At 41.3% G+C, this 144,179-nt stretch overlaps 4 protein-coding genes across 9 annotated transcripts in view; 2 read left to right on the forward strand and 2 right to left on the reverse strand.

Annotated features, from left to right (window-relative positions):
- Positions 1-1,073: 1,073 nt before the first annotated feature.
- mapk1 (mitogen-activated protein kinase 1) lies at positions 1,074-34,227 on the reverse strand. The gene is made up of 9 exons (XM_040155105.1): positions 34,068-34,227; positions 14,577-14,759; positions 11,722-11,911; positions 11,046-11,162; positions 10,543-10,657; positions 9,093-9,224; positions 8,195-8,304; positions 7,790-7,918; positions 1,074-4,676 (listed from the first exon to the last, which is right to left on the reverse strand). The coding sequence occupies exons 1-8, from the start codon at positions 34,211-34,213 to the stop codon at positions 7,802-7,804; spliced, it is 1,110 nt and encodes a 369-aa protein (XP_040011039.1). The 5' UTR covers positions 34,214-34,227; the 3' UTR covers positions 1,074-4,676; positions 7,790-7,801.
- A 13,213-nt stretch (positions 34,228-47,440) lies between these two features.
- grsf1 (G-rich RNA sequence binding factor 1) lies at positions 47,441-54,617 on the forward strand. Its single transcript, XM_040154727.1, has 10 exons — positions 47,441-47,863; positions 49,492-49,636; positions 49,798-49,953; positions 51,350-51,484; positions 52,224-52,362; positions 52,568-52,704; positions 52,914-52,999; positions 53,109-53,244; positions 54,093-54,144; positions 54,527-54,617. Exons 1-10 carry the CDS (start codon positions 47,639-47,641, stop codon positions 54,528-54,530), a joined length of 1,215 nt encoding a protein of 404 aa, XP_040010661.1. The 5' UTR covers positions 47,441-47,638; the 3' UTR covers positions 54,531-54,617.
- Positions 54,618-57,257: 2,640 nt separating this feature from the next.
- Positions 57,258-75,889, reverse strand: rufy3 (RUN and FYVE domain containing 3). 6 transcript variants are annotated; one of them, XM_040154724.1, is made up of 18 exons: positions 75,607-75,889; positions 69,566-69,739; positions 68,601-68,718; positions 68,233-68,334; positions 67,542-67,665; positions 66,727-66,791; positions 65,714-65,779; positions 65,550-65,619; positions 65,340-65,429; positions 64,349-64,432; positions 63,579-63,746; positions 62,476-62,573; positions 61,138-61,257; positions 59,382-59,505; positions 59,193-59,281; positions 59,075-59,102; positions 58,153-58,230; positions 57,258-57,789 (listed from the first exon to the last, which is right to left on the reverse strand). In XM_040154724.1, the coding sequence occupies exons 1-18, from the start codon at positions 75,749-75,751 to the stop codon at positions 57,646-57,648; spliced, it is 1,887 nt and encodes a 628-aa protein (XP_040010658.1). In that variant the 5' UTR covers positions 75,752-75,889; the 3' UTR covers positions 57,258-57,645. The 6 variants fall into 6 exon arrangements, with proteins under 6 accessions (XP_040010658.1, XP_040010656.1, XP_040010655.1 ...); XM_040154722.1 differs by having other exon boundaries at positions 59,193-59,278; positions 75,166-75,722; XM_040154721.1 differs by having other exon boundaries at positions 75,166-75,722.
- Positions 75,890-91,159: 15,270 nt separating this feature from the next.
- The window catches only part of slc4a4a (solute carrier family 4 member 4a), a 55,544-nt gene continuing 2,524 nt past the window's right edge, over positions 91,160-144,179 (forward strand). The window contains exons 1-23 of the mRNA XM_040155324.1: positions 91,160-91,497; positions 97,602-97,775; positions 110,115-110,250; positions 112,666-112,826; positions 114,997-115,176; positions 118,701-118,777; positions 124,713-124,870; positions 125,999-126,086; positions 127,091-127,245; positions 128,491-128,601; positions 129,106-129,280; positions 129,373-129,506; positions 129,948-130,222; positions 131,328-131,398; positions 131,941-132,126; positions 132,286-132,399; positions 132,973-133,134; positions 134,406-134,584; positions 135,673-135,745; positions 136,651-136,719; positions 137,024-137,197; positions 138,526-138,687; positions 141,614-141,693. Coding sequence (XP_040011258.1) covers positions 91,290-91,497; positions 97,602-97,775; positions 110,115-110,250; positions 112,666-112,826; positions 114,997-115,176; positions 118,701-118,777; positions 124,713-124,870; positions 125,999-126,086; positions 127,091-127,245; positions 128,491-128,601; positions 129,106-129,280; positions 129,373-129,506; positions 129,948-130,222; positions 131,328-131,398; positions 131,941-132,126; positions 132,286-132,399; positions 132,973-133,134; positions 134,406-134,584; positions 135,673-135,745; positions 136,651-136,719; positions 137,024-137,197; positions 138,526-138,687; positions 141,614-141,693 — 3,302 coding nt within the window. The 5' untranslated portion in view covers positions 91,160-91,289. The remainder of the gene's footprint in view (positions 91,498-97,601; positions 97,776-110,114; positions 110,251-112,665; positions 112,827-114,996; positions 115,177-118,700; positions 118,778-124,712; positions 124,871-125,998; positions 126,087-127,090; positions 127,246-128,490; positions 128,602-129,105; positions 129,281-129,372; positions 129,507-129,947; positions 130,223-131,327; positions 131,399-131,940; positions 132,127-132,285; positions 132,400-132,972; positions 133,135-134,405; positions 134,585-135,672; positions 135,746-136,650; positions 136,720-137,023; positions 137,198-138,525; positions 138,688-141,613; positions 141,694-144,179) is intronic.

The raw sequence follows: 144,179 nt of genomic DNA on the forward strand, positions 1-144,179 counted from the left end.
GAAAAAAAACCCCAGATTTTTCAAAGTGGCAGTCAGTCTTTAATAACAGCAAAGAAATGCTTCGTTCAAGTCAAATCCTTCACACGAAAGCAAAAAATAAAACCGACTGATCAATTCAAACAATTTCTATGGCAGGTCAAACAGAAACCTTTAAAACACAACCGAGCATCTTATTTTTTTCTCTTTCAGAAATGTTAACTACACAATTAAAGGTTTTTACTGATCAAAACATAGAGTGAACTAGTTTCACTGGAGACAACTCAAACAAGATTAGTGTCTGATAGAAACATAACATTCATTTTACAATAAAAATATCTGCACAAAAAACATCAAAAAAGAAAAAAAAAAAGGCTCAAAGAAAAAGGGTAATGCAAAAAATAGAAATGTTTGCTTTTCATCTTTTCAATACAGTCACAAATCACACAGCGGTGGCAACAAATCTCTTTAAAATTTACATAACTGAAAGATAAAGATACCCACCCACGATCCCTCCCACCCCAAGACTTGATTGTGTTCATTTTTAAGAGCGTATACTGCGATTACAACGGATTCCCGACTGAACAAAAGCTGCACATCAAATCTTGGATATCAAGACCATCAAAAAAGGCACAAACAGACAGGTTGCACAAAGAACTCAGCAGAAGCTTTTTTTTTTTTTTTTTCTTTTTTAATACAGCTAATACCAGTAAGGTTTTCCAGTGCCCTTAATGTTCTCTCCCAAAAAAAAAAAAAAAGACTATCTACAGGCAAGTCAAGTCCCGGCAGGCACCTTGGATTACAAGTCCCCTCCCAACTACTGTAGAAGCAAGTGCATTTAATAATAATTGTGGCAGACGTGTTTACACGGCGAGCGCGAGAAGTAGTGGGACAGATGAGTCTTTACTTCACGTCTGTGCAGGTGAAGTTTGTGAGAGCAAAATCTGTCACTTCGGTAATCGAGTTTGGGTCATTTTTTATTTATTTAATAAAAAAAATGTCATCAGATGAGTTAAAAATCTCTGTGGACGGAACCAACAGAACCAGTTTTTTTGGGGGGGGAAACTCAGCAAAGAGGGAACTGATCAAAAAAGTCATTTTTTTTTTAGACATAATTGTTTTTTTGTTTCGTGTGTCTGGTAACACTTGAGTTTTACAGGCGTTATTTTGTAATATTTTCTTGAAATTCTCCTGGAAGGAACGGTGCAGTCTCACACTAATTATATGGAAAAAAAGAAAGAAGGTTTGTTTGAAATGTGTTAAGTTTAAAAGCAGCCGTTGATTTTCAGAGGAATTCCTTTGAAACAACAGCACCATTTAAGCTCAGGCTTATACGGATTCATCATCCATTTATAATAGAAAACCTTCTTCTTCATGTATTTTGGACTGTATTCTCGCCTCCAGACAAATTGCACATTTTTGCACGTTCATCTGACGTGCTCTGTACGGCCTAAAGACTCTCTAGGTTACGCTAACTTAGAAATGAATTGGAATTCATTCACTGGAAATAGACGGACTTACAATTGAAGACTTGATCAACAATTCTGATAAATGATTCATTGTTTACGTCATTTACCAAGGCTTCTTGACTTCTGTCATTTATCAGAGAGATCTGGGAACTTGTGACGGGCATTTTCCCTTCACTGTTTGAAATTTTTATTACAGATCAAACCATGATCATTTAAACAACTGACAGACTGTACGACGATGGAAAGAATCGTTTGTTGTAGCTCTACTGAACACTGACTTTAGCTCACTTACATTTAGGACCGAATGACAAAGTTATTCCCAGAAATCATCCTAGGAATGTACAGACCTGTAAAAAACGAAGCATTCCCGATTTTCTTTTTTTTCCCCCCTCCATCAATCACAGACACACATCTGCCATCTTAGCTCTGCAGGCTATTGATCTTACTAAGATAATTACAGATCAATCTGACGTCTTAAGAAGCAACTTCAGACCATCTGTAAGTCTGGTTTTGCTGACCTCCAGCGGTCTAACCCCTCACCTGGGGCCAGTGGTGTCACCAGGTGAGCGCCGGGAGCAGACTAAGTGACGGGCCGATTATGGCTCGAGTGTATTTGGGCGGAGCTCCAGCGTCCTCCTCTCATAACAGCCCCTACTTTCCTACTCCGACTCAGTCTGATGTTATTTAGCCAATAATACAAAGTAAAACTGATCCTTTGGCTCCGTCCACTGCGATTTAATTTGACCAGAGTAGCTCTGATCTCAGAGAAACGTTTGTACAACTCACACCTGCTTTTGACATTTATGTGAATGTAGAGTAAGAATGAAAAGTTGAGTTTGACGTCTCCCGTCTTCTGATAGAAACATAAAAATCATGACTTTGCCGCTCGCCCCAATCACCTTTGTCACAGACCGAATGCATCGGAAAGAAGGAAAAATAGGCCAAAGCAGCTCAACAGGTCCGAAGTCTTTGATTGAAATCTCCGATTTCTAACTGTAAGTGCCAGCAGAGGCGGATTCTTGAGGAATCCACTTTGAGACGCTTTAGTTTCCCAAGTAACACTGCTTCGTTTCATTCGCTAGGTCACTCACATGTTGCCAAATGAGCTTTCCCTTCGAAGCTGCAGCACTGTGATCTGACCGACGCCTAGGTGTGCCACGGCACCGAACATATGTGAGGCCCACTTGTAAACACAATGAAATGACAGCCGGTAGACACTGCAGTGCTACTCAAATGAAATGACATTTGAGTTGCTCACTGCTTCTGCCCCCCCCCCCCCCCCAAAAAAAGGTTTCCAAATCCACATATATAATCTTTAAAGTCTTAATTCCTTTCACTTGAAATAAAATCTTCAAATTCAACAGTCTTTAATCAGCAGTTACTGACAAGAAGTGAAAATATGGTCTTGATTTCTGCTGCAGTTGTTTTGTTTTTTTTGTTGTTTGTTTTTAGCTATACTGCGGTTGTCTGCTGGTACTGACACTGCCAACTATTATCAGTATGAAAATGTGCAATTAAAGCAAAAAGAAAAAAAGTTACAAAAGGACTGAATGGAAAACACGATCTGTTACGTTTGAGTATTATTTCAACTGTATCATGCCCGGATCCCAATTCTCAGGTTCAGGAAACAACACGTTTTGTGTTTTTTTCTGATCGGTATAAATACAGATATATGGTTATTCTCCTATTTGCAACCGCAACGAGACGTCTTCGCATCCTCGTGGAGTTTGGCTAAAAACGAGGAGGAGATCGAAAGCTGTAGAAATAAACGACGACAGAGATGAAAAAAATAAAACAAAAGAGGATGAAGAGCACGCTGAAGCAGAAGAAAGAAACGGGACAGAAAGCACCATGTGACTGGGAGGTGTGATATACCACGAAAAGTAGAAGAGAAAGAGCCTGGGCGCTCTCCCCGCGGATCTGCCCGGCTTGTGTGGCACTTAACATCGTCGTCTTTGTATACAGAGCTTATAACAGTCATGCAAAGGGCACAGTTTTATTCAAACAAGGCGAGAGAGAGAGAGAGCGAGAGAGATCAACAGAGACCGAAGAAAGAAGAAAACACGAAACAGGATGAAAAAGGGAGGCACAACAACATTTCCTCCAGACAAATCAAGTTCTGTGTGATAACTAAAGTCTTGTCCTGACGCAGTAAATTTTCCCAAATATGAAAAAATATCGTACTGTACATACAGACTTGTGTGAAATAAACGGACTTTTCCTTCAGTTTCTCATGGCTAAGGCAGAAATTGATGGTGAAACTCTTCGATGCACCTGTAATTTGGTGCATTTAAGCAACAAACTGGCGTCTTGCTGAAGCCGTTGAGAAATGAAAATGGGCTTTTTTTTCCCCTACTGTTTTAATAAAAAGAAAAAAAGGTTATAAATTCATCGGAATCAACTTCTATCGTCACACTTGCCATTAAAATGACGTAAGACTCTTTAGGATATATATATATATATATATATAGATATATATATATATATATATATATATATATATATATGCGTGCATTGGGCCTTCTGTGTGAGCGTTTTAAGGTTTAAAATATAAGGTCGTTGCTAAAATATTGATCCTCATCAACACCAAGTGATGGCTTGTGGCCCGCAAAGTCTCTGGCTGATTATGTGATTTCATTGCATAAATCAGTTAATTTCATTTGGGTATTTCTTTTTTCAAACACATAAAGAGGGAAAAACGATGAGAGATATCCCTTGTAACAGTGCGACAAAGGTTAGAAAATCCGAAAGACCTTGTGTTTTCATGATGCAATGTAGGCAGAGTTATAGTCACGACAGTTGCACCAAAAAACACAACAGCTCGTCTATTACTGTGTTTTGACAGGACATAAAAGATGTTGAATAAGATTAGCCAGAGCAAAACGCCTTTGAGACACACACAAAAAAATAAATTGTTTATCTTGGCTTAAAACACAAAATCACCCCCAAACTGTAAGCTGTGATGTGACCCCCCCCCTGCCCCCTTACCTCCGAGGGAGAGAGAGACAAAAGAGAAGAGAGAGACAGAGAATGACTGATTGATTGATTGATTGATTGATTCCTGACGCCATTCCTGAGCAAAGTGGACTTGACGAGTGAGACCCAAGGAATCCGGGTGATGTGGACAACAGGAGAGGAGAATTTAAAAAAAAAAAAAAAAAAAAATATCACAGCAACAGTGTGGCGGCGGGGAGGAGCAGTGGCAACGCAGAAGCCAGTCCACAGAGTAACCTGGAGGGAGAAGAGACAGTGACGATGTGATGAGTTGTTCATTTTCATAGTTACCGACACAGTTGCAGTGGAGAACAGGACGGAGTACACCCCCCGGTCAATACCACTGGCTAATCACACATCCTGTCCATTTAATACCATTTGTTTTGTTTTTAGCCAAAGCCCAAGAAGAATGGAGCCAATTAATTTTGAAAAACAGAAATGTTTGACTAATTAAACAAAAACTGAAAAGGTCCATACATGTGTGTGTGAGACCCAACAGCAACAAAAGTGAGTACATCGGTACTTCATCAGAGAGATTCCTTTCTTTTGTCTTTCACACGTCTGTGGGGAGATTTGCTGTTTGGGTGATTTTGATGATTTTGATGATGGTTTTGTTGCTCTACCTTCCGTTTTTAAAACCATCCTAAGGTTTCCTATTGGATTCAAGTCGGGGGGCACACACTCGGCCACATCACAGCTTTAAAAACTCTCGCTTGATTTTTGCAGTCTGCTTTTTGATCGCCGCCATGTTGGAAAATTCCTCTCTCCTGCCCAGCTTCTTGAGACCGGCAGTCATCTTTTCGTTCAGTATTTGTGTAAACAAACGTTCATTCATAGTGCCGTCTATAAATTTCATCTCCCCTACACCTGCGACCACTGCAACACCGGTGTACTCACTTTTGGCGCACTGAGGTTGAACTTTGGGCCCGGAATTTCAACTCAGTATAATCCAACCCTTTTGTTTTTAATTATACTTAAAGATCAAATCCCGTGCACTTCAACTTAAACGACAATATTATGTCAATACATCTATAACTGGCCTAATAAACCTGCTATTCTGAAGAGATTTGTCTCAGAAATTCCATTTTCTTTTGCGCAAGACTAAAACTAAAAAACTAAAATAAATCTTAATAATGCAAAATATTACTGTGTAATGTAGATAAAACCGTCCTGAAACCCCTGACCTCTGCCTATGTTGTGTATTAATTGGTCATTGGTTTAAAGGGGGCATTTATGTCCGGTCCCAAGAGTTTTACATTTCTGGTCTGTGTGGAATAGAAATAAGACGAGCGTGCGTGACACCTTTTAATTACCAACAAATTAACAGGTGACCACCACCAGGTGACGGGCTCAGTGCAGAAACGTCAGAACACACGACTTAACAATTTTAATTTCAAAATTTTAAAAACAAGACAAGATTACACCAGTTAATACTTAAAATTTCAGTTACACTTTTCCATATTAAAAAAAAAAAAAATCCCCATTCTCAATAATTTGATATTAAATTTATCTAATAAACTTCACATTAACTTCAGCTGCTACTTCGATCCCATGGATGAGACATTTATCACAACAACACCTGGATTACATTCATTGCTGCCTTACTGCAGCTGCAAACTCCTAATGATTTAGGACGTTAAAGCTACATTTAACTGGAGTTACAGATACTGAAGTGTGAGGGATTTAGACGTGAAAAACACATTTTGAAGCTGCAAAAAACAAACTGCAGAGAGCAGCTATATGCTCTGTGCGTTTGTGCCGCTCTGATTTAGGAGATCTCACATTCTGTTCCTTTTCAGCGGTGTTATGCATGTAGCGGAGAGCAAACACAGTAATTACATACGCTGACACAAAGCGGATGATAGGCTATAAAATGTAGAGCTGATAGTTATTATCACCACCACACAAAGAATCCTGTCAGGGAGCAGCTGGTGGTTAACAGTGATCGGGGGGGAACAGACACCACATCTGAGGAGGGTCATTAGGTTGGGAAATGATCTTATCTTCGATTTCGATAGTAAATTTGCTTTCTAAGGGGTTTGAAAGCAAATATTGTTCATTAAAGACCTATATGAAGACTGTTTTTTTTTTTTTTTAAAGATACTAGAATAGTGACATTTTGTGTTTATATTCAACGTCTTTAAAAATAAATAAATACATAAATAAAAACAAAACCCTCAGTTCTCCCTCCACAATGACATTATTGTCATGACAGAAAAGCCTCTGAAACTGCACTAAGAATCTTCACTTAGATTCAGATGAATACATTTCCTTTGGGATTCATATTCGTCTGTAATCTAGCAGCACCCCAACACAGAACAGCCCACTGTACTCACAGCAGGGCAAGAAAACTGCGACACATACCTTAAATAAAGAATTCGCTGCAAATGAGAAATATGAACCCACTTTTCAACTTTTTTCATTTAATAAAAGCCAAAGTTCTTAAATAGTAAATGTTTTCTAAACACAACTAGTCCTTCAAGAACCAGGTGTAAATAAGTTCTAGTATAAAACAACCAAAACGTATATTCAATCAGGGACCCTTTGATTATAGAAAATGTAAATAAGATTACAAATATGACTAGACATTGGATGACAGCTTTCTGTACTTGACATATTTTGGATGGTACAAAAATCGGCATTGAGGTAGAATCTGCCTCCCTAAACATAACTGAACAAATGAATCCATTCTAAAATAAATGTGTGACCGTTCCGGGTAATTCTCCATATCAAGGGTGTTCATGTGTTAAAAATTTAAGTGTCATAAAACTGTATCTTTATGTGTTTTCACATCAAATTTCTATTGTTTGAATTTCCATGAAAATTTCAAAGTTTTTAAAAGGAGACAATTTTAAAAAAATAATCTAAATACAGGCACAAAAGTAGGCGTGCTTCAGATTCTGCTTTGGAAACAAACTGACAGCGACAGAGCAGAATCATGCTTAGTGGTGAGGTTTTCTTCCCTGCTTCGTACTCTACAAAAGCTAAACTTAAGTCTATATCAAAGTGTACTGTGTGAGGTCTTTACTTCAGCTCTTAAGTGGTAAGTTGCTCAATTTAACAGCAGATTTTAAAGCTGTAACACCGCTGACTTGGAACATTATTGCGAACAGTAGTTTTCATGATGGACTAAACTCCTCTGCGTTTTTAAAAGCAGCAGAGGCGGGAACATCTGACTGGGACGAGGATCTCCCTGACGACTTTTTGACCTCGAAAGGTTGGTTGTTTCAAGACTTCAGTGCAGCTAATGGTGATATTGTTCTGTACTTGTAGTTCTGAACACCGTCCCTTCTCTGGGTTTATGTCGGTTTTCGGGTTCTCGACTCTAGACTGCAGCGATGCGGACTTACCTGTGTGAGATGTTAGGACCGAAAGCCGGGCTGGAAACGCGCAGTTTCCTCAAAGATGAGCTCCTTCAGTGTCTCTTTGGGTAGGTCATCCAGCTCCATGTCAAACTTGAACGGAGCCTCAGCAACAGGCTACACAGGGCAGCAGAGAAGACACGTCGATGTAAATGTACCGTGGAGAATTCTTATTTTTCTCCCACTCAGCAATTTACGGCAGAGGCGCTAAATCTAGAGCTCCACTAAAACGAACTGTGTGAATTGTTCAGAGATTCTTTTGTTGCATTAGAAAGCGCAACATATCTGAAAACACCAAATGAAGTCGTCAGTAGCAAAGAATTTTGTACCCTTATTTAAAACAGGCCCATTTAGCAGAAGGTGACATCTAACAGACCAACATGACGGTCTCACCTCATCTGTGGGGTCGTAATATTGCTCCAGGTAAGGGTGCGCCAGGGCCTCCTCCACCTCGATCCTCTTGTGGGGGTTAAAGGTCAACATCTTGTCCAACAGGTCCAGAGCTGCGGCATAAATAACACAGCAGCAAGAGTGTGAACAGCGGGGCGAAGGAGGACTTAATTAAGGTGATTCGGAAACAACAACAATCTTGGGTGGCCACTATGGGGCGCCACAACACCGTAGATGCTGTTTAGAAATATTTGCAGGGGGAGAACTATTAGACTCACATTTTTGTTTTTACACATTGTGGAAGGAATTGCTGATTCACCTCCTTCCTGTCCAAGCTCCTCTCTCATTAGTAGTCGATGACTTAGTGATGTTTTAACAGAGGCACTAGTTATATTGTTCTTTAGGAAGGAGTCAGTTATAAACAAATGAAGTGAGGATAAAACAACACACATTTATTTTCTTCATTATTTGAAATGTCCCTCTCTCTTTTACTGTGTTCTTTGTAACTGCTGACTTCGCTTCATTGGCTTACGGAGGATGTAGGCAGACTGGCCTCTTCAGATACACATGGCTTTTCCAGCAATTTCTTTGTACCTGCCAGTAAGAATCTTAACCAGGGGGATGTTACGCAGGCCGAGAACAGCAGTGACAGTGTCGGCTACAGGTCTGATGGTGCCAACCGAAACGCCACAAAAGGACTGTGTGCACAATCCACTGCCGCAACAATTCCACTTTAAGTTTATAGGGTGTACAACGTCTCGTGACGGACCACAAAAACATTTTATATCAAACATTATGACTTTTCACAGCACGCAGATACTCAGAGTACCACCTCAGAAACGGTATTCTAGAAATTAGCAGGAATTATGTTTGTCAGTGAAGATGTTGTCCAGGCTCTGACCTTTTGGATCAGCGTTGGGGAAGAGGCGGTTCCACGGCACTTTGCAGCGCGACGGCAGCGACAAAAGATAGTTCCTGGCCTTAATGTTGATGATGCAGTTGAGATCCTCCTGAGAGGGAGAACCCAGGATCCCTGAGGGACGGAGAGAAGACTGTAAAGAAAAATCCCTTTCGGAGTGCACGCCTCTAAACGAAACACACTGTCTGCTAATTCACGTAGCCCCTGCTAAAAGTTTTCAGTTGTGTGAGGAAGTGTTCTTGAGCAAAAATTATGACGGAAAGAAAGGACAGACGGTCTCGCACCACGACAAAAAGTACGACTTAACAAATGCATATTAACAGCTACAGTATATATGGACTTGCAACAGGAAGCTGTTGCTACTGACAGAGTGAAATTTCCGTTCAAGTCTAAAGTTTTCAAATCTTTTATGCTCCATGTATCTTGATATGCTACAACCATTATGATATACTTATTTTAAATATATATAATCGAGGGAGAGAGATGGGCGTAATATATAGTATATACATTTTCTATGTCCAAATTAGCAGATTTTTACTATTAAGCTACATAAAGACTATTATTTCAAGTTAATTATCTGCTGGCACTACAGCAAACATGATTTACACTAAACTAAAAGTGGCGATTCAGAATAAAATTATTATGAAAAAAATAATGTTTTCTGTTTATACAATGAATACATTTAAAATGACTGGAACAAACTCTTCTGAAAACATCTTGTTCTTGTTGAGAAACCTTAACTTATCTGAAAACACACCTTTACACAAATAATGGCTGGTTTGATAATATTTGTTTCTATGCACTGAACACAAATGACACCAGACTGAACATGATCCTACTAAGAAATTAGTTGTCAATGCTCCATGTATTTTGCTTTCAGAGAGATATGAGTTAACAGGAAAGTAATGAGAAAGGTGTCTACAGCTGCAATGATTAGTTGACTGATAGACAATTTATCGCCAACTATTATTGAAGTCATTTTTTTCCTGCAAAAATTGCCATTTGATTGATGGTCCCACATTTTCAAATGTGAGGATTTGTTGTTTTTCAGAATCCTAAATTCTAGTGAACTGATTATCTTTGAATTATGGACAGTTGGTCAGAGCCAACAAGACATTTGCCGACATAACCTTCAGCTGTAGGAAACTGCAATGGCTGTTTTTCAGGGTTTTTTTTTGTGTTTTACAGCTCAAACAATTAATCGGTTAACTGAGGAGGTAATCAGCAGATGAATTTATTATAGACATTATCGTTAGTTTCAACCCTTAAGATGTCAAACTGACCAAAAAAAAAAATCATATCAATTCAAGAAAAATCAAACATTTTCTGTAATAAATGTCAAAGGCAGAATTGATTGAAGCTGATTATTTAAACGACAATACTAAAGTACCACACCAATTCTAAAAAAACTGGAGTCAAAGAGAATTATTACCCAGAATGTGGTTAAGCTGATCCAAGTAGTGCTTCCCAGGAAAGATTGGCCTGTTGGACAACATCTCAGCCAGGATGCAACCCACTGACCAGATGTCTATGGACTTGGTGTAGCCCTGAGAGTGAGGGGCACAAAGACAAAGTCATGACTACAGTATATCTAAAGCCAATTTAATATAAATTGGTGGACACATAGTTGGAATTAACGTGGCATGAATGCAACCAGTATTAAGTTAAGTCTGGTTGGGGCAGTAACAATAAAGCCCTAATCCTGGCCGTGTTAGTGCCTCCTTCTTCTAACTGTTAAACTATATTAGATTATCTGCAGGATTCAAAAAAAATAAATTTAAGACTTAAATTAGACTTAAAAAAAAAAAAAAAAAAAAAAATAGGAGCACTCTAATGTAACCTGAAATTAAATTCAAGACACAGGTTATGTAAGGTCAACAATTGTATCCCTGACTGTCAACATGTCAACATTTTACGGCAAGAGAGGACACTCACCTTGGAGTTGAGCATGATCTCAGGTGCCCGGTACCAACGAGTGGCCACATACTCTGTTAGGAAACCAGTGTGATCGTGGTCGGGATCGGCCACACGAGCCAAGCCAAAATCACAGATCTGCAGAAGGATGAGTGACAACACAGTGAACATGTGCAACATTAGAGGATACATGGTCGAATATACGCTTGATGCCATTGCATTGACAAGTTAAAAGCACCAACAGGTCGGGAAAAATGTTCAGACCCTTCAGAGCAATGGTTTGCATGGGTGATTTGTATTTGTCAGGGGAATAAACTATGATAATATTGGTCCTTAATGTATCAGTTTTCATGCTTTCTTCCTCAAAAATGATGGTCAGTAACATGCGTAATGAAATGTGAGCATTTAGTAAGTTACTAATCCTTTTTTATTAATAATAAGGCTTCATAAACACAAAATAGTTTATTACAGTGTTTAAAATAAAACCGAAACCAATTGGAGTTAGGCTTAAGAGACAATTTCGTACTGAGGAAGACTGAATGTGGAAGGATGAGCGTGAATACTGGTAATATTTGCAATGAAAATAATCAACCAATATTAAATAGGATATAAAATTTGAATTATCGGTGACTGAAAATAAGCCTTAAAAATCAGCCCAATCTGTTTAAACTGTTTTCATTTCTCTTTGAGACACGACCTTGAGATCACAGGTGGTGTTGAGCAGAAGGTTGGAGGGCTTCAGGTCGCGGTGCAGGACGTTGGCAGAGTGGATGTACTTGAGCCCTCGTAGGATCTGGTAGAGGAAATAGCAGATGTGGTCGTTGCTCAGGTGTTGAGTCTTCAGGAGCTTGTACAGGTCTGTCTCCATGAGATCCTGGACAATATATCTGCACAGATCCAGGTTAAAGAACTCTTGACTTTAATACTGCAGAAACCACACGCATTAGTCCTGTCCAGAGGAGTCTCATTTTTATTCCCATCTGGACCGAGGGAAGGGCAATTGATCCAAAAGTAGCCAAAACCCACATTATGACCCTCTAAGTGACCTAATTTTAATCATATCAATATGTTTGATAAATTCATTACTTCAAACAGGCTGATCAAAGTCATAATCGATGATTTTCTGTTTATTTTTAGTATGAAGACTTAACGTGAGCTCCACTGAGAGGATGAAGAATATTGTGAACAGGTGCATTTCATATGATATTGTTTATTAAATCATTGCAAGAGCTGAAAAAAAGAAAAAAAAAAAGAAACCAAAGACAACATGCGCTGAGAAATTGTGAGTGCATTTTTCACAATTTTTTAGCAGTTTATAGGCTTAACGATTAATCGACCATATTTTAAATAATTGGCAGATTAATCAATAATGAAAATACTCTCAACGTTCAGCTGTGATCATTACCAAGGTAAATTTGCCAATTAACGGTAATGCTGATTTTAGGTGTCATCGGTCAATTCAGTCCCTGAGGTGTCGTGGTGGTCAAATGAGCGGGTGCTCCTCTATCGACTACATGCCGAAGTTATTTAGGAGGGCCCATGTGGCCCCTCCCTGAATAACTTCTGGTGAAAAAAAAAGTTCATTTCTCTGTGGGGAGGATATTTTATCTGGAAAGGTTTCTGGTTTTTGGGTTTGGATGAATGCTCATGTTATCTGGCAAGCAGGAAGCAGTGAACTGAGTAGCTGTGGGCTTTGGTCACAGTCATTTCCAGGGTTTTCCCTCCCATTATAATTCTTGGGCAAGGCGCCTAAGCATATTTGCGAAGCCCCTAAACTGAATGAACAGAAAAACCTATATTAGACTCTACTGCTCTGGAGAGAAAGGATGCCGTATTGGTAGACTTTTTTTTTTTATCTTGACACACAGGTTTAAAAAAAGTGTTGGTCGTCCTATCTTTCAGAATTAGACGATTAAGCTTTCATTCATAACAAAAGATATTCTTTTTGAATGCAGGGACTACCAGTGTAACTGCGGTCTGTTACAGAGTGTTGCATTATGGGTTATTTGTAGCCTTAGTATATTAAGGAGTGCTCGGTGCAGCTAGCGAGTGTTTTCGAGTCCGTCTATAGCGAGTCTTTCAGAGTTAATCAGCCCTAAAAGTGTTTCATTAGTCCAGTTTGTCTCCGCAGGAGCTTCTGAAGGTCTGTGTAACATGTTCTGCTGCCAAGGAGGTAATAAATTCATGACGAGCGAAAACAAGTTCTTAACGTCCCCTGACGTCTTTACTGCAGAAATGAATCAGGCTGTCAAAACAGCCTAGAATTACGTCTGTCGCAGATGATGAGCTCAAAAAGACTGAAGTCTGAAAAACGTTAACGGTCGAGAACATAATTATGCGAGAGGAATGAGAGCGAGAGAGGAATCGACTCGCTACAGTAACTCCGTCAGCTGACTTGTGGCCACTGGGAAAGTGAGCTGTCTACAGATGTGCAACCGACCAAAAAAAATTCTAAGCGGCCAAAAAGCTGCTACATTGTCAGGATGGGGGGGGATAGAAAAAGAAAATTGCAATTCAAATCACTAAGTGTTGTTTTTATGTTCAGTGTTGTTTTGTGGTGGCGCGCAGTGAGCTCAAAAGAAAAAAATGAAGGATTACGTCTGTCGCAGATGATGAGCTCAAAAAGACTGAGTGAAAAAAAAAACGTTAACGGAGACAACATAATGCGAGGAGAGGATGAGAGAGAGAGGAATCGACTCGCTAGTAACTCCGTCAGCTGACTGACTTGACTGGGAAAGTGAGCTGTCTACAGACAGACTACCCACCGAAAAAAAAAAATTCTGCCAAACGCTGCAAATTGTCAGATGGCTACAGGATGCAGAAATTGCAGTTCAAATTAATCAACTGTATCAATTCACTTATCATCTTGTTTTTTTTTGTGTATTTAGTGCTACTGACAGAAAAAAGAGAAAGGATTAGGAAAGGACAGGGACACTTCAGTTTTTTTGTTCTTCATTTTTTACTTGTGTCTGAGGAAAAAAAAAAAAAAAAAACATTTTCCCATGCGCTGTCAGTTTCATAATTCAGTGTGTGTACTTTCCCTTTCAAGTGAATGGGAAAGGGGTCTCAGACCTTTGGATCCAACTGTTTATATTAATACTTATAAGTACTGTAAGCACTCCTGAAACCCAGGGACAACCCTGATTTCTTTTAGGTACAGCAGTGTAAAACTACACACTCTGCATTATGAAACTGACAGTGACTATGGACTCAACCAGTCTGGTACTGTTGCTGCTGGGCTACAGTGAAGAGCGTCTCTGCCAAATATATGGTGACAGGTGGCTATTACATAAGAAAACACAACTTAAGACCCCTATTCAACTACAAATGCTAGAGTATCAGACCAACCTCACTGGTTATTCAAAGAAATAATTTCAATTACAGTGTTAGAAACTTGAGGATAACCATCAAATACAAATAGTTTAACACACTGACAACTTAAAATGCCAGAAAAATGTTATTAATGCCATTAAGGCCCAACCTGATGGCTATGAATTCAGCTGCAGACACATGACATACTTTACAACCTATCAAGCGTATGTAAAAGGATACACGTCCTTCATCTGGTCAATGGTTGGCGTGCGGATAATGTCGTTGATTCCAATGATGTTCTCGTGCTTGAAGCGCAGAAGGATTTTGATCTCTCTCAGGGTGCGTTGACAATACGTCTGGTGCTCAAAAGGGCTGATCTTCTTTATGGCCACACGTATCATGTTGTCCCGATCATAGGCAGAGCTGAATTATTAAGGGAAAAAACAAACAAACAGAAAAACAAAACAAAAAACATAAACATAAACACAAAAGCCAACAATTAAGACACCAGTGTTGAAGAAACAAAAGATTTATATCTCCCACATTCAGCTTGGGTCACCACCCTTGAACCAAAAATAGTGATACTTAAGTTTTACCTTCCTGTTTTGCACATTTAGTACAGATTCCTCCGTGCTGAACCTCACCCTCACCGATACCCACATCCTCTGCTATAGAAAAGCATGGGATGGCAGTGAGCCGTCTGCAATAGGTTGTATATAAAGCCGGACAGACGCTGTGCAGATGTGGACCAATTTTAGCCTCAAATTGGTCGCCCCCGGCTAATTTTAGAATTGGGCTGAATTTCTCCCAGATCAACTGGCGTTTGACATTTAGTTCGAAGGGGGTCATGACATCCAGTTATTCACCTGAGGAATCATCCTAGACGATCAGCTAGATTTCTGGCACGTCAGAAGTTTTGGTTGGCTGCCTTTCAGTGTGAGGGGTTCCACGGTCTAATTTTACACTTTGTGGCCGGTCAACGCATCCACACAAGCTGCAGGTTCTAGTTGTGCAAAAAGGGCTGATTAAAACATAGAGTTGGAGTTAACACATTGTACAAGATTAATAAGAACCCGCCCAGCTTCCACTTTTACGTACGGCTGGGATACCACATGGAGCTGAGCTATGAGAAGCTGTGCTTACTGCATAAAGCCGGTGATGCAGTTACACACAAGTCTGTTAAAAAGAAAAATACAGCGAAAGTTGTTGAAGTTTCGCACAAAAGTAAGTACGTCACCTGCAGTTCTTCACCTAACCAGTTCATCCTTTGAAATTACCCTTTAAAAAATATTTTAAAAACAATCCACTAACATAAAAGGATAGAAACATCAAATCATATCTTGCTGTGCAGACCAAGTTTTATTGAACAGTTGTCAGGCATCTTGGTGACAAATGCTGCTTCCTTCCTGTGGTTTCTTTCTGTATTCTGTAATACAGAGCTGGGCAGAAAGTAGTGAGGTTGCTGCAGTATTAGTCAGATAAAAGAAAGAGCAGGCATATTGAAGTGGAACAGAACTCCAAACCACAGAAAATTTGACTTTATACAAGAGCTCCTTAAGAACTGATACCTGACTTTTAAGTATTTCTCTAATAGCCTGCATGACCAGAGCCGTCGGTTTAGCACGATGACACACAGCTCGGTTGATTTCGGAGACCATCACTGCTTGGTCCTGGCAGCTACTAAGCAGGTCAGGGTGGTTATGCCCTGCTGAGCGGATGCAGTGAAACTGTGTATGATCAAGCCGTGCCACAGCTCGTAACACCACGGTGCAGCTAATTGTGCTAAACCGCACTGAAGGGGAAGAGACAAGAGATAAGCTAACCTCATTTATCCACATTCAGGTTTTTCATGTTTTAGGACTATACTACCACACTGCAAAGTACTGTATAAAGCAGCCTTAAAAAAAAGAGCTGTGATGATAAAAATGTGTCCTATTGCAGACTAGAGTTTGAAAAATTACTTATTTACTTAAATGCAGCCCTGACATTTAATGATGTTAGGAAGGTTAAAAACTAGAAATAGGAACAAATCTCCTCTTGCAGTTTTTCCCTCCATACGTAATATTATTAATGTGAACAAACAATATCAAACAGTAACAAATTGCTTTACAGAGCAATAATTTAAAAATACACAAAATCATTTAACATGACGTAACACTGAGAAGTGTACAACTGGCCTTAGTCACCAAATCCTACTGAGAAATCCACGTTATTAATTATCAAGCAAGAAAAGTATTTCAGGGTTTTAAAAAATGATAAAAGTTGTCATTTTTTAGTATCAGTTCTGTGATATATTTTTACAGGTGGAATTTTTGTGGCCGATAACTTCATGCAAAAAGTGTAATATTGGCTGATACAAAAATATAACTTAAACAAACATTACTGATAAGCATCCCTTAAATTTAGTTATTAATGAGTGGCCAAACTCCAAGATTATAACGATCAGAACTGAGGGGCTGACAACTGTAACCTTATTGCGTGTTAATCAATAACAACAGTTTTGTATGTAGACCCCAAAGTGTCGCACAGCCTCAACAACAAACCTGTCGCCGTGTAAAGCACTTTCTTCACAAATATTCCTTTCAACATTTCCCATAATGTAACAATTCATATGATAGAATGAGTATTGAATGTAAGCTCAACTCCATCTTGCACTATTGCTTTCTGAAATCCAATAAAGACGAGCATAACATGTACAGGAAATGATAAAGCATGGTTGCATGCATGGGAAGCCTGGGTCTGGAAGATCTCACGGTAAAGCCAGACCCACAGAAGGGTCAATAAGTTAATGCACAAAGCTTAGGAGGTGCTGTATGTGCCTTACACATCACGCATTCTTCACAACAGATGTGATTTACTGTCAATTCCTCATTTTCAATTCAGAGTCTGCTGTCAAATATACTGCTAAAAGGAGTAAAATTAAAGGTTTTGTTCAATTTGAAAACAAGTGTTTGCACTAAAAAGAGAAAAGTGGATGGTTTACTAACAATATCCAGACTGGTTAAACACATATTTACTCTTACTACTCACTAATCTTTTCCTGAGGAGGCGTGTTGGCCATTAGCTAAGAGAATATCAAGTAAAAGGGCACTACACTTGAACACAGACAACAGTCCTGTGTGTGATCAGATGTAAACAGGAAAGAAATACCAGCATGCCCTTTGGCACAGAGAGATAAAGAAGAGCAAAATGTGGTGTAAATTAGGCTACATTTTTACCTGCAGGCATTTTCTTTAAAAGGGGTGATGCCCAGCATTTACTAACCTGCGTCAACAAGTGATAACATGTTCATGGATCCCTACAATCCTTTGAGAGCACTGGATTTTTGTTTACTCTGAAACTTTGTAATTGTTTTACATTGTGCTACCGTGCTGTAGCACAGTTTTCTAGCAGCTGGCAGGTTCAGGTGTGTGTTTTGAGAGTAGGACACATTCAGTGGAACTGTATGATGATGATAACGGGTTATTTTTATACAAAGTCCTGTTGTCCGAATTAACGATTCCAAGCAAAATAGAATAAAAACTAACAAAATGAGTTACTGTTTTACAAATGTGTAAAAATGTCTGACTGACTGACTGAGTGCGTCTACACCCAGAAGACTAATTGTTCACTTCCACTTTAAAATAATGGCCCTTTCTGTGATGAGACACATCCGCCACACCAAGAAAACCATTCCAGGTACAGACATGTCCACTGTTGAATTTCAGGCTCTTTTCACTGGCTTTTCAGTGGCTGTTTCCACTTCCTCATGCTCACTCAGATATTTTGTATTCCCACACTGGGGTCTAAACGTGCATCTTTCACTCCAACTTTAACTCCAAAAACCTGGCATCTCACTATTGTTTTTCAATTCAATAAAATATGAATAAGCAGATGTCTGGGTGTTGCTTTCCAGCGCAGTGACTATTACATTCATATATTAATTAATATTCATTTATTTAGTGATCTAAGGGTGACAGGATTCTTGAACAGTAAAGCACTTGAGATTGTAATGTTATGGTGGAAATTCAGTCCACCTATTTTCAAGTCTGTCATGAGGAATTACAATTTATAGTCTGGTGTCGGATACACAAACTGGCCAGACATCTTCAGTGCAAAGGAACTGACACAGCAAAACCAAGTCCGACTCACCAACCGCTGCCAATTAATGCAAATTACTGCTGCCAGCCTCCAAGATTTTCTGGATCTCTAAGTCTGATCTCAAAAAAAGTCTGATCTCAAACTGTTGCAACTTGTTGCCGTTTGGTGCCATCACAAAACCAAAATTGCCCAAAAGCACTGTACACTTAAGGATGACAAACTGGAAAAACTTGCAATATTAATGGTTTCCTCAAGTTCTCCAGATTTATCATTCACATCTAGCCAAGCATGGTTTTATTTCTGCACATTACAAATAACAGAAATAACTGCGAGAACGCCCACACACTATTACAAAATACGAATATGAGTTGCTATAGTGATGGGGGTGTAGGGACTGAAATGTAAACACAAGTGTACCAGCCTTCTGCGAGCGAAATATGGGTGACCTTCCTTTCCACCTTTCTGAGAGGAAAGTGTGTTTCTGCCTGTGTGTGTGCGTGCGTGTGTGTGCGTGCGCGTGTTTGTACGTGTGCGTGTGTTTGTGTGTGTGCGTGTTTGTGCTTGTGTGTTTGTGTTTGTGTGGGAAGGTACAGTTCTCCATGTGACTAATCTACACCAGTAGATACCCTCTTGTACAGCGAAGCAGGGAGCTACGAGACTTATTCATCAAAGCTAAAATCTGATCTAGGGCAGAGCCAGTTTGGCGCACACGTTCTGTATCTTCAGATACAGTCAATGGTACGGCCTCCACCAATTTTTGACACAGCACGATATTTTCTTACACATGAAGTAAACTCACAAGTTTTTTTTAGGTACACCCAGCTAAAACTAATACAGTCTAATAAACCAATCCTGCAAAACATCCAGCCTTCATGATGGGTATAATGTTCAGTTTTTATTGAAATTGTTTTAGAGAGGCGTTGGTTCAACTCTACGGCCATTTTAGAGGACGCTGTTAGAAATAGTTCACCTTGTGGTCCAGCAGAGAGTACTTCTAAAACACCGCTACCAGCTTGGCGTATTATTACCCTATTGACCTACAGTAAACTCAGCTAATAAATAAGAATGGATGAAGACACTGCGAATTGGATAATCAGGGCTCTGAAGCATCTGAGAACCAGTGCGATGGTAAGGCCATGATTGTTAAGATAGCAAGATTTATATGTGAGATAATGCTGCCCAGTTGTAAGACACCACACAGGAAAACATACAGACTGTGTGTGTGTGTGTGTGTGTGTGTGTGTGTGTGTGTGTGTGTGTGTGTGTGTAGTTGTTTGAAATTACTTGCCAGTTCGAACTGGAACTTTAAAAAAGGGGACAGCCCTATTTTGCACCATTTGCAAAAAGTGGGTATTTTACATGCGAGGATCGACTTTTTCTCCCGTTTTGTATCACTGTAAATTGAATACTTTTGATGATAAAAATAGCTGAACTGATAATAAAAATAAATCGCTAGAAATGAAAATTATATTCTCTGGTGCCAGCTGCTCAAATATCAATAATAATTCTGCCTCCATGGGAAGTAACAAGAAGGACATCGGTGGCTACGTTTAGTGCAGAGTGAAGTGACAACAATGTTAGGTCAGACTATATTTCACCATGTTTACTGAGGCAAGCCCTTCAGTTCCTTGTCAGTTTGTCTGGGCATGTAACTGAAGGAACTTTTTTGAGGAAGTACAAAGTACACTGAGTTGAGTGTGTAGTATCATTATGCTTGTCTCAGTGTACTATGAGAGTCTTGACCTGCTCAGCCTTAACACTGAAGGGTGGACTTTAATTTCCGAGACTGCTGCTCTCAGGCTCTCGGGACTTTTGAAATTAAAGCTATAACTTTACCAATGGTTTTGACTTTTACTGATGTTAACTTGCTACGTCTGGCGGAAGCAGAGCGCACCTGGCTGAACACTCGCAGCCATCTGATGGTGGCACCTGTCTAACACAGCTGACTGTAATTCCCAAATGTTAGAAAGTAGGTAAAGCACTATTTATGTTTTGTTGCTTTAACCAAGAGGTTGCAGGCAACGCGCTGATACCTCGATGAAGGTAGAGCTGAAACGATGAGTCAGTTAGTAAATCCATAGAAAATTAATCTGCCACAATTTTGATGATCGTTTAATCTTTTGGGCCATTTGGAAGCAGAAATGCTCAAATTTCCAACTTCTCAAATATGAATACTTTCAGTTTTTCTTAGTCTTCTACGATAGTAAACCAATATGTAAATGAAAACTTGGGCTTCAGGAATTTTTGTTCTGGGAAGCTTGAAATTGCATGATAAATCAAAAGCAATACTATAGAAATAGGCCTGTAGTCCTGTAGACTGACCTATTGGTAACTTTAGATAAAGGACTTGTAAATTCAGTATCTTCTAGGGTTATAATTAACGATTCTTTTCATTATGGATAAACCTGCAGGCTATTATCCCAACTAATTGATCATTTATTTTGTCTATAAAATGTCTAAGATGTCAGAAAATAGTGAAATATGCCTGTTACACTTACCCACAGCCCATGGTGATGTCTTCAAATGACTTGTTTATTTTGAAAAGCAGTCCAAAACCCAAAGATATACGGTTTGATACCCAGCACTACAAAGAAAATCATTAAATCCTCACGTCGAGAAGCTGGATTCAGCTACCGATTCATTTTCTGTCCGTCAACTAATCCCTGCAGCTGTAGTATGATCTTTTAATTCGCTTCTGTAACATTTTTATTCACAGGCTCTTTTAAATTGAATTTTGACTTTATATAATACTTCTGACACTATACTTTTATCGTCTTTTTTGAGTCTTTTTTCTGTCTATTTATAACCTTATTCAATGTGAGTAAATTTACCTGCATGTGTTTACTGCAATTATGTGTTTAACTTTTTTTATGTTTCTTTTGCATTACTTACTTACTATCATCATCATCATTATTATTATAAATGTAGCTATTGGAACCCTAATTCACACCTTTGAAGGCACCTTTACAAATGTATTAGTGTCACAGATTTTCTCGTAATTTAACTGACGTGCTTCTGGTGACAAACGATGCTCTGATGACGATACGAGCGGCACTGTGGTCTCTTCTGTGCAACTGTGCATTCTGAAGAGAATATGCTCTGAGATGACTTTCATGTTTCCTCTGCTTCTATATTATTTTCTGAGCATGCTCAGTGCCAAGGAAGGAGCAGGCGGGGGGCTGAATAGAGAGGAGCGGGGCTCTGTTTCTAAGGAGATGGGAATACAAGGCTTTACGCTGCAGCCGCTGTGTTATGCAATAGGGCTGTTACCATGGCAACGTTCGAGGGGTTGGGTTGAAGGAAGAAGGGGAAAAGCTCACTGTGCTTAAGGGCAACGCGTACCGAGAAAGTGCAGATATGAAAGTCTATGCACAAACGCAAAGCCCTACGTTTTGCAAAGAAATATAAGTGTCAGGTTTCAGGGACAGGCTTCAAAATAACACTCACAAGCCAGTGTGCAGTGAGGGTGTTGGTTTGCTCCATTAAGCAATGGTACTGCAGGATTACGGTGTCCTGCTATTTCAGGGTTTCTGCAGGGTTCACCAAATTTAAGACTTTTTTAAGACATTTTTATCACCACAGGGCCAGTGTAGCATCTGTTTCACAGTCATACTGGCCAAAATATGAAAGATATCAATGAAAACCAGTAGGGATGATAAGGCCTATTTATTATTTACCAAGAACATTAATTTCTTGATAATTATATCACATTTTTGTAGTATATATCAATAATTCCTAACAATATCATTAATCATTAAACATGACCTGCGCCTGGCTAAGCAGCATAATATGGATGCATGAATGGGAGGATTGGTGGATGGATTAACCATTTAAAAATAACTCATTAATTTAAGGTCCACATATGAATTTTACGTAAGGGCCGAGATCTTGAAAAATAGTACAGGAGACAGTTTTTCTTTGTTTTGTTTGTATTGTTTATATTGTTTTATCTGAAAAGCCCATTGGTCAGACAAAACAAGGCGTCTGAAAACAACACCTTGGGCTCTGAGAAAACTGATGGGCTACTTTTTTTTTTTACTATTTTCAAATATTCTATAGACTAACTGATTAACTGATAATGAAAATACTCATTAGAACGCTGCTACCAAAATATGGCATTTAAAATTCATGCTGCGTTATGTAACCTTACCTTTACATTCCCATTGTTTCTTCCCCATATTTCCCTACACGTAATCTACTTGATATGATTTCAGTGCTACCAAGATACATTCATATAATCCACGACCTACTGATTATGCTACCTAAGCTAATTTATTGCTTATAATACCAATTCTACATTTGATTTGTGCAGACATGTATTCTGTTATTCTTCGCTTTGGAATCCATATCACCATTTTAGTTCGGCACAAAGATCAATTTAGCATGGGGGTCTTTGGCTAAGTAAAAATCACAATTTGAGGACATACACGAAGTATAAATCAATTCTGCTTTGCACATTTGGTCACTTAAAGATTTATCCGTGGGAACTATTTCAGAATTGGCTGCATGCGCTTTTTTTGCTTATCAAAATAGTCGTTACTGTCGATACGGACCACAATAACCATTTTTTTACAAGGTGACTGTGAGCTGTTTGTGTTTACAGTTATTTTCCCATCAAACCTTTCATGGTTATATGTTGAAATGAGCTCCGTTTGACAAACTAACTATGATGGACTGGAAACCTGACTTCTGCAAAATGCACGCTCAAACATGCTCCAGCCCTCCACAGCAAAATACAATGGACACGTAATTAATGACATGAGTGCACAATGCTATACAAATGTTGCCCTAATGCAGGAAAACAACGTTTAGGACTATTGGTAAAGCACTCTGACTCACTTTACTGGGCCTGTTTTGTCGGTTTTCTTTTCCTGCCTGGACAAGAAAAATACACTATTACAGAAATCCATTGTTTCACTAATTTGTTTCACTCAAGGAAACTTTACAGTGGCTTCTGCAGGGTTCATCAAGTTAAATATGGCCTCCAAATGTATGTATAATGAAAAACCAGCAGGAATGATATGGAATTTAATGCCACATTTTTTAAGTACTTCCCAGCAGTATATAATAATTTCTAACAGTAATTCATTAAACTAACACGGTCTTGACCCAGCTAAGCATCAGAATATGGATAGACGGATTAACCAATTAAAAATGATTCATTCATTTATGTTTTTGCTAAAGTCAACACTTGCTCAATTTTGAGACGTTGAGCTTCCCAGCTACTGTAGCAGCAGTAGTGACAGTGTTTGCTACAGGTATGAAGGTGCCGACTGAAACTCAGCTAAAAAGGATTAAACGGCCTCCTGCAACAAAACCCACTGTCATAATAATCCCACTTTTAGTTCAAACAGTAGGTGTGTTACGTGTCCTGACAGCCCACAATCTCATTGTATCAATAACATTTTATAACTAATATTACTGCCTACAGCAGGCAAGAGAAAAGATCCAAGACTTAAATTAAAGACTTTTTAATATCTTCTAAGGCCTCTTTTTTCTTTTACAGGAAACTGACTTCAATGCTTTAAGACTTTCTCGAGATCTTTCCACAGACTGTGAGCAAACTTTGAGGAAGTGACTTTGAGGAAGCAACTTTTCCCTCCTTGCACTATGCACACAATATACATTGAGCTTTGATATTTGTCTTAATAGATCCTCACTGTGTATATATTAATCAGCAACTATTTGGTAATCAATGAATCATTCCAAAAGTGATTCTCTGGAAAATTGTCATCTTAATGATTCACTATTTTATGATGTTTTACAGACCAAAAAACTTATCAATTAAACAAGAAGATAACCGGCAGATCATAGGATCATGAACATAGTCATCAGTTTCTAGCCCTAATTTGAAAAAGCAAAAGTCCAAAACCCAAAGATATTCAGTTTACTATGAAAAATGATAAAGAAAATCAACAAATCCTCACATTTGAGAAGCTGCAAATAATGAAAAGGTTTTTCCTATTTGTTTCTGTAAATTTCCCTGGTGTAGTTGTCTTTCCCCCTCATTCTTATACTGACTCACATGCAGGCTTTTTAAATGAACAGTTGTTATTGTGTTGTATTGTTTTCAGTCAGTATGACTGGAGCTGGAGCCGCTGCACTTTTGTAGTTTCTTCAAAATAGCAGCTGGGTTACGCAACAGGCTTAAAAAGAGACAGCACGGAAAGGTATCAAATAAATATCAAATACAGATTTGCTTCCTTTGTTGAATAAATGAGGGAAATTAATTCACAGAATTTCACATTTGTTCCTATTCTGTCGATATCTTAGGTTTGAATCCATTATCACAGAAACTAGCACGACAATAGATTTAATGTATGTGTTTCATTTACCTAAAAAAAGCTTAAGTAAAATTGGCTATATAGTCAACCGAATGACATACTGTTTGTAGAGAAATGTGCTGTATAAATAACCGCTCTTTCCACTGTAAGAGAAGTCAGACAGCAAAACATTTTTGTGATGAGTGTAAAATGGCCCCTTCGTGCATCCTTAAAAAGGTATGTCAAGTCCATATGACACATTGGTCAATAACGATCTAGTTCAGCGTGAGTATTTAAGGTAAACACAGGTTTTCTGACTAAGGCACATCAGTGGTGAAAGCGGCGTAACCCACACAGGGAAAAACTCTCTGAAAACAGGACTGTTTAAGTACAGCATCCCTCCTACAAAAAGTACTTCTCCATTTTTTTTCCCCCCCTTTTTTATTTCTCCGCCTATAAGCACGCTGCCACTCCCATATAATGTATAACTGTTCTCAGGTGCTGACCAAACACTTGAACCTCGGTATCTGTTTGAGCTCGTTATCAGCGAAGTCGCAGGTTCCACCACCAGCCGATTCTCTATATTAAACCAGATTCACATGGTGTTATTTTGCCCACATCAAAATTCTGCCAATTAAATCAATCACCCTGTTATATCCCTGAATGAGGATAAACAATTAATACAAGAGCTAATAGGACAATATTTTTCAGTAGTATTGTGTAAATAAATTTCAATCCTTCTCCATAAATATGAATTTAATCAGACCAATGCAAGATTTTTGTCACTGGATTCGTGTCAAACTAACTCCTCACCTTCATCTGTATTTAGCTTTCTTTATGATGCCTAGTTGTCATTACAAGATCTTGTCTAATCCAAGATCACAACCAAAAATTCAACTTTACACATCTGAAACAATCAATCAATCAATGTAACAATTAATCGATCAACAGAAAATTAATCAACAACTATTTTGATAATCAATTAATCATATAAGTAATTTTTTCTAGCTATAAGAACGCCATACAAAAAAAAAAAAAAAAAAAATGCCTGGTTCCAGTTTCACAATTGAGAGGATTTGCTGCTTTTCTTTGACTTATATGTCAGTACACTGAATATCTCTTGGGTTTAAGCAGCTGATTGGCAAAAAGACATTTGAAGACATCACCTTAGGTTTTAGGAAATTGTAAAAAGGTGTTTTTCACTGTTTTCTGACATTTTATAGACCAGTCATTTAACAGAAAAAATCTGCAAATTAATTACTTAATCATTTGTTGCACCCCTTCTTCACAGTTGTTTATTTAAGTAAACATTGCAAATATTCTCAGTTTCTACTTCCTCAAATGTGAAGATTTGCTGTTTTTCTGTTTTTATTAATATTATTTTGAAGTCAATATTTTGGGAGTTTTGATTGTTTGACAGACAAAACAAGACATCCGAAGGTGTCACCTTGGACATTTTTAGACATTTTGGTCATTTCATAGACTTAACAACCCAAAATGTTTGACAGATTTATCAGTAATGAAAATAATGGATGTGCGGCCTTAATACTATGAAAAATGTAGAGAAGAATGCTACAGCTGTTCACTTTCGCTTCAAAACTGCAGTGGGGAGGAAAAAAAAAAAAAAAAACAAAAAAAAAACCCCAACCACATCTGTTTATGACGGACTATAAACAACCTGTTTATGAAAGCATACTAGTGATTTGTAACTTATGCTGGTAATTTGGTACATTACATAGGACCCATGGTACTTCAAAGACAAAGAAAAGTTTATACAAAGGACAGAAAACAGTTTGTTTTACATGCAAATATGTTTCTTGTCTTTTCAGCACTTTAACACTGCACAACAGTCGCAGCTGCAGAAAAACATACTCAAAACATCAGAGACATAAGAACTGAAGAAGAAAGGTCCTCTCCTCAAGTTTGTCAGTGATGTAAATCATTCTTGCTTTGTACCTACATAAGCGTAACTTCACTTAAAGTGGTGAATGGTAAAATGGGCTGCACTTATATAGCGCTTTTTTTATAGTCTTTATCAACCACTTAAAGCGCTTTACACTACATGCAAAATTCACCCATTCACACACATACTGATGGCACAGCCATCCGGGGCAATTTGGGGTTCAGCAGCTTGCCCAAGGACACTCGAAATGTGGACTGGAGGAGCCAAGGATCAAACCATCAACCTTCCAGTTAAAGGATGATAGCACTCATGTGCTGATTTAAATGCAACTTCAATTTCTGCAAGCATACTTTGACATTAAAATGAGACCAAGAGATCCCATCAAAGCCATTTGACCACTTCTGCAAATTTTACTTTGCATAAAACTACTGTCATTGCCTGCCCCCCCCCCAAAACACAACAGCCATTGTATCTTATACTATAACTTAAACAGAAGGGTCTATCCTCATTTCAGTTAGGTGTCCTGAGAAATTTATGGATGCAGCAAGTGAAAGGCCAAAATGCAACAGCAGCAATAAAACACTTCTGTCAGGCCCTGATGATGAACACTGATATCAGCCTCAATGCAACAAGCAGCAGTGTGCGTGAATGTTTAACATGCTTGTTGAACCAGAAGTCATCGTTCTCATCTTGGCAAGCATAATCACCCAAATTACATCTCCTTCTGAATTGCACAACAGGATTTCAGAGTGTCAAGGCTCTCGTTCTCTCCCTCCCTCTCCCATTGGCTGTGGGGTGGTGGTACTGATGTCAGAGGCAGAGGGGTTGCCATGGAGATGGGCGTCACAGTGACATTTCAAGAGGACGGCTCATAGCAGGATGAAGCAGAGCATCAGCAATGGCTAAGAATCAGGAGGGTCAAGGAGTCGATGTCAAGATTAGAAGGAGTCAGACTCATCAGTAGGACGACAGGAATGACAAACCAAATTTCATTCGGATTTGCCGTTTATGATGAAATGTTAACTGGGGATGTGTTTATCATATATGAAATACATCAGTGATGGCCAATACCAATATTTGTTTCGGTAAGTTATACTTTGTTGCAAAGAATTCACTTTATTTCTCAACAATTAGTAAAACTATAAAATTAAATTCAAATAAAATCTCCTAAAGAGCTTTGTCACTTAAGTGAAAAAAAGAAACAAAAGCAAAAAGGGGCTGAAGCTATTTAGTCCAGTGAACTTCAGGTTTGTGTCCAACCAACAGTCCAAAAACCCAAAGATATTCAGTTTACTGTCACAGAAGTCTAAGGACACCATCAAATATTCACATCTCAGAAGATGAAACCAGACAATTTTTACATTTTGTCTTAACAAAAAAAAAAAAAAAAAAGAACTGCTCACGATGACTATCAAAACAGTTGCAGATTAGTTTTCTGTCGATTATTTTATTGACTATAGATCTAAAATGATTAATCTATTAATCGTAAAATAATCCAAAAAGAATTCAAATAAGTCTTAGTTGCACCCCTTAAACAAAAAAATACTGTTTTTACAACTTTACCTCTTAGGCAAAAATGGTTCCAAATAAAAATTAAAAAAAGGTTCATTTGAGTTCTAATGACGTGATCAGTTCATGTCGTATTGACTGTGACCCTGAGCTGTGAACAAAAAAACAAAAAAAACAAAAAAAAGTACTGCTCACATGATGTACGCTTTTTATAGCCTTCACTGTCTTTCAATTCGCGTTACAACGCACAGCAAATATGGCACCAAATCCACTTATATTGGTACTTCATGGTAAGGAAAAAAAAATCTAAATTCTTTACAGTCGATCACGTTGGGATGCACCAAGTGACCTTAAAAGGGAGATCAGGTATTGGCGATGACATAACCGGTCAACATTAAATACAGTTTCTTTTTCAGTTTCAGTATAAAGTGTAATGTTTCCTCCACCCAGTTACATTCATTTAGTTCTTGGTGCCACAGCAATTCCTGGCCTTGTGTTTCCTCACGTTACGAGGATTTCAAAGAGTTCCAAGCAATGATGCATACAGATGTTAAATTCAGGGAAAAGAAACCACTGATATTGGATCACTACTTGATATCGACAGGTACACTGAGCTGAGATATCAGAATCACTTCTAGTGATCAACCGATCCACCAGCAATAAACTAATGAAAAAAATGTTTCTAAGTAGAAGCAATGAGATGCCATCCCATTTTTTATGTTTCTTCCAAATTGCCATAGCTAAAAAGTGCAATCTGACCAACTTCCAACAATCTTTTTTGATATAAAACTTTTTATAAACAGGAGCCACCTCAGCAGCGTTCCCCCATGATCTAACTGTTCATGTGGGCGGGTTGAAAAGGCAGAGTATGCACCGGCAGTTTCTGAATACCATCACAGAGAGTGATACAGTATCTTGTGATTGTGTAAGCAGACTATGTGCACGAACTGAGGCTTGTGTTAAGAGGCTCCATGCACCACCAATCTGCGCAGCCCTCGGCCACTGGAAAGCTCTGACATGCAACAGCCTTACCGTTCAACAAGAGGCTATAGAAAACAAAAATAAGCCTACTCTGAAAGTGACACAGACATGCCTCACAGTCGACCGCCCTCTAAACATATGGTCAAACAAAAGCAGATTTTGTAATACAACATATCGTAACACAAACTCAAAACTTTGTAGAATAACATTCTGATTATTAGAACTTTCTTTGTACAAACAGCTTAGGACTCTGAAATTCACTTGTTCTATATCAACAATGGCTTCAGCTAACTTTAAATTCCTAAGAAACACCAACTATTTTTATCCTCGATCCCCTCTTGTCTTCTGTAGATTTGCACAATTATTAAACTAAAATCAATCACTGTAACTACAACTCTGGTGAAATTTCAATTGCGTACCTGCAGCTAAGAATGCTGACAAAATAATTTTATCCTGGTTAAATGCTCAAATTCTCCTTTCCAGTGCATTAGTCAATATCCGTTTTTGCGTGAAATATGGACAGAAACACAATCTATCATGTTTTAGCTTCTCAGAAAGACAAATAAAAGACACCTTCTATGAGAAAATACATGGAGGACCAAAAGCTATTGGAACAAAAGGTAACCCAGATTCTGGCTCTATAAACACACTAAAGAGGATTTTAAATCAAATGTTGGTGAGAGACAAATTATTTGAGAAGAATGCAAAGGAATGTTGCAGTCATGATAATTACCTATAGGATGGCACATCCCAGGGCTTGTAGTTTACGGGATACATTTCCATATTAATCCTTTCTTCCCAACTGAAACAGCAAACCACCAAGTTTGTATCTCTGATACAACATTGTACTCCCTAAGTGATCTTTTGATCTTGATCTTTTGTGTGATCGAGTTAGCTTTAGGACTGCACGTTAAGGGCTAGAAGGCAGCAGAAAGCCAGACATGGAGTGGAAATGGTGGAGAAGGTTAGTTAGTATTTCCTCGATATTTTATACACACACACACACACACACACACACACACACACACACACACACACACACACACACACTGTAATGTACATTTTGCCTCTAAACACCACCACAATGGATTTGAAATGAATGAAGCCATCGAGATGTGATAGATGTGTAGACTTTCAGATTTAATTCAAGGGGTTTAACAAAAATATTGCATTAACTGCGTAGGAATCACAGCTATATTTATACATAGTCCCTTAAAGGTGAAAGTCTACACTTCAGTGTTAAATGTGTGTTTATGCATAAAATATTTATAATAAAATATGAGCTTAAAGCCAGCTTTTCTGTCCCATAATGCTTGTTGAATGCAGCACCAAGTGAAGCGGTTTACAAGAGGGTAACACCAGTATACATACTGGTGCACAGCTATCACAAAAAAGCCTGATAAAGAACAACTTTCTGATGCAATTTAAAATTATTTGAGACACAAACCAAGGGGTGTCTATCAAGTACACACTGCGCCACTTTCTGTGGCTGCTGCAAATCGAAGCAACATGACCAACTGATTGAAAGCTACAGGTCCTAAGGAGAACAAAGCAAGACAAGTGCAAAGAGGTTGAGGCTGGGTTTTAAAAATCACCTGAAAAAAAAAAAAAAAAAAAAAAAGAATTTCTCCTTAGGAGCCTCAATTAATCACACTCCTAATCACAATCCTTGTTCAAATTTATGGTCAAAGAGTTTATGTTTTTGCATATTTAGTGTCACAGGATCCACTTACAAGTGAGAAGTTCTTGTAAAAGAAAGAAAAACTGGTCACATTTAATGGACATGAAGTTTTTGTAACCTGTCATTTGCCAGATCCCTGTAACCTTAGTCAAGCATAATGGACCTGTCTGTGCTTGTTGCTGTAATTTGTTATCCCTGATGCCGGAAATAGGAGATATTGTACTTTACATGCACAAATCAGTGTGTTTTGGGGTTGTTTCGTGTATGTGGTTGATATTATAACTCCTAATACACTATATCACTGTTCCCTTGGAAGATAATCAAGGCTCACATTTAAATGCACATTAGCGCAAGTTTTTGGTGTAACCTGGAGGGCTCTGTTCACACCTGCTCAGATGAATCCTACAAACTGGACTAAAACATTCCAGGGTTGAAATAAACTGGTCACAACATGTTTTTTCGTGAAAATGCCCTTAAAACACGTGGTATTCCAATCTGAATTAAACGTTCGGATTCATTCAAAAATATAATTGATAATATTTTGCTCTAGATAGCACCACCAAACAATTAGTTGGTCTGGTGTGGAACAAGGAAATCAAATCAAAAGATGCTTGATCATGAAGCAAACTGTAAAAGGGCAGAGTTTTAACTTTATGTGAGGGGAAAAAAAAAAACCAAAAAAAGTCTTCTGCTAGCGCATTTCACATTACCGGAAGACGCATTTCCAGTAACCAGAAAAAGAAAGTGCTGGGTAGCAAGCAGGAGCCCTGATGGCTAGCATAGGTGAACAGATTACGAAGAAAGCTAATCTTACAGAAACTGAAATGACATGAAAAGAAAGTTCAAGGAATAAAACGTCACAGTGCCACCCGCACAGCCTGTTTGACTGACAGTGAAAGTTGATGTGCAGAAACACCACAGCAATGAGGACCAAGCCTAAAAGTGAAAAAAAAAAAAACCCACAAGCTACCACTTGGAAAATATAAACACTGATTGTTAACTAAGAGGACGACATGTCCAGTTTTCCTCATAATAAAATGAAAATGAGAACATTGTGATCTAAGTTTGACTGTGTTAGCATGTTTAGTAAAAACTTAAACAGCTGCGTTCATTTTTGAGTTGAAATCAAGCCTTACGAGTGCCCAATCTGTATTTTCTTTTTCCCAGGATGGTTTCAACCTGTAGATCACAGTAAAGTCCACCAGTTCAAATACACCTCCATGTTCAGTCATTGTATAGGATTCCATGAATTATATCCAAAAATCTTGTTTGTTTTAGGGCTGCAAATGAGGATTATTTTCCCTTTTCGATGAACCTGTAGATTGTTTTCTAAATTAATCATTTTGGCTATAAAATGTCATTTCAATATCCTAAAACATTTTCAAATGGCTTTTGTTTTTGTACCAGGCAAATAGTGTAAACCCCAAAAATATTTGAATTACTTTCAATTAACACAAAAGCAGCTAATTCTCATAATAACTAGAGAGCAAAGTAATGCCTTCAGATTCATGCCTTTGCCTTTAAGTTTATTTTGTCTGGCTTACGTTGAAAAAAACCCAAAGCTGTTAAGTTTACAGTGATTAAAAGCAGCAAGTACTCACATTTGACAATCCAGAGACAGCAAATATTTGTATTTTACTTTTTAAATGACTTCAATGATTGATCAACTGTCATAATTGCACCCAATAGTGTTCGATAAAGTGTTCCGGCACTAGTATCGTCTGACACGATTTTCTGAAATCATTTTGATTTGAATTGCAGTTATGTCTCTCAGCTTCTAGCTGAGCATCACTTTACGTCTGTAAGCCCTCACTCTAATGTGGTATTGCCTCTTTTAAAGCCAGAGCAGCCTCACAGACAACTCCTTACAACTGAACAACCTTCCACCAGCAAGGCTTTAATGGTTAACAGCATTTTCTCTGGTCTGCTTCCCTGCAAGTACATCACGTACCAATCATTTGTTGATAGGAGATCATACAAGTGACAACCGTGGCTGTGTGCATTTGGCGGCATTTCCATTTTGCAGACATAAGGATGCTAAACAATCTGCTGTGGCCCTACTCTGTAGGCAGGCTGTGTGTCAAATCATTGTTCTCAGAAAACCCAGCTCCTCTCACCACAGAAGAAGAAAGAGCTACTCTGCTGTTGTTTGACACAAGGAAAATAAATTATGTAATACTGTACAGTTTGCACATCTAAGGTCAACAACATCACCACAGGCTAGAGAAAACAAGAAGATTTAGTGTTTGTGAAGGAGGAGAGTAGGATTTGACGTTAAAATTAAATCAACTTTTGTAATCTTTTGGGCTTAATTATCATAACGTGTACTGCAAATTTAGCACAATTAAGACAACGGTTCTGTGCTAGAAGGGGATCGAATCTATATATTGCAAAAAAAAGGGGGCGTAAATTGAGTTGTTGCGAGTATATCCTCCACCTCATCCCTGATAGCAGGTCAATCAGGTAGAAAATACTGCTTCCAGAGTGTATCTCGCCTTCTTCATATGGCGTGTAACCCAGCCATCAGCATCAGCTACTGAAGCAAATGTACCCCCCCACCACCTTTGAGGTACCCCTGCAACACATCTCCAGGTATATGATGCAAATCTGACCGACAAAACCTAAACATTGTGTACTCAGCTGCCACATGGAAATTTTATGATGGAGAAAAAGCAAGATGTAGGAGTATGCCATGGCTATAAATTCTCTGCTCATTACGACTGGCTCTGTACAGAAAGGGCTATTACACTAGTTTAAGAGATAAAAGACACTATTCAGTTCAGTAAAAAAAAAAAAAAAAAAAAAAATCTATGTTCATTTAAAGTGGAGGATTGAACACACCCTGTCGGGTGCCTGTTGTAGAAGCGCTGCCGACAAAAACAGCTGATTTGTTCATTCTATAAACTGTATTTTACTTTTAAGAGCAGGACATGCGATAAAACCGGAGTTAAAGAGAATGCAAACGGTTTTGAGCGGAAGACTAACTAAATAAAACACACTTCAGAGTTAAGTACAATGACTTCTAGTCTGCGATCATTGCAACGCAAAACACACCGAATAGGAGTTCAAAAAAAAATACACTAATTCAGCTGTGATTTCATCCGTTTTCCCGACCAACGGACACCCTGGTCATTTAGCTAATGACACTGTTGCTTGCTAGCGAAAACACAACATTATTTTTCTGTATTTAACGTAAAAAAGAGATGCAAGTTAGCTAACGTTATGTGGGGCTAAAACGGAGAGGGGGGGAAACTCTTTTCGGCGTGTAAAAAAAATAAGCCGTGTAAGTAAACAGACTCTTCGGGTACACTTACCACACCATCCCGTAGGCTCCTTCCCCGATGTAGGAGAGGTTGCTGTACCGAGGCCCGACGTCGAAGGCCTGCCCGCGGACGAGCTCCGTTCCCGGCCCGGGGCTGGGGCCGCAGCCAGCAGGGGCAGACACCGCAGCTGTCGCCATTATGAGGACTGGCTTTTTACAAGGATATCAATTTTTAAAAAAAAAAAAAAAGAAAGAAAAAAAAAAAAAGAAAAGAAAAAGGAGCAACTAAGATTAGATAATATAAGTGTCTGTGTGTGTGTATGTGTGTTTATATCCGTCGTCGCTGTGACTGCAACAGGGTTTACGGTGTGGCGGAGGCCTTCGCGACGTGTGGTGTTTTTTTTTTTCTTTCCGTTAACGTGTGTTCGGAGCGACCACACCGCTGCTGGGCTGTCGCAGGCAGGAGCGAGCAGCGGAGAGGTAGCTGCTGCAGGAAATAACGGAGGCGGTCATGTGATCTGGTGTTTTCTTCTTCTTCTTCTTCTTCTTCTTCTTCTTCTTCTTTTTTTTCTTTTCTTTTTTTTTCCCCCCAACAATGTTTTTAAAATGTAGTTAGTTTACTTATTTTTATATTTACTTATTTATTTGTGTATGACCAGTGTTGCCTTCAGGTACTGCTCCGACTCGGTAGCTCAAGAAAAATGTCAGATGGTGCAATCCTTTTAGGCGCCAATAGTGAACTGAGGATGCTGTCAAAATTAAAGCCGTGAATAGTTTTTATTTATTAATTAACCTCAAAGTGCAGCAAACATGAACCCTAAACCCTAAATCAAATCACCAGTTCTCCTCGGTGCACTTGTACACAGCTTTTTCAAGGTACTTGGCAGGTAGGCTGTTCCAAGCACCTTGGAGAAGTGGCCATAGGTTCTTCTGTGGATCCAGGCTGTCTCGGTGTCTTCTGTCTCTTCATGTAATCCCACGTTGACTCCATGATGTTGAGATCAGGCTCGTTGTCATGCTGCAGAATGAATTTGGGACGTATTGATGGATGAAAATCTAAAGTGCCTAAACCTTTTGAATTGTCGTAAAACACAGATTTTAAACAACTCCAATTATTGGTCTTTGGGAGAGAAAACCGAGGCAAGAATTAAAATTATTACCCATGCAGTCCATTCACAAAATGGCTATCATAAGTACTCAGAGCAATTTCTCTGGCTATGGACTTACCACCATCCATGGCCCTATCAACCTGCTAAGGTTCCCCGAAGGGTCCCATCAAGGCTTGGTCGCATCACTTACGCGGTACCTATACAAATATTGGCTCTGTTTCCTGTTCTTTTCCGTTGAGGCCGGAACGACGGACAAACTCAAGTGAGAATTTCCTGTTCTCCCACGATCTCCAGCCGGCTTCACCTGTCACTTTTCACCTTTGTTCAGCTTTGACGGAGCAAATGTTCTCGGTCTGCCAACAGAGACACTGCTGCACTGTGTTTGCAAATCATTCTTGCGTGTTTTATCACCACATTTAGTACATTATCACACTGCCAGACGACAAACAGTAGCATCGCTATCGTACACTCTTTACACTGTCCACACCAGTGTACTTTCTCACCTGTGCTCAACCTCCCAACTGGGATCAGTGGTTTTGGAAAGTTACAGGAATGGTCAGACGTAGCCCCCCTAGTCTGATGTCAGAAAGGTGTGGGTTAATTAAAGTAAAATACTTAAGTATTAGTCCTTTAAGTTAAGTAGAAGTAATAATACCACACTGTAAAAATACAAAATTTTAACTAAAAGTCCTGCATTTAAAATGTTACTCAAGTAAAAGTATCTAAGTATAATCAGGAAAATGGTATTGAAGTATTAAAAATATAAGTACTCAACGTAGAAAAATGGCCCCTGTGACTGTTTGACTATCATATATTATATAGATCATTATTATTATTACCTTAATGTAAAAGCAGAAGTTTACTGTTGTGCTTGGTTGAGGGGGAGATCATTTTTAACTGTTCTGTTTAGGACTGCAATTGGTGTTTATTTTCAATATGGGTTAATTTGCAGATTATTTTTTAATTAATCAATTGATTGTTTGTAAAATTTCAGAAAGCAGTGATAAATGCTCGTTACAGTTATCCAGAGCCCAAAGTGACACTGTCACAATGCTAAACTACTACTGTTAGCTAGTTTGAATTATAACAAAGCATCATCTTTTATAAGCTCTACATAGATTTTGCGTACAAGCATTATATAGTATCAAGTTACTAAAGCTCTCAAATAATTGTAGCGTAGTGAAAAGTACAACATTTCTCTCTGAATTGTAGTTGAGAAGACGCTTTAAGTGGTATAAAAAGAAAATACTTGTGTAAAGTACGAGGGGTGATTGAGAAGTTTGTGGCCTAAAGTAGAGGGAGATGAGTTATACAGCTCTCGTCCAGTTCAACTCTTTGAGTGATTATGCAGAAAGTTTGTAGTTAATAACTTTTGTGGTATTTCTGTTTCAGGTAATTGAAAATTGCTTGTCAGCACTGTCTGAGAAAATAGACAACATCGATCTTGGTGCAGTCATTTGCTACTTCAGTCTCAATTGCTCATCAGCCAAGGAGGTCCACAAGGACATGGTGCCAACACTAGGGGAGGGTGCCCCTTCTTACAGAATGGTGAAGAAGTGAACTGCTGAATTCAAAAAAGACCTTGGTCTCCAGGAGATATTGACTCTTCTTTGATATGGAAGAAGTCCAAACAAAGGGGTGAGAGACCTTCGCCTACTGGAGACGTGAGCCCTTCCACCATCTGGGAGGAGCATGGACGAAGGGGCGATAGCCCTTCATCCTGTGGAGACACCCTTCCTTCTACGAACATGAAAGAGCATGAACAAAGGGGTGATAGACCTTTGTCTATTGAAGACATCAGCCCTTCCACCATCTGGAAGGTTCACTGACGAAGGGGCAAGAGACCTTCATCGTGTGGAGACACCTTCCCTTCTACGATCATGAAGGAGCACAGACAAAGGAGTGAGAGCCCTTCGTCTTGTGGACACAACAAGCCTTCAATGATCAATAAAGACAAATGGGTGAGAGCCCTTCATCTTCTGAAGATGATGAACCTTCTACCACCTCAAGGGATCCTGGACAGAGGGGTGAGAGCCCTTCGTCTTCTGAAGACAACGGGCCTTCTACCAGCTGGAGGCAGCACAGATGAAGGGGTGAGAGCCCTTTGTCTTGTGGAGACACCAACCCTTCTACGATCATTAAGGCACAGAGACGAAGGGGTGAGAGCCCCTGGTCTTCTGGAGATGATGAACCTTCTACCACCACGAAGCATCCCAGACGGAGGGGTGACAGCCCTTTGTCTTATGAAGACAAAAAACCATCTACCACCTGGAGGCAGCACGGACAAAGGGGTGACAGCCCTTTGTCTTGTGGAGACGATGAACCTTCTACCATCCTGAAGGATCCCAGATATCTTCGTTTATGGGAGGAAAAAGACAAGGAAACGCGGAGGAGGATGATCAACGATTTATCCATGGATGGGCAGGAAGAAAAGGAGGAGAGGATAAGACAGGAATGTGAACAGCAACTGGAGCATGAGGAACATGACCGTTGGATGGAGAAACAAGAAAAGAGGAGAATGGCCCAGGAGTTGGCCAGGAGAAACAAGGTAAGAGAAAGACAGGAAAGGAATGGACAAAAGAGGAAGGAGAGAGAAAGAAAAACAAGAGACAGAGGTGCGCAAAAGACAGGACAGGGAGATAAAGGAGAGAAAGGAGTGGCAGGAAAAACAAGGAAAGCAGTGGGTGTGGTGGGTAGAATGCAAGAGAAAAATTTGGCAAAAGGAGGACAGGAGAAGCAGGAGAGGGAAAGACAGAAAAAGGAGATAAATGGATAGAGAGGTGGGAGAAAAAGGAAAAGAGAGGAAGGAATATTGAGAAGAGGGAGAGAGATAGACAGGAGAGGGAGGAGATAAAAAGAGAGAAAAAGATGGAGATAGAACTACAGAGGGAGGAGAAAAGGGAGAGAGAAAGTCCAAAAAGGAAGAGAAAGAGAAAGAGCAGAGGGAGAAAAAGGAGAGAGATGGCCTGGAGAAGGATAATAATGTAGCATAATGTAACATAACTTAATCTATCTTTACCTAACATTAGTTAAACTAATCTAACCTAAACCATCCCTAAAGTGAGGTGCAGCACGTGTCTCACAGTGACCCATATAGCGTTGCATGTGCGTAGCCCTTGACATTGAAGGACGTGCGGCTGAAGCGGACTTTTGAGATCTTTAAGAAGCTACACGCTAACCGTACAGGCCCTCCTTCGGACTCTCATGAATTTCCTGAATTAATCAGACAAATTGCTTCACAAACTACAAACGGGTGGAGAACAACGCCTACAGCGCGTTGCATTGCCTTTGTCTCTGCAAGTCAAACCTTGATTCCAAGTCACCTGCGGTCACCATGGAAGCCGCGGTAGGGAAGGTGCATTTGACAGATCAGACATTTTATTGCACAATTTGAGCTGGATAAAAGTTTCAAATAAAGAGGCAAGTATGGAATACTGGTTTGGCCTATGGTGGGTAAGATCCCCCCTCCAGAACTTCGGGTCAACCTAAGGCAGGCACAGCCACGACTACTTGGCCTAGTTGCCATTGTGGGCAGGCACGCTGTGCCGCACTTTGTCTCACGTTGTTGCACAAGAACTCAAGACTTGATTTTGTAGGAGATGGAAAATCCGACAGAGAAGAATTATGCGGTTTTGAGGAGGGTGTTGTTTGCCTTGTCTAAAATGGTTCATGTTTATTTATACTTGGGATTGAGAGAGACGTCCTATCACTGACCTCTAATACACCATCATAGTCTGATGCCCTCCTAAATGGAAAAACAAAAAAACAAAAAAAAAAGTTGATAATGGGCAGACTCAAGAATGAACTGCATGACACCTATATATGAGGACTATAGTAACATGAAAATATGGTACTTAGACTAAAACATAACTACCTGCCAAACCTTGAAATATTTGTTTTAGAAAAGTGGCACTATCAGCCTCAAGGATGAGAAATGTGTAGGGTCTGACATGCAGATTCCCCCTCAATCTTGATCTTTTTTTAATCACAAATGCAACTTATTTTAATTATTTGTTATCATTACTTCTACTACTGCTGCTGCTGCAGTTGCTGATATATTTGCAAATATAGAGACAGATCCGTAAACCCAACGTTAACATGTATAGGGGGCTTCCTAATAGGCCAGAGACAACATAAACCGACCCAGCGCTATGTCTGGTAAGCAATATCTTCTCTCAATGTTCCGTACTAACTCAACTCATTGAACATCCCAGTTGCAATACTCAGTACTTCTATGCAAAAGAGAAAATGGGGTAGGACACACGTGTTTTAAAATCTGGTGACAGAAAATACACCAGTTATCCAGGTTAAAGGTTGCTCAACAGTATATTCTAGTGAAGTGTGGTCATATGAATAATCACACTTTTCAGGACACTGAAATAAATAAATGATAACAGTGTCAGCTGAAGGTAAGTTTTTGAAATTCTTTAAGTAGAGTAATTAATCCTCACTGCCTACATGACCAAAAGACAGTTAAAACTTTTCTGCACATTAACATATTGCAGAATTAGTAGTGCCATAAGTATATTATTATATTAACTGGAAAATTTCGTATCACTATATATATACATATATATATATATATATGCACACCTGACAACCATCCACCGCAACTTCCTTCCTCAGAGGTTTTCACACTACTACTACATCACACTACTTCTGCATTTCTGTTAAACGTAAACAAACATGGTTGGACAGTTGTCCCTTTCGGTTTCCTAGGGTCTTTCAGGTGGCTGCCGAAGCTTAGATAGGTGGTTGCTACATACAAACTATTAAGGATGGTAACTCGTCACGAGGGGTAAACTGTATGATGACTGTTTAATTATTATACTTGCTGCTCTATCTCACACAAATGTGAAATGTTAAGATTTTCTGCGTCCTTCAAAACTTGAAGGATTACGCTGTATGTCTCTGCTGCCTCAAGAACGCTGTATTACTTCCTAGTCCACTGTCATTTTATCAAGGCACTCCTGACACCCTGTCCCTGTCCACAACATCAGTGACCTCTGCCACAAAGGTGGGCAAACCTCCTTATGAGCTCTGCCTTGTCCACAAAAGGGTGTGTTGGTCATTCAAATGTTCTACCCATCTCCTGATTATCTCTCGGTCGTGGTCAGTAGCTCTTCTGCCTCTGCTGTGAACAGTCCAGAAAAAAGCTTTTCCGAGGCCTCTGACAAATTGCCACAACCTGCTATACACTTCCTCGGTCCTTCTCCTCCGATCTTCAGCCCTTAGTTCTTCTCTTCTGCTGAGAACAACCTGGAAACGTCTTTACTTATTGTTCTTAATTCTAACTGACTGTGGCTTCCTCGAAACCCAGCGAAAGCTACAGTCCTCATAGCCTGCTGAAACCATAACAAAACTCTGCACCGGTTTAGTTCAAACAGCCCATTCCTTAAAGGTAAGTTTTAAACAAAAAGAAATCGCGGTGTGTCTCCACTGGCCGTGGATCCAGACAATAGCATATTGCTCCTGTGTCCGCTGCCATGCTAATCAATCTTCATCAGACATTACCTTAGAAAAAACCATCTCCCACATGTACGATCACGTACAGTCTTGCTATTTGCGTGTGATTCTTGCTCGGCTAAATCTCCTCCCCTACTGAGATCTGCCAGGACAGAGCTCTACCTCATGTCCTTCAGTCTTTTTGCCTGCAAAGACCATAAAACAAAATCTACACAGACTTAGTCCAAGAGAAGTCATTGACAGTTTAAACAAACACATTTTGAAAAACTCTGTGCTCCGTGTCTCCACTGCATATGAAAATTGATTTGTCCAAAAACTGGAAAGGCCTGAAAAAACCTAACCATTGCCTTACCTAATTGTAACCTGGTTATCAGTTTGTCAAACCCTTAAGTTTAAGTCCTTCTAGCCTCCTGACAACAAAACAAAACTCTGTTCTGATTTACATCGTAGTCCAACCCCGTCAAAGGGCCACAAAGGGCGCGTTGGTCGTTTTAATGTTCCTCACCCTGTCCGATATTATCTGTAGCCAGTGTCAGTAGTGAATCTCCCCGGCGGACAAAACCTCCCACTCCTCATAGTTTACCTGATCCTGTTTCTAGCTTGCTCAATCTGCTCCCACAGCCCACCTGCTGCTCCAGCAACCACAGAGGCTACCATGGCAAACACTGATCTGGTTTAAATCAGGCAAAGCTGATGAAATATGAATAGAGTAGACACCCGACTCTTATCCTACTCGGTTCTATGTCACCCTCCTGCCTGTACATCTAAGCCTCCTCTGACAGATGTTAAGATTTTGTAAATAACTTTGTGAGCAAAGAGGATGAATTAAACTGCACGTCCCTCCTGAATCCAGACAAAAGAATTTTGCTCCTGAGTCCCATGAATTGCTAACCAATCCTGGCTAGATCTTAATCTAACTTTACAAAATACAGTCAATCAAATATAATGACACATTTAATAATCATCGATCTTCTTATAACTGAGCTTTGCTCGGCTAGACCTCCAGTGGAAGTCAGTCGTTTCCTACTGCCTCATGTTCCTCGGTCATCTGAGGGTTTTACCTGGACCTGTGTGAAGCCTCTTGAGTTCTCTCAACACCACAGGTTTAGCTTCTGCAACCGGTTAACCGCTAATGCTGCACCAGCCAGAGCATCCTGCCTCGAGATGATGATGAAGATTAAAATGAATTAGAAAAAAAATAACAGTCCTGTCAATTGCAGAGGTTATATTTTTGCAAAAATTTGTAAGTCAATGCACTTTATCGAGTAAATTAAGAAGCTGTTATTCCAATCCTCAGTTTATAATTTGGTACAAAATTATATCTAGGTTTATTTGGGGTGGGAAGAGACCTAGATTCAGATATGAAACTCTCTAGTATGGGTGAAGTATGGTGTGGGTCTCTGGTATGGGTCCTCCGAAAAAGGAAGAAGTGCTATTATGCTGCTCAGCTAAGACCTGTCCAATGTTGGTTCCATCCAGATTTAGAGCACAGTGGAAAGGTGTTGAAAAAGTGTATATGTTAGACTTGTGGTTTCAAAATATTAAAAGGGTATAAGATTCGGAAAGATATAAATATAATAAAAATTGGTAGCAAGTTCAAACCAGCTCAATATGACAAAGGATATGAAGAGAAACAGCTTGGTGTTTGAGAGCTGGAGAGTCTCCAAACTCTAAAATGAAAATATGATGTGGGGACACATGAATTCTGCAGATACCTTCATCTAAGGGATTATCACAGCAAAGATGTCGAAGCATATCTCTCCGGGGAAGTGAATGGTGTCCTCCATATCATAATCAAAGCATATAAGGAAAGTAACATAAGAATAATTTCAGCATTGTATTAAGAATTGAATATTAGTGATAAACGTTCAGCTAAATTTAAAAAAAGAGAAACGGGGAAAAGAGCTTAAAGGCTGAAGTTTCAGATGATGATTGGCAAAACATGTGGAAAATACACCAAACGTCCACCAGTTCATGGACGTGGAAGGAATTCACCTGGAAAAATCTGATCTTCTTACACCGAAGGTGAAAAGTGAACGGTTACATAGACGTCAGAAATGTTGGAGAGAGTGTGGATCATTCGATGTTGATCACTCACATATTTTTCGGTAAGGTCGGTAAATAACAGTTTTTTTAAATGGCATGTAAAGCGCTACAGCAAATGCGAGGTTTCAGGATCCCCACGAGTTGTTTGGTACTTTATCTTCGGGGGAAAGCGTGATGGGAAGCGGCAGACAGCTGATTAAAATACTGTTGGTAGCAAGTAAAAAAGCTTTTACAGGAAGCAGTGACTTACAATCACTGAAGAAATCTTCTGAGAGGAAAAACTGACACCTACCTTGAGTCTACAAGAAGCACAACCAGGAGAACAACGGGAACACGGACATAGTACAAGACTCAAAATATCGACATCAGAGTGGAGCTGCCAATTCATCCATCAACAGCAAAGAATGGATGATGAAAAGAATGGGAACGAATTTCCCAAACAGTTTTTGTTTTCTGTTACTACCATTGATTAATGTTGCGTATCTTTTGAAAATAAAGGCTTAGAAAGTTTTCCGTACACTTGTGGGTGTGCATGTGTATGTGAAGGCGGCTTCTAAAACAGAAATAACGCAAAAATCCCATGACCTCGCATCACACTGGTCCCTGAACAGGTCTGATGAGAATGAAGACGGTGTAAGTGGAAACGCTGCAGACCTCGGTTTCCACCTCCATCACCACAACACCAAATGAGGGGTCATCTTTTGGAAGAATGGGGTTAGTTACCCCGGGCCCAGATCAAAATCCTTAGGGGCCCCGAGGCTAAAGTTGTTGTTGGACTTCTACTGACCCTGACTATACGTGACAGTCTCATCGTTGCCTTAGGCAGCCAGAGACCAACCACTGCTCTGGAGCTGAAATGATCAGCTGATTGATCAATTAGTCGTTTGAGAGAAAATTCATTGGCAATTGTGATCACTGATTAATTGTTTAAGTCTTTTTTTAAAGGAAAATTGGTTAAAAAAAATACACAAGTTCCAGCTTTTCAAATGTGAATATTTTCTAGTTTTCTGATATCCATGATAGTAAACTGAATAACTTTGGGTTTTTACTGTTGGTCAGACAAAGCAATACATTTGAAGATGTTACCTTGGACTTGTGATGTTTTTTTGTTTTTTTTTTAACTGTTTCCTAAAATTTAATTTTCTAACCTGAATGTTTAATTAATTATAAGTTAATTGTCAGACTAATAAATAGGTAACGAAAAAATAAAATAAAAATAAAATAATACGTTTAAATAATAAGATTCAGTAATGAAGGTCCCATCTTAGCTGATGCTGCCCTTTAGTGGTTCAAGTCCATAAACAGCACAACCATTTGACACTAGTCTATAGTGAGCCCGGGGACCTCGGGGCCCCTGAGGGTCTTGCGCCCCAGGGGCAGGTGCCCACTTTGCCGGGCTGGTAATCCAGCTTTGAATCCCCCCAGTTCAACAGTCTTGGAGAATCTATGCCCAGGGGGCACCGAAGCCTTTATGGAGGCTTATGTTGAAGCAACACCATAATAGAACCCTTTATACTGGGGTTTATTTCTCAGATATAATATTAATAGCATGTCCTTATAATTCCTTTTTTGCTGGAATGACAAAAGTAATAATGTGGTCTCTGCAAACAAATAACAGCCTGTGTAGTAAAGGTGTAAATCAGGAGTCTTGGTGACGCAGCAAAACTGAGGCGTTCACCAGATGTAAATGACGTGAGAAGAGCTTTTGAAATCAGCAGCTTACCTAATGCTTAACTTGTTTTGAATAAAGTTTTGCCGTGTTTTACAAAATGCCCATTACGCGGTGCACAATGCCACACGCTCTCCGTAGGCAAAGCATCAGCGACCGGCTCTTCGCTTTGTTTTGAAAGGTGGCTCAGAGCTGTCTGATATGTTTGTGTGTTTTACGTCCCCGATAGACATTTTTTTTTTTTTTTCTGTACCTAACACTCTGAAGCCATTGTGCATAAAACTTCACGAAGACCAGTTACACAGAGAGTGTCATTGCCAGGATTTTCTTGAGATCATGAGTCCAAATTCCCAAAGCGAAACCCTATCCTCTTAAGAATTGTTTGTCTACACACAAACACACACACACACACACACACACACACACACACACACACACACACACATAGACACACACACACACACATACACACATATCTATAAACTTAAATACTTTTCACACTATTGTTCTTAATTTAAATATGCATATTCCCTGTCAATGTTACATCTAAATGCCCTTTCAAATCATTCTCCTTTTATTTGAGTTTGTTTTGCATAAAAAGTGCAAATTTGAAGATAAGAGTAAACGATGAAAAACATCAGAATCAGCCTTTTAAAACACATTCATAAAAATGTCTGTAATTGTTTGAGGGTCAAACATTCAAAGGTTGTCGGAATCCCCGAATTCCCGAAGTCAACACTGAGGACGTGACCTCGGTGTCAGCAATGACAGCTGTACAGTGTGTCCCTGGTCACAGACGGTTCACATGGGAGAATTTGGACAGACGAGGCATCTGCATCCAGGAGGGAACCGTAGCAGTTTTCCAGAAAAAGAAAATCACAACTCTGTCTGGGTGAGTGTTGCTGAGACCTGCAGCCACGAAAGTTGGAGCCCACAAGACATTTGCCTCATGAACTTGGGAAAGACTCACTGTGGTGACATAGGAAAGAAATGGTAAGACATACGTACATCAGCTTAGTCTGCTCAGAGTCAGTGTCTGGATTAGATGAAAGGAAAAGGGAGAGTTTTGTTGTGATGAGCGGAAGCTGTAAAAGTCAGGAATTTGGGGGATGCAACGACAGCGGGGGCCCAAAACTAAGTCCACAGACAGAAAATTAAATGGTAAATGGCTAGATTCATATAGCATTCTGATCCGAGTTTCTTTACGATTAGCCTCTCACCCATCCACATACACACACACACACACACACACACACACACACACACACACACAACAATGACAGCGAGCTGCCAAGCAAGGCGCTGGTCTGACCGTCAGCAGCAGTTTAAGGTCCGGTATCTTGGCCGGGGACGCTTCGACGTGAGGACGGGAGAAGCTGGAGATCGAACCAACCTCCCTGCGATTAGTGGACGACCTGATCCTCCTGCCGAGCCACAGGTATTTGATAATCCATGAATAGTCTGGGTCACTTTTCTGGCAAAAATGCTGCCTCAAAACTGGCAAATGTTTGCTGGTACCAGCTTCTTAAATGTTTGTATTTTCTGCTTTTCTCTATGTTAGTATGTAAAACAAGACCTCAGAGCATTTCATCCTGGGGTCTGAGAAATTATGATGGATATTTTCTCCAATTTTCTGATATTTTGTGGACAAAATGATAAATTAAGAAAACAACTGGCAGAGTAACCGTTAATGAAAATAATCATTAGTTGCTGCGCGAACATTTTTCATACAAAGACAATGTGGGTAAACGTCTCTGAAATCAGGGAAATATCTCAGAGTATGACAGAGTATTCCCCTTAAACAATGTGTTTGACCAGATATGTAAAATTTAATAAAATGCAGCAGTTCGGAGTTTGACTATCAAACCACTTTCACTTCTCATTCCGGCCGCAGAAGCACTGCACAAACAAATTTCACATTCCTCTCTGTAAAATATCCCATTTTATCCTATTGTAATCACCCTTTTTCCGCCGTGGACATAATTCAAATTTCATTTTATCTTATCTATTCAGAATCACACCTAATTAAACGCTGTCCTGCTGCAGCAGAAACCAAGACTAACTTATAAATTGGCAGTTTTTGTCTTCGAGGCCGTTTGGTGTGTAATACCATTCATATGGTGGGAGACAACATTCAGAGTCAGGGGGCTCAGCAGTATCTAAATTAGTTTTCTCCTGATAAACATCTCTGTGCTGTAAAGGCCTCAAAACCTGAATTAAAGCCCCCCCCGTGTGACTGGATGAGCTGGAGGAAGGAAAATCGTTTCATTGCCATGACTCATAAGATTACAGTGAGGGTTTTATGGCATCCTGACCTCTAGATGGCAGCGTACATGAAACATTACCAGCAGCAGCGTTATAGAGAGAGAGAGAGAGAGAGAGAGAGAGAGAGAGAGAGAGAGAGAGAGAGAGAGAGAGAGAGAGAGGAAGTACTTGGGGGGCACATTATTGTCAAGTTTGCAGGAGTTAGCATCAACATCGCATCCTGTGTAGCCTTAAAATTAAAATTAAGTAATTGGACCAATCAGGAGAAGTTGAATATGTTGATGTGCATTTTATAGGGGTGTTGTATGCATATTTTTCGAGTAGCTTATATATATATATATATATATATATATATATACATATATATATATATATATATATATATATATATATATATATATATACATACTACTAACTAATAATAATAATAATAATGCAAAAAGCAAACTTAGGCTTTTAAACACTTTTTTGCCTGAATTTTTTCTAAAAGTGGTTGTGTTTGAGTTAATGATAGCAGACCTGGAGCTATAGATTATTTAACTAATTTTCAATTTTTTAGTTTTTATATCCATCATATCTATTATATCATAATATCTGTCTGAGAAAACTGAGAGAAGTAGAAGTGTATTACTTATACATACATAATTTATACATTTATAATATATTTTCTTTAATTTAATGTTTTTTTAAATTCCACATCTTTTATAATAACTGAGCCAACCTAATCAGATCTCGATGTAAATTTAACAGGAAGAACGTTGTCCTTGAGTTTAAGACTTTGAAACTTTATTCATATCTTTATCCCGTTTGTGATTGTTTAATGTTTCGGCCTTTATTCTGAAAAGCGGAAACCGGACGTCGAAGGGCGACCGCTTCCGCCTTCACGGTACCGTCAACACTCTGCCCTTGACTGACCCACGTGAGACAGTCGGCTTCCTGACCTCATGCTCAACCGGCAGCCTGCTAAACTAACGGGCGGGATTCAGAGACACGCCAACCCCGGGCCGCGCAGATATCCGCCCGTTTCAGCCCCGGAGACCGCTGCCCCGAGGCGGTAGCTGACCCACGATGTCCTGTAACAGCAGGTCGCTGCTGTTTCTGCTGCGGCGGTGTGTCGCGGCCCGGCAGGCGGCGTTAGCGACGGGCGTCGCAGCGAGAGGCGGCGCGCTGGCGGGCAGCTGCGGCGTCGTCCAGCGGCGAACGTGGGCGTCGGCGGCCCGGGCCGCCCGCGTGCCGAGACTCTGCCGGCCCCTGTCCGCGGCGGGACCCAGCCAGCTCGGCCTCTGCACCAAGGTGAGTCGCAGACAGGTGAGGCGGTGGGTGCTGAGCGCTGGCCGGGTACGGACCGCGTCACCTGGCAACCGGGGGAGAAGCGAGAAGCGAGGAGCGTAATGAGCGGACTAGACGTGTGGGATGTACTGGCTTTGTTAGAAGTGAGGTTCCAAACTACATCCTGCTCGATCAGCAGTGGTGGAAAGTAACTAAGTGTTGAGGTACTTTTACTTTGAGTACTTGTATTGAATGCTACTCTCTACTTCTGCTGCACTACATTTAAGGTGGGATTATAATACTCTTTACTCCATTACATTTACTTGATAACTTTTAGATATTAGCCGCTTTGAAAACTCTGGTTATTAACACAGAATACACTCACTGAGCACTTTATTAGGAACCCCACACTAATACTGGGGAGGTCCCCCCTCCGCTCTCAGAACAGCCTCAGTTCTTCAAGTCCTGGATTCCTCAAGAGCAGACTCTCCTCTCCGTGCTGACACGACTGCGTCGCGTCATTTCTGCAGGTCTGTCAGCTGCGCCTCGGTGCTGCCGATCTCCCGTCCTGCCACATCCCAGAGGTAGTTCCGCTGGATTCAGGACCGGAGACCGGGGAGGCCGCCGAAGTCCACTGAACTCACGGTCGTGTTCACGAAACCAGTGGGAAGCGGCCATGAGAAGATGGTAAACTGGGGCCACAAGGGGAAGCACGTGGTCAGCAACAACACTGAGATAGACTGTGGCATTCAAACCATGATCGATTGGTATTAAGGGGCCCAAAGTGAGCCAAGAAACCGTTCCCCAAACCATTAGACCACCACTGCCAGCTCGGACTGTTGGCACAAGGCAGGTTGGGTCCATGGACTCTTGCTGTTCATGCCTACCGTCCACGTACCTCAGCAGAAATCCAGATTCATCAGACCAGGCTGCAGTATTTCCAGTCTTCAACTGCCCAGTTCTGGTGAGCCTGGTCCCACGGCAGCCTCAGACCTCAGTTCCGGGCTGACGGGAGTGGAACCCGACCCTGGTCTTGCCGTAGCCCATCTGCCTCAAGGTTTCGACGTGTCGTGCTTTTCTCAGAGGCCTTTCGGCTCCCCACAGTTGTAAAGGGCGGTGATCTGAGTTAGCGTGGCCTTCTGCTGTCAGCTCCAGCCAGTCTGGCCGTTCCCCTCCGACCCCTCGCGTCAACAAGGCAGTTTCTGTTCAGCAGAACTGCTGAAAATCCCGGGGGATCCTCTGTTTCAGAGACACTCAGACCAGCCCGTCTGGCGCCAACAGTCACGCCACAGTCCGAGTCACTGAGATCACTTTTTTTTGCCCCCATTCTGATGTCCGATGTGAACATTAACTGAACCTCCTGACCTGTATCTGCAGGATTTTATTGCACTGAACTGCGATTGGCCGGCTGGATAACCGCAGGAATAGGCAGGTGTACAGGTGTTCCTAATAAGAGTGCTCGGTGAGTGTACAATCAACAAATGAGTTAAGCGGTTAAACAGTGCGCGCCTCCGTGGAAGACCATCTTTGATCACACGAGGACAGTACACAACTACAGGTGACTTCAGTTTGTCGATTGGCGGCCAAACGGCCAATGGAAGCTTCAGGCAGTCCCGTGGCTGAACGGTCGTATTTCACACCTTGTCCTCCAGGCTCCAGGACCTTGTGAGGATGAATACCCACCTCTGCCGGCCTACCGGTCGGACTCGGAACCAGAGAAGAAGGAGGTGTACATCGTGCAGGTGAAAGGTCTCCCGTGGTCTTGCTCGGCTCAGGACCTCCTGCAGTTCTTCTCCGGTGAGACTTTCTCATGCCATCCTGTAAAAATCAGACGAAAAAAGTTCGGGATTATCGACCGATAAATCATCCATATTGATATTGTCTTCTTACTTTAAAAAAAAAAGAAAAATGACGCTGTGTCTGAGGCCGTTGTCCTGATAAGACGCGCTGTGCTTCAGAGTGCAGGATCCGTGACGGGGTGAAGGGGGTCCACCTCACCACAGACAGACTGGGGAGGCCGTCGGGACGAGCCTTCATCGAGATGGAGCACGAGGCGGACGTCAGCAAAGCCCTGGAGAAGCACCGACAGTACCTCGGCCCGCGATACGTCGAAGGTTGGCCCGAAAGCGTTTGCACGCATTGGTGCATCTGTAACGCAAGCTTGAGTTCAAATAGAGCTGAAAATTTACACCATTAGTCCGTCCACGGAAAATTCATCTGCAGCTATCGATTAGTTTTTGTCTTTTTGTTGTTGTTGTTGTTGTTGCCAACATTTGCTGGTTCCAGCTTCTCAAATGTCAGGATTTGATGCTTTATTTATCGTTTTAATTTTTTTGGTGATACAATGATAGGAAACCGAATATCTTTGTGCTTTGTGCTGCTGGTCAGACAAACAAGTGACGTTCGAGGATTGTCGCCTCGGGGCTGTCGGAAATTATGACCGACGTCTTTCACTGTTTTCTGACATTTTCTAGACAAAACAACGAATCGATTCACCGAGAGAATAATCCGCAGATTAATTGATAATTAAAATATTTGTTAGTTGCATCCATGATGAATGGATAAAAATAATTATATAACAATACACGTGCTTCAAGTCAAAATGAGAAAAAGGAGAAATAGAAATGATGTAAACAGATGCATCAAACATCAAAACAGAATAAAAGAAAGGAAAGGCCTACATACCCAGGGTCGCGCGGCAGTTTCCGCTACGACTGTGTGGTTGTGTAGAACTGAGTCGCTGCTTCAGTGTCGGGGTCCCGGTAGAGTCATCGTCAGTGATACTAGTAACGCCTGTATTTTTCCAGGCAGTGGCTCGGTTTCTGTTCAGAGTTAATTTTTATGATGGAAAAGGAAGTACTGGAGTTTTTTGTTTTGTTTTGTTTTTGTTTGTTTGTTTTTGATGTGTGGTTGGTTCCGCAGAAGCCACCGACTGCATAATGGTTTAACACTGGGTTTTACAGAAATCTCCCTGAAAGAGCTGACAAACGTAGCTAGACTTTAAGTTGTAGGCCTGTGTTTTTTTGTTTTGTTCAGTTTTGTTTTTATTCTTCATTCTGAGGAAAAGCCACATCAACATCTAGTGATTCACCAGTTTTAGCTTCTATGGCCAAGACCAATGTCTGACACTGTCCCACCAGGATCAGCTAGTCCTAACTCGGCTTCTTGTAGGTCGCAGTGAAATCCTATAATGCATTGAACAGATAGAATCGGGAGACTTTCAGATAAAATAAAGTTTGTCAAGGTTGCGTGAAGGTTGAGTCCAGACCAAAACGCCTAAAGTAGCGCTGCAAAGGCCAAAGCGTCTCACGGGTTTAACAGGTTAAGCGACAAGCGACAAACTCCCGAAACAGCTGCTCGCCAATCCAACAGTCTTCTAGTGCGACCAAAAACTTTTTAAACTGGACGTCAGCCACGACAGAGCAATGAATGCACAGTCAATAAAGGGCAACCCGTTTTCCATTTAAATGATCGAGGCAAATGCGCACGTCCTGCTCTGTGTGTTTGCAGTGTACGAAGTGACGAACAGTGACGCTGAAGTCATCCTGAAGAAGGCCATCCAGGCCCCAGCTGACAAACGGGTGGTGCGGCTCAGGGGCCTCCCCTTCACCTGCGTCGAGGCCGACATCGTCCACTTTTTCTCAGGTAAACCGCCTCAAACTTCTTCCACCCCGGGATCTAGTGGAAGCACTGGGTACGTTCTGTTACACCGCTGAACTGTGACACTGTCTGACAAACCGTGTGTTGCTGAATAATTTCACTCATCCTAAACAGCTGCGGCTGCTTTTGTCAAGCTTCTTTTGCAGTTTCCTATTAAGAGTCAATTGTGATTTTAAAAGGCAGATAAATGAATAGGATCGTTAAGAGGAAAATTAAATTACATTGAATTACAAGTAAAAGTTAATAGTTGAAACATTTAATGGATAAACGTTTAAAACATTTTAATGGATAATTTAAATGTAAATTTCATTTATCAGTTTACAATTTCTGTTTTTAAATGATCAAATCATTCTTTAATGATAAAAACAAAATTGTATAATTATTCCAGTGGCACATTTCAGACTCCGAGACAAAGAACTTGCACACAAAAGCAGATTTTATGATTTCACTGCTCAGCCTGCGGATCTACCGTACCACCTTTTTAAAAAAAAAAAAAAAATTTTATTCTTCTTTTGTCTGCTGTAAAAATGTCATTTTATTGTTTGTTGTACTTTTGAGTTACCATAGAAGAAGAAAAGTCGTATTGACATTTTTACAAATCTTACCCCTTTGGTCACTGTGGGTTACTTAAAAACCCTTATTTAAAAAAAAAAGAGCCACAATAAGCTTTAAAAAATGTTTTGATAGGAAAAGTAAAGCTCAGAATCGTGCTTTTAATTTGCAGGTTTGGATATAATGGAGAATGGGATCACCATCGTCACAGACCACAGAGGACGAAAGTCTGGGGAGGCCTTTGTGCAGTTTTCCTCCCAGGAAGCAGCCGACGAAGCTCTGCAGAGAGACAGAGAGGTCATCGGAAACCGGTAGGACGCTGCAGATAACAGGGCCTGTACCGGCTTCGTAATCCTGCACAAAATGTGTGTCTGGACAGCAGAAAGACGCAAACGTTACTGTGCAAATTCCAGCGTAATCCTCTGAGGGGCTCAAGTAGCTGATCTCTTTAAATACATTTTACTAGCATCTGTTCTCCATTTGCTGCTCATCCCCTGCCGTCTGCAATGTTCGCAGATACATCGAGGTGTTTCCCAGCAGAAGTGACGAGATTCATTCTAGTTGGAGGAGGAGGCCGAGGTCGGCTCCCCCTCAGACCGGCCCCCAGCCGGCGGACAGGACTGCCTCCGCCTCACAGTCCAGCCCCAGAAGTGGTGAGGGGATTTTACAGCTCAGTACACCAAGCTTTTAGAAGAAAGAGGGGTTTATTTTGACGAGAGCCCAACTAGGTTGGTGCACTGGGGTCAAGTGAAGGGATCTTTAAGATAACGGCCATTTTTACTCTCCGTGAACAAATGAGCACATTTCTAGCCACTTAAAAAACTGTTCGTCGTGGTGTAAACTGACGTCTCCGCTCCGCCAGGGTCCCCCCAGAGCTCAGCCGCGTCGCTCCATTACATCCATATGAGAGGTCTTCCTTTCCAGGTGTCCGGAGAAGACATCGTGAAGGTAAAAAATAAAGATGAGGAACGCAGTGAGGCGTTGAAGCCGGTCGTGCTGTTGCACCGGGGGACAGTTGGACACGATTTGACCATGTGCCTGTTTTTATCTCCCGCAGTTCTTCTCTCCTCTGGTGGTGTCTAAGATCCTGATTGAATGTGGTCCTGACGGGATGCCGAGCGGCGAGGCCGACGTTTACTTCAGCTGCCACCAGGACGCCGTGGCCGCCATGTCCAGAGACAAAATGCACATAGGTGAGACTTCAACACCGGGCACCGGCTGATGCAGGCGGAAGGATCTTTCCTCTGACGCTGATCTCAATTTCTTTGTACATTAAGTTTTATGTTTATATTCAAAAGAGAACAGCTCGGATCGGGTACCTGAGTATGAAACTGCTCCTATGTTGACAGATATTTACCTGTCAGGATGTTTGTACTTATGCAGCCTTTTGTTTTCCACAATAAACCCGTACTCCCAGTTTTCTGTTGTCGTCGAAACTACGGCCAAGAGGGTCAGGTTTCCGCTCCCGTACGATCCCTGGTTTTGGCCGCCAGTTAAATGACAGGCGCACAGACAAACTCTGAATCGTCTTAGAATTGATGGCATTTTCTCTGCAGCTGGCAAATATACACAACACAACAACATGAGAGAAATGAACGGCCCAAAGCGAGTGGTCGTCACTGAAGCCTTAACATTCCCGACTGGAGTTACACGCTCACCAAAGATAGACGTTTCCTACCATGTCCATTCAGGTGCAGGTCCCGTTTCGGTTCACAGACATTTTAGATTCCTTGAATGACAAATTGAAAATGTTGTGCAGCCTTGGTTGAGCTTTTCACTCTGAGTGGTTTAAACTCACTGTATGTCGGTCATCTCAAGTAAACTGAAAGTAAATGTCAGTAAATGAGACATTTAATGGATCGAATGCTCAAGATTGGCTGTCAGCAGATCTCTGGAGCAGGGCATTACTTTCCCCCAGCAGCCAGTCTTGAGAAACGAATTATTATACTGCTGTTGAATGTGTTACAGAATAACAATTGTATATATATAACAGTCAATGCTGAGAGAATTGGACTCAACATTTGAACCGTCTGTTTTTCAGGAGAAAGATACATGGAGTTATTCCTGAACTCTGTACCAGGCTCTGATGGGAGGTGAGAAACACTGAGTTAGATCCAGGGAGTTCTGGCTTCTTACCAAGATAAATACACTTAACAGACCCACAATTGTGAGGTAACTTTAAACACACTTTTAAAGAAGTCACATAGGAGACGGCGTTCCACATCTCTTAAAGAGGGTTTAGTGGGTGCACTGGTTTCTCTCAGCTGGATCACTGTGACCCACCAGCTGAGAACTTCCAGCTTTTTCTTTTTTTGAGGGACAAAGAATAACACCCTGCAGTCTCTGTGCTGCTTTCCTTTTGTAAAATTATATTCAGTTTTAAAACCTCGCTCTCTTAAACAGGAGAGACCTCGCTGAGGTTACTTTTTCACTCCCCTCCAGATGTGATTTAACACGTCGTATTTTCTCTCACAGGTGAATGCTGACGCACACGCAAAGGACTATTGTATTTATTCTCCGGCCTGGAGTGGATATCGAACAATAAACATTCCTGGTGTCAAAGAAACAACCTGACCTGTCTTCATTTAAACAGGGTGATTTATAGAATCGATTGTAAATATCGATTATTCCGAGTGACTTTACCAAAACACTTAAAATGTGGCACATAATGCAGTTTTGTAATAAGCCTATAATCCGATGTCCACACAGTGTCAAACTTTATACAAAGACACAGCAGATAATGTGAGGAAGAGGAGTCACTTAGAAACTGGAACATTCAAATAATTTCTCATGTTAACTTTGTCAAACCAGTTGCTGAGAATAGTTTAACCTACATGTTATAAAAAGAAAATGTTCCAGGAAGTAAACAGTTCAGTGAAGTGCACTGTGGTGTAACCTTAAGGTTGCGCTAAAAGGCTAGGGTGAAAAATAAGGACCAGAAAGAGGAAATATATAAAGGAAAAAGAGAGTACCTATGTCACCAGTGAGGAAAAAATAGCTGAAGACATAGTGCCAGGTTGAATTGGACTGAGTTAAATGTCCTTGTTTAAAACTTCAGTTCGTCCTTGTCCCTTAATGCGACCTCTCCTTCTCTGCCCCCGTTTTACTCTGTATTATCAGCAGCCATAAGACTAATAAATCGACGTTTTCACTGCGCTGTAGCTGAGTGAAAACGAGGACTGAGAGTTTAAATAATTCTTGTAATGTGATACTGAATGGTGGAGACTCTCACCCTCGAATCTGAAACCTGATATTGGCGCCGTAACAGTATCACTTTCATTTATCAAGCAAACAACTGAGCTGAGGATTTCATCCGGGCTTCAGCTAATCATTGAAAAACGATTTCAGGTTTGAGAAAGTCTCCTATTAAAATGACCACAGACCAACATCTTCTTTGGCTGGTGAAAATTCAGGGGGATATACAGTATTTTGTTAAGTTGTTGAGTTTTAACAGATACCCTCTTTTTAACAACACAGCTTGTGTTTTTTAAAACTGAAAACTTCGCTCGTGTACACAAAAATTCAAAGGAATAAAGACATCACATCCTGCACACTGAAAAATTTGCTCTGAGATTCTTTCTGAAAAGGGCTTTTCATTTTTGGTTTTGCTTACGGAGGAGGACCTCAGGATTATCTGAAATTCAGTTATAAGGACTCATCAGGATGCTGCACAGAGGTGAAATAATCCGGAGTCGTACACCGGTAAAATTTAATAAAAGTTTATTGTGGATCTAAGAAGCATTTCCATCTCACGTTAATTAGCTTTGACAAGAAAGACTGATTTTGCTCAGCCTCCAATTCTTCGTCATATAAATCAACAAAACATAAAAACAGCCGTTATATAAAGATACACTGATACACCCACCGCAAACCAGTCAGGCAGAGCCATGCATTTAAAAGTGCAGTGATGTGTTAAGACGCCCAGAAAAAGTTCCATTATCCAGACTAGAATCTAAATGCCGCACTGTTTGAGATACACCAGACTCTGAAGGGATTTTTAGTAATTCTATTAATGCCAGCGACAGGAAAGATTATAAATATTATGCCCAGAATCTTCAGCTGACATTTTGGGAAAGAAATAAGTTATTTGCTTTCTTAACAAGACGGACACAACTCTTAGATCTGTGCGGTAAATGTGGAGCTGCCGTCAGCAACCTCTTAGCTTAGCTTAGCATAAACACCGTAAACGGGGAAACAGCTAGCCTGACTCCGCCTGAAGTTAAAAAAAAATACCTGCTGGCGCCTTTAAAACTCACCGATTAACACTTTATATCCTGCCTCTTTAATATGTGTAAGATTGTAAGTGTTATGTGTGAAAATGACAAGAAATTCATGGAGTCCGACCTCACGCAAGAATTCAGGATGTTACCGCTCCCGGCCAAGAAATAGTCCGGTTCACAACCCCCATAAATCCTCGGCCCCTTGTTTTTTTACACCTTTTTCCTGTTGTCGTTTTTATACGGATTAAAGAAACGAGATGTAACCTGTCAATCGCCGGGAGGCGGCTTCTGTTACCTTTGGACAGAGCCTGGCTCGCTGTTCTCCCCTGTGACAGTCGCTTCATAATACAGGCATGAGAGTGGCATCAATCTTCTCATCTAACTCTCTGCAAGAAAGCAAATAAACATATTTCCCAACCGTTGAACTTGAACACATCGATATTGTGAAAAGAGACTATACATCTATATTTCTATGTATATATATATATATAGATATATAATCTAGTATTTTCGTTGTCATAACATTGCGATATAACTTAAATATTTGTCTTTTCCTGGTCTGAAATTTTGTGTTTTACAGTTTTCTGAACTCATGAGACTGAGTGAAATAAACATTTTCCAACAATCTTATATTGTGTAAAAAGCTTTTTACATACAGTCTGTCCAAAAATATTGACATGTATTTTATATCATTGTATTTGGTCACAACTGTTGGTGTTGACTCATTTTGTCAGTATTCCCCTGAATCTGGTGCCACGTTGAGCACAAGTGTGTGTGTAACTTCACGCTTGACCTGCGAACACTGAGGTTTAACTCATGGCCACATACGTCATTTTCTGATGTGCATGTGATTAAACTTATGAAAAATCTATTTTTTCCTTTTTTGTCTTTTAAAACTGAGGTTAAAAATACTGTCAGTTGACCTTTTAATCAATAATCCACCTTCGTGGACAGTCAGTTTTTAAACGAATGAGATGATTCCTGTATTTTTTTTTTTTTTTTTTTTTTTTTTTACGTCAACAATGTCCAACCAGGTGCCATTTTCAGCTGTGTAAATGCAGGTTTCCATTGAAAAAAAATACCACAGCAGCTCAACACGCACTTTCAAACAGAAAAGGGGGCTTAAGACTACGACAGTATTTGACTAAAATAAAAACCTGCAAACACACAACTCTCAATGGCACACATTTGCACATTTGGACACCGCTGACTTAAAAGTATTTAAAATATCCCACGGAACTCAGGACTCGCAGGACTCCGATCTTTCATGGGACTTCAAGCCGTGAAGTCGAAAAAGTGCATTTTTGCAGTGCCAGTTTCACGATTCAATGCCTCTGGTTTCCAATGCGCCTGGTCGTGGCGTCGGCGTCCGGCTCATGTCGGTGTCGAAGCGTACTGTTGGAGTAACAGAGAGTAGCAGGCGGTACACACAGTCTCTGGGAGAATGGAGGAAGGTAACGGCAGCTCGTTGGACACACAGCTCTCACAGAAGACACCGCTGCAGTTCTTACACTGTTTCTGGAGAAAGAAAAAAAAAACAAAAAACAGGATTGTAACACCACGGTCGGTTCAGTTCAAACGCCAACGCCCGTGTCTTCAGCTGATGGAGAAACGTGACAGAACACATTAGAGACACATTACAATTTGCCTTAAAAATGCTCACACCTTGCATTAAAATTGGTAGCTGGTTGCCAGCATGCTTTTGATTTGAGTTCAAATGTATAAGAACATATTTAAAAAAAACTATTTCCCTCGGATTATCTCACCATGAGGCATCAGGTCTTGCGATGTTTTCGTTACCATGCAAGTACAGGACTTGAACTCCATGAGCTCTCAGAATTCCCTAAATGTCTAAAAACTGTTAGTGAGAAATCCCTGTACCTTCGTCTTCAGGAGGGACTCGTCCTGTTCACACATCGAACACATGGAGGGCTGACTGATCTCCACAAATGACTCGTCCTGCAGAAAATCAAAACAGTAACGTGGCACTGACTTATTAAATCTTTGGATATCGGTGTGTGAAGACACACTGTACTCCAGTGCTAGTTCTCCCCGTTGCAATGATGTTTCCCTCATATATCACCACATTGTTTTCCAAATTACGTTGAGGTGACAAATGTAATCGCTGCCTGGATTATGGTTTGTTTGTTTGTTTTTTTTTGATTGAATGAATGAGGCGCTAGATTTATGAACCCGCGCTGGATTCGTCGTTTGGGGGGGGGTGTCAGGTCAGGGTGTATGGCAGGGGCAAAGAGACTGGGATTCACACCCCGACTCCTGTCTGTGGTTAGGATTACACAGCAAAAGCAAAGCGGTCAAGGTTTGGGGAAGATCCTGGTTTTGGCTAAGTGTAAATAAACAGGTTGTGTCTCAAGTCAGAGGGAACTTTTTCAGTATTAGACCAGACCGCGATCTTTCCCCACGATCTCCGTGATCTTTGAACATTTTACCGAGTCTTTCTTTATGAAAGTGTTTGCAACTTGCCACATACATAAATGAACAGCATTTCCTCATTTCAGTGATAGAAAATGGAATCCGGTTGGCATTACGTTCCCTTCAAAATATATCGGCTGCTGCTGATCAGTTGTGTTCTAACATCATTTCTAGGAGACCGGGTTGGGAGATGGGAGCAGCAGACGATTGTTACTTTATGTTAAGTGGTCCATTATTTGTCTTTGTATAAACATAACGTTTGAATTTGAAAATCTTGACTTTGAAAGGTTCCTTCAAGGTTTTCTTCAGAATTGAATATGTGGTCAAAATCAATTCACATGCAGGTCAATGTTCAAGGTAAAATCCTCACCTGCTCATCCTCGTGATGTGACAAGGACCTTAAAAGAGGAGAAATGAGACATAAAAAAGTCAACGTTTTCCCGTAACATTACCGATTTTTCTAAAACTGAGGAGTCTGAACTACTTACAAGCTGGAGCTCAGACTGGTTTTGTCCTCCTGTCCACTGTGTAACTGGTCATTCTCCCTTTTGACGGATGGGGATTCTGGGAGCTGCTGCTGGAAAACAGACACTCGTAATGTACAAGGACGGAGCACACAGCTCTACCGTGGCTCTCGACTGTTATTCACCTGAGCATAAACGTGAGCACAGACTTACTTTTGGTATGTTCTCCGGGAGCCTGCGCTCCCTCCGAGGAGTACTGGACTGTCTGGATGCGGCGTTGAGATGATGCTCACTCCTTCGCTCTCGCTCTTTTCTCAGCTCCTGCTCCAGATTAGACCTGAAACACCAAAATTAACCAAAGGCAAAGGAGCAAACACAAAATTAAAATAAAATAAAAAGACATGCAGAATGCAAATTACCAGACTAATTATGATTAACATCAAAAAGGAAAAAAAAGAGAAAATCTTCAAAGAAAATGCAGAAAGATTCTCAAATGATTTAACGTAAACTGACAGAACCATCACCTATAAAATTAGCAGCCTCTGGTACATTTTACATTTGGGACATGGGATCTGCTGGCGGGAAATCTGGCGGATGACAAAGGGTGCTCCAGAGCAACCAGAGCAATTTTAGAGATTTTAAACTTCAGGTTCCACAAGGTAAAAATACCACAGGAATGTTTATTAGCAGCCATGAACTAACTCTATAAAAGCCACGGTGAGGCTCGATTTTACAAAAGCCAAATTTCAGTCTGATGCCAACTTAACTTTAAAAATTCCACCTTTACTCCCAGGCTGCTGGTGAAGCACGACACTACATCTCTGAAGCAATTTTCTATCTTGTGAATCTTAGTCTTGCAGAGGGACTGTGTCAGAATCTAGTTTTAAGACCTTGGCTGTTTTAGTTTATAATGTGCTAATTTGTTTTGTTGGAAAACTAGCAAGTGCTCACATTTTAAGGCTGGAACAAGTGATTTTTTTTGGCATTTTTTCTTTAAAAAAAAAAAAAAAAAAAAGACTTAAATAAATGATAAATTAGTTATCAAGCAAACAGGGGCCCAACAACTATTTTTTTTGCCCAGGGGCCCTTTGGGAGGTTAATCGAGCCATGACTCGGAGCAGATTTAAATTGTACCATCAGCTAGCTACTGCACCTGCTCAGCTGTGGTTTTTCTCTTTCAAGCAGGATGTACTTTATTTTGAGCGACAAACAACTTCGACTTGTCCATATTTACGACTGACAAACAATGGCATCTTACCGTGTGACCTTGTGGGGCTATGTAAAATGTACTTACTGGCCGGGAGTGGTTCAGTTATGGGACAAGAATGTCTGTTCCTCTAAAGACATTTAAAAAAAAAAAAACACAGCTTTGCCTCTATTTCCATTTCTCACATACTGCATAAGCGTTAACAGGCCGGGATAGGATCTGTAGCTAGTTCAGAGCCTTGAAAATCCCATGTGTCCGGGATTTTTTAAATGTATACAGAGAAAATGGATCCTCTGGAACCCAGACTACTAAAGAAACAGGTGGTCATACGTTAGGCCCCATGGTTATAAAAGTCATAATTAATGGTTATCTTTCTCAGAAAAGCTTGGAATAAACTCTAAAAAAATAACAAATATATAGTTTCATTCACATTCACAGCTGGGCACTGTAGTTTTTTAGCAGGCGTTACTCAAACAGGAGGAAACAGTGCATTTGTTGGGGGCTATTTTCAGCAGCGAGCGGATTAATACGCACATAATGCTCCAGTGAGTATTTGTGGCACAGGGACTGTGTGTGTGTGGGGGAGTGACTCAAAATAAACTACAAGTTGTAATGAAGGAACATGTCACCCAGGGCAACAGTGTGGCTAACTGACGTATTTTTAATTTGATTGTTTTTAGCTTATGACCAGTTTTGCTTAAAAAAATGACAGATCAAAAGCTTTGTTTCTCAGCATCCTGTTGCCATTTTCTCAAACTTTACCTGTGTTTCCTCAGCTGCTCCACCTCCACCTGCAGACTCTCGATTTTGTCTCCAAACTCCTGTTTGAAGAGCCGGTTCGCCTCTAAAGCCAGATCCCTCTCCCTCTCAGCCTGTTTGCATCTGGTTTGGGGTGAGCGAGTTAACATAAACTTATGATAAAATAAAAAACTCGATGAAAAGAAACATGGTCGGGAAGGGATGTCTTCTAAAACTAAAACTAAAATAAACACAAACATAATAAAAAGATCTGAAGACTGAAAGCCAACGGGGACAACAGGGAAACTTTAGCCAAAGAAGATGAAGCAGGCTGTTTTTGTTTATTGTTTTATTAGCCTAATTATTACTACAGTTTACACCAATGTTATGCTCACATACAATTCAAAATTAATAAATTAATTTTGCCCTTTTCCTTCTTGCTTTATCTTTATCTCTTACTTTATCTTACTCTATCTTGTCCCGGCCTTTCGACACTTGAATGTGGATCACCAAATGACAGCAAAACCCCTGGATATCAGTCCCTAAACATCTGTTCAGATTCTGTCCTCTTTTTATTCTGTCAGTATTTGTTGGTTGAAAATACTCAAGCACAGTCTCTGGTACTGGTCCAATTCTTTGGAATAACATTACAGCACGTCCACTAGCGCCCAAATATCCAGGATGTGTCCATTGGCACATAGGTCATCATCAGTCCATCAAATCTTAGAGCTGTCCACAGTGGACTTACAGACACCATGCCATATTCTCGTCTTACCTTTGCCAAAAAGCATTAATGGGGTATTTTTAAGAAATGCCTACCAAATAAAAGTATAACTCTGATGCGGCGAAGACATCTGTCAGAGAACACAAGGATTGAGGGCTGCTAAAAGGATCGATTCAGTCCACACTACTCAAAGCTGATGCTGGAGAGCCACTGCAGGAGGTTGTGGGAAGATGGTTTTTATTTTCAACAACAAAGGAGCATCGTACAGAAAAGATAACATCCTAGTTCGGTTATTTCTATATTAGGCAGGGTTGTATGTTTGTATTCAGATTTATGAAAGCGGGCAGTAGCGGAGAGGCTCCGCTACTGCTGCAGCTGGAGCAGCTTCCCCGCTGTTGAGTTCAGGTTTCTGGCCTGCTTCACAAAATGTTTCTCACTGATTTAAAAAAAAAAAAAAAAAAAAGTTTTTTCAAAGAAGGATAAATAAATGACGAAAAGAAATAATGATAATGAAAGTGAGGGAGAAAAATGACAAACAGGACGGTAAGAGATTTTTGCAGGTAAGTGATACCATTCCAAAACTGCATCTGTCTACTGCAATAATTATTCAAAAACACCAAGTGTGGCGTCGTCCTCACCTGTTCTCCAGCTGTTTTACAGTCCCTGACATCTGGTTTATTTTCTCCTCCAGGCGAGCGATGACTTCACTCTTCTGTTTAGAGCTGGCATCTGCGCTCTGAGGAAGATGAGCCATGTTAGTCAGCTGGTGACCTTCCTCAAGTCGACAACTATAGCTCAATGCGAACGGTTTGTCCGGAGAAAGACTAGCGTTTGGTGCGTCTTTTTGGTTTCAGTGGCTTAACACTGTATTTGGTTCAATTTGTTTGTTCACCAGCGTTTAACTACAACAGCTGGGACAGTGAAAGCCTCAGAATTTTGAACTCAGTTACTAAACTTTTTTGGCCATCAGATGGAGCTCACCAAAAGTGAGTGCGAGAGTGACCTACAATACAGAAGCTGTAGATAAAGTTTTCACATCATCTTGAAACTCGTATCTGGTAAAACAAAGTTGTGACATTTCCCGACTATCTCGAGTAGTTAAAGTCTTGAGGTAACAAATTCTACAAAGTACTTGCACACCAGTACTTGCACACTCTTAGTGACGGTGTCTGATCAGGAAAACTAGTTGGGATAAAATTGGTTTTTCCAGACTGAATTCTTTGTTCTTTCAGAGCAATAAAACCCTCTAAAATGACATTTATCACAGATGCAGTGCAAATCTTTTCAATCTACACAGAAAGAATGAGATTGTGATTTGAAATAACCGATCGATGGAGTATTCGCCACCTCTGTTCTTCTCCGTCTTGTCTTAAACTGTAGTCCACAGCGTTTACACACAAGTCACTGTTTTTGCCATCCTCGGCTGAACAACACAATAGTGACCTCAGTCTGTAAATTAATGAAAACCTTTCTGGATATTTTCTGGACGATGGATTTGAATGTGTCTTGTCCAGTAATGATCTACAGGCACACAAATAAACTACTGATTAATCTCTGTGCAACCGACACCACAGCGGTGGCTGCTTAGCACCAAGAATGTATTGCCGATGTCACAGATAAACACGTCAAATAAGAGGAGCAGATGCCGATATTTGGATGAAAAGGCAACATAGAGACAAACCAGCTAGAGGGCTTCCTGCACAGACGTGGTGAAGCTGAAGGACCAGAAACGTGGCGTTACCTGTGACTTGTGGCCAAGCTGCTGGTTGATGGCACGAAGGTCTTCCAGCTGCTGTCTGAGCTCCACCAGAGCGTCCTGCTTCTCACAGATGTCTTTCTCCAGCATCTTCATCGACAGCTCCATCTCCTGCTTCATCCCGATCTGCACCTCCAGCTCCTTCTCCACATCCTGCGCAGACATCGGCTTTAACTTCAGATGCACACTTCATAACCAGAGGACACTCAGAGCTCGCTCAGACTTTCTCAACCAAAAAATAAATAAATAAAAAATGTATACAGATCTTGGTTGTAACTGCAGGAAATTCAATATTAAAGTGTACAAATTAACTCAGCTACTATCAGCACTGTTAACAAAAAAGGGCTGAATAAGACCTAAAGAAAGTAAGGTTTCAAACATAACTACTACCTAAATGCAAAGGGAAGAGACTAGTATGTGAAATTTGTGTATTTTCCAATGACTCTAAAATTAAATGATGTTCAGACTGTTTTGCACATTAGATATTTGATTTTTTTTTTTTTTAACATAAACTTGAAAAGCTTTGTCCCTAAACATATTTTGTGTAAATGTCAACTAAAAGAGAAATGGCAGAAGTGCCACCTGCATGTGTGCTTGGAACCACCGACGCAAAAATACATTTTTCAGCCACTATAAAACTTTATCAGCAAATATAAACTGTGATAGGATTTACAGCTACACGTGCAGTTCACGACGACAGTATCAACAGAGTTACGCAAAGCTAAACAAATCATCATCAGGAGCCTTAAACGCACCAATCGAAGCAGAGTCTCCTCTTTGAGCTGCTTGCGTGTTTCACCCAGCGCTTGTCCGTCTGCTGCCGAGTCGCTTCTTAACGCCTGAAGAGAACAGGAATGTAGATACATATAATAAGAAAAAAAAAGCACCAATTTTTATTTCAGTATAGATGCACTGAGGCACTGTATGATGTAGATATTTAACTTCAGAGCCTTTCTATTTCTGACAAGGAAATAGAAAGAGACTTCTTTTTTTCTACCCACGAGTAAATCAATGCGTTTACAAGGCCAATTGGAAATGTGTCTGCCTGAGAAAAAAAGTTTGGTTTAAATTTCAATTAAAACACAGAGTATGCTTACAGCACAATGTCTCTGAAAATAGTTGTCAGATTGCTCGACAATCCACACAAATAAAGGAACATCATTTGAACATAAAGCCTGTTATTAGTTTGTCGATAGCTAATGAAGTCTTTGGCCTTACGAAAACTTTCCATCTTAACCTTCAAGACTCAATCGATGCTTTTACGGCCGTAACATGAGCGGCCAAAAGGAAAACATATCCATATCCATAGAATTAAACAGTAAGCACACTAATGTCGTAAAGTGTTATTTAAGGCTTTTCTAAAGTTTCACCGAGCTAAAAATACCATCTTTCTTTACTGCGTTGATGGCGCTCAGTGGTCGTCTTTAACAATACAGAGTGAATCGTCTGAAGGCAGAGAACAGTACTTGAATGTATGTGAACCATCTCTAATAATCTAGGACTCTCACTTGTTATACACAACCTGGACCAGGTCAGAACATCTTAAGGCCTGGCTGGGCTTTGTTCAGTGAATCATTATATTTTTCAGTGTGTCACATCAGTGCAGCTGTGTTTCTGAACTGTGTGTCTGGATGACATCTGTGATGAAAAAGTCCCAATTTGAGAGTGTGGGCAGGATCCTCGTGCGATGCTTTATCTTGGTTTAAAAGAATTACATTTTATTAATTAAACTGATGCTCCGTTCACCTTTCTGGACTCCAGCTGATATGAGCTCTCCTCTTTTACTCTCTCCACATCTTCTTGTAAGGTGATGATCCTGTTATTTGCCACTGCAAGCTGTGGAGCAAAAGGTCAACAAAACAGCTCTGTAAACAAAACAAAAAATCCCTGCAGCTGTGCAGAGAAGCAGCAAGGCTGAAGTTTTTACACTATGTGAAGCTGCACTCTAAGACTCACCTCCTCTGTTAGCTTTGTGTTGGACTTTTCCAGAGCGTCCACCTTTGCCTGGAGGTTATTTACCGATGCACTATAAGCAGACAGAAATATCGCGTTAGTCATCGAGCTCGGCGAGCTGCTGAACAAGGTGGAGGGGGTGAAGCGAGCCGGTCCCTCTGACAAACCTTAAATGTCTGTTCAGCTCCTCCACGTAATTCTTCTGATCGAGAATCGCTGTGATCTGACCGTCACTGAAGGAGCAGAGAGAGAAAGATGAATGAAACATGGGAGAAGATGGAAGAAAAGACATCGTAGCGTTTAAAAAAACAAAACAACAACAACAACATGTAGTTAGCTGTTAGCCGCCTTGGTTTGTGTTCATACATGATAATTCCAACAATCAATTGTTAATTCAACTTAGATTGAAAGAAGGTCGATATTTTGGACAAAAGGACGCAGCAGAGCGTGTTGGTGCAGCAACAAGAGTAACACTAACAGTAAACAGAATAAAATTATTTTCTGTATTGAACATTTTTTAAATCACCAATGAAAGCTTGTCTCATACTAGTAGAGCTGCAACTGTTAATCGTTAATCGCCTACTTGATCGACAGAAAATTCCTCGGAAACCGTTTTGATAAACGATTAGTCAGTTTTCAATGTTCTGCTTCCCCTTGTCGTAACACTTTTGTAAGAATGTTTCTGGGATTTGAACTGTTGGTCGTACGAAACAAAACATTCGTCGACGCCACTGTCTGTACCCTGGCTATACTAACTGCCCCGATGTACCTACTGTTTTTTTCTTTATAACTGTTTTTATTGCTTGACTCATCTCATCCTCACAAAATTCAGCAAAGCAAACAAGCAACCAATACATTCTGCCTTAAGGTCAAAACTAATCTACAGTGTCTACCTCTTAACTTTCAGACAATAAGTGGCCAAATCCCTGAAACCAATGGCAAGGCAAATATTTACTTGATGGCCAGCCTAGGAAAATAAACCACACGACACCTTGTAAGATCAGAGCTAAAAGTAAAGCTAAAATAATATTGAGAAGTTCCACGATGGACAAGAGAAAGAGGAAGAAAGACAGCCATACTCCAGGCCCAGACTTTACTGTAGCTACAGTTGATAGTTTGACTGATTACAACGGGCTGAAATGAAAATCACTTGGGTTAAAGATCAGCAAGCGGCACTCACCCCTCTGCACTCTTACTACTGTGTCCGCCGTCTTTCAGGTACATCGAAAAATCAATCACCCCGACCTGTAGAGGTAATTTACAATGAAAAAAAAGAGAAAAATCAATGACAACAGAAACCACACTACAGCTCTCACGGAAAATAACAAAAAAATGCAAAAAAAATAACATGACTACATGGTGTTCCCCAAAGATCCTTGCTTATGTTTGCACTCAGATAATTTAGGATGTGCAGGGCTTTTTCAACGCATCATGTTGAACTGCATTTTAACTCAAGAAAAGCTTCGTCCTGGTTTGGATGCAGTCAGCCTCAAATTAACAAGAGGTTTGTTTGCAGGAGAAATTTCACTTCACTGTACTTAGAGTAACGCTGATTTAGACAGCTGATGACAAACCGGCAACCTGCCAGTCCTTCCAGTGATTCTGGCCTCATTCCCAAACTGACAACTAATACAGCATGAAGCAGAGATTCCTGATTAGTTTGGGTAAACGGTTTGCTTGTTTTAAAACTGCGCTGTAGTGAATTTCAATGGATAATGGAATAATGGTACAGAGGTCCGAAATCTTTGCATCTAGGTGTTGAGATGCAAAACACTTAACTTAAAATGCTCAAATTTGAGCAGAAGTGATGAAAAATCCTGCACACTGTCTTGCTTACGGCTTCTGGTGTCTTTATTTACGGTTACAGCATTACCAAAAATGAATGCCACACCAGTGTGTTAGAACACAGAAGTATGAATGTTCCTCCCTTCCTTCCTGTGCCCATTTGATTTTGCTCTTTCTTGTGTGTCGTTGTGGAAGTGAAAGCAGACTAACCTGAGAGTCCAAGTCCTCTCCCTTCATACACAGATTGGCATCGATGACATTTAGTCCGACGAGCAGTCCGGCGATGACAGCTCCCTCCTCCTCCATCATCAAGGCATTCGGCTCGTAGAATTCACTACAGATAGGAGGCGAGAGTTAAACTACTGTCACTGTCGGACCCGAGGACTGCTTTTGCGGGATTTCAGCAGGGTTCACCATTAAATTTAAGACTTTTTAAGACCTTTTGAGACCTGGAATCGGATAAGCAATCAAAGTGAAAGATGGATTATCAAATTCAAAAGTAACAGATTATTTCAACTTAATTTAAGTTTTAGCTAAAATCTTGACTAAACCATTTTAAGCTGATGAACTTCCGAGCTCTGTTACGTCCCTTAAATCACAAATACATTATAACTAATGTTACAGTCTACGACAGGTGAGAAAAAAATATTTAAGACCTTTGTAAAATTAAATTTAAGACTTTTTAATACCTTTTAAGATCTTATTTTGAGACAACTGAATTCAATGCTTTTTAAGACTTTTCAAGACCTGCAGAAACCCTGTCATATTTAAGCCTTTCGAAATCTGCATCATGTGCTAAAACACTTCTCGGTGGAAAAAGAAATATAATTATGGCAAAACAATGGCAAACGTTTTATTTTAGATGTCACTGGGCCTCAACACAGTGTGATAGAAAACACACCTGAGCAGGTCCTTTCTGTTAATGATGGTCTTCATGTAGTCGGAGAGCTTCTTCTGCATCAAGGCCAGTCGTAACCAGGCACGCCCTCTTCCTAAAGGAGTTCTGTAATCAAAACAAAGTTGGACATAAATACCCCTGAAACGTAACAACCGAAACACAGTACATTAAAAACAGCCCCTTACAATCTTTAATAACAGAGTTGCAGGGTTAACTTTTGCCAAAACAAATAGTTCCCATGCTCTTTTTATGACATTGTTTTGTGCACACTTTTTGTAAAAAGTATTTAAAATATGAATAAAATATTTTGTCAAGTTATGACTAGGAGAAATCTGTGTACGTTCTTTAGGGAAATTATATAACAGACTCACTTGAGGCCAGGCAGGTCTTTTACACTGGCGGTGATCTCTCCTGCCTCAGGGGTCAGCTTCTCAACCAGCTCCAACGCCCCCCAGAATGACTTGTTCTGCCCCAGGAAGGACTTCTTAGCTGATGGTTGAGAGACAGCGTTTGTAGAGATGTTTTAATTTTAAGGAGTTTGGGTCACTGAGTCATCACACTGGACTTAAATAAACAACAGAAACTAAACAGGAAGTATTCAGAGTGTCCAGAAAAGACAAAAATAAGTACACTGACTTCAGTAAATACGGAACTTTTGTGATCAGTAAATGTGTCATTTTAGTCCCTTTTAGATCTCTTTAGTCTTTACTGGATAACGTAATTGTAAATATTCTTCACAAATACACAAACTGTGGATTCGATATGTATTCCGGGACTGAATTGGGGCTGCCGTGATTAGTAGCTGCAATCGATGATGTCAACGCTGAAAATGCATCCATATCGATATTTTAAACCGATGGATCGTTTTTTAAAAAAAAAAAAAGGTTTTAAAATGCTTCGGCTCCAGTCAACGCTACAGTTTTAGAAAATGGCGACTGGGGCAGAGTCTAATTCTGTTCAGTGTAAAAGTTTCCAAAGACCCAAGGCTACGATAGTATGGGAGTACTTCAAATTATCACAAAACAAAAAGGTGTGCAAAGTTTCGATGGCATACCACAGAAGCACACGGGCGCTATTTTGGATGATGGCCTGCCAGAAAAGGTTTTTTTTGGAAGAAAATTAATCATTTGGATAAACTGACTAATCTGTAAAATAGTCAACAGATTAATAGATGGAAAACGAGTCATTAGTGGCTGAATTCATAGAAACAGTTACCAGGGACAGCTACCAAAGTGGTCAAGACCCCAAATTTTGATTTTCAAACTTTACAGACCTGTAAAGAGCCACCAATCGTGCGGTTTCGAACAGATGATGGTGCGAAGTGTGATATACGTACTTTTCAACCCATGTTTCAGACAGTGCTCCATTACAACAAAGAACTGCTGGAGAGGTGCATAGTCGGAGTCAAGCGTGCGTCCGAGGTTGAGAGCTGACTCAATCAGGCCCTTGATGCTCAGCTTGGCCATGTTCATCAAGTTAAGCCTTTCGATTGCAATGGGATCCTTGGGATCTGAAGGGAGACAAGAAAACAGGGAAAGCTCCTTAAAGTCCTCATAGTAATATTGACACGGACAATGATCTAGCAGCGGGAATGAGTCAGGAGCTATACTTATCAAGAGCTGTCGGGGGGGGGGGCACCAATCATGAGTCATTTCTGTATTTCCTTCTTCACTACAAGATCAAATGTTTTTCAGGAAGTAACAGTAACATGGTTTTGACATTGAGATACAAGTCCAGATGAAAAAAAACCAACAGGCTTTCCGACAAGTTGGAGAAGAAGAAAGGTTTTGTTTCCTTATAAAAATTGTTTCATCTTTTAGTATGAAACCTAAGACTGACTGTAGGACCTAACACGGCAAAACCTTTCATACATTCTTAATGTAAAGCTAAAACAAGGGATATTTTTGAAAAGAAAATAGTTAAATTAGCAAAATTTGCCAAAGCTCATACAGTTAGCACTTAATGCTTGGTTTGATCCATCTATACGTCGTGTAGCTAATACATTATTTACGTAAGTGCACAACATACTCTGAGAGGCTTTTAGTCCAGGAGATCTACAGGGTTATACTATCCTTCAGCATCTGTTTACATTATTAAACATTCATACATTTGATCTGTGGTTTGCATTTGCATGAACTTGATGACGAAGATGAAGATCTGACTTTCAGCACAAACTGACTGTAACCAAAAGGTAATTAACATACAAAATGTGATATATTGTTGCTACAATGGTGTAAATCTGGATCAGGACTTTCATTTAATAGCACTGATTTTAACAGAAAAGCTTTCCTCATTACAATTTACACACCCAAGCCATTAAATACTGGGATGAAAGCTGGCAGCTGGTTAATCAGGAATATTCTTTTTCCTGTTTAATTATCTTTGAAGACAACAAGCAGCAACATGAAAGCCTTGATTCTGATTCAGTTCATATCACATAAGAGACAAGTCTAACTTTATCACTAGATGTGCAGTAATAATAAAAATAAAATGTTAAATGCCTCAGATGCTAAAAAATGAAAATCCAGATTTACATAAACACCAAAAATTTCCAACATGATTTAAGTTTCAATACAGGACAGAACAGGTCAATGCTAGATGTATTATTTCACATAGTTACTGGAATACCAACAACAAGCCTGTCTGTAGTGAGAAAAAAAAAATATATATATATATATATTTTTTCAACATGATTTCTGCATTTCTAAAAACTCTGATGAGTAAAGGGAGTCAGATTTCCCCTTTCAATAAGAGAGCCACTTAAGTTAAAAACAGTCAGCTTTTTACAAGGAAGCATTCGAGAATTCCCCCTGCTGCGCACACACACACACACACACACACACACGCGCACACACACACACACACACACACACAAAATGTGAGAACCAAGATGTGTGAAAAGTGAACTCCAAAATAAATGTTACATGTTACTTAAAACTGAGTTGAAATACTTGTACATCAAGCATCAAGGTTCAAGTTTAACAGGCAAACTGTGGTAATACTGCAGGGAAATATCAGAATCAGCTGGAATGAAATGGCCTCTGCCAGGTGAAAAAATTAAATATCGATCATCCCTCATAAGAAAACGCGGTCATCTAACTCACGACACAAGACTTTATCAAAACAAATGTATCTGTCTGTTAATGGTCCTCTGTAATATCATTAGAGTAGAGCATAAATCCTCCTTCAGAGCTGAAGGGTGACGTGCTGCAGTGTTGAATCTGCCAACTGGCTGAGGAAAAGTCTGAACTACTTCTCTTTCTTGGGAAAACTATGGACCTGCCAACCTGCCTGGTCTGTACAGAGAGAAGGCGTGGCAAGAGATGAGGAAGTCTCTCTTCCTCATCTCTTACAAACAGATACAGCAGTATCTGTGTTCTCAATCAAATTCAAAACCAAAGAAACACAATAAATACAGCAGCAAATGCATATCTGTTTAAAGCACTGCCAAATTTTAATATCTGGATTCAGTTGTATCCCGTGTTGTTTAGTCTCGTTGAGAGTAAAAAAACATTTCTAATAAACAAAATGCAAACCTGTCTGCTGTGACTAATATTTCCAACGATTAAGGAAAACAGACACCAAATATTATCTATCAAATACTTGTTGTCAAATTTGATTTACTACAAGCTAATAAATTCTCATGACATAACAACCTGCACTTCCTAGTTGTTTTGTAGCCCATCCCTGGCTTTGACAAGCAGCGTCATCCTGCTGTGTTAGTGTCAGGGACATCAAACCCTCTCCCTGAAATCCATCATGACACAGCTCGAACAGGACACTTTACCACAGTTCGCTGGTTGAAACATGTAGCGTCTGGGGACCTTGTGTACCACCACGCCCCAACCGGAGATCACACTATGCCAACAAACCTCCTCGGATGCTGAGCTAATCTGTCACATTTACCTTCATGGGCTGGCTCTGGGTCTGGGGTGAGGGAGATGTCGTTGAGCTCGCGAAGGCAAAGCCACTCGCCATCGACAGACACGCGAAAGTTGCAGAGATAAATGGTCTCCCGGGCGGCCTGGGTGATCTTGTCGGTGGTGGGAGTCGGGGTTTCGCTCTGAGGCGTCAGATCAGACATGATGACTCAGCTGATGTGAGGCAAAACCAACACCACCGAGGAAAAAAGGCGTAGTAGCTTTTGTTCCAGAAGCCAGTGAAGGCCCAAAAAAAATAACAGGTCAGAGAGAAGAGGAAATCAGAGTGGATGAAAAGAGCCTCCAAACAAAAAGGGAGAAAAGGCCAAGATGGGGGAGGCCCACAGCAGCTTTCAGCAGGTGTTTGAAAGGGTGCTGCGTTTCCTCCTCTTTATGCCTGCATTCTTCTCTCCTCCTTGTAACAACTGAGTTAAATACGCTGCTGTCTTGAGAAAGACTGCCTTGCCCTCTACTCCTCCACCTCCTCCTCCTCTTCAACCTCTTGTTATCCCTTTTGTGCAGACTGGGAATTTAAAATGCAAGGGAGCACCGTGCTGAAAAATCACAGCCCTCCTCCGGTCAGCTTAACACCGGTTCACTCTGATTGGACTGCCTGTGCACCGCAGTGAATGCACTGGGTGGGTGTTAACCAAGATGGCTGACAGTAGTGCTGGGTACAGCAACACACTGTCACGTGAGCAGATGGTGCATGCGTAAAAAAAAAAAAAGGAGGGGGATGGGGGTCCCCAGAGTACTCAGCCAATGCTAATGATGCAGCAGAGGACTCGTCTGTCTCTCAAGCATCAACAGCGTCCCCTGACCTGGAGCAAGAGGCCTGTTATTTGACAATGCAATTATTGATCTAGCCGAGGCAACACAGCGAAACACCAGTATCAGTGGAGCAACAACAGTAATAGGTCCAAATGTCCTGTATGTAAATGGTTATTGTGTTATTTTAATTTCCATTTAGGAAAAGAAAATGATGCACCTCTTATAAAATCAGAAAAAGAAAGACGAACACCCATATGATGTGATGAGGGGATGACATTTAGGTCATGTTATGTGTCCGGTTGCTTGCAAATCACTTATTATATCGATGTTTGAAAAGTGCTATGTAAAAGGTCTAATGAGGGCTGACCAAACCTATAATAAATAATCAGAATTTCTTTAGCTAATTGCTTCGCTGATGGAATTAAAGAAGTATTGTAAGTCAAATAGTTTAATCAGAATTATTGCTCTGTCACAGATTAAGGCAAAAGGATTTCCTGAAACCTAATGCTTATTAAAGACCAGTGCAGAGGTGTCAATGTGGTCTAGGCCCAGACCATTTCCTGTTTAGCAACGAACAACTGTTTTCATTATCGATAAACCTCAGATTATTTTTAAGAGCTGGACCATTAAACCGGCCAAGACAAAATATTGGAAGATATTAGCTGAGTGGCTTATATTAGCAGATATATTGGATTGTTCATATGTTGGCCAATAAGTAACAAGAATTTATGGAAATGCTAAAAATATGCTTGCAGTAATTCACAAACAGTGTCATGATTACATATTTTGTCCACCAAAAAGCACTCGTATTAATATGTTTATTTTTACGCTGAAAAATGTCCTGCTTAGCATGTGTTGGTCACAATTCTAAAAATAAGAAAAAAAGAAAAAATAATCTAAGGGATCTGTATCCAGCTCCCTATTACCGATGTAATATTGGCCTCAAAACTTTAGTATCAGTTGGGGTATATTATTTTCTCAATTAATAAAATGTCCCAAAATGTGAAAAGTGCCCAAAGCAATTTATCAGAAATATTGAGATTGTTTGTTTTTTCCTTTGCAACTGCCCTTAACCCAAGGATATTCAGTTTACCACGATATAAAACAGAGAAAAGCTGCAAATCCTCACAGTTGAGAAGCCAGAACCAGTTTGACAACTGAATTAAATAATCGAGTAAAAAAAAAAGAGTAAAGGGACTGATGCAAAAAAAAAAACTTTACTCAGCCAAAAAACAAGTGACTATTTTTAGTCGACCAAAAGACTAAGAGGAGAAAGCTCTATTTTGAACCAAATCCCAGACAGTATTTAGTTTCATATTGCGCTGTCATGGACAGTCTTCAATGCTTTGGTGTGGCAGAGACAGGCAGGAAACTAGGTCTGCAACCAAGGATTGTTTCCATTATTGATTCATCTGCAGACTAATCGATTAATGGATTAATCATTTGCTCAATGAAACGTCGGGGGGAGGGGGGGGGGGTTGAAAAATGTTCATCAAATTTTCCCAGTCCTTTTTAATGTCACCTAATGTCTCCTTTTGTCCCACCAACAGTTCAAAACCCCAAGTGTGTGGTTACTTTGCTTTTACTTATGATATATGGCAGAGAGAGTCAGTGCAAACATCCTGATATGATAATGCAGTCGCAACGTAAGGTGAGTTTATCGAGGAGAAAACATTGGGTGCAAGTTGGGAGTACGTTGGCCAAAATCTTCGTTTATTTTTCTGTTCAGTTAAAGCAGTGAATAACTGTCATACAACAAGATTGGTTAGTTCATGCGAAAAGTGGGTGACAAACGTACTGTAACAACAGCTATGACCAGTAAATGTAAACAACAGCGCTGCAAAGTAGTCGACCAAGTCTGTCAAACCAACACGACACGCAAAGGAGTTTATAAACCACGCAGCGTGGTTTACTTTAGCTACGTCCACTGATTTGACGTGCCACTTTAAAATGACTGATGTTCATTTGAGGGTAGGAATCAACCGACAAGAGAGTTGACGGTATTTATTACCTCACTAACCTCAGCTAACCTCACTGGCAGTTTTTTCTTGAGTCACAAGGCGCTTGGAAGTTGTTTTGGTTTCAGGACAATCCGAAGTTAGCTAACTACACTAGCAAGCTAGCAACGCTAACAGTAGGCGAAGTTTGTGTTTTGTTGTTTATTTTTGTACATCAGGTTATAAATGAGGATACCGTTTGCCAGCTGGGCGATCATCGGGACTTTTCAGCGTTTGCTGGCACTTACTTCTGCGCCTTGACTCGATTCTCTCAATCTGGAAGTCATACTGTCGAAGCGAAGTGGGTGACAGCGACCCAGCCTTCCCAAACCTCAAGTTCGCGGAGTTTAAAGCCTCCTTGAAGTAAATCACTGAGGTCGGGGAGAGAGTGTCATCTGGACTCTCAGCGTGTCCGTTTTCATCTGAGGAGTTTTGTCTCCCAGAACTTTCTAAAGCATCGGAAGATGACTGCAGAGGCAGGTCTCCCGGCGGCATATCCCGCTCCGCCATCCTCTTACCCTCGCCCGGTCAAATTTACTTCATGCGACCAGCGGGTGGGCTATCGGTCAGCGGTCGGCTAGCTAGCTAGCTAGGAGCAGTTAGCTACTGCGGCCACACACCGCTGTGGTTAACAGAGCAGTCGACAGTCCAGTCCGTTTAGTCCAAAATCTGTCCAGTAATCACTCCACCTGTCGTGCTGTCCTCCACAGACTCCTCCTGACCCGGAAATAGCTGAGAATTAGCATTTTGGTCGAATCGGTTGCTACTTTCGCGAGAGTTTGCGCGCTGCGTCAGCGTTTCAGCGATCCCTTTGCATGGCCCGAGACAGTGCATATGACGGGAGATGAGACACGAGTAGTAGATCCACGGCCGAGGCAAATCCCCGGAACGCTCCCATGATTCCTTGCGCTACTCGACGGTGGCCCAGAGCGCTTGTGCTCCTCCTGTTTCTAACGCTCTCTGACGGACTACTTACTACTCCGGTACCGGACGACTTTGAACGTTGAGAAACAGCGCGACTTGCTGGAAAAGAATAAAATCGCATTTTAACGCGGACAAATTGTCTGGGCCATTGTGGCGTGTCAGGTGTTACCAGACAACCGGAGGCCCTGGCTAACACCGTTCAGCGGCGGCTGGTAGTAATAACGCCAGCCTGGACTACACCTGTAACTTACCAATGGCCAATAGCACGATCGATACAGTGGCTCAAATCAACTTAATTAAGAATTACTTTTAAAAACAACAACAAAAAAACAACTTTGTTTAAGATGCAACGAGAACAAACACAACCAGGACTTCTAACGCAAAAGTCATACATCACAAAGGGGAAGAATATTAAAAATTAGGTGTATAAATTTAGTGTTTTACAAGCTTTCTAGTTCTTTGAGCAGGCTACAAAATAGATTGACTGCTTGGAATAACTTCCACAGACTGACAGCCCATACGTCTTGAGTAGGCTACATGGATTTATGAATGTGTATTTATAATACCAATGATCTATCTATCTATCTATCTATCTATCTATCTCATTTAATTTGTTACTCACACTCATGTGTATTGATGAATTGTGTATTTTGCTCTCCCTGACTCTTGAGACCCAGACCGGTCACCTGTCAAACCCCAGTCGCTGATAACAGAGTGAGTAAGTTCATTCATGAAACATTTTCTTATCTCAGGAGTTCTGTTTGTTCCTCACTAAAACTCTTAACTTTTAGGGCCGTTTAGGAGGACTCCCAGTGCTAAGGTAAGATCTTTCGTGAATAGTGCTGAGGCAACAGAAGAATGAAAGTGCAGGGTACAAAGTGACGCAGACAATGAGCCGTGGGAGGCAGTGGAACGGCGCTGGAGACAGCAGATATGGTTAAAACAGCGAGAACAGTAGCTGGAAAATAATATCAGTAGACAGCAAGTACAGGATTCAACAGGGTTACTATTTGGTTTTAAAGGCTTTGGTGTATCCTGTGACCAGCTGTCTCTCTCCTTAGCACCCATAGTATATCTCTCTAGGAAGGGAGAGAACTCTGCCACAGTTGTAACACCCAAAGTGTATAATGGGGGGAGACGCAGGACTGATGACATGGACTCACATCGCGGGCCTTAACAGAGACCGGAAAATACGGTGTACAGTGTGCGCTTTCTTTCTCCAAAGACATTTTACTGACTTCGTATCTTTATCCCGACCAGCTACACCTGCCAAATCTGACATTTAGAACATTTAGGAACAGTCTGAAAGAATACCCCGAAGACAGAAACGTTCTCATTCAAGGGTTTTTTTTTTTTTTAAGATGGAGAGAGGTACTTTGGTTGTCATATTAGGACATGTCGCTGACTTGGTTTGGTACTTGTCGGATTCCACTGCAAGTGAAAGAACTGGCCTAACTGTCTCCCGCGTTTACCAGCACGAAATCAGACAGACTTTTCAGCAAAGCCCAGTGAATCAGTGTTACAGACACAACCGCTGAGACATTAACCATTGCAAAACACGGTCTGCATTCATAACATGTTTAAATCAATTACATGAAAGTGCATATTTGAGTGCACCTGAAAGGAATTCGGGTCTACAGTATGCAAGGCTTTCTCTGTTACAGATTAACAGTAGCATGAAAACTAGAACCCAGACTCAGTTAGTCAGTCTAATGATCGAGAGGAATGCCAACAGCTTGGGCTTCTGCATGTATGTCAATGTACCTCTAGCGTCCTCTTTTAATAACACACGTTAATGACACCACGAAACCACCCTGGAAATAATCTAAAACACACAACACAACACAACAAACACAACGATTAAATTTTGAATTCATCCTTCAAGTGCATTTGCATCTTTTTCCATTATTTACATTTTTAGCCATGCCGGCAGCATTTCTCCAGCAACGGTGAGATTGTTCTGTTGGTCGGTCCACCACTCTGGTCGAGACTGAAATGTCTCAACCACTTGATGGATTTCTATGAACAGAGATTCATGGTCACCTGAGGATGGATCCTACTGACTGTGGTGAACTCATGACTTTTCGCTCGGCCCCTTCATTGGTCCACATTTTAGGGAAATAGCTCAACAACTACTCCATGGTTTGGCATGAAGTTTGGTACAGATATCCAGGGTGCCCAATTAATGAAGATGTTGCTGATCCCCTGACTTTTCCTGTAGAGCCACCGTGAGGGTGACTTTTGTGGTTTTGAATGAAATTTCTTGACAACTATTTGAGGAATTGCCACGAAAGTCTGCTGCATAAGTCGCCCTCAGCATGAGCTGCCATAACTTTGGTGACCCCCTCACTTTTTTTCTGGCGCCATCATCAGGTAAAACGTTAAAAATCTTTGGTCTAGCACCAAATACCTGCAAAATTAACAACATTTCCATCAACGTGAGCTTTACTTAATGTTTAGTACGAATTCGCAAACAGTAGCATTCAGACACGCTAATCTAAGATGGTGAACATCACACCTGCTAAACATCAGCATCTTAGCATCTTAGCATAAAAGCACTGCTGTGTGTAAGTAGAGCCTCACAGAGCTGCTAGCACAGCTGTAGACTCTTTTAAGAGCAACATAACGCCTACTCACTTGCCTAAATAAAACATATTGCAACATACAGTATCAGCTGGTCAGCTAACTAACAGACAATAGCCTAATTAACTATTAATTACCATGTTATTCTAACAGACAGTTCATGTAAAATAAGCAGCTGTCTAAAATCAGACATTTGATTTGTATTATGTAATAAATATAAAACACAGCTATAGTGCATTTAGAAAGTATTCAGGCAGCTTCTTTTTTTTCCACATTTTGTTATGTTGCAACCTTATGTTAAAAATCGTTTAAATTCACTTTTTCCTTCATCCATCTACACTCAATATGACAAAGCGAAAAATTTTAGAATTTTTTTGTGTATATAACGAAGCAGATTTTATTTGCAGAAATCGGGATTAATAGGCATTTAGAAAAAAAAAGGTGTGAAAATAAACTTTCTCTATGTTTTGTAACAACAACAGGGGCATCAGGTCTCTACAGGTCTCAGCAGGAGGCTCAGGAAAAGAGGGGCTTTTTTGTTCCTCTGACTGAGCCCAGCTACATTACTTCTACCAAAACCTCACAACTACTATATTGTACATAGTAAAGCATCAAAGCTTTGTCACTACTACACCAACAGAGTGCTATAAAGAAAATGTACATTTATACTGTACCTAATAGGATAATGTTATGTCCATGACCTGATAATAAGTCCCTGGTAAACAGTGCCAAGTATCAAGTTGTGCAACAGATTTCAAGCCAGTTCCAGACCCTTTGCTTTCATGAAATTCTGCAGAACTGGAGTATTTTAAGTTTTCCTATCGCCCATCCCTGTTTTTACCCTCTGTGGACATTTATCCAGCACTTTTTATATTCGGTTTTGATCTCGGCTCTTGCATGATCCATTTCTATTTCCCCTTGCCCGACAGCAGCACTGCCCTGGCATCCTGTTTGGTTTTATCTAGGGGTTTACTGATGGGTATTTGTATGACACAGAATCCCTAGAATTTCCCTTCAAAAGTTGTTGCTTTAGTCGCCTAGATGACTGATTTCAGGTTGGAGCATTTGTGTTACAGCCCACCAGAAAAGCAAATATTAGAAAACTTTATTTTTTTTCTGGATGTGAAGATGATGGCCAGCGTGTCGGAAAGAGGTCATACATTCAAAACTTCAGGTGGTAGCATTTTATAAATGCACCGATAAAACCACCATTAACTTAATTCCTTTCACCTTTAGCCTTTTAACATTGTATGCTTCAGAGGCAGTAGTAGCAATCGAATATTAACAAACAAATTAAGGTCAGTCAAATCTGAATATGTCAGTTTTTTATCATGCAAACTGTAGTTTCACGAACAAATGAAAAAGAAGAAAAGCTGGCTTTCAACTCCATTTCAAGATCTAGTCTCATCGTGGGACAGAGTTTGCTCATTCGTCCAGGAGATAACTCAACTGAGTGGTTGAAAGTTATTGAAAAAGTTAGCAAGTGTTCATTTTTGTTTCTTTATTGTCAACGGAGACTTCCATAACTAAGACGTGGATAAATTGTGCTGAAGATTTTGAGTGAATCTACTGTTTTTGTCATTTTTTATTGTTTAATTGTTAAATATATAGGGGGCTTTGCACATTAACCAATGCGGGCATTTTGAAAACATCAGTGTAAATATACCTGGCTTAGCTCAGCAGCTTTGTCCTAACTAAAAACAGACCGTACAGATACAAAACATTATATACAATAAAACAGCAATATAAGAGGACTGAAGAAACATCAAAAAAAAAAAAAGATATGTGGAAGGATGAATCTCTATAATATTGAAGCACCTAACGTCACGAATGGCAGCGATCATAAATATATCTCATAAGACAGGATAAAATAAAACCAGCCTCTGAAAGAGTTTAATCCAACAAATAGAAATGTCTTTTCATGAAAAAGAAAAAAAGTTAATTTTAAAAATTGTATTCAGTTTGACAATAACTTAAATAGGCAATGTCTGATTAGTATCACCGCTGTGAAAATAAATAAATTTACTGGCCAGTAGGTGAATTTAACTGAATTGCTCGATGACAAACATGCAAGTTATACAATTTTGTCAGTTTTTAATGTCATCAAGTGGTTTGAAGAATTTCTGAGAGAAAGGGGGGGGGGGGTCTACAGTTCCTGGAACAATTTCCCATGAAAGGCATGAGCTGGCACAAAATGAAACCCCGTGGAAAGACATCAGGGATCAAACCAGCATTATCAGATAGTCCCATAATGAAGAACACATTTCAAACTACAAAGCACCAACAACCTGATGCAAATACCTCTCCAAGCCTCCTTTCAAGGGGAACTCAAGTCAAATACTTAATAGGCTTTATGTTTTTGAAAATCTGATTTGAGGTTAAATCTGAGGAATTGTGAAATGAAGATGTAGTTGCTCCACGATGTTATTCTGTCTTCCTTTCTCTCAACATTGACGTGCATGGGGGAAAACATGGAAATGCTGACATGCTTGAGGTTGTAAATGTGTAAAACAGCACATGTTTTGCATTATACACTCATGTATGAGGGATAATCCCCTCTCACACTAACTTGTCTTAGATATGTCGCGATGATGTTAGCCTTGACAATATTTTGTGTTATGAATAAAAACATAAAACGTTGTTTTGAGAACAAATTTCAACTTGTGGAAAATTTAAGTAGCAAAGGTAAAAGCCCAAGACAGCAATCTCTTACTTTGGACTTCGGACTACGGCATGTTCAGGTAAAAGCGTTGCTCAAGCATTCCAAGCCGTTACAAAACCATGGCAATGAATTCACCCACTGAAACTTTGGCTCTTACATGTGACACACAGCACAGGCCCGAGTACTTAACCTGCACAATTGTGTGCGACGTGTTTGGTTATTGACTCAATTATTTTGCTCATTGTCAAGCTTATGGAGATGCGCAGTCCAGGCAAAAATTACAGTCGCAGCAGCGAAACAAGACATGCCACAAAAAATAATAAATAACCGCGCGCTTACTTTACATCATGAATGTAATACACTCATAGTCATCCAGACGGAAGAAATCATAGAAGTATTGGCTTAACGCAAGGTTCCGCACCATCATTTTTCTGAGGCAGGACCAAGTGTTCGCAATTTTGTTTTTATTACAGATAAACAGACCGTCTCTATGAATAAGGAAGCATTTATGCAAACGCCCCAAACGTCCTAATGTAGCTTCTTTTGAAACATGAATGATAAATTATCAATAGAGAATCGAACATTTCATCTCAGTTCAGACATATGTAAAAGTCAGACTGCAGCTCAGCGCAGTGAACTTTGCTCTGCCTTCTATGCATTAAAAACAAGATCATTTAAGACATTTCAAACCAGGACTTCAATGACTGATTTAGTTAAGTTTGAAATTACAATTTGCTGTTGAATCTTGTATTTTTTTTTTGAAACAGTGGACTAACTCAATTTGACCGTGTCATCAGTAATACAGTATGACTCCACCAAAAGTCAAGAAACAATCCTACTATTGTAGCCCAACGTTTCTCGTGAGCTTTCATTAATCAGTGTTCCAACATTAACGAGAACAACTGACGATATGTGATCTAAAAGGGGGTTATTGATTATGACAAAACCACGGAGGGCCGACCCTCCGTGGTTTTGTGGCGCTTCCTGGCCTCTTTCATGCTCCTTGTTTTGATTTTACGGCTCATTTACGGTACGTTCAGTCTCACCACTGTCAGCAGGCAGCTGTTTTCAGCAAACAAGCATCGATAAACCCATCGAGCTGGGTTCATTGGGTTTATCGGAGCCAAGGTTAGGGACCGGCTGGCGGAGAGAGTGAAATACTCTGCTGCCGAAAAGAAACGTCCCCGGGGCTGTCTGTGGAGAACAGACAAAGCGGGCCTAAGTGAGTACCAGACCTGCGTTCGTCCGGTGGCGGAAACGCGACCCCAGTGGGACGATGATGTTGCTCCGTGTGCGCTGGACGCATAGCCTATGTAGGCAACTGTTTTCTAACATGTCAGCCTTTGGGGCTGCATCTCTGTCAGCCGGAGTTCCTCTGTCCAGCCAAATAGGGGTACCTTTTGTTTCAGTTTCAGTTTCATTTGGCCGCCGAGCGTTGTGGTCGTCCTGGTGGTTACCTAAAGAGCTGCCAAAATGGCAACGACCCGCCCCGGGTCCATTTTTACCCGCCCGATTAAAGAAAAAGTGGCCTAAGTGAGCGTTAAAAACCGCCCAATCTGGCAACGCTGGAGGAACCATTCTGCTGAGGGGGCACACTGGCACCTCGAAGTGTTACATCTGGCAGCTTTTAAGGTTATTGTGATAACTACTATCTCTGCCCGGCCGGGTCACTTTTTCTGTGACAAGGCTCGGTACTAGCTCAAGTCATTTTGTGTCAGTATCATCAGTCAATGTCGGGAAAGCCACTAAAACAACTGTTATCTTTTTTTTTTTTTAATAGCATCGCTAACACAACTGCTGCAGGTCTCTTTGCCATGTAATGGTCAGCAAATTGATGGAAGTAGTTCATATGCTCAGCACCATTAACAACATGTAAACAGGGCTCCTGTTATTTCCTTAATGGTAACATTGACTAGGATATAAAAAGCACTAATCCACTAATGGCGTGGAGAATGACAGGCAGGTTTTGACAGTTATGTTGAGCTCTTCAAATACCTGGAGGTTGATTTGTGCACAGCTGGGGCTTGGAGAAACCTTTACCTCGTGCCAAAGTCATTCTGTTGAAACTGGCTAAAGTGAGAGGAGGCAATCAGATCATTTCAGTTTCTTTGTTGACTTCCCGAGGAAAGTAAACATTTAGCTTTCCCTGGCAATCTCCTTCCCTGGAAAGATAAAGACACACACACACACACACACACACACACACACACACACACACACACACACACACACACACACACACACACAGGTAAACCTTGACAACAGAACCACTCATCTTTTTCTGTCATCCGGTGGATGCCAGGAGGTAAGAGTGGAGCAAATAACAGTTTACACCTGTCCCGGGTAAGAATACTCAGAGGGCCACGGCGATCGAGCTGGAAACCCGGCGTGACATTTCTTATCCCGCAAGACTTCGCGGCTTTAGTAACTCAGCCGCGAATCTGGGAGAGGAAACTGAATAACATGCAGCAAAGGGTTTGTTTTCTTTTTTAACGGATTCAAAACTTTACTGGGACATGGTCCAACCGAGTGCGAGACAAGGCCTGATCCTAAGAGGCTCTGGGCCAAATCAAGTCAGACCACGATAGACAACACACTCTCTAGGTTTCTTTCTTCTTTTAAACTTCTTGTGAGAATGAACAGAGCTGCACAAGCTCCGTGCAAAACAAAAATCCTGCTAATAGAGGCTCTGAAGAACCCCCCCAAAAAAAAAAACCGTGTGTAAGCCTGTAAAGAAAAGGAGAGGGGAATGGTGGGTTAGACCGAGACACATCTTAGATGCCACCAAAGGACAGACTTCAGGACAGGAACGGACAAGAGTCCCCCAGCTTTGCTTCACAAGCGCTTGAATTCCCAAGAACCACGGCCGCTGGAGCGCCGATGGCCTCGGGGCGGCCGGCGAGGGTGAGGGAGCGAGACGGCCGCCGAGCTCGCCGCGTTGCCGCCGACAGATGGCGCCGCGGACTCAAGCCGCCCTCGGCCCCGGCTGGAGCGGAGGGACGGTCGCAGCGAGCGTCCGGGTCCGGGGCGCCGCGGCGATTTTACGCGCGGCACCGGATGTCGCGGCACTACGGCCCCGAAGAGATGCCGCAGCTGTCCGTGTTTACCGGTGCAGGCGCCAACGGACGGAGAGAAACGAGGCTGGACTCAACTGTGGTTCAACAGATCAGGATATTTAAAGAAACCTCTCTCGGGTCTCAGACCCGGGAGCACTTTTCGGACTGTTCATTCATGTAGAATTACTACCGCCAATTTTTTAAACTGATTTTAGCTTTACCGAAATACAAATGTCTTCTTTTTGTTTATGTTTTCAACAATGTCCCCAGACTGCCGACTTCATGTACAACTGTAGCGTACAATGACTTGGCTCAACTTGGGGGCAAAACACCCCCCCAAAAAAAAAAACCGTGTGTAAGCCTGTAAAGAAAAGGAGAGGGGAATGGTGGGTTAGACCGAGACACATCTTAGATGCCACCAAAGGACAGACTTCAGGACAGGAACGGACAAGAGTCCCCCAGCTTTGCTTCACAAGCGCTTGAATTCCCAAGAACCACGGCCGCTGGAGCGCCGATGGCCTCGGGGCGGCCGGCGAGGGTGAGGGAGCGAGACGGCCGCCGAGCTCGCCGCGTTGCCGCCGACAGATGGCGCCGCGGACTCAAGCCGCCCTCGGCCCCGGCTGGAGCGGAGGGACGGTCGCAGCGAGCGTCCGGGTCCGGGGCGCCGCGGCGATTTTACGCGCGGCACCGGATGTCGCGGCGCTACGGCCCCGAAGAGATGCCGCAGCTGTCCGTGTTTACCGGTGCAGGCGCCAACGGACGGAGAGAAACGAGGCTGGACTCAACTGTGGTTCAACAGATCAGGGATATTTAAAGAAACCTCTCTCGGGTCTCAGACCCGGGAGCACTTTTCGGACTGTTCATTCATGTAGAATTACTACCGCCAATTTTTTAAACTGATTTTAGCTTTACCGAAATACAAATGTCTTCTTTTTGTTTATGTTTTCAACAATGTCCCCAGACTGCTGACTTCATGTACAACTGTAGCGTACAATGACTTGGCTCAACTTGGGGGGGGGCAAAAACACCCCCCCCCCCCCCAAAAAAAAAAAAAAAAAAAAAAACGTTGGAGAGATGATGGTGCGGCAGCGGAGCAGTTTGACCTCCCACCCGGAGGAGTGGCGTTGACAGAAGGATGGTCCAGCAGATAGAGGCGGCAGCGTGCTGAGCGCAGCCGCCGCACAATGCCACATACAAACTTACCCGAGCAGCGAAAGTAGACTTCTGCACCTTCATGCCTCCGCAGGGGTGACACCAGGAGCCGCACACGCGCTGAGCCGAGGATAGGGAGAATACCGCGGTGAGTCCTCACGCCACTTGTCACCGTCCACTTACGTCTGCAGGCCTAGCGGGCGTTTTGACCGTAAATCCCCGCGATTCCTGTCAGTTTTCCCACAGCGGCGCCTTAAGGACTGTCAGCGACCTTGCCCCGCTCTGTGTCGCTTTTCGTGTGTTACGAGTCATGGTCTATCTATCTGCGGGGGTCTAAAGTTTTGTTGAAACAGCTCAGGATCACAGGATTCACGGCTGGCTTGTGCGTAAACGCGCAGCTGGAGTGTGTCATGTGTTGGTCGAACCGTTCTTTGGCAGAGATGCGACACTTAGAATATATTCAGCAGGATTTATGGCACCAATTCCAGCTGCTGTGCAGTTTACTATTAGATTTTTGGAGCCAGAGCAGCTGCATCATATCATAAAGTCTGCTACTGTTCTGTAAATTGTCCTGAAATGAATCACAGGATTACTCCAGTTCTTGTAATGATGCACAAAGGGTATCAGCATGACATTTTTTGTGTATTTCTCCTTTCTTAAGTGTGCATGTGGTGCTCCCTGTGATAATATGTTTCTGCACGGTGTTTTCAAATCTCATCAATCATTAATTTTTGGACCAACAGCAGGTGAACAGCAAGTCTTACTCCGATACCTGTGCTGCGTAATATCTCTCCGAGTTTTTCCATGGTGTTACTGCAGCTGAGGAGACTTTCCCCTCAGTCCAAGGCTTTGGCTGCGGGAGACAATGAGAGCGTGTGCGTTGCATGCGCCGGGAGCAGGGAATTGACCTCTCCATGTGTTACCTTGCCAGGTCGAACATCAGCAGCCGCTCCGGTGATCCGCCCTGCTCAGCACATTCAGTGAGGAGATTTATCACACGCAACCCGAAGAGATGAGCAGCAGCAAGAAGTAAGTGACTTCAACAAGCTTTACAGGAGGGCTTCTCACTCCACGCAGAGCCACTTGACCTTAAATAAATTACTTACGAGACACCTGTGTGCGTGTGTGTGCCTGTAAGCAGCTTCTGGTGCTTGATATGAGGAGGAACAAATGGTAATAAACATAAAAATGCTTATAATCAGGGACAAGTGTTTTGATTCCAAGATCTGACAGGTTACGCCAGCGGACTCTGTGGACTTGTGGGTGACTTTGCTGCATTTCAAGGTCGTATAATTCATAAATCCTAATATCTGATCTCAGTGCGAGCTACCCTGTTGGGCGAGCTACGAATCCCCCGCTGTATTAACAAACCTCACGGCGCTAACGGCATTAACAAGCTCCTCAAGGGTCATTTAACGTTTGGACATGTTAAAGTTTAAGCGTCAGGACATGAACAGCTGTGTAATTGCTTTACAAAGATCGCAGCCTCAGAGAAAAAACATACCTCAGATACAATTGTGCGTGAACTGGAAATTACCCTAAACGCACCACTTTTGTTGCTTTTTTGCTGAACAATCGCAGAAGCATGAAATTGGTATATATATCGGAGCTTGGAGACCAACGGGCTGCATTTGATTCGTTTACGCATCCTTTAAATCGGCCACTAACACCAAAATGAGGGCAACGGAGGGCAACCAAAAGCCCAGGTAACACTGAATCTTTATCACGGAGCTACAAAGAACAGACCCTTGCATGACATTTTGAAGTCAGTAGCTAATATCCCCGAGTCTAGTGCTTGCGCAGGGCTGCACACAAAACACATTAAAAGTTCAGCCCGAATAGTTTCACCTGAGTGATTTATAGAAAGCTATTCCACACTGATCTTAATCGCTTTGGAACCACCATTTGAGGGCTTTAAATCCCACTTCCTTCCCATGTGACGCCTGTTTATTTTGAGTAAGCAGTGGAAAGTTTTCGGTGTAGTTTTTGTGACAGCTACCCAGCAGCAAAGTTTTGATTTTCAACCTCATGCTCATTGAAAACTGCTGCCAGGCGAGAGCCCAGTGTGGCTATCATTTAACAAAAACTGTGGGTATCCCATTATTGTGTGGCAAAGCCCTTTGAGTTTCAGGGTAATCTGATATCCGATGACATTTTCCCCTCCTTTGCATCCGGGATTTGACTTTGCAAATTTGATTGGCGTACGGGATACTAGATACGTGACCTGGACACATTTATTCATATCTCCTGTGATGACTGCGGCAGATACTGTACAACAAAAACAGCGGATGCCTTGAGGCTGTTTGATGTCTCCATGGTTCGGACATACAGTCGACGGTTGCATCAGCTCGGTTACAGGGAACACTCTCTCACCTCTAAACAGATAGTGAATGCAGGCGACATGCTTTTCTGGACTACATGATTACTGTAGGTCCTACAAGGACGGGGAGACTGATACAGTATCTGTGAGGTGACAGACAGATAGCAGCTAATATACAATCACGAGTACAAAGTAACAGCCTGTCCAGCAAGTTTTGACTGCTTGTAAAGCTTGTAATAAGGTTGTTTGAGGGTCGAGCTATTGCTCATCAATATACACATATCTTAAAATATTGATTTAAAGGAAACAAAAATCCACCCTAGGATACTTTAACGCTCCTTAATGCACAGGTGTTGGTAATCTAATTCGCATTCCTGCGTCCATTTTGTTCTGTTTCCACTCTTCTTACTCCCGGCGACCGGCCGAAATGCCACAACGTCGCCTTGCGACATTTCCTGCGCATCCCTAACACAGCTTGAAGCAGAAAATGGTTTTCGAAGTCATAAGCAAATCCCAAGTAAACAAAGTGGGCCCCTAACTTAGAGAGATCAGATCAGGTCCAGGATCAGGTGAACTTTGACACTGAGTATGAAAGAATGGATATTATGTTGATGTTGTGGTCATGTGACTCGTAGTGAAGCAGGAGTGCATTAAGTTCACGAGAACTGTTAAACATAAGGAAAGTTGGAGGACTTTTTGTCCTCGGGGAAATTCAAAAATCTTGAGGAACATTTTTACATTTTGTGATATAAAAAGTTTTTGAACTGATGCTTTGATTTTTGTCCGACTGGCAGCCGTCTCGGCTGGACGCCGTGGAAAAGATGTGAACCATACTTTTAAGGCGATTTCTTACTGCACTGGTCTTCCACCGTATGCGGGTGTGAGCCCGTAACAAAAGGGAATTACCTCCAGTGGATGTGGTTCAGTGGTGTAGCGGCAAATGTCACCTTCAGCTGGGGCTAACTCACTCTCCTACAAGGCGATAGCAGCAGCCCGCAGAGCACACAGAGCATTCAAAGACAAGATTTTTCACCGCGTGTGTGTTTGTGGACCGATTGTTTAACCTGCTGCCTTTGTGTTAGAGCCATTGCACACACAGATTATTAAAACTGGAGGTAGAGTATCAGTGACTCAATCAGTCGCTTATGGTAGCTCATCTTTCATTATTCCAATTTTAAAATCCCGTAAAGAGTGCGTTACATTACCAGCTGATATCCTTTTTGTTGATTACAACATAATATTAAAAGGCGAAGCTTATCATTTTTAAATTGCATGTCAGACCCACACAAACCAGAACCGGAAACTCTGCCAACCACTGAAAGGAGTCCCCACACGTTCCCCGTGAGGGTCTCTCCTGATTGTTCTGTCCAAAGCTAAAACGGATTGTACTGTAAGAAAAAAGGAAGAGGTCAGGAACAGCTACACACTGTGACAGGGGGAAATTGAATAATCTTCAGTTAAAAGGTAGCTGGAAAAGATGTGCTGTAAATAGTCGGCTGTGCAGTTTTTGGATTTAATTGGTGAAAAGCATTCTGGGAGATGTAGGAAATCACTAAAAAACAGACAAAGCAGGGCAAGGGTGACACGGTAAATTGAAAGAAAACGAAGTACGCTTTCTTTTAAAATCACACAATAACTCCTGGAATGCATGCATCGTCGCAAATTGTTGATATTCAACGATGACAGTGGATTTATACTGTTTAGTCTAATTTCAGATCTAAAGCAAAAACATTTCCCTTCCTTTCTGAATGACTTTACTAGAGCAAGTTGCTGTCCGCCCCTTATCTGATAAGATGGTAAGTTCAGAGAGGAAACACAACTGGGGTGCAGACATGTGCGGCGGGCTCTCAGCTCAGGCTGAGTGGAGTTTGGCCTGTTATGCCCATGGTTGTTCTATAGGTGGCAATGGAGGAGGATGGAAGGGGCAGTGTTGTGGAGGAAAGCTGGTGAAGTCCAGAGATGAAAGGCCTCAGCCTTTTAATGATTCGGCCGGATCATGTGTTGTGTGTTGTTTTTTAAAGCTCCAGACGGAGTCACACATCAATGCTAAGCCTTGATAGGTTTCCCTCATAAAGGATTCTTCTGAGGTCGGTCAGCTTTATCCAACTTGTAGGTGATATCAGTATTAGTACTAGTAATGTAAGACTGGAAACGTGTATGGCGCATATATATATATATATATATATATATATATATATATATAAAAACAAAAAAAAGCAGATTTAGGGATTACTGGACACAGTAACAACATTAAATTACTGTTGAATGGAAAAAAGAAAACTATTAATACCCGAGTGGACAATCAGGTCTCCAGTCAGCAGCTAAGAACGCCAATCCTAGTAGACTTACCACTCTCCCACCTTCTCCTACCACTGTTACTTATTATTAATACTACTACTGTTGAACAAGCTCTGCTTTTCTGTGGCTCAAAACTGCTGTTGATTTCATTCCATTTTGTTTGATTTTTTATTGTTTTATTTTGAAGGACATTTGTGAATCCTTTTAAATCATCTGTTAACCAAAACATAAACAATGTTGTTGTGATTGTTCCCCAGAACAAACCAATTTGTCTGTGATCCCATTAGGGTAAAACCCAGGGCTTAAGTAGTTCTGGTATTATTCGACATGGAGTGTGTGTGTGTGTGTGTGTGTGTGTGTTGGTGGTGGGGCGGCGGGGTCCTAAATAAGCCATTTCTGGGCGCTGATAAAAATGTGTGTCATGTTAAAATGATCAAACGATAACCTCTGAAGTTTATGTTATAATGACTGCGGGGATTTTTTTTCTGTTTTTTGTTGCGGCCACTCACTCGGCAGGCACAAAGCTGAAGAATACACACGGCATCGCCCTCACCACAAACTCACACAAACAAACAAAAACAAACCTGGCCCGAATGAAACATTTTTTTAACCCTTTTCATGTCAGTGTTTGTTGGGAAACAGTACGGCCGACTTGCGGTGAGGACGAGCGTGTATGTGTGAGTGTGTGTGTGAGTGTGTGTGTGTGTGTGTGCGTGTGTGTGTGTGTGTGCGTGTGTGCGTGTGGAGTCGTCTTGGAGAGCAGCGGTGGCTCCGACACACCAGCCTGTTGCGGGGTTTGTGTGTGTGTGTGTTGTCACTTAAGTAAAGCCGGCGTAATCCTCTAAGGGCGGATGAGTAGACAGACATGTGATGCCCCACTTGTTTCTTAGGTGAAGGGTGGGGAAGAGGGGGGCTGGCAGGCATTACCTGCCAGATGGAGAGGCTTTGAAGTGTGTGTGGGCATGTGACTGATTAGACACAACACTAACTGATGCTGATGCTTTTTTTTTTTTTTTTTTAGACGTTTTTTTGCCCCGTAACTAAACACAACACCTTGATTCACTGTCTTAAAGAGGAAGCGAAGACGGTGCCAGATCCAGATTTTGATGGGTTCAAGTCTCAGTCAGTCGGGCGTTTTTGTTGCGCATGAGTCACTCTGGCCATCACACTCAATTAGCAGAGACTTCCTGTCCTCTCCGTCACCCCCCTCAGCCAGATTAAACCCATTACATCGCACCTATCGACTGCGCACTTTGCCCTCCTCAAGGACGACACACATTCTCACGCTTGAGGACGGCTTACTTACCGAAAAGCATATATCAAGGTGCTTTCTCCGAGCACAGAGGGCGTCTGTCAATGAGTGGTTAATGGGTAGAGATGAGCGCCACCAGCAGCACCAGACTGAGCCCCAGTCCGAACTTGTTGCAGGTGAACGAGCCGAAGCGTTATGGCTCCACGTTGTCGCTGGAGGAGAAGTGTGAGCAGTCTTTCTTCCTCTTTTACTACTACAGGATGGAGGACGAGGCGGTGCTGGACCGGGGGGCGTCCTTAGTCAAGCACATCTGTGACGAGGAGGAGGTAGAGGGTAAGTTTACCTGTACCTGTACGCTTTAATCTCTCTGCATGTGACCAAAAAAAAAAAAGTCTTGTTTTACCTTCCATGTGATGTAGAGTGCAAGGTAAGAGAAACACAAATAGCAGGAAACATCCCACATTGTTCATTCACTTCTTTATGAAATATATATGTATGTTTTTTTATTTTTGAGAGTCATTTGTCTGAAAAACACTGCTTTAAATTGGCGATGTTTTCTTCTCTTTCCCAAACAACTCGGTTCCGAATAGTTTTTTTAATTTTTTATTTTTTATTCCAAGCGAGGGCACTCATTGAGCGAAACAGGAAGGGCATCATTGAACCTTTTAGGCACTGCCAAATTTCACGCACTTCCTGCAGGTACACCGTGACGCTCACTCGTTTACTGGCAGGAGAAAAATGTAGAGCAAGGAGCATGCGATCCCGTGTTTACCCCACTAATCCCCTCAGAGACCTGCAGGACGACAAAGTGAAAGAAAAAAAAAAAAAACCTTCCGCTATTTTAAAATGTTTTTAACGTGCACTTGCTGATTAAAACTAATATAGTAATATTAAAATGTATTCTGTTGGCATGTTTTTAAGTGGATTTATGCCACCAAGGAATGTAGTTGAACTGCATTTGAATTTCTCGTCATATTAAACTGTTATGTAACTTTTTTTTTTTTTGGACAGATGAACTATAAAATCTTCTGTAAGGCAGTGAACCTAGTAGACAATTAAACATGATTCCTCTCTTCCCTTAATAACACAGTGGAATAGTCCTTTTTTCCAAGTCGCTTGAGTATTTCTAAGTTTTCTATCACTTTGTTGTCGAGAACCCGGCTTTTATTAACAATTTATCGCAGCTTTTCCCATCGCAAACCTTCCACTGCTTCATTTTCCTCTCATTTCGCCGCTTCAGCCAACTCACTGCACATGTACTCGGCTGCACGATGACATGTTTTCAAACCTCAGACTCTCCTCGCTGCTCATGATGCTTCTTGTTGCCCAGCAGCGAGGTTACGTTTCCATGATGGTGACATTAGCCCGCACCCGCCATCACAGTTTCCTTGGTCCTAGTCCAGCAGAAGAAATGGCCTGGCATGGAGTCAGTTTTGCCATCCAAGAAGCTCCATGTTTTGTTTTGGGTTTTCTTTTCTTTTTTTTCTTTTTTTTTTGGTGGAAGGACTCAGAATGGTTCCAGCACCAGCTCTTTGTTGTTGTCGTTGGTGAGTCTTTTCTTTTTTTGACAAGGACAAAACCCGGGTTCCTTCTCTCTAAACTGCTAAACCAAGAAAACTGAATTTGAATTGTTTCCAAGAAATTCTTTATTGTTGCTTAATTAAAGGGCCATACCAGTACTTTTGCAAATCTCTGCGAAAATTCAAGATCCTCCAGAAAATTCATGATCCTCCAGAAAATACATGATCCTAAAGAAAATACATGATCCTAAAGAAAATACATGATCCTACATATCATGTAATTTTCCATTTTTGCCAAAGATGTTGAAATGCATCGTGTAGAGTTTAATATATTTTGATGGGATTCCTATACTACTACAGGCAGCCGCTGATTTCCGTTCATTTCCGTACAATATGAATCTATTAAACTCCTGAGACCCGAGTTATGTGAGCCATCACACTGAGCATCAAGGCTGCACTATTTTTTTTAAAGTCACATTATCGGTGCGCAGTAACGCAGAGTAGACTTGATTTTTGTACTGTACAGAAGTGAATGTAATAGAATGGCTTTTATAGAATGGTTGTAAAAACACTGGCATGGTGTAACTGTGATGTAAGGTGTATCTGATTTGTAGTAAATGAGCTTAAACATGCAAAACCACTGGAATGATCCTTTTTTAAGTAACTTACTTTCTAGCAATATGATTTTTTTTTTTACAGCAGCGTCCCTCATGCTCGAGATCAACGTTTTGTCAGGTGTTCGCCCTTGGCTTGAACCCCTGCCTCAGTCCCTCTAACTTTTTCCTGCGCGTAACCGGCGTCTCAGCTGTGTCGGCGTGTTTCCTCCTCGGCCAGCTGAAATCTCTTCTTGGACTCTCCACCGAGCCCAGTGTCCTCCCCGCTGCTCGCTCAGAGCCGACTGACTGATAAACAGAGCGAAAACAGAGGAGGTAGCTTGACATTTGTCACATTGTGCGAGACAAACCTCTGTGAGAGGAGCTTGGGTCCACCGGCCAAATTATCTTAATGTGACGCTGATTATTAGCCCGTGTTTTTCACCCCAGTAGCGTATTTGGTATCTGACCCTGTGTCACCGACAGTGTCCGTGATCAAGATAGATGATTCAGTTATGCAGCTTGGGTCCCACTTTGTGACCTTTGGCTGCATATTATTTTTTCTTTTGACACAACCAGTGATATGAGGTCAATCCAAATACTTTGTGTGTGTAAATTATGATGTACGACATCATTATCCTCTCGTTAAAAAAGTTATTGCCTTTTAACACTGAGTCCGAAACCAATAGGAAGAGTAACAGTTTTCCTCTGAAACGAAAAAAAGACCAACTGTCAGCGTCTCTCAGTCCGACAGTATGTTTTTGAAGCTGTTTTAGTATTAGTATGCTGTCGGTGCCGCGTTGCGTGTTGCCACCCTCCCCACTGGGCAGGTCCGAGCGGCGCGGTTACCGGGGAAACTGGCAGCGGCGTTGCCTCTCCCCAGAAATCCAGCGAGCTCAACAAACCTCCCAGCAAAACACAAGGATTTCATTTCATTCAGTGTGTGCTTACGGGCAGCTCCGAAAGAAGTTCCTCTTCCACCCCCCCCAAAAAAAGAAGAGGAAGTGGTTTTACAAAGCTGCTCTGGCAGCGTGCAAATCTTCCTTCCAGCCCCTTGACTTGAGTGTTTTTTATTCCCTGCCCTCCATCACTGTCCTCTCGTTCTCTCACTTCCTTTCTTGTTGTCGTTCAGCCTGCGCGAATGTCTTCACGCTCTGCTTTATCGCTCATCTGTCAGCTGTAATGGCACTGTGGTCTCTATGTCTCTCTGTCTGTCCATGTCTCCGCTCTCCTCTGTTGCCGTCCAGCCATCTGCTGCTGGATCTTGTTGTAATGGCCACTTGCTGCCTGGGTGAAACCGATGGGTTCTTTGGTCGACCTCAGTGTTTCTTAATGAACCAGTGGGAAGGTAAAAGGTACTACTGGGCATTTACCGTATACATAACGGGCAAAATTGCAGATTTTAATGAACCGGAAAATCAGTCGTTTCAGCAACAAACATTTCTGTATCACCTTTTAAAAAAAAAAACAAAAAGATAAAAAACCTCAAATAAGCAACCGTCTGGACATCTGGTATAAAAAAAAAATAAACAGTCTGTATGGACTTGGAGAAAGAGAAGTACAACATTCACAGATCGGAGCTTCAGCGTCTTGATCTCAAGTGTGGCCATTAATTCACTTATCCAATCTTCAGTTTAATCTGCTGTGGTCGTCTGGCTGAACTTGCATCATTTCACAATTTTGTTTGATTGATCTTGTGCCCTGTGTTTTCATGTTATGACATAAACATGGGACAGGTGCCATCTTTGTTGAACCAAAAGCCTAGTGAGCAGCAACTCTGGTGTGGGTGATGCTGGTTCTGTCTCCAATATTTTGTTTGTTTTCTTCTGGAGAGTCTCTCCGCCTTTCTGTCTCTCCCACTTTTTTTTTTCTTTCCCACCATTTTTTCATCTGTTACCAGCATTCCTGTCATTGCCTTTCCTTCATCTTGTGCCATGTGACAGGGGAAAAAAAATCACCAAAACAGACTGATGTACTGAAGTACTTATAAAATAATGTTTGCAGAAGTTTAACTGTCTACAGCTTTAACCATTTTTAAGAAAACTAAACCCGATATCTGATATCCAGTATTTAACAACAGGCCAATATCTGCTCAGTGAGTTGGTTTAACCTCAAAAAGTCCACCTGAAGACCACATTGGAATATTGACCATGGACAGAGAAGCAGAAACTGTGACCAAGTGAAATATTCCCTCGGTTTCACAGTATCGCTTCACTTTAGAGGTGAACGCTGTTCAGATCTTCCTCGTCTCTGATGTTCAGTATTTGCCTGGTATGCTGAACCGTCGTTGTCAGTGAATTTAGATGAACCCCTAAAACACAAGGCATTGTGGTACGAGTGAATAATGAACGCTGTTGTGCTCCAAGAGAGATCATTGTTTGTTGTGTTGAGGGGTTCAGCCACTTCCTGGTTGGGTCATGTGCAGTGCTTGGCTCAGCGTTGCCCGACCTGCTCGAAAAGGCGACGTTTGACACTGATCGCATAGAGCCTTTTGTTTCAGGAGCGCTTTTCTTGTATAGTCTGTTTTTTTTTTTTTTTTTTTTTTTACAGTCTTCCTCCACTAAGGAAGGAGAAAAATGTTAGAAATGTGGTCAAGGTTGTAGGTTTCTGGGGGGGATCAGACAGTTAAAGGTATCAAGGAAGTAGAGAGAAGGTGAAAAATTATTGATTATTATTATTATTATACACTATTACATCAGTAAAAGTAAACTCTGGAACTGAAGCGCAAACATCAGTCAGCTCACAAATTCTCGATGCTATTGACCCCGGTGGCCATTTTGAACTGATGTGGGATGGGAAACTCTACATTGGCATGTACAGTACATTAAAGTGATATTCCACCCAAAATCATTCTTTAAATACACTTGGTTGTAGACTATACACTTGGTCGCCAGTTTATCGGGTACACCCAACAAAAACCTATGCATTCTAGTCCATTTCAACCACAAGAACTTTTCCCGGGGACCAGGAACCACTTTAGGGAGTCTGGAACATTACCTGCATTTTAGACTAGAGGAGCCAGGGTCGATATTTAGTTCCTCGGGTTGGCACCACCTAATGGGCCAGGGACTACTGGGACAAAGCAAAGTTGCGGTGCCGAACACTGCTGATTAATGTACAGCTTCATTCGCGCAGTCAGCAGAAGCCGGGTGCCACATTACTCCATCGCCAGCCTCCCAGTAAGATACTCTTAGCGAAAACGAATGAATCCTAATACAACAGCCCGGCAGTATATGCATCACAGTACAGTTCAACAGCATCACAAACTGCATCCTCCAAAATGAACATAAAGTTGGATCAACACCTCTGTAAAAAAACTGAACCTTATAACCTTCACGAAAGAGGATTTATTTCAGGACTATTGTATTAGACTGCTTTCGTTTTAGATAGGTATACCTAATAATGAACTTTTTTTGACAGCTTACAAAAGTATAATCGTCCATTCAAAAATTGTCAAATCACTCCTGCTGCATAAATCACATCTCCTCTGCCTATAATTATATGCAGCATGTCCCTAAATAATTATTGATTCGAGTTCCTGTGGCGCTTCAGAGCTTTACCGTCGTAAAAGAACGTGTTTGCAGTAGGGTTCAGTGCTTTGTGCACACAAACTAACACGTTGTATCACCCAGGTACGCGTAGATACAACTCTGACTGTAATTTCACACCCACAGTAGTAAAGTTAGGTGAGTTAGTTAAGAACAAATGCCCTGAATCAGATACCTCACCTTAAATATCAGCCAAACCACCAGCATTTTCTGAAAAAGGACGTTTAGCATATTGTCGTGAAAACTATGTCCATCTGAATGGTATGCTATTAGCAAACAATCTGGTCTGCTTTTCATTATTGACCCTAGACCGGCCAACTACACGTAAAACTGCACGTCCTGTTGGTATTGTGCCAATGTACATAACAAGGATGTAGTCATGCAGGCAGTCGTGGCGTCTTCACTGCTATGTGCTACTTCTTTTTCTGTTCAAGTATTTGTTTTGACAGTCTGCTGCAACCTCTCTAACCCTGCTCTGCCACGCCGTCTCTGATCTGTTGTGGGAGAATGTTCCCTGTTGATCTGAATTGAATCGGTGGTCAAGATTGGGTAGGGGGTTATGTACTGTAATCTGCAGCCCTGTGTAGTGGTCACGTCATGATTTTCTGAATGCTAATGTTTCTAACTGTGCACCTTCGGGTAGGGATTTTGACTGTGTCTTCGTTTACATGAAGTCGTCTGTTAAATACAGGTGCATCGTTTGCATCGCAGCAGTTACAACAGGATTTTTCAGGATGTTTAAGGTCCGAGTTCACCTGCTGTTCTGTTTTCTGCAGGTCACCACACCATTTACATTGGCGTGCGCGTGCCCAAGAGCTTTCGACGTCGCCGGCGTCACCGCCGGAGGACCGGCCACAAGGACAGGAAGGAGAGGTTGACGGAGAACACCTCTGACAAGTCCGACACAGAAAACAACGATGAGCCCAGCAACAGCATCCTCAAACCCCTCAGTAAGTTCTGATGGACTCCATGTCGATGCCGATCAGAGTTCATGTCTGTCTTCGCTTAAGGCTGCTCTCTTTTCCCACAGAAAAGCCCCTGTCACTGCCCGTGACTCCACAGAAGTTGCTGAGTCCACTCAGTGGCCAGAAATAGCCGCGCATGTCTTGCTGAGTGACAAGTCCGTTTCGACAGAGCAGAGTGAATTTTTATTGGAAGTAATGGCTACTCAGATACAATTGTACTTGTGCTGATATGAGTCTCTTGAGTCCGGTGTATAAGTGTGTGTCTTTCTGTGCTTTTTCTCCTCGGCCGTAGACGTCAGCGTATCTGTGATTGCGTGCGTGCTGGTGCGCTGGCATCTATACGCGTTAGTGCTCCTCGTCTTCTAGGTCGGCCGGAGCCTCCTCTGTCCCGCAGAGTGTAAAGTGCGACTTGCCCTCAGGCGCAGCCGCTGCGGTCTGCGGATGCTCAGGCAAAGAGCTCTGGCCGGTTTGAGTGACGGCTGAGGAAGAAAGGGAGGAGAGGGAGGTCACTCTGGGTGACTGAGAGTTAGGATGTGAGTTAAAGTGTAAGCCTAATGCTTACCGATGTCAGCATTTTTTTTCTCTGCTGTGTTCAAGTTAAAGTCTGAAACAGTGTAAGACTACAAGCATTAATAAGAACTGCAGCAGTCTAGTGATTTATAATGCATACCCAGGGGTTGGGCCTCTCCGAGGTGAAGTTTTTTTTTTTTTTTAACCCCCCCCGGTATTTTTTTTTCCTTTCATTTCTCAAATCTTTGCATTTTTATGTGAGATTCTGGAGCAAAATTTACCTCTCAAGGCCTCTAAAATCTATCTGGATAAAACAATATGAGAAGGGTGGAACTGCTTACAGTTCATAAACATATTCTCATTAACGTAAAGGGCCACAAGCCAGAAAAGGTCTGGAACCGCAGAATTTGTGTCTATATTTTGGTGATGACAGGATTTCTCTGATTAAAATAACATGCACTAATTTGGGAGACAAACAGGGCAGGGGTTAATTCTCTGATTACACGAGGTCCGTGTGTAACAGGAGTCCTCCGTGAAAAAGGCTTAAAATGTCCTCGCTTTTTGTCCGATCCAATTACGAGGCAGGCCACTGTCATTTCTAGCGAATGATGTAATTTCAGACACGCTTGCTTGCACATGATGTGACGAGGGGAACAAAATACGCCAGAACCGGGCTTTATAATGTGTACGCATCACTCGATGTGGGGGGATTTTCTTCAGGACATAAATCCATTCAGAGAATAGATTACAGCCAGCCCATCTGGTTGTTGCCACTGACTGTGTTGATGCGTATTTGGCAAAAAGTGTGAGATTTTTGTGGATTTTTTTGGCTACGTCCCTAAATCACATCAGAGGTACTGAGCTACAGTGGGACAAACTGCTCCCTAATAAGCTTCCAAAGTGGCTGAAGAAGTGATTATTAACGTTACGTCAGTGTCTCAGATATGATGTTGCCAGCTGTTCGGAGCTTTTCTGTTACAGCTACATTTTTGTCCAACCCTGACTCACGCAGTAGTGCAGTGAGTCCCCAACCTTTGTCCCTGTGCCCCTCAGTAGCCCAGCAGTGCCTGGTGTTCACCCCTTGCCCACGGGTGTGAGTGAGTGATGTTAGCTTCTCAGATTGCTTCATTTTCATAATTTTTAGATATAAACATTTTGAGATATAAATATGTTTGTGTTCTGGAGAGGATGATTGAATGACCCTGATGATGGTTCTTTGGAGCCGGTAATTGTAGAGTGGTTGTCTGTATTTCCTTTTCATAAAAGATTTTAGACTATTTTGTCCTTGTTTTCCCTCTTCGAAGCCCAATCCTTACCCGCTAACCTTTCACCAAATGGTCTTGTTACTGAGCCTTTTGGACCAGTATGGCAGTACTTGGGGAAGCTAATGGATTGTGTCCATGGGGCCACGATCGCTGCGTTTGGGTGGGGTAAATATTCCAACCTGTTGTATGTGAATAGTGGCGCAGTTACTCTTCGAACTTGCCGGTTCATTCGCTCACACTTGGTTTAACAAGTTTAGTCTTTTTTTTTTTTGAAACTGCTGCTTGTATTTGGAGATAAGATGGGCCATGGGCTGGACAACTTTGTCAAGTAGTGTTTGGCTGGTGGTGTCTTTTTTTTTTTTTTTTTTTTTTACTGTGCTGGTGGTTACGTGATTGCCAAGTCCAACTTTTCTGTTGGGTTTTCCATTCTTTGTGTGAATATTATGGAGTCCATAGTTAAAGAAACGAGTGAAAACAAAAGACTCAAATGATGTATAAATAGATCTTTTGGACACATTTACTGTGTGGATGAGAAGGGGTATTTTTAAAAATTTAATTAAAAAAAAAAATTAATTCCTGATTTCCATGCAAATCCAATGTCATGTCTGCATTGAGCCTTTACCTATTGCATTCAGAATACTCTGCAACCTAGACTCCATTTTTATGATACCAAAAAAAAAAAAAATATATATATATATATATATATGTATATATGTGTGAAAGGGGAAGACAACCATTCTTCATTCCTAAAGAACTCAGAGAAGTCAGACTGTAATGAGGTAAGATCTTAAACCCTACACACCTCGGTTTGTTTACAGCAACAGAGGTAATTCTCCAATCATGGAAAATGCGACTATGTTGGCAGGAGAATGTGAGCATTGACGTTTTGTTAACAGTCAACACTCTGGTAGTCTGCTGGTTCATATGGGGGAAATGGTGTACATGCTGTTGATGCTATGTAAAACTTCTGTGATGGAATTAACGGTGTTAATGACGTGTGATGTGTCACGGCATAATAACACGAGCAGACAACATACATACGTACAGTTGCTAATGTTGTATGGGGAATGGTTCCTTTGTTTTATTGTATTTAAACAGACTTCTGTAACTTTAATTCCATTTGATTTGAACCATTAAGTACAGTGTTTCCACTAGTCCCGCTGTTAAAGTTGTTACTTACTGATTACATCATAGCCAAGCTTAGCACAGTGTGCATGAAAACTTTTAATGTCATTTTTTTCCATTAAACGAATTTGTGGCTCTTTTGATTTGGATATCCATCCCATAACCGAATAGCAAAGTATCTCAAGACTCAAAGATTTTCAGCACGCCGCGTGCGTTGAAAGACTCGTGGTGCGTTTGTCTGCCCAGAGAGTGAGCAGAGTTTTTTTTTTTTTTGGATGAACCTCATAGGGTGGCACTGGATGGTTCTTCCTGTTAAATAACAGTTATCCAAGGCAGTTTTATTCATATAGCCCAGATAACAAGTGTGTCTCACAAGGCTTTATACTCTGTGCAACGTACGACTCCCTTTATCCTTACAACCTGCTTCATGTACGATGGCCAGGAATGCGAATGCTCACACCACTGGACTGCTAAATGGGGATTGCCAGTGTAGCAAGCGTAATTTTCATGCTGTTTTCTATTTATTTATTTGGACATTTCCATGTTTTTTTTAATTTTTGACGGTGATAGTACAGAGAGACAGAAAAGGCAGGAGGAGAGAGAGAGAGGGCCAGATTCGAACCTGGGCCTCTGCAGCAAGGACTCAGCCTTGACACAGGGTACATGACTAACCAGGGGAGCTACCTGTGCACCCCGCTGAATGGGTAGTTGATGGTAGCCATAGTAGGTCCCTTTGGTGCCCAATATATCAACACTTTCAGTACATACGAGATAAGTTGTAAAATCACGTAACGTTGATGTGAACAGTCTCATCTGTATCGCGTGGCCTTGCTAAACTTTCAGGGGTCAAACAAGGATAGCTAGCTATCTGGAAGAGCTACTGAGCTAGCACTATGACCTGCCAATGTCATTAATGTCATAGGCATTAAAATGAAAATGAGATACATTTTTAATTAAGAGTTCCCTTTTTAAGTTGAGTTTTCCAAGTAGCTAACTTGTGCTATAAATGTATCTATTTAATTGAATCTTTTGCCATTTCTGACAGTGGAGCAGCTCCTCCTTCTAAGAAATGTTTTTACAGCTAAAACTCAAATCTGCAGGCAATCTGTCAGGCACGTAAAAGCTGACAGGCATGCAGTATTCCTAATGTCCTACTGTTACTCTCTCTCTGGGGAAGGAGGGCCGACCACAGGGGAAGGCCCTTGTCTGTCGTCCGGACCGAAATCCTCTTGTTTGGTCAGATGGACACTGCAGGGACTGCGAGTGAATCTCCTGGTTGCATGTGTGTCCACTGCAGAGTTATCTGACCCCTGCTCATTTTGATGATCGTGTTTTTTTTGTTTTTTTTTTCCCTTCTAAGCCTTTTCCCATCTTTTTCTACTAGGATCAAATTTTCTATCAAAGTGGATTACAAAGATTACTTAGAAAGTTGGTTCTTATACAAATGGGTTTAATTTCCCAAAGTCAGGCAGAGCAAGCTATGACTGCTGCGACGTATTCAGTTTTTCTGTGAACGCTTCACTGGAAGGATACCTGCTTGAGGGTCTCATCCGGTATCACAACTCCTAATTTGACTTTTGATGACTTCAGGACATGATACAAAAGAGGATGTTACAAAAGAAGCGCATTTGCCTTTCCCACTGAGACTCATTTGCCTGCCCTCGATGAATATGAATATATTAGTTCAAGAAATTCAAACAACCCACACTGTTTTTGTCACCCATCCCAGAGTGACCGCAGGTTTTTTAAAACCGTTCTTCTGCACTGGCACGCCGACAACTGTGTAGAAATAGGTTGAGCATTGTGAGACAAGGCTACAACAGACTGTTTGTTTGAGATATTGTTCAGTGTCACTGGAAAAAAAATATCAGTAGAAAAGGTCTCTGGATATTGAGCGGATAAATCACTTAGATGTTTGAAATGCCATCCTTTTTTTTTTTTTTTCTGATTTGGTGTCTTTCTGGGCAGCCTGATGAGTTAATCTTCATTGATTGACAGATCAATAATGTGTCCTAACCCCACCCCTCACATCCACAGCCTTACTTTAGCCCTCTGGTCCTGTGCGAGTGCACCTATAAGTCTTTTAGCTTTATTTTCTGCTACAAACAACCAAGCGAGACTTTTTCAGGGTATGAGACAAAGATAACCCGGCTAAGCCAGTATTATCTCTCATTCTAGACAGTGAGTTGGTTAAAATAGCCCACTGTGAAGATTTCAGGCTGGGCCTTATCACATTGTAGCTGACATTGTAGCTTACAGGAGATGCACAAGTAGCTTTCCTGTTTTGTTGCACCTACTTTCGATTCACCTCTCTCATCTAATTTACTTCAGTAAATGATAACTTACTTTTTTTCAGAATGACTTTCAACATCAGTCAGACAGTGGAGGTGAGTGGACATACGTTTGTTGACATCAGCTGAAGGTGATTTTATTGTTGGCCAAGTCTATGAAGACACTGCCTGTTGGAGATTGTGGCTGTGCCCCTTATTCAGTGTCTCACGATGGCCCTATATTTTGATAGATTATGTCCCCATAAGGTGTTTGTCATAGGTATAAAATTGAGAGTCCAGAAAGAAGGTCCAGCTGTTTGGGACTGACACCCAATGATGTTAACACCAGATTGTATAGATTATTGATCTGGTATGCAGATAACTGCCAAAGGAAATGAAACAACTCTACAGCAAACGAATGAAAATCAATCCTCGGTGACAGGAAGTGACTCTAAAGACAGTTGACCTGACACAAACTTAATCTCATTCATTCCTCAATCTGACAGAGGTTTTTGAATATCTCATGTTTTTCTTTTATCTCTACTTACACCTTTGTCAGATCGCCCTGTACTGCCATAATTCATGCAATATTCCTCTAATGACTCTGAATACATTTAAAAATGAAACAAGCGCCTCACCGACTGTGAGGTGTGGTGTTCCTCAGGTCTCTAACTTGGGACTCCTACTGTTCTCTTGTTGCATGGCAGCAGTCAGTTGTAGTCAAGCTTCCATGTAGTTTACATCCCCGATGTGTATCTTTTTTTTTTTTTTTTTTTAAAGTCACTAACTTGTGCCTTGCCTGTATTGATAAAGCAGGTTAACAAAATTAGCTGTCTAATCCAGACTTTAAAATTCTGAGCAAAGCGAGCGTACATTTAACTTTTGAATGAATAAATGGCACATTTTATCTCATACAATTTACAGTAAGCGTTATATAGAGTGAGTGTAGTCCAGTTACCCTTTACCATTTATAAGTGAAAAAAAGCAACCCTTCCTCGGTTCATTACACTCTGGGTTTTTACTGTAACAGTCTGACTTTTTCTCTATGATCTGTGGCTAACCATGGCTAATGTTTGCCAAGTGCAGTTTGATGTTGTGCAACTGACATTTCTGAGTCAGTTGTTGACTCTTGTCCACTTGTGCTACTGTTGAGGTATGTTTAAGCATGCAAGAGGTAAACGCCACAAAAGTAAAATAAAAAGTTAAAAGAACAATGCCTTGCTAAGAGGTGTTTTGATGTATTGCAAAGCAAGTGACTCATGATAATGTTGGCACATAGGGAAATTCACAGTGGCTGCTGTTCCACAAAAGTTACATAGGCTTGCTTTTAACTATATTCCATACCATCATACATTTGCACACTGGTGTACGTCAGTAATTTTACAATTTACTTTCGTACATTAGATCCGAGGGGTTTATCTTGCCACTGCTTAGATACCGACTTAGACTTAGATACTGGTAAATGCTGGTAATGTCTCTGAGCCTTCCCGGACAAAAGGATGCATTAAGCCCTTTTGTAGTAAAAAACCTGGAGTCAAACATAAACTTGACTTTGCTGTGAGGGGTTGCATTGTGCTACAGTGAAAGCGTAGAGAAAAACGTGGTTGTACATTCAGCGTACCTCCAGACGGCACGGCGGTCATTTCATTTCTGGTTCTTTCCTCCCAGCTTGGTATTTCTTACACTCTCATCAGAACCTGCCCACCTCAGCTATCACAACAAAACACCAGAGCTCGACGGTCTGGGTATAAATACTGTGCTCTCAATGGATCACCCTCAGGGTGTCACTCTGCATTCAACCCAATCCCCGCTCATTGGCCCTGTGCTGGCTGCCCTGCATACTGAACGTCAGACTCTGTGGCATGGAAAACATTTCCTGTACTCTCAGTGATCCTCCTCTTGTCTTTTGAAAGAGGTGACGCGGAAGTTGCATTATCACTGCCTGTACAGACACAAACAATGAACATGCTATTAGATCCCATGTAGCCTTTTACTGTGCTGAGTTTTTCAGAAAGGTCAGAGGAGATGGAAGGTATTTGTGTAGGATGCATGTCAAGAGTGGGACTGAACAGGCCTTTAGTGGCAGTCACACTAAGCTTTCTACTGGGCAGCGGGCATTCTTCCTCCATCCCCTATCCCATGAGCCTCTGCTGCTGGGACAAAGTCCTCTTTGTGTGCCCATGGCTCTTGGCTAGAGCACACACAGCTTTGAAATTGCATTTGAACGATGGGATTTTCATTTCTATCCCTCCTTTTCGTGCTTGCTCTCACCCCTCTTTGCTTTCACTCAGCGCTGAGTCTCACCCCACTAAAGCTCCTCACCCACCCCTCCCGCCTTTCTCTTAGCAACTGCTCGAGTGGGACAGTATTGCGTTGACACCAACACTGTGCTTGTCATCAGGTTTTTCCTGGATAGCATGGACAGGCAGTAGTCAGTTTCTCATGAAGAATTAGAAAATGATTCTTGGATAAAATAACACTTTGTATGAGAAGAGGTTTCAGAGAACTAATTTTTCATTTGTATTCTTTAAGGAAGGATGTAGGACAACTTCAAAATTTACACATTCTGGTTTTCCATCAAACGTGTTTCCTTCTTTCTTTTCCCTTACCGCTTGTTCTTCTATCATAAAATACTGTGAATGCTTGATATCAACTTGTAATTAATAATAGCTTTTTAATTAAAATATAACTTGAACATGTAAAAAAAAAAGGTGCAGAAAGCAGCTGATTCCAGCTGTAAACACTGGGTGTCAGGAAGCTTTTCCTGATCTCGTACCGGGATTTATTTCTGCTGAGATAATGTGTCTCCTTCAGCAGGATGTCTCTACCTTTGTTTCACAGGGGGGAAAAAAAAGAATTTTGTATTTGTGGATTGTTTTTATTAAGATTGTGTTGTTATGATAAAATATTTCACGTTGCTCCTAAGAAAGAAAAAGCACTTTCACTGCCCTGCTCCTACCGTATTTCTCTACCGCTTCTTTTTTATTCACTGTATGCACATTTAGGGAATACAGCAGTAGGTGCTCTGCGTGAGTCTTCATCACCGAGGCTTTGACCCTCGCCTTGCACTGCTGGCTATTGTTTGCATGCAGTTTTGGCCATATAGGTATTTAAAGCTTGTTTTAACTGTTTACTGTAATCGGCGTAAATCACAGTGGATATGAGTGTCAGCTGAATGTGTGGAACCCACATGTAAATTATTCCATCTAAGGTGTTATTAGACAGGTTGGGGTGACTTAAGGTAGTTGCAGCCTTTGGGACTGTGTGTGTGTGTGTGTGTGTGTGTGTGTGTGTGTGTGTGTGTGTGTGCGTGCCAGCAGACAGTTTAGTTTAACCCCCACCTAGTAATCTAACAGCTGCTCGTCTGGCTCGTACCTGCTGTTGTTGTTATTGTGCTTCAGAGAAAAACAAAATGAGGCGAAACTTTGGCCACTGACCGCTGACCGACTGACCGAATGAACGTCTCAGAGTGGCGGGTGCTCATGTTACGGGCGGCGTAAGGAAATGTCTAAACTTCACCTGTGAAGGAAAGTCCAGTTAAAGACACAAAACACTTATGTTAGCTCCGATCATTGTCCTTCCTCTGTGGTGCAGGTTGTTTTTTACCTCCACTCCTATGTAAGTAAAAAGTCAGTATCCAAAAGTTATCAATAGTAATGATAATAATTGGGTTTCTTTTTTTTTTAAATAATCCCTGATATAAGAGCAGGATAGCACATGGGATTTCCCTTCTTACCATTAAAACGGTGGATGGTGTTTAGACTGACAAGATGAGGATTTCAAGGGAAACCCTTAATAACTTCATATTGGGGAATGAAAATGGTCAAATTTAAATAAATTCAATATTTATAGTCAAGTCAGTATTAACAAGATGTTATGTAATCAGATCAGTCAGCTTTGTTATTATTTCTCTCTCTATCTAACACACACACAGACACACACACACAGACACACACACTTGGGTGTTTCTGTACTTGAGAGGACCCGCACTGACGTAATGCATTCCTTAACCCTGACTGTGACCATCACAACCACGTGCCCGTACCCTTATCCGAACCTTAACCGTGGTCTAACCTCAACCCTCAGGACCAAGCCTTAACCCTCAAAAAGCCCTTTGAAAAAAAAAACATTCCTCACTATCCAAAAAGGCCTACGACTCGAAGCGGTCCTCACAAGGATAGGTGTGCAAGAGCACACAGGCAGTTAAGACCACCACACTGGAAATGTTTGCAACATAGAGCTATACATGGTAGTCTCTCAAGTTTAGCCTGTAAGAGAGCATTAAAAAAAAACAAAAAAACAAAAAATCAAATTACAGTTAACTGTACAGTCGGTATATTTTGTGTGAGCAAATGACTTCCATAAGATTAAAGCAAAAACGTTATCACAGAAGTTACACGATTTCTTATCATGACTTTTTAAAGGAACCGATGTAGGAGCACTTCCACTTTTTTTTTTTTTTAAATTACAACATCCAGATCACGATGTTTGCTGTTTTGAATAAACCAAAGGAATCCGAATGTCTGTGAATAGAACCCTGAGCAGGAATCTAGGTTTTCAGCTCGGTTTAAGACAGTCAGTGTCAACCTCTAGGAACTAGTATGTATTCCTACTTATGTGGGGCTATTATATGTTCATACTCGTCACATTACTTTCAGTGTACATGTACGTGAATTTGGAGGAAGTGGGAGCTTTCACTCGGAAGGAGCAGGATATGTTGCTGGTGTCCTTTTGGATGGAGTGTGTTGTGAACATGGCTTCCGCCACTGAAGTAACTGTCAAGTAACTTCCTCTTGTCGAGTAACAATCAAATGACATCTTCTTAAAGGACAGTTTCCGTCGTTGGAGTGGACCCCATTTTCATCCCACATATCTGTCACAGCGATTACACGCAATAACGGGTAACGCATTCACAAGACGTTTAATCAGAAGGTGAGTCTGCCCAGATTAAAGCCGAAGTCAAGTGCTACAGGTTCCCTCATACAGGGACGCAAATTGTCACGTCACATCATCAGTACATCGTTTGGGAGAGCTGCTGTTTTCAGGCCGGTCAGAGCAGTGAGATTCTGACCCCGTTCACTTTATCCAATTCAAACCAACCTCTAATTAAACTAGGATGGATTAATATGGAATTTTAAACTAATTTTTCTCCGTATTCAAAGTACAGACATGACAGTTGATGCCTGTGACAGTAATGGCATCTCTACCCGGGATTCGGTTCTACCTGTGCGGACAAGATGAAAATGAATGGATTAACAGCCACTGACAATCCACTTGGACTCGGCCCACACTAGCTTGCGCCTAGCACATTATGCAGCATCCTTCAGACCGACTAACACATAGCAGGAGTCAGAGTGACAGTGACCTTAGCCTTAATAGACTTTTTCCAATGCAGACATTATCACATGTCATAGCAGGAGAAGCACGGGTGTAATCAATAGCAGCAATGATTACTGTGTTCCATGCAGGTGGCCCGGTTCCGGGGCTCTGATTTTTCTGTGCATGCTGGCTAATGGACAATGTGGCCACGCAGCGTGTGCACACACGAGCTCAGCTGTGCGCAATTTTTAAAAACCTTGCACAACATTACAAGTCAGCCGTCGCAGTATAACAGCAACAAACACAACCACCGTAGTTGGCCCTTAGCATCTCATACGCTTTATATAAAAGCTCTAGATAGACTGGCAGATACGTATACGTCTCCACATGTTGGTGAAGTTAGCCGTTTTAGAGTTTACCAGGCAAGTCGGGAGGACCGGCAGAATATTGTCCATTATTAACCTATTCTGACCAGGGACTGTGGGAGCCTCACAGGAGATCCACTGACGTAATATCTTTTTCAAGACACTAAACAGTTTTCCGTGATGTATATCAGTAACGTGCACATAAGGGAGACCAAGGAGAAGTGATACTGGCTCCAGCTCAAGCTCAGTTCCTAACATATTCTGCATTTCATACAGGGCAGCTTCCCGGTATTTTGGTAATTTGGCGCACGACAAAAAGACAATGTGTAAGACTGCCAGTATTTATTTTGCACTTAAAGCAAAATTTGGAGAGGCGGTCAGGTGATAAACGCACCCTGTGTAATATTTTGGGTGGTAATGCCCTGGCTTGGCTACAGGTAGTCAATTTTTATTTATTTTTTTGTGGTGATCGCAATTTGTGACTTGTACACAGCAGCAGCCGGATTCTCGAGCAGAGATGCCACCGTTTCGTTTACGTGAGCTTTGCGACAAACCAGCTGTAGCTCTGATGACGCACCATGCGGCGGTCTTGCGTGGCTGTTTGATATTGACAATAATCTTTGCAGTAATCTACTTGCATGGGCCTGCTTTCATGAAAGGGGGAGTGATCATTTGTGGTCTCTCATACAAAGTTCAAATATTGTTTCCACTTGCTGGAACAAGGTATGATGGTGTCGACCATTTGCAACATGTTTGAATAACACTGAAAAGTATTATTCACATATCAGTCCTGTTGAAATTCTGTTTGGCTGTGTTTTGTGTTGGTCTCTAAATATTCAAATGAGAATACAAGGGGAAGGAAAGCCAAGCCTGTTCTAAAGAATAGGCCAGTTTGTGAACCATTTCCTAATTGTTAATGAGGGGCTCCAGGGAAGCTTGCCAAGGCTGGAGGGCCAATGGTGAAGGCCTGTTTGAGCAGTGAGGGGGGGGCAGAGAGGGAGAACGGGCTAACTGTGGGGACACTGTCACTGAGGGGACCCCTAAACCCCACTGGCCCCCTCCTACCTGGTTCACAGAGTGCTGGAGCAGGCAGCCGAGAGCGGCTGTCACTTCCACCCAAGACTTTAATGAGGGTCTAGCTGCTGCTTTGGGACTCTGGTGAGCTTGCGTCACTTGCCGACCGCTATCTGAGGAGCAAACCCCTGGGTCAGTTGATTTGGAGAGTAAGGGGAGGGGTCACTGAGTTTTTAAAGATGTCTTACAACAACAATAACCAAGAGGAGAAGGAGGAAAAGGAAGAGGACGTGGAGGAGAGAGTAGAGGAGGTCATGGTGAAAATCCCACCACCTCCACCTCCTCCTGAGGTCAACGTGAAGGGTCCGGCTGAGGAGGGAAAGCCAGTGCCCAAACCCTTGCCCAATGGACACCATTGCCAGCCCATGAACCGCAGTATTTTTCCTCTGTCCACAGTCTCACCAGCAGCCGAGAGGATCCGCTTCATCCTCGGGGAGGAGGATGATGGCCCGGCACCCCCACAACTCTTCACCGAGTTGGATGAGCTGCTGTCGGTGGATGGACAGGAGATGGAGTGGAAGGAGACGGCCAGGTAAGGACCTCAGTCTCAGACTTGGGGCTTCCTCCCGGTTACGGGCACTTTTTGGTACACAGCAAAGTTCTTCCAAGAGGTTTACCTCACTCCTTACTTTAGTGCTTTAGATATTTTTAAACAGCCCGGAGCCTGGGAAATAACTGAACAAACATTTCCAAACTTCAGCTCGTTGTCGGTCTAAAATAAGTTCCTCCAACATTGGGAGATTTGGTGTGCGCATTGCATTTGGAGCAGCATAAAAAGTGTGCACACAGGGCTTCACAGGTTTCTCCTGTGTGGCCCACTAGTGGGATGGGATAGCACAGAGATGGGATGATTGTTTATACATCATTAGTGTTGGATGAGTGAAGCTCTCTCAGGGGGAAACTGGATCCCGGGGCTGCTGTTTGAGGCTCCGAATGAGTTGAATTGTTTTCCTAACCTCTGACCAATTGTACCACAGATAGAAGTTACATTTGGGTACATTGTTGGTTGAATGATTTGCAGATCTGAATTTAAAGTGCTTTTACTTCTACTCAAGTCTTGTTTTTTAAGATTTAGTCCCATTTTTTATTTGGTTGAAATTGAGCCCTTCAGCACCGATACGCGTATTGACAGATCATGTGTTCAACCAGCTTTCGTCTCCTCAGTTCTCCCAGCTGTACACAGACAGTTGATATTAGATTGGTATAGGATTAGCACAAATGGGCTTTAACTGAATCATTATGTCAAAATTCAAATGGTGACACTATAGCTTGTCAGTTCGGCAGAAACCAGCCTATTGGGAGGCATGATTAAACCTGATTGTAACCTGGATTGGACCAAATACATGTCAGTCAAAATGGGAATGAAATTAGAGTGCGTCATGGCATTTAACACTGGGGACTTGGGAATTTCGCTTCTGATCATGTCATGCCAGCCATCTTGAAAAACATCTAATGATTATTAACCGACCAAAATCTTATCTACCCGGAAATCTTTTTAAGGTTCAGCAAGCTTCAGGGTAGAATTTATTGTCATTCCCTCAGTATACAGGGAAACGGAACTGTTTCTTCAGTGCTAGGGTTTACAAATTAAGAACGAATACATTAAAAAAAAAAAAACTTCAGTAGGGTAGAAGTGCAGTAACGGTGAAAAATTTCCAAAAGAAAATATTTTTCCTCTCATGAGGGCAGATTTCTCTGCAGTCAAGAGTTTAAACAGAAAATGTCCCAAAAAGATTGGGCCACAACTAGTAGTATCACAGTAAAACTGTACAAGTAAAAAATCAATAATTGGAGGATCAGCAGGGTTAAAAAGGTTAAAAGAGGACTGCGGTTGCAGATCCTTCAAAAAGCGTCTGTTTAACATACTTACATATTGCTTACAAAAGGTTAAATAAATCAACCTTGAATCTATAATGTCAAACTTATTATTCTGCAAATAACTGCAGAGATTAAGACACGGTGCAATGTTTCAACAAGTGCACTCAGGGGACTCAAAATGAATAAAGGATCTCACAAGTGCTGGGCAGTGCTGGCTGTACGCCAAGTGCGATTTTGGCAGCCAAACTGGGCAAATAAAACCCTGGTAAAGAAACAACTGCTCGGTACCAGTTCAATTTCTCATCCCTCTGACTCTGAGGGAAGGGGAGGATGGGGGCTCATTAAAAAAAAAAAAAAAAATACATGAAGATACGGCATTTGAATTTAAGAAACGTTCACTTTACCTTAACGATAAACAAAAGAAGGTCATAAATCTTCATCAGACATTTTGCTGTGTAGCTGCCCAGCGGATGTGCATTAAACAGCACTTTATTTGAGCTTAACAACAAAACACATGAAGCCAATGACAAAATGGTGACAGTATTAAACTGCTGAAGTCCATTTACTTACCAAATTGCCTTTGAAAATGTGTAACTTGTTTCCCATTGACACAACGTTTCTCATCATTTTTTTCTACTACTTTTGCCAAATTCTTTTAATTATCCCCTCAAATGACAACAGTATTTTTCAGATGTCCTCTCTACGCGTGAGGTTGTTGCATATTTTGACATTATTGTGTTCAGTGGCCTCATATAGGCCTCCACAACAGTAACTGAGATTTGTGATGCAGCCACAAAAATCTCTTCTGTATATAGACGTGCATGAAACATTCCTCGTGCGTTGCGTTTGTGCAGTTACATGTAATTCGAAAGGTGCTGAGTTGCCTATTAGCATTGGCATCAGCTCCATCTATCCTGACTGTGTGACATGGTGATACGTTGGTGGTCCTGTGATGATGGAGCTTCATGTCCTCCAAGGTCACCATTTCTAGGTTAGTTGGAATGTGCAGAATTTGCACTCCTATATAAGTCTTTACCCAAGATTATGGCAAAACTGTTTAAATGTTGGCAGGAACTGTGACTGTCTTTGTTCCCAGTTTAATCCAGTCCTTTTTCAAACCCTTCCCCAGGTGGATCAAGTTTGAGGAAAAGGTAGAGAAAGGTGGAGAGCGGTGGAGCAAACCCCACGTGGCGACATTGTCCTTACACAGCCTGTTTGAATTGCGGACGTGCATAGAGAAAGGCACCATCATGCTGGACATGGAAGCTTCCACTCTGCCTCAGGTTGTCGGTAAGTTGACCTCTGGTCACTAGTCAACCTATATCTGTAACAAGACAAATGGCATTGCGTTCAGGTGCAGCACTGCAGGAAAGGTTATGCCGCCCAGATCATGTGCACGTTTTGCTGCAACGCAGGAAGTACTTAGACATTGCCATATGCAGTGAAAAGATTTCAATCATGAGGTGTATGAAGCCTGGAGACTGGGGTCACCATCCCATCTTAGCCTTGAAGTTAGTGTTGTTCAAGTCCATTGGTCGATTATTACAACCCTCCCCCTGGTAAAAATGCTAATCTCTTTCAAACTCTACGCCAGCACTTTGTGACACGGGCGTCTTGTTATAAAATCGCAGTCTCCCCCAGAGCCATCATACAGTTGGCTAATTCTGCCAATAGCCAGGACTAGTACAATGATTTTGACACGTAGAATTGGTGGAATGCCCCTTTAAACTTAACCAAGTTTTTATTGACCTTAAATGTACTTTACTTAACATGGTCATGAGGGACTAACCATAAATGTCACGATTTTTTAATTTGCTCGTTTTATTGCTAAAAAAACCATTGTCCTACCCCCCAAATATTTTAACCAATGTAAATTGTAGATGAATTTATTTTGCGGCAGGGTGGGTGCCAGAAGTAATTTTATTTAACGAGAGACGTATTGTGTAGGGGTTTGTCAAAGTGTTTGTTGTATGTATGATTTTTACTGTCACACACTGACATTAATAAAGGTCAGCATCTCCCTGCCTGTGATACGTGAGCCCGTCTGCCGGTTAGATTTTTTTATCTGCTCTGCCGATGTACAGTATATGCAGCGCTGGTCTGCAGTCTTGCGTGCAGGTTTCCGGATTGATGCACATCACACACAGGACACACGAGAGAGGTCCCCCCCCCCTCCTCTCTTTTATCTTTAAGGGTAGCGAAAGGCCGGAGCCGAGGTCCGGGCTTTTACTGTACCTGAAAACACCGTGGGACTCAGACAGTAGTCTGTAAACGGCCACACAAAAACTTCCTAATTTGGGGAACGGCCAGCCCTCCTCAGTTGCTTTGAGATTATTGTGTCGCTCTGCGTTCCTGTCTCATGCCACCACCTCAGCGCTTTTGTCTGCATGAGGGAGCGGGAGGAAGAGTTACCACTTGGAGTGATTAATGTGAAGTAATTGACTGTGCTGCCTGGACTGTGCAGGCCGAGCAGAGCCGGGCCTCTTTGCTTTGAGGCCAGCCGACTTGACTGACGGGCCATTAGCAGCACTAGCCCTCCACGAGAAGAGGAACTCCCCGAGGCTGCTATCAGTCAGCATTCAGGCTTCTGACCCTCTTTTTAAAAATAGGCTAGACCTTTTGATTGAGCCATTTTATGATGCCACAAAGACTCTCATACAGGAGCATTACAGTCTGGGAGGCACTAATTGAGCCCTTACAAGTATGAAGAGACTTTTTATGGGGACTTAGTTACTTAAGTTGAGTGAAGCTGTTACAGATTTCAGGCTGTTGGATAAAATGCTGCATAGAGTAAAAGTAGACCCATAATGAAACCTTGACTTTCACAAATGTGCAAGTGGCACAAAAGTGTTTAGTTGATTAATTCTTTTTTTTTGTTTGTTTGTTTTTTTTTAAGGCTTTTATCGATTTATTTTTTACTAAATTGTTCCCCGTTAATACTCCTCAGAACTTCTGAATAGGCTATTTTGGTCTGAAAGAGGCTGATGAGCTTACGTGACGATGCAGAAGAGCTGACACATTTCATCAAGAAAATGAATCGACCATTGTGATGATTTGATTAGAGGGTTTCTGTTACTTACAAAGGAAAAGTAGCAAACATTTTCTATTTCTGGTTTGTTGACATCGAGGCTTTGCTGGCTCTCCTCCATCTCATCTCACTTTAATTTGAACAACTTTTGTTTTTTAACCGCCGGTCAGACAAAATAAGCAAATGTAAGACATCAGTCCGGGTCCAGGTAACTTGGGCATTTAGCATTATTTTTATAGACTAAACCCTTATTCTAATGAATTTAGATTTTAAAAAAACCAGAAAGTAATTATTTATCATTTTGTATAATAATGTAGTTTGTCGTGTCTAAAATGAAAAGATATTTGGGTCTAGGAGAAGAGCTCACTTTTCCCTATAAAAACCACAGAGCTCCGTCCTCCTCCCTGTCCCCCTCTCTCTCTTCCCCTGCAGAGCTGATCACCGACAACCAGATAGAGATCGGGCAGCTGAAGCCAGACCTGAAGGACAAAGTGATGTACACGTTGCTACGGAAACACCGCCACCAGACCAAGAAGTCCAACCTGCGCTCTCTGGCTGACATCGGCAAGACGGTCTCCAGTGCAAGTAGGCTGTTTTCCAACCAGGAAAATGGTAATAATGATGCCAGTTTGGTGCAGTCTTCTTTTTTGTCATTGATTTGAATAATCATAATTTAAAAAAAATCAATTTATTTTACTTTATAATAAATTTAACTTTACACACCTACATTACTGGGTTTAAATTTACATTTAAAAAAAAAAATTTTTTTTCACCTCAAGTTCGGTCCCGAGGTGCGCAGTGACTTTTGAGGGCAGTGAAGTGTGCGATAAAGGACACGCTGCTGCCCTCCTCTGCATGAACCCAATCATAATGTGCGCTAAACAGTCATAAAAAAAAGTGCCAGCTCCTCCTTCGGAGATGCTGAAAAGCTGTTTTTATTGGCGACATTAAAAGATATCTAGCCCTTATACTGTATTTTGAAGGTCTTAACACGAAAATGTAGTACTACCTCTTGCTCACTAAACCTGTCATTCAACTAGTCAAACTAAAGTTTCCAGGTGTCTCTTGCTAATTCCAAACAAAGATTTGGTGTAACTACTCTAACAACAATTCTAATGTACTCGGCGTGTGCTATTGTACTATTGTACTAATTTTGATGCAACTGATCAGAAGCAAAGTGTGTCGGCACCTGTCGGCACCTTTCAAATTGACTTCGGATGGAAAGTTCAGCGCTGAAGAATTGAGTCAGTGCATGTGCTTATGACACCGGTGAGGGAAAAGTCCAAGGCCATGGGAAATCATAAAACCGACCCAGTATTTTGATAGGATATAACTAATGGAGGTGGTGTCATTTTACAGCTGTTAAAATCTCTGAATTTGATTATGTATGCTCACATGATTCTCACCTCATAAACTTTTAATTTTGTTTACATTTCTGAAAATTCCTGTTCAAATGTACGTTAGAGCACGACGCCTCTCTTCTTCACGCAGGACGGACTGTCGCTTTGCTTCTTCGAACGTTACAGAAAGAGATGAATTCAGATTCATTCCAAAAGCGCACAAAAGTAAAACAATAAAAATGGGTGAAACTGCCTTGGTTGGCCATTTTGATAGACACCAAATGGATCCAATACCCATTTGGTGTGTTCTGCATATCAGGCTCGCTGAATCTCATTCTGTTACGAAATCCTCTGTTAATGAAATTGGAATGAACAGCTAATGAAAACGCCTTTCCCTCAGACAGCGGCACGGCGCTGCGATTAGAGAACCTAATCGAACCTCGTTAAACAGCAGCAGACAGAATATTCAGCCAGCCTCTAAAGCGGCGAGGTTTAGAGTTGTCGCGCAGGGAGAAAAAGTGGCAGCCCTAATGCACAACGATGTCTGTTAGACTTTGACAACACCTGTATGAGTGCTTTAACTGTAACACGTTGAGTAACCGGATACCTCATTATGTTTGACAATGTAATTAATCTGTCACCAGCCATGGGTCCTTGGAAGGGGAGGTTAGTTATTACCTGCTATCAGATTTATGAATCCGGTTTATGAGTCTATCAAAAGCTCCTTGTGTTCATGAGGCTTTGTTGCATTCAAAAAAAAGGAAATTCGCCACATAAAAGCCAAAGCCTCTTATCGAGATCGCAGCACTGAGATAAAGAGCTCCACCAATAATCATTAATTGATTCTGACTCTGCCAGGATAAAGTACGTCTACTGATTCAGTAAAATGAAACTTGACTCAAGATCCTCAGTCCAATGACCCATGGTCTCCATATTTAATGACACCACTGCTCTTACGCCACTGCTTCTCTGCACAGCCTGTAAAATTACAGGTAAATCATGTTTTACAGAACTTTAACAGCAGCTTGATTTTGTTCTCCTAACAAATCTCATGCTTTGGCTCAGTGGGCTTGTCTGTCAACCGTCCTGTCATTTCTCCATTTCTCCCTGCCATCTCTTCTTCTTCTCCTGCCTTTTTTATTTTCTTTTCTGCTTCCCCGGATTGGGTTCGATAACCTGCTGCTGCTACTAAAAGCTCGTAGTCCCCTCGAGAGCTCTCTGACTTGCCTGTCGGGTCGCATTTCAATGGAGGACTTGCAGACCCAAAGGAGTCCCAGCATGGACTGGCTTAGTAAGTTCACCGGACTCAGTCTACGTTCACACCGCAGACCACCGACGAGTTTTGAATCAAGGCTCGAATTTTAGGAACGGAAACAATATCCAAACGCTTCAGAGACGCACCTTGGCGCCTTTGAGTTTGGTCTGAACTGAGACATCTTTGAAAAAGACCGAGTGTATTTGGCTCTCTCTCTCCGTTACCTCACTGACTTCCATACGGTGACGCTCACTCGGCCGAGCTCCCGAGACGGCGAAGTTACATTCTAGTCGCCGCCTGCTCGTCCAGCGACTCTGCCAAATGCCTCGGTATCACACTTCGTAGCGCGCATCTAATCCACGTGACCCAGAAAAAGAAAAAATTGGAAAATGCGACTCAGTTCAGCCCTTTGTTGTTGACACGGCTTTGGAAACATCAGATTCGTGTCTCACGTGACTGAAAACAGTCAGAACCGGGAAAACTCTGAGCTGCAGTTTGAACGTAGTCATGACCCGAATGTAGGGTAAAACGTGACCTCTCGTCATTTCCAGTAGTGTTAGTTTTTGTTTTAGATAAAACCTTCTCTGTCACTTAAGGCCTTTTTTAAATTTATTTATTTTAATTTAAAGGGATTGTTTTCCAATACTTTACAGCTATATTTGGCTAATTGTTTTTACTGGCTGCATCACACTGACAAGCACGTTATTACCCACAGTGCTCAGGGGGGCGGATGTGTGAAAGGCTACAGTGGCATCAGAATTTGCACTCGTTGAAGTCTGTCCTCCACTGGATACCATCTCTTACCTCCGCCAACGGCAGCCCTTAAGTAAGGTCACTTTCTGCCGTGTAAATCCGCCGATACTGGGGTCGACAGGCTGAAAGCGAAAGTCAGCAGAGCATCAATCGGTCCGTTGTTCACCTGCCTCAGACGAGGAAAGCGCTCAGTGGAAGGCTTCTTTGTGAAAGCTGGACACTAAGCTGAGCAGCTGGTCTCATCTGTTGGCACCACAGGTCACCATCCGAGCTCATTCTGCTCAAGTGGCCTTGAGAGAGAAATTTCGGCCATTTCGAGTAGAGAAAGTCGTCGTTTTGCGCTGTATAACTCAAAATGCTCTATCATGAACCACGTGCGGTAAATAGTAAATAAAACCGAGAACGTGCCGTATCTGCTTTTTAACGCGCTGTAGCACTAAGAGTTGCTCGCAATCGGCAGACACTAAAGATCCGATCTGAGCAAAATCCCGCTAAAATGTGTCTCTCAGCCGGCTCTAAAAGTCCGACGGAAAAGAGACGGTCTGCATGAATTTGTCCCCTGGTGTGCTCCGTTCCGTGCCTGAAATTCCTCAATGTTTCCTTCTGCGGTTAGCATGGACTTCGCTGCTGTCTTTGTTATCCGTCTCGGCGCTGCATGGAAAAAGCAAACTGTCTGGGCCACTGTCCTGTCTTGGGTCTCTGCCGTCCTCTTTTCCGCTCTCGCACGCTCCTACATCCAGGGGAAGGCGAAGCCGGTCTAACTGCTCAGGGTCGCTGTGTTTTAACAGATAGTCCCACCACAACCCACCGGAACCTGACCTCCGGCAGCCTGAACGACATTTCTGACAAACCGGAAAAAGAACAGGTGAGTCAAGCTGGTCATTTATCGGTGGAAGTAGTGGAAATCTGTTTTTTGTTCGCTCTGGTGTTTCTTTACTGCTGTTTGTAGAAATCACCTGCCAGTCAAAACTTTTCTTTTAGGTGTTTTTATCTCATGGATGAAGATGTTAATGAGTTTCCGTAGGTGACGCTCCTTTGTCTTTGTCTTGTTACTAGAAATTTAAAAGGCACTACGAGACGGACAGCAAATGTTTTAATGAACTGGGGTGAACAGACTAATCACTGTGTTTTATCAAGATCAGTTTTCTCTTTTTCAGGTTTAAGTCTGAAAAATCTTTATGAGAATTCAGAGTCTGATCAGATATGTATCAGCTAAAATACTGAATTGTGGACGTCCTGACATTAGTTGTGTTTTTCTACTATGTTACGTTCACCTGTGCCAATTACGTAGGGTTTGTGCCTCATGAACAACTATTTAACCCAGGTGTTGCGGGTGTAAAATTAGGCTTGATTCAGTCACTGCATGGCCTGTTACTCTGAAACTGATTTTTAGGGGTAATTTTGGAGAAATTTCCAGAATATCGAAAGCACAGTGGTGCGCTGGTCCAATCAGGTGCAGGAAAAAGGGGCAGCAGAGGTGGAAAAGTGTGCATCATGTATCAACAGCCAGCTTTGAATGGCGTTTTGAGAGAATCCCAAGCTGGTTTAGGGAAGCTAACTCGTTAACCCGATGTAGCTTCAGCCACTGCAGGGCCGGAGAAACCAGTCGGAGCAGAGATAACATTGTCTAAAGTACGTCGTTACAACCGCTGTCGTCAGCAGCCAGCCGGCTGATGCCGCTCTGAACCTGCTGCAGCCGAGTCCGCAGGACTGTATCCCAGTCGCTTACGAAATGCGTCTACTTAGCAGAATATGGAGAGTCTGTAGATAAAGTCAATAAAGTTTCTCACTTTAACGGTCAGTGTGGAGATTGCTGGAACAGGAAGGGGCTGCAGTGAGGACGGCACTTAGGCCAAGAATCTTTGGTATGATGGATAATAGAGAGAGGGAGAGAGAGAAAAAAAAAGAGAGAGGAAAAAAAAAATCGATTAAGTTAGAATGGAAAGTACACACCCAGACACACACCTGTACTCTTCCAGTCCGCCTCCACTACAACTCTCCGATGCGCTCGTCTTAGGTTACCTGTCGCAGCCAGAGGAGATGTCGGGAGGGATTTTTTCTCTCCCCCCCCACCCCCCCACAGCATTTATCAATGAATTTCCATCCTTTGCGACAAGCTGACTTCTCCTTTGCCCTCTGGTATTTATATGGCTCACGCTTATCGCATCTTATCCGTCCCGCTCACGGGCGAGCGGCTCTCCGGAAGCATGTCACAACATCAAAGTGCCTGCCTCGCCTCAGCGACGAGCGCAGCAGGCGAAGCACCGCAGCTCCCACAATACATTTCCGTTCCAGAGGGAAAATGTAAACTGCGTAAACTGAACTGGATTTGAAGCCGCGGTCACAGGAACGTGTTGGGTCTGTGCTGTGTTGCCAACGTACATGTGCTTCGTGTTTCAGTATGTGTTGGTGAAGCACTGCTGCCGGGATAAACGCACAAAAAGTTTGTTAGCTGTGTTTGTGAACAGTATTACTCACCAATCGATGCCTTAATCCCCCCCTTTAATTTTTCAGTCCGAGTGGATAGAGCGGATCGTGACTTCTGAAAATTGGATTAGCAGCAAAACAAAAAACGAATTTACTGGTCATTTTCTTCGGATGAGAGCTGCTGTTGTAGCCAGTTACAGATGACCACTAGTCTCTCCGCAGAGCTTTAGTTATTTGTTGTTGTTTTTTTATTCAGAATGGTTACATTATACTATATATTATAAGCGCCGTTGATTCTGATAGAGGAATAGTTCGATCGCCACAGTTGACAGCAGGTATAAGTTCATTCGGTCTCCTCTCAGAACAGTCCTCTGGGGGAAGAGAATTCGGTCAGAGCGACCCACTAAGTCCTCCTGTGGGGCAGATAAGAGTAGGAAAGAGACAACTGGACAGGAAGCAAGTCTCCTAAACTGAAGCTCTTCCACACCCACTCGCCCTGTTAATACCGTGATTTAATTTCTTCCTCGCCGCCGCATATCTGATAACCTGGTGCCTAACGGGAAGAGATAAGGTGGAGGCAGAGATGGAGACAAGAAAAACCAGGCGGATTCACAGGCAGAGACCGGAGGAAGGTTACGTACAAAGCAGAGTTATGAACTAACATTTGACCTTGGCTCGCCATTGGACTGATGGACTGTCCGGAAGGCCTGCACCGTGTTGCGTGGTTAGTTCAAAGGCGGCGTTTGTTTTAGAGATCAGATCCTGTCTCTCAGATGGGGATTTTAACAGTGTAGGCAGTTTTCTCTGATCTAACCAGGAAGACTCTTTAAATATGCTTTCTCTCCGTACTGCAAGGGTTAACTTTCAGAGGTAGATTCACCCAAATTACAGAAAAATCTATACACCACCACTCATAAGTTTTACAGCACCTCAGTTTTCTCCAGTTTTTATTGAAACTGACATCGTTTAATGTGAGTGGAAGAATGGAAATCAAACATTGTTCAGAAGTTCCCACGAATGTGTTGCACGTGACAGGTTGCTTTGCCTTCACCTTCTGTCCAGTTCATCCCAAACCCAGCTCTCACCGATCTAAGTCTGGAGACTGTGTAGAGTCTGTACAGACTGTGGGTTTGTAAGTCAAAATCAAACATTGAGGTACCTGTAGGAATTGATAGCGTCAACTTTCAAGGCTTCATTTACTGCGGCGAAGCTGTAAGTTTTTGGTGACCTAACCTTTTTTTTTTTCTTTTTGGACCATTAAAAGTTATTCACTGGTCTTGAACTGCTTGAATTCCACTAAAAACTGGAAAAATGGGTTGCTCCACAACTTTTTCTACTCCAAATGAAATTGGGAATACTGGAATCTCATTCGTGGTGTTCAAGGCTTTGGAAAATTACATTTACAAAAAGCAACACCAGTGTCTTTCTCTGTGAACAGAAATTCCAACTTGTATCAGATCCCTCTGACCCAAGGGAGGCCCGAAGAGGTGCGATGAGCCAGTCAGAGCTCATCTAAAACACTTTGGATGAAGCAGCGTTTGGTTTTTATGGTCCTGGCTGCTCGAATAACTTGCAAGAGATCTGATGAGAAAATCTGTTTTTTTACCATTTGGGTGAAGTGACTCTTTAGCAATTAGTGATCTTAAAGTATCTTTGTAGTTTTCTGGTGTGCAAAATAAATATGTCCCCTTTAAGGTCAGCGAATTTGTGCCTCATTCCAGGTATAGCTGATGAGTGCAGCGTGGCGTGGATTAGCAGTGATCGGACACAGGTCAGGGTGTGTGGTTACGCAGGCTTAACCCCTGGACTCAATCATTTACAGAACAACTCTTTGCCAAGAAGGCTCGACTGCCTCTGATTGGATCGTTTTGCTTCTCACCAACAGTCACAAGTACATGATCGGGGAAGGGCGGGCGCGACGACGAGCGGTAGATCGCTCGGCTTGTCTGAGATGTGTCTTTATTCTCTTCCCCACTGTTGGTTGGTACAAAAAAGGATAAAAAAAAATAAATTTAATTGTCATTTTATCCTTTTTTAGACTCCAAGGATACATTTCAGAATGACAAAACTGCTCCGAGACTATATATTTTTTAGCCTATTTATACAGTGTTGTTTACTAATGGGTTCAACAGTTTCTGCTTCAGCTGATCGAATCCAATTTAAAGCCAGGCCCAGCCTTTAAAGTCACATTTAACATTATCTGCTACTCTTACTCAGTTATCAGACCATGTTCTGGACAAGCAATTGTCAACGTTTTAGTTTTGAAGACAAACGGTTTTTTGCTTTAGCTGAGTAACTGTGTGTGTGTCTGATGTTACCCGGTATGTCTTCAAAGGGTTTACTGAAGAGTTTGGAAAATGTCCCCAGTCCATTAAGGTTAATTTAATCCTTTGACTCATTTGCAAACATAAAAATCACGAACTTCAGGGGTCCCAGTTGTTGCCATTCCAACATTGCATTCAGATTTACTGAGAGGAATTCATTTTTGTTATTGTTAATTTTTGGACAGAAAATTTTACATTGAGAAGCCGATGATGTTTCGGGGGGAACAGTCAGTTCATCGATGTTGTCAAATACATTACAATAAGATCAACAAGGAAACAGGCGTGTGATTTAAAACAAACAAACGAATGAACAAACAAAAAAAACAAAAAAAAAACCAAAAATCAAAAAACCCCAGTTTGTGCAGACACTACGTCCAGTTGAGGAATGTTTTGAATGCTTTCAAGATATTTGATTTACACATTCGGAACAGCAAACAGCTGATGGTTGTTGGTCTTTCTGGTGTGAAGTGGTGAATGTTTGAGTGTCATAAAGGTTTAAATTAATCCGTCTCATGAAATGGAGGATGAGAGCATGTTTGACCAAACTTCATTTCTGGTTTGGGGTCATTTAATCAATCAATTCATTAATTCAAGCAGAGCTGAATCCGTTATTATGTGAAGAGATACTGAAGAAGAGAGTATAAAGCCTCCTTTACTGTGATCCTCCAGGGCACAGAGGATGGGTTGTGTGGATTGTCCCTGGCTGTGTCTTAGTAAATGTTTCTTGCCTGCTCTCTGCTGTTTTGAAGTTAATATATAACACAGTAGTTTTCCATGATAATCTTATCTACATATTTATGATATGTTGCCTTTATGTTTTATTTATTAATGGTCTCAATCTGCTCCTACGCATGCCACTTTTTTTTTTTTTTTTTTTTTAAATCATAGGGAGCACTTTATGAAGTAAATACCATTGTGGCATGAAATGTCACGTGATTGAAAGCGCAGGACGACGGCTACTGGAGTGGAACCACAGCAAACTGCAATGGACTTTGCTGTTCAACCCGAGCTGAGGCTTAGGAACGGACACGAATTGGCACCTGACGGGCTTTTTATTGCAAGGTGTAACAATTTAACAAAATTGAACCTCGAATCCCGTAACACGACGTCAACTACTTAACCAGTCATGCTGGGGAGTTTAGTTTTCTTCAGCTGCAGCTGTTCAGGCCTTTTGAGTTTTCACTTTAAACCCTTACTTTAAGTTTTATCAACTGCTCTAGCAGTGTCAGGAGGACGGACCGATGTACAAATCAAACAGTCGCTACAACATCATAGTAAGAGTAGCTAAGAAAATGCCAAATGCTACTTCGGAAAATACGCTACCCTCACCGGCTCACAGGTTTGAGGTTTTGTTTATGCAGATGAGCGCGGTGTAATTCTGTTGCTCGTTTGGCCATAAACTTGCTCGTGCACTTCTGTCTCCTCAGTCCAATTCTTATTGCAGGCGCGAGTACAAAGGGCAGTTTTTGCTGCACATAACCCTCAATTACGTGGGTCGTAAACAGCTTGCATAGTAACTTCTCTAATTAACTAGATCTTCCAACATGACACTCAAATCTAACAAATTATTCACACGTGCTTGTGTACACAGCTGAATGAGATTTTCCTCTCCAGAGGCTAAAACATGTAAAAACACAGGGATGTGCCTTTTTTTTTTTTTTTAATCCTGATCTCCATGGTATCTGAGAGCAGTAGGTAAGGTATAGTACCTGGATTGAAGAGTGAAGGCAAAAGCTACTAAAACAAATGAAAGTCACTAAGAAAAGGAGTTCTGGCTGACAAAACAACTACTCAGACACACACCTTTAATGCCCTTTTGGAGGTGAAATACATCCCACCATTGCCATGACAGAAAGAAATACAGACCTCATCTTACTACTTGTTCATTATTTAGATGCGATGGGAGCCTCCCGGTTTGGTATTTAAGCTGAGCGGGACTGTCCTGTTTGATATAGGTCGTTTCATTTACTGTGCACTATGCTGGACAGCTTGCTGGTGTGAACCTAACATTTAATGTCTCCTCGTCTTTTCTCTCTTTGTTACTTTTAGCTGAGGAACAAGTTCATGAAGAAGTTGCCGAGAGACGCCGAGGCCTCCAACGTGCTGGTGGGGGAGGTGGACTTCCTGGACGCGCCGTTTGTGGCGTTTGTTCGTCTGCAGCAAGCTGTGATGCTGGGAGCCTTAACGGAGGTTCCTGTTCCCACCAGGTGGATGAGATTCATGGATTTCATAATCAGGAGCTTAAGCTTAATGTAGGAAGATGCACAAGTCCAGAATTTCCATGGAGACAGTCGACAGACGTTGTCTTGGCGCAACTCAGTTTTATAACACTGACAGAAATCTGCAAAAAACACTTCGTATGATATCAAAAAAAATCTTAAAATATATAAACGGAGTGGACACAATAAATCAGAAAAAAGGGGGTTGCATGATATTGTCAGGTAAAGAAATCCAATAGACCTCTGTAATTTAAAGACTCAAACTTTCCAGTGGTGTTAAAATCAACATCTGACACTTTAAAACTGAATATTCTGAGCTGTGTCAATGCAAAATTTATTGCGGAGCTACTATAAAGGATTGGATTAGTTTGTAAAGCTCTCTCTTTTGTTGTGTCCACTCTGGCCGTTGACGAGTGTCCTAAAGCTACAGGAGCAGCGCTTGGCCGGTTTCTATAGCGTTGTTGTAACCGAGGAGCCATAAAGCAGTTTTACTTTCTGGCGTCGTTGGAGGAAACTTTCCAAGCAGTTTTGATGAACTAGTAAATGTTGTTTAAAGCAACGTCCCTCGAGGAATTTCTCAGCTGTGGTGACGTATCCAGTGCATCACCACTATGGCCATAATCACTGTAAATAACACCATTTAAGGTTTTATTGTTACAATAAAGCCTGTAGAAATAGCCGTAAGGTATTTGAAGGGCTGTAATGTACTGTATACGCAGCAGCCTGACAACATGTCTGGGTGCTCGGGTAATTGTGGTGAATACACACAAAGCTTAGGAATGTGTAAATAACACAGCTGCCTTCGTAAGAGATGTTGTATACATGAAGCTGAAGATCAGAGATATTTTTTCTTTTTTGGAACAATTATTTCTTACATTTTGGTAGAAAAACAAGTTAAGAAAATCATGAACAGAGACACAATAGTTCTCCTAACAACATTACGGCCAAACAAGTCACCTAAAGAGATGTAATGAAAGATGTGCCACCTAATATTTGACTGTCTAATAACACCCACTATACAAATCTGTGCATTCACATCCGTGTGCGATCAATACTGAGCCCATTAATCGATGGCTTCGATACGGTTTTGAACATAAATGTTGTTTTCATTTGCAGGTTTTTGTTCATCTTGCTGGGACCCAAAGGCAAAGCCAAGTCATACCACGAGATCGGCAGAGCGATCGCCACGCTGATGTCAGATGAGGTAGGACGTGGCTTTAACATGCGTCACCCGAGTTCTCGACTCACCACTTTCCGCTCGCAATATTTATGCCCTTACGTTCTGACGATAAATGCCTCATTTAGTTCGTTCCCTATCAACAAGTACGGAGAGGAAAAGCAGACAATATCAGAGCAACGCCTCGCAACATGACGCAATCCAGCATCATACTTCTGCCATAAATACTGTACTAAGTTTGTAAACCCAGTATTGTTTGATTCTGGCTGACGCCGTCCCAGAGAGGTGCTCATTCAACCCTCATTACGGTAGCGTTGTATCACGTCGTCCGGTCGTCATGAAACTTTGTCTGCTGCGGTCAGGCCGGCAGCCACTTCACTTAAAAGTATTTTCAAGTTTGAGCTGCCCGCATCCCGCTGGACTAGTGTTTTCTTCCTATTGGGATCTGTGCACTCAAGTTTATTTTCATAACTTTGTTTACATAGTCATATCACAGTTTACGTAATAATAACAATAATATCTATGTAGTATCTTAAAAAATAACCATGTAAAAAAACCCAAAAAAAACAAAAAGTTAATCATGCATAAATGTGTCAAAGCTGCTGTAATTAATCAGGAATACCTCTAGGAGATCTCCTACGGGAAAGTAGATATTTCTAAGATGTATCAACAGGCAAAAAAAAAAAGAAAGAAAGTTGCCTGAATTAAAAAGTCAGAGGTGATCAGTAGCTCTTAAAAGAACATTTAAAGTTAGATTTTATCCTGACACATGAACATGAACTGATGAACTGACCCTGCATCGCATTCACACTGATAAATTGCATCTCTGTGCCTCTCCGGGGCTTTTTTTTTTTCCTTTTCTTTTTTGGTTTGGTCAGATCTTCATCGGTGCCTTTTATACATTATGTTTTGTGATGTCTAGTGTGTGTGTGTAGGTTCTTGCCTTCTTTCAGTCTGCTGCCTGGTTAACACCGCATGCTTGAACAGGTCTCTTTCACGCTTGAATGCCTGGTCTCCGTCTGTCTGTTCAGGTCTTCCATGACATTGCGTATAAAGCCAAGGACAGACAAGACCTGCTGGCCGGTATTGATGAGTTCCTGGATGAGGTGATTGTGCTTCCTCCTGGAGAATGGGACCCCACCATCAGGATAGAGCCTCCAAAATCGCTCCCGTCCTCTGACAAAAGGTCTGTCTCCATAAAAAATAAATTAAAAAAAAAAATCAAACACTTCAAGTCTACTGCCAAGAGTGATGAGCTTTTCCTGCCTCGACACCAGTTACAGTATAAAGGGAAGGGTTTTACAGTGCATGAATGAGTTAAGATGATTGAGATGCCTACCGTATTTCTGAAGTACCGGTTGTGGTGCATGTATAGAAGAGTACAAGTAGTTGTCAAGTACATCATAGATAGGAGTCACTCAGATGAATCAGTAGCATTTAATTTCTGTCTCCTTAAGTTGTTTCTTACTTCAGGGAAAAAATGTGAAAATAATATGACTTTCTGTGGTCTCTCTTTCTATTCCGTGTCAAATCATTTTAAAAGCACTTCAGAGGGTTATGTAAAGTGAAAGCAACCAAAGGTTGCTCCTCGTCTGGTTATCTACGTCTTCATGAATGGAGGTTTCCTTGCTGTGGTCTTATCTGAAACTACCAGCGTTCACTGACTCAACAAGGACCCCGGGCTGCACGTTGGCCCGATCGTCATTCATTAAGCCCTCTTTCCACAGACACACAGAGGCAACCCTGCGTAACGACACACGTGCATTAGCTGACGCTAATTCTGACACAACCACGCGTACTGCATGTGTCACGTACTTCAATATATTGGGTGTGAGAGTCATAACCAGTGAAATGTAAAGTAGCGTTAAGCCTTAGAAGCAACTTTAATGAAACTGTAAAAAGAATCAGTATTTGTAAAAGGATTTTTAAAGTGGAGACAAATCAATGCAAGTGTGTGTGTAAGAACAACTTTTTGGTTGAAAGTGATCGAGAGCGCAAGAGTATCTTTCATTAAACATGTAAGAAGCTGCGGATCTGTGCCCGTTCTGAAAGGCTGTGAGAGCACGTAGCTACATTACGTTACAGAAGAGCTGGAGTTGCAAAAATCACTGAAGTGCATCCAGTTGCACGGCACAGTGTTCAATTATGAACGAGCAACAGTGGGTTTTTATTTAAAGCTGCAGTTTTACTCAGGGAATGCAGGAATGTTCCAGCAAATGTATGTGAGCTTTCATCAATCAGGCAATTTAATCATGTAACACATGACAAGAGTGTCTGATTGACGACATAAGAGGAGAGACCATGACAACGTGGATTTTCCTCCACGGCAGCTTCAGTGCTGAAAATAAAACCAGCAGGCTGTGTCAACATCAGTGGATTTTTTTAAGTAAAGTGTTTGCCAATCTGAACAAAACTGCGTCGGGTGTTTTAGGAAAAACATGTATGCAGGAGGGGACTCTCAGATGAACGGAGACATGCCCCATGATGGAGGTCACGGAGGAGGGGGACACGCTATAGGGGAAGAGCTGAAGAAGACTGGAAGGTATGAAATCATGGACACACCTAAGTGTTTCTGAATAAAACTTTTATGGTTTTTATAGGAGAATCGATGGCTGTATTCATTTGCCCAGGAACCTAAAACTGGTCACGAAAGCATTGCATGACCTTTCAAACACTGTAAAAATGGAAGTTAAGGGCTAAAACTGTAAAACACAACCTGTAGTGTAAATATAGTTATATTTAGAATTTGAAACACTCAACAGTTAAACGAGTTTAAAAATATTGTACAATGAACCAAAGGGCAGCATGAGTTAGGAAGAAGGACTTTGTGTCCGATTACACAGGATGTTGTCGTGTTCCTTACTGTGCCTATGATTCAGCGTTGCAGTGTTACATGTACCATGTTTTCCTTTTTCTAAGAGGATTCGTGTGTTGTAGTTCTCTGGGTCTTCATTCTAATACTGTAAACACGTGTTCAAAATGTTTTAGTTGTGCTCAGTATTCCACATTGTGTAAAGTGACACACCTTTTGTTTCTCCGTTTTCAGGTTTTGCGGGGGTCTCATACTTGACATCAAAAGAAAAGCGCCTTTCTTTGTCAGTGACTTCACCGATGCATTTCACATTCAGGCCCTGTCGGCCATTTTGTTTATTTACCTGGGAACTGTGACAAACGCCATCACCTTCGGTGGTCTGCTGGGGGATGCTACGGAAAACATGCAGGTGGAACTGAGTGTTCGACCTTTACTAGTTTGTAGAGGGTTAAGTGTTTATGCACTGAGCGATTCCTTGAATGTTTCCGTCCATGTGTTCAGGGTGTGCTGGAGAGCTTTCTGGGCACAGCCATCACTGGCGGGGTCTTTTGCCTACTGTCGGGTCAGCCTCTCACCATCCTCAGTAGTACTGGTCCTGTTCTGGTGTTTGAACGGCTGCTCTTCAACTTCAGCAGGTTCATTCTCCATTTTCTCATTGTGCCAGTGGCCTGGTTTCTAATCATAGATCATTTAGTGCTTAAAAAGCAGCATATCCTAAAAACCTCTGTTTGGCAACACTAAAGTATGTCTTAACATGCTTTTTATGAATTTTCCCCGAATTTGTACCATATTAACTGATCATTTTGATAAGTTATGTCAGTGCAGTGGTTTCCTGAAACTAGGATTCTGAGAGTTTGAGAGCAAGGTTAAAATATTTTGAAAAAAAGTTGCAATGGTTCAACAGTATATTAATTTAGTAGGAAAAAAACCTTCATATCAGTTGAGAGCAATTTTTCAGATTCTGTTATGACTATTCTTGCTATATGATGACTTTTTGTTGGTATTTTATGTTGTCAAAAATTACAACTTTGTGATAACATTACAACTTCTTGCTTTTGTGCTCCTCCCCAATACAGAGACAATGACTTTGACTACCTTGAGTTCCGGCTGTGGATCGGTCTGTGGTCGGCCTTCTTCTGCCTGGTGCTCGTGGCCACTGACGCCAGCTTCTTGGTTCAGTACTTCACCCGGTTCACTGAGGAGGGCTTCTCCTGTCTCATCAGCTTCATCTTCATCTATGATGCCTTCAAGAAGATGCTCAAGCTAGCTCACCACTATCCCATCAACTCTGATTATAAGTGGGAGTACGTCTTGCAGTACGACTGCCTCTGTATGGCCCCTACTATTCTAGGTGAGATGTTGTTTAACTTTGAGGCGTTTGGCTGACACCGGTATCCAGACAATGAATGAGCAGACTCCGTTTTACCCATGGATGCAGATAAGACATATAGTATCACCATCACTGTTCATGGGATGATCCCCCTTAAAAACTATCCGTGTTTTCCACGTTCACATAGTTTTATTCGTACAAGTTCAAAGTGTAGGCAAGGGTAACTCTACATGGGCTTTAAAGTTGCAGTAAAACTGCATTTTGCCTCTAATGTAATGCCTTGTTTAAACATGGTGTTGGTGTGGGCGTGACGCAAGGAGGGAGCACTTTGTAAACCAACAAGGTATCTGAGTTTAATGTGATGAGAGGGGTTAAAGGGAGGGTTGATCTTACCTCTGCCGCGTAGGTTATGTGTTCACCCGTGTCGGTTTGTTTATATGTCACCAGGATTACGCAAAAAGATCTGAACCTGTTTGCACCAAATTGGATGGAGGGATGGGGCACGGGCCAGGGAAGAACCCATTAAAGTTTGGTGCGGATCCAGGAACTTTTTTTATGCCTTCCCTAACATTGTGAGAGAGGGCATTTTTCACCTTTTCAGGGGTATGCGTTCTACTGAGCGCCAGTCTATTAAGTATGTGATGGTGTCATTTTTTCATGGAACGTGTCGTTCGAAGGATGGCACAATCACTCACCTTAGCTTGTTCGGCTGTAGGGAGTAATTACAGTTTCATGGGCTGCTGAGTTTTAGCCTCTGTCTTGTTTTGGTGTAAGTGGCCAGATATTTCTATGATGTGATGGCTACAATAACCAAAAAAATTTTTATTTTATTTTTTTTAATTAGGTGACTATAAAGACTTTAACGAGTGCTGTTGATCAGACTTTAATACAACACAGCGTGACTCTTTATTGTCTTTTCTGACAATAAAGGGTTGTCGTCATGCACAACAAATGGAAAAAAAAATACCAGGACAAACTCGATAACAGCCGCAAAACGCACTTACAGTTCATGGCAAGAACGAGTCCCAGTATTTCAAACATACTGTAGCATACGTGCTAAGTGTGCGCATGTCAATATGCATGTTAAAAACTTGCAATGAGGTTGTGCTTTCTTGTGTCTTTACAGAGAACAGTACAGACATCATTGGTGATCCTGTAGACGGTACTTCATTCTGGTTATGGAACAACACTGATCTGGTAAATGTTGTTTGTCATGCATCATCTGTACTACTCTGTGCTGTCTCAACAATAGCCCTAATACCGTACACTGTAGTGTGCTGTGTATGTTTCCCCAGTTTACTTAACGCATTGTTCAGACTGAAAGACCTTGGTCTCGATGCCCCTGAAATTCTTTGACAAGCTTGAAAAGACTTCTTGCAAATGGTTCGCAAATCTCGCAGCAACCACAAGTGGCGGAGATAGATTTAAAAAGATAGCTGTGTTGTGTTTAAGTTCAACAATTGTTACAAGGAAAAGTGGTTAGTCTGATAAGATAAGAAGACTTGTTTCCGATTTGAGGTTACTGTAACACTGTAAGTTGGCTCGTCTTTCGTCTCTTTACTCCAAAACAATGAAAATCTGAGACAATTACCAGTCAGCCATTTTGGTACAAGAGCTATTAAATTACAGTACTTCACCTGAAAGCCCTCTATTCTATCCGTTACTGCTTTGATTAGACAATCATTTGATTGAATAATTGTTTCTTTATAATCATGATGCGCTCTGTTACCTCTGTGCAGTCAATGAACGGCACACGGTCAGCCCTCACAAGGACGGAGTGCCTGAAGTACAAAGGGGAGCTGGTGGGGAAGGCCTGCGACTTTGTCCCAGACATCACCCTCATGTCCTTCATCCTGTTCTTTGGCACTTACACCTGCTCCATGTGTCTGAAGAAGTTCAAGACCAGCCCGTTCTTCCCCACCACGGTGAGTCACCTGCAATGGCACCAACATGCTGAGACAACTTAACCCAACAAACCACCAGTAGAGAAAATAAGTTAGGTCTCCAAATGTTTTTCACCTGTTTGTGAAAAAGCAGATTACAGAAAGCAACTTCGCCAAGTCTTTGTGTTTACTTTCACCCAGGTGAGGAAACTCATCAGTGACTTCGCCATCATCCTGGCCATCCTCATCTTCTGTGGAGTTGATATGCTGGTAGGAGTCGATACTCCTAAACTAATTGTGCCAAGTGAATTCAAGGTGAGTCCATCTCTGTCCCCCGAGTGTTCATGCAGAATGCACAATTCAAGTGAATCATAGGGCATTTTATTTTGGAATTAAACTCCACAAAACATGACAAAGACTCCGATAATCTTTTGTCAAAAAGTCCTGCAGGTCACCACCTTGCATTTGCATTTATATTTGACATTTATTATTCATGATGATTTAAAATTCTCAAGCAAGTTTTAAGAAACTACATTTTCCATACCATAGTGAAATGAACTAAAACCACTGGAAGGAAAGGCAGGAAGTAGCCACAGAAGCTTAGGTGGCAGAGTTGCTGGTTTGATCCCTGGCTCCTCCAAGTTGAAATTAAGCAAGAGTAGAGCAAGAAATGTTATGTTGCTTTGGACAAAAACATCAACCAAATTAATGTAATGTATATTCAGTCTAATGGGGTTTGGAAAATCATCAACAGAAATCTAAAGTGATTTATAGTTTATGAGCTGACAGAAAAAGTAAAAAAGAATAATATCTGCGGATGTGATGCCCACAAATTACACTTTGTCTAGTTGACCCATATGTTGAAGCTTCTGTTTTCCTCCCTCATAGCCAACAAGTCCTAACCGGGGCTGGTTTGTGCCCCCATTCGGAGGAAACCCCTGGTGGGTTTACCTGGCATCGGCTCTTCCTGCCCTGCTGGTCACCATACTGGTCTTCATGGACCAACAGATTACAGCTGTGATCGTCAACAGGAAGGAGCACAAGCTGAAGGTAATTGGGAAAACCTTACTGGCAAAATGTCTAAGCCAGGAGATAAAGGTCATTGCTGTTTTAACACTTTTAGAGCTCACAAGGTTGATGTGCTTTATGTGAGCGAGGCTGCTCTCAGAACGTGACCAAAATCTAGTTAAAGATTTTGCAGCAATTTAAATTCAAATTGGAAGTTCATCAAAACAAGTTTTTATTTAAGTTACCTCTCTGTTTCTCTTACATTATTTATGTGAAGTGAGGATTGTCATGCAGTTTCTCACAACAAACCTTTACACCGTAGTTAAATGTGGTTGCCATTCTTCTCATGGGAGTGAGAGATGTTGCATGGGAGTGCCTGGACACAGTTCAGTTCAAAACAGCTACTTGAAATGTTCAGAGAGTCACTGCTGAAGTTGAGCAATGATTTTTATGGATTGCAGCGTTGTGACCCCTCGTCCCCTTAAACATAACCTGGGAATCATTTCAGGGGATTGAACTGCTCTGCTACAGTACTTAATTATCACATTGCAGGGAATTCCCATATAAAAGCCCGTATTCAAATAACGACTGAGTTTCAAATGAATAGCCAGGGGCATGGTCAGCATGAATAAAAAAGGCCAGGTAGGAAAAAAACAAAAACAAAAAACCCACCAAAAACCATTCAGGGCATTAGCTGTGGCCTTCTACTACAGCTCACACTTTAAATTTAGTATCATGTTATTATCCACAGCACTAATTCCATCCGGTGCAACAGCAGAGTCAAATTTTACTCACCACTCTGCTGCTCTCAGTTTCTCTCTCTAACAGAAATAATGTTTTCATAATCATGATTAATTGCCCCAGATATAGATCCCTATACGTTAGGATAATGGCCGTGTTTACTTTCGGTCAGACTCGCACCGTGTCCTACGTAGAAGGCGTAAAACCCGAGTCATCGTGTGCCCTTTGTAGACAGCCAGACCCATTTAAAAGCATTTCTGTTCCGTTGCGATGAGACGGACGACTGGAAAACCTGGCTGAAGTGCTTTCTGCGTAGACGCGGCGTCAGAGACAAGTGTTCATGTAAAAATCATGTTTACTTGGAAAACTGGAGGAGGCTCACGCTGTTCGCCCCCAATATACGCTGTTTTGCACGAGTCCTTGTTTCCCCGATGTATGATCAAACCATATAAAAGCTGTTTACAGGCGTTACATGGAACATGTAAGACCTGTGCCCGTGCTTGCCGTGCGCCGCGTATTGTCTGTATAAACAAACATGACCTTTGACCTTTTCTGTTCGTCGTCTGTACCAGAAAGGGGCAGGTTACCATCTGGATCTGTTCTGGGTGGCTGTTCTGCTAGTGATTTGCTCCTTCATGGGTCTGCCGTGGTATGTGGCTGCCACCGTCATCTCTATCGCTCACATCGACAGTCTGAAGATGGAAACAAAAACATCGGCTCCTGGAGAGCAGCCAAAGTTCCTGGGCGTCAGGTAAGACCGGTATAATATTTGCATGCCGCATTCCTTTTGGATCTGGATCCACACAATACACACAGTGACAGGCAAATGCAGCAGTGTTGAACGAGAACGAGAATGAAACGTAAGAGATAAAGGAGTCAGATTCATGACAACTGATTCACAGTGAATTAAATTTACCCTGTTGCTGTAGTACCATCTATATCAGAGAAGCCAAGAACTTTTGCAGAACTGCACAGACAAGTTTTGGGCACCTGTCATCGCAGTTTGGTTGCAGTTGTGACAATGCTAATAGAAAGCAGTATAGCCATATCAAAAACACACCTTTGGGACTCATACAGGTATTTTTTGTATTGTACCAAGTTAGATGACCATTGAAATATATAATGTTTTTTTCTAATAAGAGATTTGTGTGTGGTAAATACTAAAATATTAGCTTTGAACCAAGCATTTCAGGAAGAAAGAATTTGGCTTTTACAAAGCGCAGCTCAGAAGTTATGAGCCAAAAATGAATCGGTTCTTCATTGGCTCACTGTCTTAGACTTTCCACCAGATTTCACTGTTCAGTAGTTTTCAAGATGCCCCGCTAACCAACACACACAAACACACACCCTGGACCAAAAACATGAAATGAACTGAACTGTAATAATCTGATTGGACTCAAGTTAAATAATTGGCAATATTAAAATTTTATTCTGTTTCTCAAACACTTTCCAGGTTTGCCTTTTTTGTTCATTAATAGATGTTAAAGACAATTTTCTTCCTCTTTTTTTTTGTCATTGTTGTTTTCGTCTGTTTGGTGAAATCCTCCAGAGCCCCCTGATGTGTCAGCTGTAAGCTGAACTAACAGACTCTTGTCTTGCAAGACACTGAAACACCTACACCAACTCTCAGCTTCCCAGAAATGTTGGGTTGTCTTTGGATAAACAGAATGAGATTTGGGAAATGACTGACATCTTCCAGTAATCAGCTCCATTTGTCAGGATTTTCTGTGACTTAGTTGTTGTCGGTAAAACAGTCAAAAAATGTCCAAATCATGAAATAATAACAGGCAGACATTCAAATTTTGTTCTTGTGGTAACTGTGTTTTTTTGTTGTTGCAGAGAGCAGAGGGTCACTGGTGTGGTTGTGTTCATCCTGACAGGACTGTCTGTATTTATGTCTCCTATTTTAAAGGTAATTCCTCAGATAGTCGTCTTTTCTTCTGATTTTTATTTATTGTTTTTTTCACTTGGTCTCTCAAGATGACTGAGCTATGGCTGATGTTGAAAACAAACACAAAATTTTAAATAACTTACAGATCGAATCAAAGAATCTATCAACGATCACAAAAGCACTTTTCGAACTGAAATAGTTTGACATTGAGGCACAAAAACTGTTCAATCTGGCAGTAGTTGTTGTGCTACATAACAGAGCACAGATGTTTTTATTATGAAGAGGACATAAAATATTTTTCTAAAAACATGTAAAAATAAGGTCATCAGCCTCCTCCTACTGTCACTACTAGGTTTAAGTTTATGATTCTCTTTGAGTAAGTGTCAGATAATAATCTGACCAATAATCTCTGATTTCTGTATCAGTCAGTCCACAAACCTCTGTACTGAACTCTCCAATGGGACATTATTGAGACTCAGTAACCTTTGTCCCCAGCCAGTAAGAGGCCAGTTTCATACATACACTGTAAAATTTTATTACGCAAAGTTATGAGTGGTGTGTTTTTTTTTTTTTTTGTGGTTTTTTTAACCACTGAAGAGAATTCCAAAACAGAATGTTGACTGTACGGTTACAAAAAAGAAAAACAGGATACCTAACACACGCTAACACAGGAGATACGTTTGTTTACATTAATTAATCTCTCTTTCTCGGTTATCAAAAATAATCACCTCATCAAGGTCAAGCAAGAAGCCCTCCACTTATTGATATTGTACGATTAGATTAAATATTCTTTCAGTTTTGTGCTGCTTGGTGACAGCTACACATTTTAGAGAAGGCAAAGCAGTGTCTCTGGAATGTAAATAGCAGTATTGTGGCATGTGTTGAAAAGTTTACATTTATGTGCATTTTTCTGCGATTTGACCCAGTTCATCCCCATGCCTGTGTTGTATGGAGTCTTCCTGTACATGGGAGTTGCCTCTCTAAATGGAGTGCAGGTAAATGCAGCTTTTTTTAAAAATTTTTTTTATTACTGTCTAATTACAAATTTGATTTATGTGGAGTGTGAAGCGAACAAAACAAATCCAAAAAAAGAGAAGAAAGAAACAGGATGGTATGTGCTTCCTAGGTGATAATTAAAACCCTGAAACCTGGAGAAAAGTAGTAATTAAAGTTCAAATTTTGAGGCTGGTCTCCAAAATTTGAACCGTCTTTATCAAAAATAACCTGTGCGAGACGGCGTTTAGTTTTTTACTCCGACACGTGTATATCATGTCTGTCTGTACCTCCGTCTGTCTGTAGTTTATGGATCGTCTCAAGCTGCTTCTGATGCCAGCAAAACACCAGCCAGACCTGGTTTACCTGCGACACGTTCCCCTCAGGAAGGTCCACCTCTTCACCTTCATCCAGGTCCTTTGCTTGGCTCTGCTCTGGATCCTCAAGTCCACTGTGGCCGCCATCATATTCCCTGTCATGGTAAGAGACATTCACATCAAGATTTGCCCAATATGGATTCTTGAAGGGCTCCTATTTTTGTTCGGAGACTACAAATTACCAGTGTCTTGTGCCAAATTATGGTAACTTTCAAGTTCACCCATTTGATGCTGTTAAAAAGTCACCAGTGTTCAGTATCTACTGAGGCTGCATCTGATTATTTTCACTATGGATTATTCCATCAGTTGATTTTGGGACTGATTAACTGCCGGATCTGTGCAGAGGCAAGAATAATCAGTAAGTTTTATCTTATATAGGATTTTTTAAAAATACATATAAGTTTAAGGGTTTTATACTTAAGCGTGGTAAAGCAGCCAAATCCCCCAAAATGCAATTTTTAACATGAGTGTGAACAGCCACAGATGAGCAGCAAAAACCAGTCAGTCTGACTTGAATACATTGTGAATTATGACTAAATTCAACCATTCACACTATAGATAGATGAGGCTTATGACCTGTATTCAGAAGATTGTCTGTATGAGTGATAAATCAGTGACAACTGTCATGATTTTTTTTTTTTTTTTTAAAAACATAATTACAGTTCGGGGTCAATAATGCAACTCTCAAGACTTCATTATGTGTTTTACTGTGCTTTAAATCATACTGTTTAGTGGTTAGCTGTGTATAAATGTTAGTGATAGTTATTAAAATAATGTGACGCGTGAAAGTGAATTTTGATCAGCATATGAAGCACTAAAAAAAGATAGAATTTATAAACAGTTTATTTGATGCTATCTTTACATTTAAAGACAGTTGAGATACAGCAGGAAGTGAACACTCATGATTTAAAGGTTTGGAAGAGTAATTTATCTATTTAAGGTGGTATTGTTGGAATCCGAATACAATGAATTACTTTGAATCTCCCAAACCACAAATATATCTTTCAAAATATAAGTTGTTTTTTTTGTTTTTTTTTCCTTAATCTGGAAAATGGATTAAAGTCTCTCTCAGCAGAGTACGGGCCAAGAAGGCAGCATTAAAGCACCGTTACTGTACAACATAACGTGCAGTACAATCATAAACAGGTTAAGACAACTCTCAAACACTACAAAAAAAAGTATAAATAATATCCAGTTAAGATGCGTATCACTTCAGTGCATGTCTTAAATTAGAAGGAAAAGCACTGACAAAGAGTGCTATTGTCCAGATCACTTGGAAGTGACTTGAATTCACCGAGGGTAAGAGTCTTACTCTACATTGTTCCACGAGAAAGGAGAGATACTGTTCTAATTCTGGGAACCTGCATCTATATTTAAACTAAACCGACTAAGAAGATCAGACCGACCAACCTCTTGTTCTTCTGCTTTCAGATCCTCGCCCTGGTCGCCGTCAGAAAAGCGATGGACTACATGTTCTCCCAGCATGACCTCAGCTTCCTGGACGATGTCATCCCAGAGAAGGACAAGAAGAAGAAGGAGGATGAGAAGAAGAAGAAGAAAAAACGGGGCAGCATAGACAGCGACGCCGAAGACGTAAGTGTTTTGGGTTTACAGTGTCGAACCCCCATAGGGAATACACTTCCTCAATCCACAGAAACAAGCAAATGCCTTATTTTTCCTCCAGTTTCTTATAATCTGTTTTACAAGACTGCCCATTCCCAAATCTGTCAACCTCACCGACAACCTCCAGCCCAGCTCTCAACCCTCAGTTTTCTTCCTTGGCAGCAGCATGTACAATTTGAGGGTTTCTTTCATCCAGCTACCATCTCGTGTTATGGAGTCGTCTCTCTGTCATCTTCAGTTGGTGCAAATTAGTTTGTCCCAGCGAGTGAAGATGAGAAGGTCATGAGCTTCTTTCAGTTTCTTCCACTGCTTGAGTGTTGTTGTATGAATGTCTTTATATTTTATAATTTCTGGCATTTTAGCATCAGACAATCGTCCAAAGCAGGCCGCTCTTGAAGAGGCTGCTTTAGTGTTACAATTTGAGTTTTTTAAAAAGGGACTGAGTCTTGAATGCTGGAAGTAGCCACTCAACTGGGACCCTTGTCAAGCTGGGTCCAACTTATATTTGGTCTAATGGGTTGGGAAGGGCTCCATTGTATTGCCGCAGGTCTCAGGTGTGTGTGTGTCAGTGCATCTGATACTTGACTGGATCCACGCTTCCACTCAGGTCTGATTACGTGGTGCATCGTAATCGCTGCAGAAAATGACATGTTTTTCTACAAATGAAACCCATGGTGGCTTATTATACTGCTGCCAGTGTTGGCGCTAACTCCTTCTTTGTGTCTGTTTGGGTCCAGTGCTTTTTTTGGATTGGGTCTGTTTTTTTTTTTTTTTTTCAAAATTCCCTTCTGGACATTGTCTTTGGGGAAGTTTTTTCAACGCAGGTTTTACGCAGGCATTAAATTTAGTTTCCTCAAAGGTAAAAATAGGTAAAAAGATTTGGGCTTTTTATTTTATTTTATTTTTTTAAACAGGCTGTCAGGATATGTTATACACCTATAAACTAAAGGGGGATTATTTAAAAAGTGGATTGGGTTGAAGCAGACACCCTCAGACCTGTAGTCTGTCACTACTGCTGCTACAGTAACTAGGCAGCTCATTGACTCAATTTTAGAAAAAACTTAAACATAATGAATTCATCCTTTTTAACTGGTTAATTCATCGATCCATTTTAAGCTGCTTATCTGGGTCCAGGTTGCAGTGATTTAATTAATAATATCATTAGAAAGCATTGTCATTTACTGCTGGGAAGTACTGAAAAATGTGATATGATAACCAATAATTCCAGGCGATATTGTCCCTACTGGTTTTCCATCATAGTTTGTCCAGTGTGACTGTGAAACAAGCGCTACATTTAATTCTATGTTGCACTAAAAGGGTCTTAAAAAGCCTTAAATTTAACGGGGTGAACCCTGCAGAAACCCTGAAATGGATCTGCGTCCATAACTCCGGACCCATGATGACCGATATCTAGTAGCCGGACAGATCAGTGAACTATCGGTTCTAAAGTTGTTTAGACGACGATGTGACATGCCAACTCTTGAAACCATCGGATAACTACTTCAAAGAATTGATTTCATTTACATGAAAAATCATATCATTGGGCAGGCCCCATTTCAATGGATAATTTAAGAGAAATTTACGACGTCTTTAGAGGAGCCGGCTTATTTTTCCTGGTTTTATATTTCAAATCAGAGATCACTCACAGCCGAGTTATTAAACGGGACAGTCGGTCGGGTTGAAGTGACTCCTCTCTAGCTAATCCGTACCGAAGCTCGACATCGATGGGTTCAGTGGCGATTAACTTTACGTCTGGATGCTCCTGAAAAGAGGGCTGCCCCTTGATTCTTACAGGTTTAATCAAATATCATATATTGCTATATGTCACAGCTATAGCTGTTTTCTAATCTACAGTTTGTACTTTTCAGTGACTGTTGCCTTAAAAGAAAGGGTTAGGGAATGAATGTCGACACCACAGGTTTAATAGTATGATACGTGTGTGAGAGCTGATGCCAACTCACCGACACCGCCGGAGGTCCAGTCTCAGGATGTGTGTTTCCTCTCTCCAACAGTCTGACTATCCTTACAATGAGAATGTTCCAAGCATTAAAATCCCCATGGACATGATGGAACAGGAGCCCTTCTTAGGTGATAAGGCCTCTGACAGTGAGTAGACTCAAACTACATGCAGAGCTGGAGGAGAAACGCCTCTTCCTCCTCCTTAACCTGCCTGACTCCTGCTCTGTCTCTTCACTCAGTCTCTATGGCGGCTTCTTCTGTCACTAAAGACTCGACACTGTTGCATGTTTATCTCTCACTCCTTGCTCGGCTTTAACTGCATGATAGTAATATGATTTTTTTCTCCTTTTGCTTCTCTCTCTATACATCCTTCATGCCAGATCTCTCATTTTCCAAATCATGCACGAAATAAACCCTTTTTCCCCCCACTGTTTTTTGTTTTTCATGCCAGTTCTATGATTTTTTTTTTCAGTGTCTAAAACACAGATAAGGCTGTTATTTTGGCTTTCTATAAAAGAACCTGTAGCACACCTACATAACTTTTGCCTTTGTTTAGTGTTCTTTATTTCCATTTTATTCATTATTTTTATACCGTGTATAAAGCTGTTTCACTTGGCTTTAACACTACTTGTACTAATTACAAGAGACATGGTCAAAAACTAAACACACTGGCTTTATGATCTGATAGACACTGTACCTGAGTGTGCAGGTTGTCAAACTATCCCAACGTTTGTAGCGGCTAATTTCACCGGCTGGTTACTCCTCCCTGGTTGAAAGTTTCTGTCAGTGAAATCAGCTGCTGTCGTGTTTAGTTGGACTGAAAACCTGCAGAGTCAATAAGTCGCTGGTCTGAATGGATGTAAAACGTCAAAGCATGAGTCAGAGAGGGTTTCTAACTTCTGTTTTTTTTTTGTTTGTTTTTTTTAAATTTCCGCAGGAGAGAAGTCCCCATCATTCCTTGAACGACACACGTCGTGCTGAGCAGCTCCGCTATTACCAGGCCAACTGCTTGTCCAGGTGAGACTTGTGTGTGTGTGTGTGTGTGTGTGTGTTTGCATGAGAGTGAGGGGAACAGGTGTAATGTGCCGACTGGAACTTGATAGCCACAATTCTAACTGGCAGTGATTTCCTCTTACATTTATTCATGACCGTGGCATCAAAGGTCGCAAAAGGTCGGAAGGCAAGCTAACTAGCTAACATATGATGTAAGTCTGAACTTTAAAGGTCAGCTAGGCTAATTAGCTTACCTATGGCTAAACTGCATTTTTTCAGCTCAGATGTCTCCTCTCTCATGTGTAGCTTCTCTCTCTCTGCCTTGGGGGGGGGGGGTTAATCTTTCTGGCCCACAACTTCACTGTTCTGGTTCACTCTCAGTGTACAGCAGTGGTCAGAGATAAAAGCTGCGATAAACCCACTGTCCACTACCTGCTCAGCGCAAACAGCAGCCAGACACAGTTAGACACCAGCCAGAGACACCACTCTAAATGAATGCTAGTTGTTGCTCTGTAATTAAAATAAATAAAACACAGTCAAATCAGTTCTCAAAATTATATTTGCCTAAGACTTACAATATCAAAGCTCACTGTCTTCAGCAACTGTTTTTGTCTGTTGATCTCAACTTCTTAAAAACTCATCTTCCAGCACTGAAGATGTCAGACTTATTGCAGGTTTAGATTTCATTCAGAAAAAAAGAACAAGAAACATTTAGAGTAGTTATAATGGTCTAAAACTAGCCTAGTCTCTGGGTCTTTATTGACCTTATCACCAATAGTATGAGTATGTCGAATGATAAATACACTGTGCTTCGCTGATACGCACTTTAGAGGAGACAATCTGTTTAGAAAAGGGCAGAAGAAGCCATGGTTTTTTGCCAAATTTTTAGAGCGACGATTATGATGCTCAAGATGAGATTATCTTTCTCCATCATGCCCACAACCTCTCATGATGACCAGGATCCACGGGTCCTATCCACAGGGTCACATTTTGTTCCTGAATCACCCCATCTGCTCTACAATTGTCGTAACAGTGCTGACGAAAGAGGATTAGTGTTTGGGACAATGTGTGAAAAGCAGCAGTGATCACAGGACATCTGTGATGTCAACAGACAACTTTCAAGATTTAAAAATAAATAAATAAATATATATATATATATTTTTTTTTTTTTTTAAATAATTGGTCTTCAGCTGTACATGACTACTGACCAAGTAAAAACAAATTTCACTTACAATATTCCAGGTTGTATGTACTTAACCAAAAATGTGTCTTCAGTTGTTTCCAATCTGAAAGGTTTGTTTTTAATTGATATGGACAAGAGCTTCAAGTGGCTCCAGGCTGATGGAAAAACAGACTTACTCTCCTTTCCAGACAGGAAATGCAAATAAAAAAGAAAAACTTTTAAACATTAAAATCAGATGGGAACAGTCTTATCTCGTTACATTAAAGTCAATAGGAATTTCAGTGGTTTCGGGCACATGTGCATTAGAGTTAGTGACATTGGATTGGAATCGCATTGATGCTTTGGTAGTGATGACATTACGCTGCTTGCCCCCCCAAAAAAAACTAATCCTGTCCCACTAAGACAGAAGCCAAATTGCTTTGAGCTCAGATGACCTCAGGAACCATCAAACCATGATGACTGGTCGTATTTCTGCAGTGCCTTAAGAGACGTAAATACAATGATGTACAGTAGAGCTGCAATACAGTCGATTAATGGACTAGTCAATCGACTAATATCAAAATATAAAATTAATTGGCACCTATTTTGATAATCGCTTTGGGTTTTCGGACCGTTGGTCAGACAAAGCATGACACCTGGAGACATCACCTCAGGCTTTTTTCACTAGTCTGACATTTTATAGAAAAAAAGGTTAATCAATAATGAAAACAAGTTAGTTGTAGCCTAGCCCCAGATTGTGCATCTCATGTATAATCATACATTTGAGTACCAGAGGTAAACACTGGTTTCCCTGAAAGATAATTAACTGGTATTTGAAAAACCCAGAAGTTCAAAAACTCTCTGCTGTTCTGACGGTATCTCTACAATCCCGCAAGACTCTTCTAACCATCTAGATTTAAAAAACTTGTTTCTCAAATTGTGCCTCTGTTTCCAAATCAAAACAAAGATGGCAACACACCTGCTACCTGGATAGAAAACAGAGTTGATTGGGAAACAGGTCAAAAATCTTTTTTCTTTTTTTTTTTTATATTTTAGAAGAAAAAAAATTATTATCCAGATGGTTTGAGGAGTCTTTGGGGGTTCTGAAAATATCGTCAAAATATCAGGGCAAGTTTTTCACCAAGCCTCTCGGTTTTTCAGACATAGCCGGTTAATTACATTTTAAAGAAACTGATGGTTACCTCTGTGACCCAAATATATGTTAATACATCAGGGGCACAAACTGGGGCTAGATGCAGCACCTGTGTACAGTAATAATAAATATAAATCTACACACTACATGGCAAAAACAAAGAATTATTACAAGCCCGCAAATTTTACAACAACC

This window comes from Xiphias gladius, chromosome 19 (genome assembly GCF_016859285.1).
Source record: "Xiphias gladius isolate SHS-SW01 ecotype Sanya breed wild chromosome 19, ASM1685928v1, whole genome shotgun sequence".
Classification (NCBI taxonomy): Eukaryota; Metazoa; Chordata; class Actinopteri; order Istiophoriformes; family Xiphiidae; genus Xiphias; species Xiphias gladius.

What these genes read in the sequence shown, in the direction of transcription:
- grsf1 (XM_040154727.1), top strand. Translation starts at nt 47,639, where the DNA reads ATGTCCTGTAACAGCAGGTCGCTGCTGTTTCTGCTGCGGCGGTGTGTC. An exon ending in CCTCCTGCAGTTCTTCTCCG is followed by an intron (nt 49,637 to 49,797) that starts GTGAGACTTTCT and finishes GCTGTGCTTCAG; the next exon opens with AGTGCAGGATCCGTGACGGG. An exon ending in CGGCCCGCGATACGTCGAAG is followed by an intron (nt 49,954 to 51,349) that starts GTTGGCCCGAAA and finishes GTGTGTTTGCAG; the next exon opens with TGTACGAAGTGACGAACAGT.
- rufy3 (XM_040154721.1), bottom strand. Translation starts at nt 75,427, where the DNA reads ATGGCGGAGCGGGATATGCCGCCGGGAGACCTGCCTCTGCAGTCATCT. An exon ending in AGGAGACTCTGCTTCGATTG is followed by an intron (nt 63,747 to 64,348) that starts GTGCGTTTAAGG and finishes ATGTCTGCGCAG; the next exon opens with GATGTGGAGAAGGAGCTGGA. An exon ending in AGCTTGGCCACAAGTCACAG is followed by an intron (nt 62,574 to 63,578) that starts GTAACGCCACGT and finishes CATCTTCCTCAG; the next exon opens with AGCGCAGATGCCAGCTCTAA.
- mapk1 (XM_040155105.1), bottom strand. Translation starts at nt 34,213, where the DNA reads ATGGCGACAGCTGCGGTGTCTGCCCCTGCTGGCTGCGGCCCCAGCCCC. An exon ending in GGAGCCTACGGGATGGTGTG is followed by an intron (nt 14,760 to 34,067) that starts GTAAGTGTACCC and finishes TTAATAATTCAG; the next exon opens with CTCTGCCTATGATCGGGACA. An exon ending in ATTACGACCCCACAGATGAG is followed by an intron (nt 7,919 to 8,194) that starts GTGAGACCGTCA and finishes TGCCCTGTGTAG; the next exon opens with CCTGTTGCTGAGGCTCCGTT.